The sequence below is a fragment of the Martes martes genome (genome assembly GCF_963455335.1).
Source record: "Martes martes genome assembly, chromosome: 1".
NCBI lineage: Eukaryota > Metazoa > Chordata > Mammalia > Carnivora > Mustelidae > Martes > Martes martes.
In genome coordinates this window covers 145,572,095-145,716,273 of record NC_137888.1, presented here as the reverse complement: position 1 = coordinate 145,716,273, position 144,179 = coordinate 145,572,095, and the positions used below count along the sequence as shown (strand labels likewise).

At 45.2% G+C, this 144,179-nt stretch overlaps 2 protein-coding genes across 5 annotated transcripts in view; both read right to left on the bottom strand.

Moving 5' to 3' along the window:
• The window catches only part of CMTM7 (CKLF like MARVEL transmembrane domain containing 7), a 79,420-nt gene extending 68,926 nt beyond the window's left edge, over window positions 1-10,494 (bottom strand). For all 4 annotated transcript variants that reach the window (XM_080800097.1, XM_080800098.1, XM_080800099.1 and 1 more), the window contains exon 1: window positions 10,307-10,494. In XM_080800097.1, coding sequence (XP_080656223.1) covers window positions 10,307-10,459 — 153 coding nt within the window. In that variant the 5' untranslated portion in view covers window positions 10,460-10,494. The remainder of the gene's footprint in view (window positions 1-10,306) is intronic.
• Window positions 10,495-23,967: 13,473 nt separating this feature from the next.
• Window positions 23,968-123,972, bottom strand: CMTM8 (CKLF like MARVEL transmembrane domain containing 8). Its single transcript, XM_080818316.1, has 4 exons — window positions 123,221-123,972; window positions 38,080-38,253; window positions 26,277-26,393; window positions 23,968-24,411 (listed from the first exon to the last, which is right to left on the bottom strand). Exons 1-4 carry the CDS (start codon window positions 123,365-123,367, stop codon window positions 24,328-24,330), a joined length of 522 nt encoding a protein of 173 aa, XP_080674442.1. The 5' UTR covers window positions 123,368-123,972; the 3' UTR covers window positions 23,968-24,327.
• Window positions 123,973-144,179: the final 20,207 nt, after the last annotated feature.

Below are 144,179 nucleotides of genomic sequence, written 5' to 3'. Positions count from 1 at the left end.
GCACAAAATAATTCCTGAAGGATATACAAGAAACTGGTATCACTGGTGGCCTCCAGGGAGGGAAAGTGGAAACTGGAGGAGTTTCTATACTTTTAAAATCTTGACCATGTTATCTGTTTTTTTAAAGACTGATGTACTTATTTGAGAGAGAGAGAAAGTTGGTGAGGGGAGGGACAGAGGCAGAGAGAGAATCTCAAGCAGACTCGCAGCCGAGTGTGCAGCTTAATGCAGGGCTCAGTCCCACGACCCTGAGGTCATGACCTGAGCCGTGATCATGAGTTGGACGCCTAACCAACTCAGCCACCTGGGCGCCCTGATCATGTTATCTGTTTTTAAAAAGTAAACATAATCTGAGCAATTACACAGTCATAACTCCTGTTTGGATCAGGACTTTTATTTTTTAGAATGGCTCTGGAAGGGACCATGGAAGAGAAGAGGACCGCTGGGAGAGGGAGGCAGTTTTAACAAGCCTAAAGGCTGCAGAGAAGGCCCCCTCCCCCCGCATGTTTCCTCATCTGTAAAATGGGAATACGGACACCTCCTAGAAATGCTATAACGACAAGTGAGTTCTTGCAGATCAAGCAGGCAGCACAATGCCCACAACAAGGGCTCAACAGATTCACTGCCCAGGAATTCAGTGATGTATGATCATAGCCCATATAAAAATAATACGGTCATTACTATTATAAGGATGGCACTGCTGTTGCCCCATCATCCGTGATAAGGAGCAGACACAGGAGAGGCTTCTGTGGGTGCAGGAGTTATCTACGGCTATGTACCAAATGACCACAAATTAAGTAGCTTAGAACATTAATTTATCCTGTCACCGCTTCGACTGGCCAGGAGCCCCAGGTGGTAGTCTTCTGCTCTGGGTCTCACAAGGCTGCACCAAGATATTGGCCAGCTTGGGGCTTTATGTGAGGCTTGGGTCCCTCTTCCAAGGTCACGTGGTTGATGGCAGATTTTAGTTCCTTGAGCTGTAGGACTCAGGTCTCTGTTTTTCTGGCCATCAGCTGAGGGCTGCTCTCAGCTTCTAGACACAACTCATGGATGCTTGCCACATGGGCCTCTGCCAGGCCCCTTGCCCCACTCCCAAAGCAGATGACTTCTCAGGGCCAGCAGGAGAACCTCCCTCTTGGGAAGGACCCAGTACCACCTTCTTTTTTTTTTTTTTTTTAAGATTTTTGTTTACTTATTTGAGATAGAGAGAAAGCAGGAGCAGGGGGTGGGGGTGGTGGGCAGGGGCAGAGGGAGAGGGAGAAGCAGGCTCTTGGCTGAACAGAAAGCCTGGTGTGGACTAATCCCAGGACCCTAGGATCATAACCTATGCCGAAGGCAGACGCTTAACTGACTGAGCCACCCAAGTGGCTACCAGTACCTCTTTTAAGGACTTCCACATGAGTAAATCAGGCTCACTTGGAGACGATCTCCTTTTGATTAACTCAGAATCAACAGATTTGGGACCTTAACTGCATCGGCAACATCCATTCACCTCGGCATATGACATGACATAGCCACGGGAATGGCATCCCGTCAGCTCTGCTGTATTCGATCGGCTAGAGGCAAGTCCCAGGGCCCACCCATACTCAAGAGGATGGATTACACAGGGTTGTGACTCACTGGGGGTCACCCTGGGGTGCATCTGCCACCCTGGACTAGACTGGGAGCCTGCTCACCCTACCTGAATGGATGACACACCACAGTGGCAAAAGACTAGGCCTTGCCCACACCTAGCTGCAAATGCTGGCTCCAGAATTAAATGACTATTTGAACCTTGGGCAAGTTACAAAACCTCTCAGCCTCTATTCAACCAAAAGAAGGGGAAGATAAATAATACAGGGTCACTGAAAGGGTGAAACCAAGGGAAACTGCATGGGAAACTGCCTGACATAGTACAGCAAATACACAAACCTTAGTTCCCCTCTCTGGCCCCAACCTTTCCAGGAGGCACTTGTGACTTACACACAAGGATAATAGTGATGGTTTCCTCTCAAGCCTTCCAGCAGCCCTATGCGTGACATGTAAATATGCTTTCTGAAATACTATACACACACTGTTCAATACCCCAGTGAGGGGTTTTCCCTACTCTGGCTGATTTCATCTCTGGCAAAGGGTGAAATTGCCACTGGCACCTGCTGTCGCGTCTCATAGCCCCTCCCTTCAGATCTGCCACAGCCTATCCACCAACGCGGAGCCCACGGGATCAGTTAGGGTACAACCAAACAATGGCCTCATATGCACGTATACCATCGTTTTCAAGTAAGGCTTAATGACACGGGAAAATACTCATAGGGTATTGACAATGAGAATGAAATGACGCCAAATTGTCCTTTCATGAGCTCAAGATCAGGACGCAAGCTGGCTGGTTCAAAACCCAGCCTCACTCTTTACGGCTGTGACTTCGGGCAAGTTACCAAACCTCCCTGCCACCGTTTCCTCATCTATAAAATGCAGGTAAGGACAGAACTTACTTATCATGGGGATTAAATGAGGTAACATGTGTAGAACACCTGGCCCAATGGGAACTCAGTGAGTGATCAACTCTATGATTATTATCGAAGTATCACTTTTATCACTTGAGAGGAAAAGTTCGAAAAAGACTTCTTCACAAACAATCACTAGCGCTGTGGCTGCCATCTTAGGTGAATAAAGAAAACCGAGGAAACAAAGTGAGTAAAACCACGCTGCAGTCACAGAATAGTTAGTAATTCTCGATGCTTTCCAGAAGGTTCCAATTTACTCTGTACCTGGAAGATGTAATTCATTTCTCCTTTATTTCCTCCTTCCCATCCCCTTCTTAAGGAACTGCATTTTCTCCATCTTTAAAACTCAGGATGATACCCCTCCCATCTTTCACAGCAATCCTTTCAAACATGGGGAATACGTGGAAAGCGCTTTACAGACAATTTCTCCTTCTCTGTCAACCCACCTATCCTTTTACCTATCGGAAGTAAGGAAAAAAAAAAAGTGTGGCTGCCCTGGAGAAAGGAAGGGCCATGTTCCGATCAGATCAGTGCCGATTAAAACAAACCAGGTGAACTGCTTTTTCTGTCGGAGGCTGAGCAGCTTCTAGGTTCTGATTGTGATTTCTGCCTGGGACCTGGGATAGGGCAGGGAGAGAATCCCTCCCATTCTCCTTTCCTTCCGAAAAGTCCCTGGGGCTGCCCAGCCACCAGCAGCCAGCAGCAGCCAGCCAGTAGCCGGCTCTGCGCCAGGATGTTGCCAGGATGCCAGGAGTTGCTAAGGCCCCGGTGAGGAATGCCCGAGAGTGAGCAGCAGGCGAGGGAGCGGCCGAGCCAAACTGGTGACAAAGGCGGCAAGCATGTGGCAGGCGGCGGGTCACAGGGAGGCTTCCATGGGCAGCACGCCTGGGCCGGCGCGGGAGGGCAGAAGGCAGGGGGAGGAAACAGATGGAGGGCCCAGTGGCGCTGAGCAGGAAGCACTGGGAGCATGACGGGAGGGCGAGGGCCTGGGAGGAAGGGAGCAGAGAGGAACCCTTCCCTGACCCCGACATTGGACGACACATACTGACCCCCACAGGGAGTCCCCAAGTGAGGCCCAGGATTGCCCTGGAGGGTCTTTAATACCCACTGTAATGCCCAAACACCCGTGGGACTCCCTTCTGCCTCATGCGGGACCACACACGCACCCACTTGTGCTCCCTCGGCCCCTGTAGCCCAGGGGACCCTCATCTGGTGTCTTCCTCTCCTCCAGCCACTGGTTTCCAATCTAGGGGCAGGTGGTTTTGGGGGTGCCCTGGAGGGGAATTCTTGCCAGTAGTGCAGAAACGTACATGCTTTGCAGCCTGAATAAATAAGCTATGGTTCTATCACTCTTCAAATTTATGCAGATGCTATTGTCTTTACTCAGATTCAAGTGCATTGAAGAGCACTACACAATCTTCTAGCCCATCAATGGCATTGTTCCTTTCCCAAACCATCAGACACCAAAAACACTATTAGAACTTCAAACACTATTACCATCACCTCTGGCTCCTTGAAATTTCTGGATGATAAAGGGACACCCATTAATTTCTAGATATTAAAACGTTTACATCACTGTTTAACGTCACCAGGCTCCGAAGGGCACGAAACACTTCATCTCTATCTCTGTGAAAGGTCACTGCCATTTATCCTGAGGAAGGATTTAGGGATGTGTATACCAGGACTTCTCTACAAGAAGTTCACCGAGGCTTTGTTTGCACATGGACAGAACTGGAAGCTTTCTGAGCCACAACAAGGGGGAGGGGGTTGTTCACCCAGACCGTGGTACAGACATGACTGGCTACAGTGATGCTGTTAAAAAACAAATGGCAGACAAATATTAAGTGACACAAGAAAACATCTATCGAATATTAAGCCAAAAAAAAAAAGGCATTTTACAAAATAGATATATGTCATTCTAATTTTCTATATAAAACAAAACAGGGGCCCTGGGTGGCTCAGTCAGTTAAGTGTCTGCCTGTGGCTCAGGTCATGATCCCAGGGTTCTGGGATCAGGCTACACATGGGGCTCCCTGCTTCTCCCTCTCCTTCTGCCTCTCCCCCATGCTCGTGCTCTCTATCAAATAAGCAAGATCTTTAAAAAAAAAAAAAAAAGAAAGAAACTACCCCATAGATGTCTACTATGAAATGGTATAAGATTTTACTTTAAAGACTAATTTTAGAAAAGAGAGAATGAGACTGCTTTTTTTGTGTGTTTCCCCAAGTTTCTTTCTTTCTTTTTTTTTTTTAATTTATTTGACAGAGAGAAGGAGAGAGCGAGAGAGGAAACACAAGCAGGGGGAGTGGGAGAAGGAGAAACAGGCCTCCCACTGAGCAGGGAGCCCGATGGGGGGCTTGATCCCAGAACCTTGGGACCATGACCTGAGCTGAAGGTGGACACTTAACGACTGAGCCACCCAAGTGCCCCATGTTTCCCCAAATTTCTACAAAGAACAAGCATTACTTCTGTCATTGGGAATAAAGCTCCTAACTTGTTATGTTTTATTATTTTTATTTGTTTGGCTATTGATGGAAAATTGTTCTTGGATCAGGACTGGGCTGCGAGTAAAAGAATCTTAGCAGTGAGGTTCTTCGCTGCCTTTAACCCCTTTAACCCTCTGGCTTCCAGGAAGTAGGACAGGGGTGTGCAGACTGCATTTGGGAATCCAGCTGGTGCTGCCCTGCTACACACCAGCCCTGCTACAGAGACCTAAAGCAGAACAAAGAGGGGTGGACCGTTCTGGGTTATGCTGGGTCATTCTCCACACATAAGTCCATTCCCAGCTACACCAGAGGCTGGGCTCCCCCACAGTCCAATTCTGTTTGGGAACTGGGCTGTGAATTTCCAGAGTGAAGCTCATAATCGCCCTGGCCTGCTGGAGGGTATTTAGAATGCTCTCTCATGCCAGAAAACTGAGTGTACTCTTCCCTGACTCACAACCCCACTCAGTTTCCACCCAGCCTGCGTAGGCTCCTTTAAGCTTCTTCCAGATAAAACATCTCTTTAGGATACTAAATATTGGCAATGCTCTTATTATTATCCTGAAATGAATAAAATGTATATATATAATATGATCCTAAACCCTGCCGCAACCAAAAGTTTCCATACGGTTCCAAAATAACCTCTAGGGGGCGGTACAGCCCTGGTTTGAAAACCACCACTTGGTGGGTGGATGGTGACAGGATGCTTCCCTGGTATTCTTAGATGAAGGACCATACCCTCAAGGTGATCTTGCAGGCCCTGAGGGTCTGGCCCTTGCATTTTTCTCCAGTCTCACCCAAACCACTTCCACCTCTGTCCCCTCCCCTCCAACCACAGCAATACTCCTCCTTCCAGACTTGCAGAGTCACTGTCTGTGTTTCTCCTTCTTCAGGAAATGCTGTTCCCTCATTCTTCAAATATCCCTTCCTTAGAGAAGCCCTTCCTTACCGCCCAGACAGGTCAGACTCTCCATTTAATTCCCTATGACACTTAATACCTCTTTTTCCGAGCTCTTGTCCCAGTTTACAGTTACAGATTTATAATTGTTTTATTAATGTTTATCTTCCCTATTTGACTGATCTGCCTTATTTACTCTTCTTTCCAGCATGTTCTACCCTACAACAGGTGCTCAAATATTTGCTGAGTAAATAAATGAAACTTCTGGAGGACATATAAGTTTCCATCTTTGCTGCTTGTGAAACCACACTCTGATTTTCCTTCCATATGGTTCTGCAAATGTCACAGCCTCTGTTTCTCTGCACACGCAGAAAGGGTCTGTCTTCCACGCACCTCACATGAGAACACAGCAGATACCCAGGAAATGAGATGATGCCTCCTTCTAGATGTCAGGACTGCCCAAGTGCTTCCTCATGTCCTGCTGTATTCTCTTCCCCTCCAACACCCCCAACCTATCCCTCATCTCCAACTTAAACATACTGAATAAAGACATTCCAGAGGTAAGGGTGCACTCCCAGCCTCACCAACCTGTACTCAGCTCTCAAGTTTCAACTCAGATGTGACCTTCTTGAAGGTTTCAAGCCTCTCTCCTTCCTTCCTAGTGCAGGCAACCAGACTCTTTTTTTAACCTCCCCCACCCGTCAATTTTGGGACTTGTCTGTCTCCTCGGCAAAACCACAGACTTCCTGAAGGCAAGGGCTTTGTCACAGCCCCCTGCTCCCACAGAAATGAAGATGAACATGGCACTCATGAGTGTCTGCTGAACAACTGAACTGATGAGGAATGCTGGCGAGGTCACACACAGGGCCATCTGGACCCCTCCGGACCTCAGGGCACCGCCCTCGGGCTCAGATTCTGTGAGGTCTGCAGGGGACATTCCTCTGTCCAGTAGTGGACGGGGAGGACGGCCGGGGAGTTTCCTGTGTTGCGGTGCTCCCACACCCATCACACAGAGCCCCCTCCGAACTCTTTCCTAGATTTCCTTTTAGCAGCTTTATGGAGATACAATTCACACATTTAAAGTCTACAAACCAATGGTTTTTAGTATATTCACAGGGTTGTGCAACCATCACCACAATCCATTTTAGAACATTTTCCTCATCCAAAAAGAAACCACCTACCTCTTAGCAGCCACTCCCCATTGCTCCCAAACTCCTCAGCCCTGAGCAACCACTACCCGACTTTCTGTCTCTAGAAATTTACCTGTTCTGGACATCCCATGTTAATTAGTGGAATCATAGAATATGTAGTCTTTTGGGGTGCCTGGGTGGCTCTGTCGGTTTAGGTGTCTGCCTTCGGCTCAGGTTAGGATTAGGATTAGCCGAAGGCAGATGCCTAACCAACTGAGCCACCCAGGCATGCCTCCCTAGTGCCTTACAAAGAACAATGATCGGGTTCAAAAAGCAGAGCTATTAACAACAACAAAGAAACCCCCTCCTTTAGGGTCACCAAGTGTGACAGTCTCTTGTCTAAAGAGGGAGACCCAAGAAACCAAACTACTGAAGCCACAAGATTATAAAGATTCATTAAAGTGACAAGTACTAACATTCACTAAGAAACTCACTTTCTTTCCGTTATCTCTCCTCATTTTCTGGTACTGGTGGACCCAGGAGAGATGCAAAGCAAAGAAAGGAAGTTGTTCTCAAAGGGAACAGTCTTTTCAATGATTTCTTTTCTTTTTTTTTTTAAGATTTTATTTATTTATTTGACAGAGATCACAAGTAGGCAGAGAGGCAGGCAGAGAGAGAGGGGGAAGCAGGCTCCCTGCTGAGCAGAGAGCCCGATGCGGGGCTCGTTCCCAGGACTCTGGGATCACGACCCGAGCCGAAGGCAGAGGCTTTAACCCACTGAGCCACCCAGGCACCCCTCAATGATTTCTTAAGGTAATATATTGACAGGTCTGCTGATTAGACCATGAGGAAAACACTTTATGGGAAGTCTAGGACATTCAGGTCAGCCTTTTCAGGATGCAAATGAGATGTCGGTGGTAGAGTGCCCACTGGTGGCACCATTTTAGCTGCATCTGCCCTTCCCCAATGTGGTTAACTCCTGGCTATGCACATGTTTCTGGCAAAAAGATGAAAGAATGTCAAATGTCCATGCAGGCCCCAAGAGAAGAGGAAGAGGAGGAGAATGGGAAAGAATTAGACAAGAGGCCCAGGTAGACAACTCTGAAGAGTCTCTCTATATGACCATCCTGCAAGGACAAGTTCACTTCCAAGGGGTCGGCTCAAGCCAGCCTGCAATCACAGGGGCCTCCTCAGGGAAGGAAGAAGGCATTAGAATCCCGTGAAGATGGTTTTAAGGGGTACAATGGAGAAGATGTTCTCTTAGGTGTTTGTTCCCTTCTATGGAACAACAGGCCCTGTGACTGTTACCTGCAACCCAGCATAAGAGCCACAGGCAAAGAGGCTAGTTGAGGAACTTTCAATGAAATGGAGCTTTCTCTTCTCCACAAACTTTACCCACCAAACTCATGGACCAACATGGAGCCTTCTTAAATCCATTACCTTTGTCCATGAAACTCATGGACCAGAAGAAGTGGTCCTTCTGGTCCTAATTTTTGGCCACCGAACTAATTTGATTCATGACATGTCTTCCAGTCTCCATTAGGGTCTGTCTCATTCCTGCTCACCTTTTAAGGATGAAGAGGTAGGCTGGTCCCCTCTATTTGGCTTGATCAGCAGTCTTAATGTGAGTCAAAAAAATGCCCGGCTCAAAACCAACACTCCTCAGCACAATGTGTTGTTGTTCATAGCTAACACTTCCTGATTTTTGGTCCATCTAGACACCCTTCTTAGAGAAAAGAGAACTCAGTCCCCCTCCCTTCAGATCTGGCCTGAGCAGGAAATGAGAGCCCCCTTAACACACACCAGAACAAAGGGCGGCAGATTCATGGGCAAGCTCTCACAGTGTCCAGCATCCTGGGACTGGCCCACTGTAGCAAACACCGGCTTCTGGCTGCATAACCTTGTCCCTATGCTCACCTTCTTTCCTCCACACGCCTCTTCAAAACTACCACTTCCCCCGCCACCAAGCTTGCTGCAAACATTACAATGAGTGGACTCACCAAGAGCCCAACCTAGTTTCACAATACACATCAGACGAATGGGAAAGGTGTTTAAGATGCAAATGTGTTTAAAGAAGAAAAAAAATGGGGAAAAAGAAGAGTGGGGAACAAGAGAAGAGGCCAGATGACATCAGCCTTGGTGGAGGCCACCACCTGCACTGCGCTCGTCCTACTCAGGGCTCAGACCTGCAGCCTGCCAGGCTTCATAGATGACTCCCCATTCCGGTGACTCTGGCTCTCCCAAATGAGGACTCCCCAGCACCGCCCATCCACAGTTTTGCTAAATTACCCACAGTCAACCATAGAGCAGAAGCAGATGACCCTCTGCTCTGCTGATTCGTCAGAAGATCAATAGCAGTCTAATGCTATGTCACAATGCTTTATCTCATCCGTCAGGCATTTTTTCATCTCACATCAGCACAAGAAGAGTGAGTTCGTACAAAAAGGCATTTTGAGAGCGAGAGACCACATTTACATACTTTTTATTCCAGCATATAGTTATAATTGTTCTATTTTATTATTAGTCATTGTTAATCTCCTATTATGCCTAACTGATAAATTAAACCTTATCATAAGTATGTATATACAGGAAAAAACAGTAAATACAGGGTTGGATACATCCTACAGTTAGCAGGAGGACTAGTGCACAGCTCCTCAAAACGTCGCTTCCCCATCAATCCTCCGCCTTCCAGCGGCCCCCTGAGACCCGGACCCTCCCTTGAACTTGAGAGGTCGGGGGTCTAGGACGGCTGTCTCCGAGGGTCCCCATTCCGTTTCCCCACCAGGGAACTGAGAACTTCGGACTTCCTCTCCTCTGCGAAACTGCGCCCAGAGCAGGGCAACCCTGCTCTCTCCGGTTGGGAGGAAAGAGGAGGCCTCGAGGGGGAGAAGGACGGGTTTCGCCGCCTCAGCGCCCCGCCTGGCGACTCTAACACCCCCGGCTCGGGTTCGAAGCGGCGCGGCCCAGAGAAGAGGAAGGAAGAGGAAAAGCAACTTTTGCCTGCGCTTTCTGTTGGAAAGCGGGCCGGGCCCCGCAGAGGGCTGGCTGGAAAAAGCCTGGGGTCCTGGAGACCTGCGTCCGCGGGAGCGAGGGCGGCGTCGCGGCTGAGTTCCAGGGCCGGGGCAGCGCACCCAACTTTCCGAAGGAAGCCCTCCCCGAACTTCACTGTGGCTGCGCCGTGCCCCGCCCCGCCCGCCGCGCGATGCTCCGGCGGGCTCCGCCCGGCTCCAGCCGCCCCGCGCGCCACCGCCCGGCTCCCCTTCCTGCCCCGCCTCTCCGCGAGACCCCGGCCCCGCGTCCCCGGCCTCTCTTACCATCTGCGCCACCTTCAGCAGGGCCGAGTACGTGCGGGGGTAGACGGGGTCCAGCGGCCCCTCCGAGGGCCTCGCGCTCGGCTGTCCCACGCCGGCCCCGGGGCCGCCGCCGCTGCTGCACGTGGTGCGGACGAGCCCGGCTCCGTGCGACATCGCGCGGCCCCTGCCCGCCCGCCGGCCGCCTCCCCGGCCGCGGCTGACCGGCCAGATAAGCGGGGCGGGGCGGGCCGGGGCGGGCCGGGGCGGGCCGGGGGCGGGGCCGGGGCGGAGCGGGCCCGGGCGTGCGGTCGCTGGGCGCTGGTGGGGGCGGGGCGCACGCGTCCGGGACCCGCGCGGGAGACGGCGGTCCCGCCTCGGCGGGACACAGTTGGACAGGGGGTCGGGCCGGCGCTTTCCCGGGAGAGCGCGGCCTCCCTGCCGTCGCGGAGGCGCGGAAGCTAGCCTGGAGGGAGCGGGCAGGGCCCGGCCGCTGCTGGATCTGGGCCTCCGGGGGTTTTGTGTGGGCGTGGCTGCGGACGTGTGGGAAGAGGCCTTGACTCAAGTGTAACTTATACCCACTGAAGTGCGCAAACCCTCCGGGCTCAGCTCCATTACTTTCCCTTACTTTTCCATTACTTTATGTGCACACCTGTGTAACCACCAGATCAATAGAACGTGCCAATACCCCCCAAAAGATCCCTTGTGCTTCTTCCCAATCTACCTTCCCTCTTGGCACCCCTGACCCCCAAGCCTGAGGCAACCACACTATTTTGCTTTCTGTCATTATAGATTTGATTTGCCTGTTTCTGGACTTGCTATACTTGGAATAGTACCGAGTAGTCTCATTTGTGTCTGGCTTCTTCTTTTTTTTTTTTTTTAAGATTTTATTTATTTATTTGACAGATCACAAGTAGGCAGAGAGGCAGGCAGAGAGAGAGAAGGGAGGAAGCAGGCTCCCCGCTGAGCAGAGAGCCCAATGCAGGGGCTCGATTCCAGGACCCTGGGATCATGACCTGAGCCGAAGGCAGAGGCTTTAACCCACTGAGCCACCCAGGCGCCCCTGTGTCTGGCTTCTTTCACTCAACACTGCATTTGAGATTTTCCTGTTGTACCTAATAAAGCTGTGGTGAACATTCTGGAAAGTTTTGTTCCTTTTGGTGGAGTTAAGCTCTCACTTCTCTGGGGTAAATACCTGTGAGTGGACTTACTGGGTCACAAGGTGAGCCTACGTTTACTTTCATTAGAAGCTGTGAAAGGGGCGCCTGGGTGGCTCAGTGGGTTAAAGCTTCTGCCTTCAGCTCAGGTCATGATCTCAGGGTCCTGGGATCCAGGTCCACATCCGGCTCTCTGCTCAGCAGGGAGCCTGCTTCCCCTTCTCTCTCTGCGGGCCTTTCTGCCTACTTGTGATCTCTCTGTCTACTTGTGTCTCTCTCTGAATAAATAAATAAAATCTTAAAAAAAAAACTTGAGCAAGGTTCTTGGCCGATGTGCCAGCCTGGTGTGCAAGAAAAGACTCCATAGATCGGACCTGCTACCATGAATACAGAGATTTCTACACTGGTGTGATGCCTCTTGGTGGGAAGGGCTGTCCCTTGGAGGAGCAAGGGCTTAGGTAGAGGACTCCCTAACCCCACTTAAAGATTTCACACTCTGGGAGAAAGCCAAACAGACGCATGATCTCCAAGCAGCTGGTGAGAATTCAAGAATTCCCAAGTTCTCTGTTCACCTGCCCTGAGGGAGTGTAGGTTCTAAGGCTTCAATTATTGTGTCACTGTCTGACTACAACTCATTTACACCAATGTAATTATGATGACTTCTCTGGTCAGATATACTGAAAGAACATAATAAAATGAGAGTTGACTCTGTATCAGTCACAGTGCTTTTGGTTGCAAGTGACAGAAACCAAACTCAGGCAAAAAGAATTCATTAGCTTGTGTAAATGCGGGATGCAGACATGAGACCTAGTTCAGGCACGGGCAGAACCAAGAGTTCAAATCAGGCATGCTCAGGACTTCTGTTCTTATAGTTCTGGAGGCAGGAAGTCCAAGATTGAGGGGCCATCAGAGCTGATTTCCGGCGAGGCCTCTCTTCCTGGATCGTAGACACTCACCCTCTCACTGGGTCCTCACATGTCCTCACCCCTCTGTGCATAGGGACTGGGGGTGAGAGACAAAGAGTTGGGTTGGGGGGAGGTCTGGGGTCTCTTCCTCTTCTTATAAGGACACCAATCCTATGGGATTAGGGCCCCACCCTTGTGATCTCATTTAACCTCAACTATCTCTCATAAGGCCCCATTTCCAAATACAGTCACATCAAGGGCTAGGATTTCAACATATGAATTTTGGGGGGTGGCATAATTCAACCTATAGCAGGCCCTCTGATTGGTCCAAATATAGGTCATGGTTCTCTTAAATATAATGATTATTATATCCAGGGGGTAGATATGTTCATTGGACAGGGCAATTTCTACCTACCCAAGTAACTGCATGTGGGTGGTTCTCCAGGACCACAGGAACTGCGTGGGGGAGGGGAGGGGTGGTTCCCAAGAGGAAAATCAGGGTGCAGGTCCCAGAAAGGAGAATGAATATTAGGCAGTGTTATACACTGAAGGCAGCCCCCACAAATTCATACACTTAAGTGCTAACCTCCAGTGTTTTGGTATTTGGAGATGGGGCCTTAGAGATGTAATTAGGGTTGGATGAGGTCATGAGGGGATTAGTACCCATGGCATTAGTGACCTTATTAGAGACACCAGAGAGTTCTTTCCCTCCCTCTCTGCCATGGGAAAACACAGCAAGAAGGCTGCTATCTGCAAGCTAGGAAAAGAGCTCCCAACAGAAACAGAATTGGCTAACACCTTTACCATGGACTTCCCAGACTCCAAGACTGTGAGAACAATCAATGTACGTCGTTTAAGGCCCCCAGTTTATGGTATCTCGTTAGGGCAGCCCAACCTGAGACAGGAGGGCAAAAACATCCATGTCCATGACACTCTTCTAGTAACTGCCCTTTAAAAAAAAATAATATCTTATTTATTTATTTGACAGAGATCACAAGTAGGCAGAGAGGCAGAGAGAAAGGAGGAAGCAGGCTCCCCGCGGAGCAGAGAGCCCGATGTGGGGCTCGATCCCAGGACCCTGGGATTATGACCCGAGCCGAAGGCAGAGGCTTTAACCCACTGAGCCACCCAGGTGCCCCTAACACCTGCCTTTTAAGTCCTTTTTGAGTTGAAGTTTTAGAAGTTTCTTAGGCTCTGAGACCCAACTGGACTTTCAGACCCTTCTGAGGAACATCAGACGTCCCTAACCTCTTGGCAACATCCATTTGGACCAGGATGGCCCATGAGCCAGGAGCAGCCCGTTATGGGGTCGGCCAGCAGCATTTGGAGGGGCCTGACATGGGAGTTTTGCCCAACAGAAGCACATCAGAGCCTCTGTGTTGAGGAGTCTGACTTGGAGGCACTGGGAGGGATTAGCAGTTGGCAAGGAGAGGCAGCAGAAGTCACAGGACCACAAGAGAGAAGGCAGAAGTTGTGAGGCTGAGGGCCATGGGAGGGACAGAGGGTTCAGTGGAACAGAGTGGCTGAAACCCAGCGGATGGACAGCAGTGTATTCCCATTATTGTGGGCCAATAAGAAACCTGGTTCTTGGCTCTGGGTGGGACCCCCGAACTTTTGTTCCTGCTACCTGGCTGTGTGGCTGAGGGGCAGGACTTGGGAACCAAAGCCCCTGAGTTTGGCTCCTGGTTCCATCCCTTGTAGATATGTGTCCTTGGGCAAGTTACCCAACCTCTCTGAGCTTCCATTTCCTCATCTGTAAAGAGGAACAACAGCAGAACTGACCCCAAGGGCAACTGTGAGACATGAATGGGATGATATAGACGGACAGCGCCTCCAATAGTGTTTGGCTCATAGTAATAAACGTTACTTTTTTTTTTTTTAAGTTATTATTCCAGGAGTGCCTGGGTGGCTCTATCGGTTAAGTGTCTAATTCTTGGTTTGGGCTCAGGTCGTGATCTCATGGGTCATGGGGAGGAGCCTGTCAGGCTCTGAACTCAGCAGTCTGCGTGAAGAGTCTCTCTCTTCCCCTCTAACCCCACTCACACACACATGCACACACATGCTCTCTCGAATAAATAAATAAATCTTTTTTTTTTTTAAGTTATTACTTCAAGGGGTGCCTGGCTGGCTCAGTTGGTAGAGCATGCAACTTTTGATCTCCAGGCTGTGAGTTTGAGCCCCATGTTGGGTATAGAGATTTCTTAAAAGTAAAAGAGACAAGAAAAGATAAAGAAAATTCCACGTCCAGAAGGTTGCACTGGAGAGGTCCACCAAACATTCAAAAGTAATTCTTCCTTATGTCCTTATGTATTTAAACAAGAAGACGCCACCACCTGGAGGCTGAGGGACCCCCAGTGGGTTGCTATTTCCATAACCATAAGCATCAGAGACCATTTCTAAGGGTGAAATAAAAGACTTCTTGGATCTGTAATAGGATGTCAGACAATCTGAGTAACTGAGAGTTTCTGGGGGAAAATTTCACTGGGAAGGGGAGGAGGGGGAGAAAGAGGATTTACTTAGTTATTTGTGACTCATGTGTCATGACCCTTCCACATGCCAAGCAGAACAATTCATAGAAGAGGAACTCTCTTACCCAGGGAGTTTGTAGCCAGTAACAGTATGGGGGAATGGAGTCAGGTAACAGAGGGAGCTATGATTGTCAACTCAGGGAAGGCTTCCTGGAGGAGGGGCCATCTTAACCACACATGAAAGGATAATGAGCCGTTAACCAGCTATTGGTAGCTGGAGAAGAGAGTTCAGATAAATACTCAGAGGCATGATGTATCAGAGGACATGAAGTTTATCGAGGCTTGAGCACGGGGGTCCAAAGGAGGGGAAGCCCCGTCATGTTAGATGAGGCTGAAGAGGTGGCGAGACAACATGGCAAAGACAGGCAGGTCCCCTCCTGTGTGTTCACCCAGTCCTGCACCTACATTGCAGATATCTTTGTGCACCACACTTCAGGCTTAGCTCTCTTCCTAGACGGGAAGAGCCTAGCAGGAAGGAATTACTTGTGGAAAATCCGCAGTCAAGGTCATGCTGCCTTGGGTTTGATTCCTAACTCTGCCACCTACTAGTCTGTGAATTTGGGAAGTTTCTGAGGCCCCCTGGGACACTGTTTCCCTATCTGTAAAATGAGGATGAAAACTTGGACCTATACTTCCTAATCCAGTTATCATCTGCGGCACAGCAAACTACCCAGAGGTTCGGGACTTACAAATGTTCATTACTATCTCATATGGTTCCCATGATTTGACCTGGTTTAGCCGTGCCATTCTCCCTTGGAGTCTCATGCAGTGGGAATCAGATGGGAGTCAGGGCTTGAGTCATGTGAAGGCTCTATTGTGCTGGGTGTTCTAGAAGTTTCTCTCCCATGTCTGGCAGTTGATGCTGGCTGTGGATGGGGAGCTCAGCTATGGCTGTCACATGGAGTGCCTGCATGTGGCCTCTCCACGTGGCTTGGGCTTCTCAGATCATGACAGCGGGGTTCTGAGAGGGAGCACTGCAGCGAACATTCCAGGAGGCAGGGCAAGGATGATGCCAGGCCCGTTAAAGGCTACGCCTGGGGCTGGCACGTAATCGATTCCTCCATATTCTACTGGTTAATGAGTTCACAGGACCTGCCCAGATTCTAGAAGGTTGTAAAATAATCTCCACCATTTGATTAGGAAGTTGTATGGTGACATTGACAAGTCATCTTTTGAAAATACACCCTGCCATGCCTTCCATGAAGATTCGATAAATTAAAGCATGGAAAACTCTCGGCACTATGCCGAGCACATAGCAAGTCCTCTGAAGTATGCAGGCTCTTCTTGGCCTTTATCCTGACACCCTCAGCACTAATTACAATGCCCGGCACAAAATAGTGTATATTTATTATTTTTCTATTTGATAGTAGACAAACCATTTACCACTTATTTATGTTTAATTGCTAGGTAGCCCAAGAATAATTGTGATTCTCATTAAACAGGTCAGATCAATTTCACTGTTGTATTCAAGCAAAATCAAGTCTGAACACGCATGCTCCATCTGCATTCTTCGTTGTGCATACAGAATTATCCTCTACTTGGCAATGGGGAAAAAGTGAGAGAAACTATATCTAGAGAGTCAAGAAAAGAGTAGCATGGAAAGAGCACTGGACTCAGAGGTAGCTGTCCTTGGTGTCCAGGAGCCTTGGAGCCGCTCTGAGCATGAATCTCCATATCAGCAAAGCGGAGGGCAACGCAGCTTTCCTCCCAAGGCTGCTGTGAGGCTACACTAAATGAGATTATGCTTGTTTGGACATTTGGTACAGGTTAGTGGAATGTGAAACAGGCTGGGATGAAAACTGGTTGGGGCTGGCAGGTTAGGGCACTGGCAAACAGGTGCAAACAGCATTGTAAGCCAGGACCTAGCAAAAGACAACAAAACAAAACAAAAGCAAAAACCCAAACACCCCCCACCCCCCCCAAAAAAAAACCCACAAAAAAACAAAAAACAAAAACCGCAGGGCTGCCTTTGGTTCATGCTTGCCCATTTGGCTTATAACCCTCATCCCGTTTATGTGCCTTGTCCCATGTCCTACAGGAAACCAAAAGAGAGGTCCGTGCATAACTGAAGGACAAGAACGACTGCTAGCGCTTGCTGGCCCAGCTGTTTGTCCTCCGTTCCAGCCTGCATTTGAGAATTTGGCCTGAAATTGCACAGGTGGCTTCTCATTCTCTCCCACTCCTGCCCAGCGTGTTTCTAGAAAAGCCACCATATGGTGGGTTGTCACTGAGCAGACTGATAGCCACTGATGTTTGTCTGCTCCAATATGATTGGCGAGGTGAGGTTTGCTGTCGGCCAGTGCGCACACGGTGACGTTTCACGCATCAGGCAGTGAAGCCCAGTCTGGGAGAGTTTTCTCTCATTTTGTTTATTTCCTGTGTGCTTGCCATGCCTCCTTCCTGTGGCTGTACCTTACAGACGAGCAGGTTCCCCATGCTTTGCGGCTGTGCATTTTAGGAGTGGTAGGGCAGGGGGAGGACACCTTATTTCCTTATGTAGTGGAGTGTCTGCACGAAGCTCCTGGTTTTGTCTGCTTGACCTCTGGAGTAAGGGCATGGATGGGAGTCTGGCTGCGGGTCTGCCCAGAGGTGAGGTTGTCTGAAGGTCAGCGTTTCTCTTTGTTAAGGGGATGGGTACCCCCTGTCTTTGGTAACAAAGTAACATACAAATACAAGGAATAGTTTGCTTTTCATGCTAATGTTTTCTACCATAATCACTATTCCTTCTATGAAGTTATCAGGGGGAGGGGGGAGGGAGAAGAGATGGGGGCAGGAGAGGGGAGAGGCTCTTTTTCCTACTTTCTCCATGGAATCTTTCATAAATGAGAGAAATGTCCAAAGAGGATTCTGCTTCCCTTCAAATGGAGACGGACGATGGGTATAGTCCCCTGAATGGTTTTCATGCAATTGCTCTGGGGGCCACGGGTCCACCTTCATAACTGGGAGGTGAAGATGTTAATTCTCCCACTAATGAGGATCCTGGTTTTTCCAACCTCCTTGAAACCGCTGCCTGCTCTTGTCTTCGACTGAAAAATATTTGCTATTTCCCGATTATGAATGTATTTCCTGCTCTTTATAGAAAATTCGGAGAGATTCAAAACAACGAAGAAAATAAAAATCACCCCATGATCCCACCACTCTTTATAATTTGGTTTGCTCTGCCTTTTGTCAACTCCAAGTGATACTATCGATGCGCTCTAATAAAAATTCCTCAGTTTTCAGTCGCAGCATTGATTTGTGTGTTCATAAAGGACTTATTTTTCTCCATTATGTAATTTTAGAAAGACAGCCCTTTAACAACTGATCTTCAGTTTAATAACCAATTTAGCAAGCGCAGTTCAGCACAGCTTGCGAAGGGTGTTAAAAATACAAAGTTAAATCATTAATGATGGCGCTAATCAATTCTGATTTGGAATAAATGTGGGAGGGAGTGGGTTTAGTGCATTCATTTCTAAAGGCTCATTCAATGGACTTATTTATTTAACCATTCTTCTGTTAGGGTTTTAGGCTAATGCCTTTTTAATTTTTGTTTTTATTTTAAGACAACTCTATGCTACATGCAGAGCTCAAACTCATGACCCTGCAAACAAGAGTTGCAGTTCTATCGACTGAGCCAGTTCGGCACCCCTGTAGTTGTTGTTGTTGTTGTTGTTTTCCTGCTATAGATAAGGCCAGGATTAACATCTTTGTGCATGAACCTCAGGCTCCTAAGAGAAGCATGCCCAAATCCAAGGGAGAGCGTATTTTTAAGGCTCTACATATGTACTGCCAAAGAAATTTCTGGAAATGTTGTACCACCTTATTCCCCCACCCTGTGCAGTTTCCACCTTCTTCTTTTCCTCCCACTACTGATTTTTTCAGGTGGCTGGGCGGGGGGAGCTGCAGACAGGGGTAAGAAGACCTGCAAAGGTCAGCCCAGGCTCTTCCAATTACTCGCGGTGTAACCTAGGACAAACCACTGATACCTAACGAAGTCTCAACTGTCCTTATCAGATAAATGCGGCTGTGGACACCTGCTTTCTCTAAGACACCGATGTTCTGAGGACAACTGACACCTGTATGAAAGCAACTCGTCAAGTATAAAATTGTAAGCTGATTCATATGAAATTTCTGTAGGTCAAAGTGTCTAATTTGGCAAGTTCATAAGAGTTCAACCTAAGGCTGTATCATTAAGTGGTTGGAGATTGTTCGGTAATTAGTCATTTATGCCTTCCAGAAACCAATCAGCTAGTTGGGTGTTTTCCCAGGTACCTCGCCCTAACCTAACCAGCCAGTGGCTCTCATGACTAAGTGCTTTCTGACCTTAGTTTTCAGGCACCATGAGTGGAGCCACAGATTCAGCCCCTCACCTGCAGGGAGGTCCCTGGTGGCCCACTCAGTGCTGGGCCCCCTGTCATGCGCAGAGCACTCACTCGCCCAGCCTCTCCCCTCTCCTGCCCCCACCTCTTCTCCGGCACCACCCCCCGCCCCCGGTTACTTCACAGAAAGAATGCTGATTCTGGTAGAAAACATTAGCATGAAAAGCAATTTATTCCTTATATTTGTAAATACTTTATTACCAAAGACAGGTGGTACCCATCTACCTAACAATGACAGCCCCGGCTTCACAGCCACACTCAGCTTCTTTGTCTTCTAACCTGGGGATCCTTTGAGGTCTTCTGGGACTCTGCAGTCATGTCCCAGCATCTTCACTGCGGCCGGCATTTACTGAACACGTACTATGGTCCACACACCACGCTGAGCTCCAGAGGGTAGATGGAGATGAAAATGTACTACTTTGCCCATGCAACACATCGCAGACCAGATGGGAGAAAGACAGGAATAAACCATTCGACAGTATGGCAGAGGAGGACAGGGGCCTCAGGACATTTCAAAAGGCCCCCTAGTATTTTTCTTTTAAAATTAACTTTATCTTTTTAAAAATAAATATAATGATAATATATAATGTCAATATAAATAATGACAGAGAGAGAGAGAGACAGAGAGAAAGAGGGCACAAGCAGGGGGAGTGGAAGAGGGAGAAGCAGACTTCCCATCTAGCAGGAAGCCCAACACAGGGCTCGATCCCAGGACCCTGGGATCATGACCTGAGCTGAAGGCAGATGCTTAATCAACTGAGCCACCTAGGTGTCCAACTAACCCTCACTCTTACTGGGTTAGTTTCTTTGGCACTAAGGGCCAACTTACTTCCAGAGAAGGAAGCCATCTCTCAATGGCTAATTAGATGACTAATTGTCTTTGAGATGCAAGAAAGGAGAGTTTTCATTATAAGTTAAAATGATAGGAGGCTGTACTGTTCATGTTTCCTTCATAGGCAGTCTTAATATTGCAATGGCCAAAGTCAGGTCATGAAACCTCCTTTGAGTGCCCATTCCCCTGCTGTTTCTCTTCCTAGGATCCTTCCATGTTATCACCATCCTTAAACAACAGCTTTGGAAAGGCCTGAGCCAGTCTCTCAAGCAGACTCTCAAACCTTCCTTTCTCCCCCAACCCCGCCACTCTTTTTTTTTTTTTTAAACATTTATTTATTTGAGAGTGAGAGAGAGCTCGGGCACGTGTGGGGAGGGGCAGAGGGAGAGAGAGAATCCCAAGGAGATCTCTGCTAAGCACGGAGCCCGTCCTGGGGCTCAATCTCATGACCCTGACATCATGACCTCAGCCGAAACCAATAGTCAGACGCTTAACTCACTGTGTCACCCAAGGAGCTCCATTTTTCTACCTTTCTACTGCTAAATAGTACTGGAACTAACATTGACCTACACCATCATTACTGTCATCTCCTTAGAGCCTGTGGTGACTACTGGAAAGTACATCAGAACCAAGGCATTACACATTTGCTTGAAAGCCATGTGCCAGGACATCCTGTGCATTGGTTAGGATGCCTGCTGTTGGAAGTAACAAGAATTAGTTTAAGCAAAGTGAGTATAATTGCTCATGTCATTGCAAAGCCCAGAGTCTGACAGCATGGATTCAGTGGGTCAATGATGTAACCAAGAAGTTTCTTTCCATCCCATTACCCTTCCTTCCAGTCACCTTCATCCTATGACTGGCTCCCCCTTGTGGTCACAAAATATTTACCAACAATTTCCCCACCTACTTATTTCCTCAGAATTCCGCAACCAGCAAGCCCTGAGTCACATGCCCATCCCTGAACCAATCGGTGTGGCCAGGGGGTACAATTAGCTTAGAGCCACAGGTCCCCTGTTCCAGGGTCCTGGTGGAGTCAGCTTCCCTCAAGAAGCTGGGGCAGAAGTGGGTGTGTGTTTACTGAATAAAAAAAACTAAGACGACAAGAGGAGGGAGAAGAGATGTGGGCCGGGCAGTGATGAGGTCCACTACTTCCCGTATTTAGTTACTCTGAATATTCCAGGGAGAAAAAACCTCTGTCGTTGACATTCAAGTTTTCTCAAAACATACCTTCCCAACGCAATGTCTTTTGGGTCAACAACTTTCACGCTGGCCACCTTCCTCAGTTTCTGGAGTCATCACCTCTCGGTTGCCGAGCATTTTCACTCAAACCCCGTCCTCTTCTGTATAGCAAACACCTAAGTTCACCTACCCTCTAACTTGTAAGCAGATTTATTCTAATCTTGCCCATTACTCTCAGTCAGCCACATGGGGACAGTCCTCCTACCTTCCTTCACTGGAACCCACAGTTGGCAGCAGCACACTGCCAGAAATTCCATGTAAGACCAGGTGAGCAAATGCTTCTTAGGTTGTCGTCCTACAGAGTATGTGCGTGCTCACACGTCCCAGCTTTATACGTCTGAATTATTTTTTTCTGTGAAAAATCCATCTTTTCAATTAAAATGATAATCGTCTAGGGGATAGAAATACAGACTTTAAATTGATTTTCTACCCAGGGCTGTATCTTCCATTAGTATTTTTAAGTGTCTGTGCTCTATGCAGAGATCACTTTATGTATTTAAATGCTTTTGTGTGCTGATAGCTTGAAGGGATTTTTCTGTGAAAGCAGCAACTTTCAAATGTACAAAAATAATTGATATTAAACAGTCTTGTCTCTAGGTTTTCTTATAGTTTCCAAATATTGGCTAAATATTTATCTTTTGAGGGCTATGAGTTGGACCTTGCAATGGAGAGAGATTAATTGCCCAAAGTGTGTCATTGATCGGCCATAAGTGAGTAAATACATCAAACTCAAAACCCACCCAACTCCACCAAAGAGGACATGATACATGATGGTTTGGGGAGGGCAGCTGGTGAGCATGGATGATTGAGAACAGTTTGAGCACATTTTATACGGTGCCTGTACTAATACTTTTCAAACTCCAGAAACCTATTCTTTTTGTTATGTTGGCTGTATTGCATGTGGCTGTTTGTTTTTCTTTCTTAGGAGAAAAACTGAAGCAGTTCAAAACTTATAGCTTCATCTGAACAACAGAGAATCATTTTGTTGTCTGAAAACCCACACTTAAAAATTCAAGAACAAAGTCAGTATTCAAAAGAGGAAATAAGAATTTCCTTTCAGTTAAAAAATCGTGTATTTCTGGGTTTTGTTCTGTTTTTGTAGCAAACGTTCAGGACCACACAAATGGTCAAACTCCTGAAAAACCACGAATACAAACACCAAATGCCTCCGCATGGACACAAACAAGTACTGTTCTCTTGAAATCGATCTCCTTGGTGCTACTGGTTCAAGAAAGACCTATAGCTGTGGTCTCTTTGGAGAACATTTCAAAGCGGTTTATGGAACTTTTCACTGCAGAAGTTACTGCCTATCAATGGGGCCGTGATTATAGAAATCACACACACACACACACACACACACACCCCACAGGGGGTGGGGAGGACATAACACAGGCTTCTTTTTTGATGACTGTTTCCAGAAGTTTCCAGAAACAGACACATCTGGAGGTTACAGTTTGTCTGCCTTGTGTGGAGCTTTGGTTGCAATGAGACATACTTAAAAACACACAAAGTATATGGAAGATGGATATGCCTTTGTGAGTGAGTGAGAGAGAGAGAGATGAACAGAGAGGCAGAGCACACCAATTCTGGCTAGTGATTTCAGCTTTTCTTGCAAAATCAGGCAAGTTGGGAGGGTGTCCTGGTGATGGCTGGAGATGCTGCTTCCCTTGGACTGCAGTCCAGGTCATCTGCACGTTGGACTCAGAGTGGCCCCCTTCATCCCCCCAACACCCACCCACTCCCACCCATCAGGACCCCACACTCACCTTATGCCTGGTGCACCCCCTCCCCACTAGCTATTTGGGTCCAGAACTGTGGGTGGGTCTGTGGTGGGTGTTAGTCACTGAAGCAATCTCAACTCTCCTATATAGAGGTAAACAGAACTAGGAGAAGAACTAGGAGAAGAAGAAGTTAAACAGGAAGACCAACCAAACAACTGACACGGGAGAGAAACAGCGCTGGGAGACTGGAGGCCACGGGAGTTATGCCCACAGAGCACGAGCAACTAAGACTTTTCACTGTCGTCAACTATACTAATGTTTCTGTGGTTTTTTGTTTTTCAACAGAAGCCCACATTGAAAAAATTACCCAAGATACACTGCCGTGCCAGCAAGAACCACCCTGCCTCAACACACACCTGCCTAGCTGCCTGGGGTTCTTCCCACCATCTGACAGTCTCTAACAACGGGGCCACAAAATGTAAGTTCTGGAGACTGGAGACGTCTTGGTCAGGTATTTTCCACAAAGTACGGTACATGTGTCACTGTGGGGTCAGCAGGTATCTTAAGGTACCTTCAAGTATCTATCGGTTAAATGGTTATACACTTATTTTAATATATATTAGGAAACAATGACCACACAGTCCATCAGTCTGGGCACTCGGCAGCATCACTCAGGGCGAGCTTGTTACCGAGCTCCAAGGCCCTGTCTCATGAGATGCCTTCTGCGCCAGCTGGTTGGCATGTAGGAATCGTGGCTGCTGATGGCCACCCACCCCCCCAGCCTCGGGGAGACAGGTCTCTCCTCCTATCCTGGCCTGGTGGCTGTGGACAAGGGTGTCTGGACAATACTACCACTGGGTAGCCTTGTGAGGATAAAGATTTACCCACAGCCCCCAACCCCGGGCTTTGGCAGTAGGTCCCCTTTCTCAAATCAGACACCTTACCTCAGATTTTGAAACATTTAATTCAGAAAAGAATCTGGCATTTTAAAAGGTAAGTTTACAAACTCGACACAGTCTTAACATCAGCAATTTACCTATTTATACATTGTCTAAGAAAATAAGGTCCGGGAAGACATCAACAAGATATTTAAGAGTTCATTATATGCTATAACAATTTGCAAGTAAGTATCCAGTTTAATTGTAACAAACCACTGTGAGCAAATTTAACTAAGTATATAAAAACATGAGTTAAATACAATTCTCTGGAAATATACATTATACCTACAGTTTGTTGTTGTTGTTGTTTTTTACAGTGAGATTCTTCTTGTTTTTTCTTTTCTTTTAAAATTCTCAAAATGGCAAATCACTGTATGGTCCTGGATCTCCAAGCTATAAAACTGAAATATGTGTTTCCAGCATAGCAGATGGTGACCAAAAAGGCGAAGAACTGGAGAAAACAGAGCATAACAGAAAGAGGGCTTAGGGCACATTCTAATTAGCAGAAGTTATCATTTCACCTCCATTGAATCAGGCACTTATAGCATCCCTTGACTCCAGGCTTTCTCATCTAAAATTGCTTTATTGGTTCAATTACCTTCCTTCTGAAATGATCCCTGCTATGTTGGTTGTTTCGGGGTTTTTTGTTTTGGGGATTTTCTTTTCTTTCTTTCTTTCTTTTTTTTTTTTTGGAAATATATCTGGAAAGCTTGTAGTTTTGCTCAAATAACCACAGGGTGTTCACTTCGGGGTGAACATAGTGGTGTGTATCTGAGAAAAACACATGTATTCCTAATTTAGTACAGACAGTTTTAGATCAGGGCTTAACCTCAGATTGCTATAGGGTCAGTTAAATAAAGGAGTCGAGAGTGTGGGAGGAAGCGATGAATCTGCAGGGTATGAACGGTGAGCAGGGAAAATGCAGGCCCTTTGGAAAGGGGCCTCCATCGCGCAGTTCTGGCTGGTTCTTGCTGCATGATAGCTGGAGCCCAGTGCTGTTAAAGCTTGTGATTTAATTTTTTTTTTTTTTTTAAGTAGGCTCCATTCTCAGCATGGAGCTCAATGCAGGACTGAACTCACCAGACCCTGAGGTCAACACCTGAGCTGAGATCAAGAGTCAGACACTTAACTGACTGAACCACATGCACCATGCTCTCTACCGTTAAATAGAGATTTTCAAATATAAATATAAGAATATAAGAAACAGGGGAGGCGGGTTTCCTGGGTGGCTCAGTTGATTGATCTAGCATCCAGCTCTTGATCTCAGCTCCGGGTCATGAGTTCAAGACCCATGTTGGGCTCCACAATGGGCATGGAGCCCACTTAAAAAAAAAAAAAAAGAAGAAGACTATAATGAACGGCTGTATATCATTAATCAGTTTTAACATGATCATTTGGGTATTCCTGTCTAACCTCCATCCCCCCAACCCCATCCCCACCAATTACTTCTTTTGGGAATGGAATATTTTAAGGCCAATCTTAGAGAAACTTCTAAAACTCATTTTTTTTAAATTTTTTTTTAAGATTTTATTTATTTATTTGTCAGAGAGAGATCACAAGTAGGCAGAGAGGCAGGCATAGAGAGAGGGGGAAGCAGGATCCCTGCTGAGCAGAGAGCGTGACTCGGGGCCAATCCCAGGACCCTGGGATCATGACCCGAGCCGAAGGCAGAGGCTTTAACCCACTGAGCCACCCAGGCGCCTCAACATCTCCACTTCTTTTTTTTTTTTTTTTTTTTTTTAATTTATTTGACAGAGAGAGAGATCACAAGTAGGCAGAGGCAGGCAGAGAGAGAGGGGAAATCAGGCTCCCCACTGAGCAGAGAGCCCGACGCGGGGCTCGATCCCAGGACTCTGGGATCATGACCAGAGCCGGAGGCAGAGGCTTTAACCCACTGAGCCACCCAGGCGCCCCAACATCTCCACTTCTTAAGTAAAAATAAAATCATAGTGTGCTCATTTTTTTTTTTTTTTGCAACTGTCTTCCCACTTGAACTGTAGTCAGTAGAATTATTCTCAGACTGTCTCAAATATTTTTTCTTCCTCAAACACTTATCTTGTTCCAGCTATTTGACTTTCACTCAAGCTGGGTCTTTTAGCCCCTGCTCACTTCAGGCCATCAGAAGGCCCCAGTAATTTTTGCACCTTTCCAACCAACGAGCTAATTGCCAGAGTGTTAGAAGTGCAGGTGAGGCTTTCCTGCCCCCACAGATGGCGTGGTCCTCCTTCTGGATCCCCAGCCTCTCTGGGAGGAGGAGACTGTGACCCTGACCACATGGGAGGGGGGCAGGGCAGGTGAAAGGGCTTGGTCACTCACCGATGAGGCTGCCCAGCTGTTGAAATTGTGGCTGTCCCTCTCGGGGGAGACAGAAGATGCGTCCACCACAGCTGCCGAGAGGTATAAGACGAAGGCACTGCCATTAAAGCACAGACCCTGGGGGAGACAGGGAGGTGGAGAGGTCAGGGAGCATGGAAGGTCTGGCACCTCTGGATTGCTCAAGAACTGCATGCCAGGTGTGGTAAGAGGTGCATCTGGACACTTGGAGGGGGCAGGGATGAGGGATCTGAGAAGCAGCTTATCTATCTGTGCCTCCAGGCGGAGGAGGCTTCCCACCAGCTTATACACCGCACACCCAGACACCTCTCACCTGCCCCCAAGACCCCCAGGCTGCCTTGCTTGTCCCTTCGGCCACCTCTCTCTCTTTCAATTTGCTCTCGATCCTTGCTTCATCCAGATTTCAGCCTTGGCAACCTACTGGCTGAGGAAGGCCGGCAGCTGGGGGCCCCCCCATGAGGATGGTGGCCCCAGCTGCCATGGCACTTCGGCACCTGTCCCGGACCCAGAGCTGGGACACAGCTCTTCCCAAAGCAGCCCCAGCTGATCTTCTATTCCGCTCAGGCTAAGCAGCAATCCTAGCAGCAACTTCTTAAAAATGAAGAGAACATAATACATATTAATAGAGCCCTTGGGAACTAATCTCACCCTTGGCGTCATCTAATTTTTTCCTATTCTTAGAAAAGAGAGAGATGTAAATCCAAGTAGATATTTGGTTTTTGGTTATAGCTAAACTTCAGGAAATCATACTGTGAAATGTGCAAAACTTGATCCTGTCTGTAGAACAAGGGGGAGAAATGGGGATGGGATGGGGCAAAACCGAGGCAGAAAACCAATGCTTTTTACAGGTAGGAAGAGGATGGCTCTCAGAGGTAGGCCACCTAGGGTCTAACAGCTCTCCCTCAGTAATTCAGAGAGACAGGAATGGGTAGGGGTAAGGGGGAAGCAGTATCTTTTTCTCCTAGAAGAAAGAAAGGCACATAGAATTTTCAAGAGGCAGGTCCTCACATTCTGAGGTGGGCTGTGTATCCCTCTGACTACCTCCACACTTTACTGACATTGTTCTGGGTTAAGGAGATTAACCTTTATGATAAGGGTCAGTCCCAGGATTCAGGCTGCCCATGAAGCTCACCTGCCATGAGAGACATGCCCCCTGGGGCGCCTGGGTGGCTCAGCTGGTTAAGTGTCCGACTCTTGATTTCCACTCAGGTCATCTTAGGTATCTAGGATCAAGCCCTGCACTGGGCTCCCCACTAAGCAGGGAGTCTGCTTTAGATTCTCTCTCTCCATCTCCTCTCCCTCAGTCCCTCCCCCTCACTCTCTCTCCCTAATAAAGAAGTCTTTTAAAAAAAAAAACAAAAACAGTCCCCAGGAAGCCCTGGTTTCCCTGGATGATTCATTATGTTTGCTGGTTGTGGGGTTTTCTTGATCCAGGAACACATCTGTGTATTTTTTTAAAACTCTAGTGTTTTGTTTTTTTTTTCTTTTTTAAATTGCACATTACCTCTAGAGTTTTGCACATTTATTATTTGCCAAGTAAAGGACTTCCTTTTTTTTTGTTTTCTTAAATGCTGAAACAGTTCGATGTCGTTACCTCTGAGGGGTGTGAGACTTTAGTTTCCGTTTTGCAGCCTTTTATGGGTAGCGGTTAAGCTTATTCATTTAATAAATTAGCCATGTAGTACATTTGAAACATTAAAATGCATAAGAAAAAAAATTTAAAAGTAATGCATGTTTATGGTAACCAAACAAAATCCCGTCTGGACAGAATAATCTGGAGTAGAAAGTCAGTCTACTTTCGCCTCAACCCTTTCCTCTGAGGTCTACACAAACACTCACTCTTACACAAACAGAGCCACATAGTCAGGAAACTCAGTGGGGTTTCTATGTTTCATTGGGATTTTTTTTCTTCATTGAGAAAGATACCAGGGACAATTTTACACGTCAGTACAAACACAGGGACCTCAATTCTTGTCATGACATGAACACCTCAGAATTGAACTTTTCACCTGTTGATGGGCATTTGATGTTCCTAGTTTTCCCAGGATTATAAACACTGCTGTGAGGAACGTCTTTAAACATGGATTTGGGGGCACGCCTGCCTGTCCAGTCCCCATATGAGGGGAGACATGAGTGAGAGAACTCCTGAGAGGCCAGCCTGGCCAGGACCGCCCTGACACAGGCTCAGGGCCTTGTTCCCGCTGCTGCTGGGCTGCACAGGGAGTGGGGACATGACTCTGCACTAAGTGCGGCCCAATCGATTTTCCCAAGGAAACAAGAAATTCTATTTCCCTTGGAGAGAAGTGGGGAAGGGTTTCCTTCCCCCTCACACCACCCCAAAGGGTCCCAACGGGTTCTCACAGCCTCTGTTCGGCTACCTCAGAGCCAAACCTACTGGCTCCCCCCATCTTTCTAGGACTCCCAAAGTAAGTATGTCTGGGGGAACGCCAGGTGTGGGAAACTAGTGAAAATAGGTGGAGAGAGGAAAGAAAAAAGAAGGGCAAAGAACCTGGATCTGAGATTGTTACAGAGGTTGGAAAGACATCTGTGTGTCTACAGGGGGGGAGGAGGGCAAGGCGGAGCTTCAGCAGGCTCTGGAACAGCCCCGAGCGTCTCGGAAACACAAGGGTGTACTGCTCCAGAGCAACAGGACCCGAGTCGGAGACTGTTCCAGCTGAACGACCATTGAGCTCCTCCAACTCAAATGTCAGTTCTCGCATCCCTGGGCCCCAGGGGTCATTGAACAAATACAGTGCCTTACAAAAGGTTTCCAACTGACAGATGCTGGCGAGGATGCGGAGAAAGGGGAACCCTCCTACACTGTTGGTGGGAATGCAAGCTGGTGCAGCCGCTCTGGAAAACAGCATGGAGGTTCCTCACAAAGTTGAAAATAGAGCTACCCTACAACCCAGCAATCACACTACTGGGTATTTACCCTAAAGATACAAATGTAGTGATCTGAAGGGGCACATGCCCCCGAATATTTATAGCAGTAATGTCCACGATAGCCAAACTATGGAAAGAACCTAGATGTCCATCAACAGATGAATGGATAAAGAAGATGTGGTATAGATATACAATGGAATACTATGCAGCCATCAAAAGAAATGAAATCTTGCCATTTGCAAAGACGTGGATGGAACTAGAAGGTATTATGCTGAGTGAAATAAGTCAATCAGAGAAAGACAATTATCATATGATCTCCCTGATATGAGAAATTTAAGAGGCAACGTGGGGGATTTGGCGGGGAGGGAAGGAAAAAATGAAACAAGATGGGATCTGGAGGGAGACAAACCATAAGAGACTCTTAATCTCACAAAACAAACTGAGGGTTGCTGAGGGTAGGGGGGGAGGGAGAGGGCGGTTGGGTTGTGAACACTGGAGAGGGTATGTGCTATGGTGAGTGCTGTGAAGTGTGTAACCCTGACGATTCACAGACCTGTACCCCTGGGGCTAATAATAATTATATATGAATAAAAAAATTAAAAAAAAAAGGTTTCCAACTATTCCCTTTTTGGAGAAGGTGGAGGGAGGCTATTCTTTTCTGAAATTTGATCCCTCTTTGGTATAAAATGTCCTTTCCCCCCCACATAAAGTCACCCATAGATAAAAACTCTCAAACAGCTAGCCCCTTGTTGACCCTCCACACTGTGTTATTGGGATCTGCCACTGACCAAACCTAACTGCCAAGAATGCTTCATCCCTTCCCAGTAGAGGGGAGGCGGGTTCATCGAGCAAATTCCTGAAGACTAGAACCAAGGCACTTGTGTCCCCTGGGAGCCAAGCAGACTCCAGGGCTGACAACTGTGGTTGGCCTCCCGGGACCTGCATCCCATTCCTACCAAAATCCTCTGGGGTCTCAGTTTCTTTACCCGCCAAACAGAAATAATCCGTTCCCTCTTTGCAGTTAGTGGGAGGTGAAACCTTTAAGATATGAAGGAACTAACATGACCTCTGGCACTCAGTAGGGATTTCCCAATGGTGGCTGCTGTTGCCCACAGCAGGAGGCCACGCCCACCACCCTCTGCCCTGTGACCCCTGTGGCTCAGAGTGCTTGCAGTTAAGCCAACAGGGGTGAGCTGCAGAGGACAAATCCTCAGAAAAAGCTTTTGTGGAGGTCCTGGTGCTCAGTGCTCTGAGGACAAAGTGTTTTGTTCTGCCTTGAAATTTGAGCTCAGATCAGATTTGTCAGAAAGCACATCGCAGCCTCTCCGGGTAGATGATACTGCCCAGGAGCTCAGAGGTGCTCTCAGGAACCTGCTGTGGTTCCTGCTCCATGTTAAGGAAGGAGACAGTAAATGTGCACCTGTATTCTCTTTGGATGTGTTAAGGAAAATGCCTATTGTCAAGCCAAGTCCAGTGCAAAGCTCATGCCTTGTCAAGCAAAGAGCTATATGGCAAAACTACCAGACTCCGTTTTTCGTAGTGTCCCTTGGGGGGGGCTTCCAACCAAGCTCCCAGGGGACTAAAACCTGGTCTACTGATCCCTTCTCTGAAATCTTAGATATTCCCCAAATGCTCCGAAAAACCAAAAGTAAATCCCAAAGTCATTTGACAGCGAAAACTGCCTAGCATGGACATGGGAGCAATGCAGTCTTTATCATTCCTTTTAGCAAGAAAATGCATGTATTTTGCAGAAACATTAACATGTCTGATTACAGTGTTGCCCCCAGACTCAGGGGGAGGAGTCAACTTATGTAATAAATGCAAAATTTGAAAAAGAAAAATCGTGATTGCAAACGTATCTGGCCTAAAGGTTCCAGGGAAGGGGTGTGGACCCATATTATATGTAAACCTGTGTTTTCTACACATTAGGTGCCTAAGAATTATCTGGAAAGCTTATAATAGAGATTGCCAGACCCTCCATAGAGCTTCTGATTCAGTCGGTCTGGGGCAGGGCCAAAGATTTCCAGTAAGTTTCCATGTGATGCTACTGGTCCAGGGAGTACACTTTGAGCAGCGAGATTCTAGAAGGCTCAGTCTGGCACCAGAAGCCTATCGGCTGCCTCCACAGAGTCCTGGTCCGCCTGACCCCTGTCAGGCTTCAGTTAGTGTGGGACATACAGTAAGGGCTAGCAAGCATCCAAACCAGTCTGTTTCTACAATAGCTCCTGCTGGGCGTAAGTAACAAAAGATCCGAGACCTCCATTGTTACACGTGAAAACTTTCCCCAGACCCCACTCAGGATATCCAGTTAACATGGCTCAACTCACTCGCGAATGCTCTGAGAGGTCACAAAGGGGCTTCTCAGAGCAGGAAATAGAACCCCCCCCCCCAACCCGAAGTCAGACATGTCTGACCCGTAGCATCTGCCGGCAATAAAAGAAGTTTTTAAAATTTGGCTATAAATATTTTAAAAGTGAAAAAGTTCACACAAAAGCCCAGATTTCTGGATTGCCTCAGGGAGGGAAATAAACAGATCTAACAATTCTGAGAGCCCGTTTGCAATTTATTTCTCTGGGAAGCGAAAAATATTCCCCAGTTGGTTAAGAGGCCCCCAAATTGTTTCTGGGTGGTGAGAATTCAGCACTCACTGAATTTACACTCACTTGCATGACCTGTCTGGTCTTTGCACACATGTGAGTGTGCAACCTGTAGGTGGAGGCTGACGAGTGATGAGATGAAGGATTAAACAACTCTAACGGGTCTACAAGTCCTGGTCTCCTGACTGCTGGTTGGGTTCTTATATATTACTCAGGCAGAGGCGTGCCTGGAGTGGAACAAGATCAGAAAAAATGCTGGATGGAAGTCGAGAGAGACGGACCCCAGCTGTGTGTGCATCTGGGAGAAGCCATGAGGCTCTAAATCTCAATTTTCTTATTTATAAAAGGGGGACACACTTCATGATGATGAATTCTGATCAAGCAAATCAAAGCATTTTAAAACTAGGAAGTGCCAGAAGGGAGCATTGTTAATTAAAAAAAAAATACCAATATTTCAGGGTGCCTGGGTGGCTCAGCTGGTTGAGCAACTGCCTTCGGCTCTGGTCATGATCCTGGAGTCCCGGGATTAAGTCTCAAATCGGGCTCCCTGCTCAGTGGGGGTGGGGGGGTGGGGGGGTGGAGAGGTGGGGAGGTGTCTGCTTCTCCCTCTGACCTGCCACCTCTCATGCTCACTCTCATTCTTTCTCTCAAATACATAAATAAAATCTTAAAAAAAAAAGCAATACTTCAATTTTTAAAAAATTTTTTTAAATGATCTCTTCACCAAACATGGGGCTCAAACTTACAGACCCAAGATTAAGAGCCTCATGTTCCACTTGATGGAATGAGCACTGGGTGTTAGAGGCAAATGATGAATCACTAAATTCTCTCCCTGAAACTAATAATATGGTACATGTTAATTAATCTGAATGTAAATAAAGAATTAAAAACTTTAGGGGCACCTGGGTGGCTCAGTGGGTTAAAGCCTCTGCCTTTGGCTCAGGTCATGATCCCAGGGTCCTGGGATCGAGCCCCACATCGGGATCTCTGCTCAGCCTGCTTCCTCCTCTCTCTCTGCCTACTTGTGATCTCTGTCAAATAAATAAATAAAATCTTAAAAAAAAAGAATTAAAACTTTAAAAATTATATATTTACATAATAATTATATAATTATATATAATTTATAATTAAATATAATTTATATAAATTATATATTTGTATACAAATTTATACATAAATTATATATTTAGAATATATAAATATATAATTAATTATATAATTATATAAATATATATACACATATATATGTGTGTGTATATATATATATGCCAAGCCACTGGGCTGTGGACCATCCAAGCAGGCTCACAGAGAAGCCACGTGTAGGTACTCTGGCCCTGGCCAGAGCGGTATCAGCTGCTAGACATGTGATGATTCCAGCCTCCAGCCACCTTCAACCCATCCCAGCTGATGAGAGAAGCAGAGCTAGACTGTCCTGTTGAGCTCCTCCCAAATGACAAATTTATGAGCAAATCCAATCTTGTTATTGCTTAGGGGGAAAAAATGTGTCATGCCCTACCGAGTTAGAACAGTCTTCTAATTTTTAAATATTTTTAATATTAAAATTATAATTTTTTTCAATTTTTATTTTAAATTTAAATAATTTAAAATTTAAAATTAATTAAAATTTTTATTTTAAATTTAAATAATTAAAATTTAAATTTTCATTTAAAACTTTATTTTTAAATTTCAAATTTTGATTTGAATTTAAAATTTGCATTTTAAATTTTAAGCCACTGGGTAGCTCAGATGGTTAAGCAGCTGACTCTTGATTTCGGCTCAGGTCATGATCTCAAGGTCTTGGGATGAAGCCCCACGTAGGGCTCCATTCTTAGTGGGGAATCTGCTGGGGATTCTCTCTCTCTCCCTCTGCCTCTGCCCCTTCCCCTGTTCTCTCTCTCTCTCTAAAGTAAGTAAATAAATCTTTAATTTTTAAAAATTTTAATGTATTAAAATATTTTAAATATTTTAAAAATATAAAATAATAAATTAATGAAAAATAAATTAAGACAAAATAAACTTTTAAAAATATTCTGAAATTTAAAATTTTTAATGTAAAAGTCAGTGGAAGTACTTTTGGCTTAGAGAAGAGAGAGACCAGAGATAATATGGAGCAGAAGCCAGCAAACTACGGGCATAGGCCAAATCTGGCCCACAGCCAGTTTGCGGGAATAAAGTTTTACTGGAAAGACTATCATGTTCATTCATTTGCAAATTGTCTACAGCTGATCTCATGGTGCAAGCAGAGCTGAGTAGTCATGACAGAGATTGTATAGCCCCCCAAAGAGAAAATACTTACTGTCTGGTCCTGTATAGAGGAAGTTTGCCAAGCCCTGATCCAGATAACATCCCTGGGAATTGAGACTCAGCAGGAGTGGAATGAAAGGTACCGCTCATTCCTGAGCATTTACCCACTTCCTCTCCTAGGACAGTCTCCAAGTTCTCTTCTTCTAAGTTCACAAGCACTTTGCTCAAGACACCCTTTTAAGACCCCTCTTTCTCCATGATAGCATTCCTTACATTCCCTCGCCCCCCTGGGCTGTATGCTCTCACCTGGGATTCCCATGTGACTGTTACTTCGAGGTGCTCCCCTTTTTTGATTCCCCACATCCAAATGAGTCTTTCCTCCCAGTGCCCACCCAGGGAGGCAAGACCCCAAATCCAGCATGGCTGTGTGTGCTGCCCCAGGTGGCTCCGGGCATGACTGGTTTTACTTTCAGAACCACGTTCCTGAGAATCATAGTGGAGAATCCTCCCTTTTGTATTTGGGGAAACCATCAAGAGGCAGTCACTGTGTTTTGTGAAATCGAATGAGACCTGCTTTCTTGTGGGTTAACTTAGCTCTGAAGGCAGATTCCCAGGAAGAACAAAGCCAGGTACATTTTGAGCAGTGATGGCGCCGTGGGAAAGGCCTGCCAAGTTCACTTCTGTCTACAACCCACAAATACGGTATGCTTCAAATCTGGTTTATCAACCAGTTATTGGGAACTGGATATTTTTCTGATATGTTGGTTGAAAACAAACAAAAAGAGAGTATCACTCTAGAGGTCTGTTTCATACAGACACGTGTGGCACTAAATGGGGTTCTTTTGTTTCTTAAATCATGCAGCTACTTCAAATTCCCCAACAAGATTGCAAATGCTCCAAGGCAAGGGAGACCTCACCTTTCATCTCTGTGAGTTCCCCTTAGGATGTGCATGGTCAGTCTTTAAGATGACACTAAATGTTGGCTCCTCCTGGAAAAGTCCCCAGCTGTCCCAGCTAAGATGGTAACTTCCGTCACACTTTCTACAGGGTACCATGATGGGTTGATCTCATATGTTAACCTGACTGGGCCACAGGTGCACAGATATTTGGTCAAACCTTATTCTGGGTCTATCTGTGAGGGTTTCTGGGTGAGACTAACATTTGAATCTACAGAGTGAGTAAAGCAGACTGCCCTCTCTAATGTGGGTGGGCCTCATCAAATCAGTTAAAGAACTGAATTGAACAAGAAGGCTGAGTAAGAGGGAAGTGCTCCTGCCAGACTGCCTTGAACTGGGACATCAGTCTTTTCCTGCCTTTGGGCTTGAATTGAAACATCAGGTCTTCTTCAGTCTCAAGCCTGGTGGCTTTCGGACTAGAACTTAGAGCATCAGGTTCCCTAGTTCTCAGGCCTTTGGACTCAGCCGGGAACTATACCATCAGCGTTCTTGGGTCTCTGGCTTGTGGACAGCAGATCTTGGGACTTCTCAGTTTCCACAATCATGTGAACCAATTCCTTCTAATAAATCTCTTTATACACACACACAACCTAAAGCCTGTGCTTCTCTAGAGAACTCTAATACAGAATTTATACTGAGAGTGGAGTAGAGAGATTTTGGAACCAAGAGTGGGGTGTTGCTATAACAAAGATCTAAAAATATAAAATTGGCTTTGGAACTGGATAATGAGTAAAAGCTGCAGAATTTTGAAGAACATACCAGAGCTATGGATGTTGAAGCTGATTAAGACTTTATCTATTTGTCAAGGAGAGAGAGAGCACAAGAAGGGGAAGCAGCAGACAGAGGGAGAAGCAGGCTCCCTGCTGAGCAAGGAGTGGATGCAAGACTTGATCCCAGGACCCTGGGATCATGACCAGAGCTGAAGGCAGATGCTTAAATGACTGAGCCACAGAGGAGTCCCAAAAACTGGATATTTAAATGAGGAGATTTTTAAAGCAAAGTGTTCCTCCTGTTTATAGTAAAATGCACAAGGAGAGAGATGAATTAAAGAAGAAACTGTTAAGCAAAAAGAAGTAGAACTTGAAAAAAAAAAAAAAAGAAGTAGAACTTGAAGGTTTGGAAAGTTCTCAGCCTATCCATACTGAAAAAAAAAAAAGAAAGCTTGGGGTGCTGGGTGGCACAATTGGTTGAGCATCCAACTCTTGGTTTCAACTCAGGTTGTGATCTTGGGGTCTTGGGATCGAGCCCCGTGTTGGGCTGTGCACACTCAGCATGGAGTCTGCTTGGGACTCTCTCTCCTCCTCTCCCTCCATTCTTCCCCCCAACTCTCTCTCTCTCAAATAAATTTTTTAAAAACCTACTAAAAGAAAGAAAGAGCTTGCTCCAAAGAGAACAGTACAGGTGTGGCCAAACAACCATTCGATAAAGAGATCATGGATGCAAACCACAGATCTAATCATGTGTCAGCAGAAGCCAGGAACAGGTAAGGGATTATACCTGTGAAACGCTGTCATCTGAATGAAAAGGGTGGAGATGGGACAAAATAAAGGAGTGCTGCCAACTTCTTGGGATCTATACGATAGAATCAAAGAGCCATTTGGCTATGAATATGTGCCAGTCTTCCAGAAAAAAGAATGAATCACCGAGAGGCTCATGCAGAGATGATCAGGCCCCAGAGGAAAGTTGGTTACTCCTCAGTTTCAAAGGGTTGGCCTGCCTCTCTTTGGTTCTGTGTCTCAGGGGCAGGGTCACCCAGCAGATGCATAGGGGTGACAATGCTACCCCAGGAGGCCTGACGGCAGAGCACTGAACCAAAGAGGCTTATTCTGGAGACTTAAGATCCAATAGAATTTGTCTTGTAAGTTCCGGGCTTGCCTGGGACTCGCCTCCCCTTCCTTCTTCTCTATTTCTCGTTTTGGAATGGGAACATCTATCCTGTGCCTGTCCCACCACTGTATCCTGGAAGTACATAACTTGTCTGGTTTCACAGGCTCGCGGCTGGAGAGGAATTCTGCTTGAGGATGAACTGTACTTCCAGTCTCATCATGCTTGATCTAGATGACATTTAGGCGAAACTTTGGATCTTAGACTTCAGTCGATGCTGGAATGAGTTAAGACTTTTGGGGAGGTTGAGATGGAATGAATGTATTTTGTACATTCGAAGGGCATGATTTGGGGGAGGCAGGGGCCAAATATTATGGACTGAATGTCTGTGTCCCCCCAGGTGCACAGAAGCTCTAATTGACAACATGGTGCTATTTGGAGACGTGGCATCTGAGAGGTAATTCGGGTTCGATGAGATCTGGAAGGTGGGAAGAGATGAAAGAGAGCTCACACTCTCTTTCTCTTCCATGTGAGGCCACGGCAAGATTGCAGACACCTGCAACTCAGGAAGGGCGCTCTAACCAGAGACCAGCTCTACTGACACCTGATTCCATCCTCTAGAGGAGTGAGAAAGCAGTTTCTGTCACTTAAGCTACCCAGTCTGTAGTGCTTTGTTACGGTGCTGTAGCCAACTAAGACAGGTGCATTTTCTTATCTATATCTTCCCAGACCATGTATTCTACTTAGTTTATCCCACACTCAGTATGGTGTCTGAAGCCAACACAAGCATCCAATCACCCTTGACTGCACTTGCTTCCAAATATGAAGACACCCATTTATTTGAGCAGCAGTTTCATTTTTCGTCCTAATTCTGCACACACTGTGCTTCCCAACGTCAAAGAGCTCTGTGTGCAAAAGGCTAAGGTCATGCCCCCAGGAGGGGTTCGAAGGAAGTGAGGTCTGCTGAGGCTGATGCCCTGACGTGCCTGTTTCTAGGTGATGGTGTTTATGGGGAATGAATGAAGAACTGAACTTCTCTTCATTCAGTCTTCTGAGAACCGGTTTGCTATTTTGACTGAAAGAAATTCCTGGATGTTCCAACATGGCCAGTTTCATACCCAGGTATAAAACACCTGCTGCACTGGGTTCTCCCTGGCTTTGTCCCCTGCTTTGCTGGCAGAGCAAAAACCCTGAATTCCAACACTAAGGACTAGGAAGGACTAAGTTCCACCCTACCTAGTGGGCAGTGGACAAGAAGACGACCCCTGGCTTCCTTACCACCGTTGTCCATGGCACCTGGGGAATCCTGGTGTAGGTCATTGTAATGTAGATGATGAGGAAGAAGACGGTGAGGACCCAGTAAAATACAGCTACAAACATGACCCAGCCAAACGCAGGGACCCGGAAGTACTCGGTTCCAGCAATCAGCGTCCACACCAGCAGTCCCAGAACCTGTAAAATGGCAGAGGCAGTTCGAAAGAAAAGGAAGACACAAGAGAAAGGTAAAGAAGGAAGCAGGGAGAGAGAAAAAAAAAAAGTTAGGGTGCCATTTACAGCTTTTGTTCATATTCACACACACACATGACTTACGAATACAAAACAGGGGTTGCAGACTCACGTGCCCACAAATGCCAAGGAGGTACAAGAGATGAACGTGGTTGGCTGAACAGAGACCAGAAAACAAGAAAAACTGTGTTTATTCTAAGGGGTGGTCTCTACTCAGCTCCAGTCAACTGCTCTGGGCCAATCTTTTATTAAGTAAACTCCAGCCCCCAAGGTGGGGCTCGAACTCATGACCCCAAGATCAAGAGTCACATGTTCCACTGACTGGACCAGGCAGGCTCCCCTGTTGTGGGTCAGTTTTGCTAGATCGTCATCTTTATTTTCCCCTCAAGAAAACACAGAAAGTCAAGTCTGTACAGGATCATCTTGACTTTTAAATGTTGGCACTAATGAGTTCTGAAGCACTACGAGGGGAGAAGCTACACACACCTGCTCACAGGCTGATGCTTGTCAAGGAACAAGACTGCAGGTCCACTCGAGGTGGTCCACAGAACTGATCTTCTCTCAAGGGATGAACGTCTGAGGATTCCCCATCTGCCACCGCTGCCCCCTCTGCCCTCCCCTGGCAGATGGCAAATAACATGTGGCCTGAGAGAGTTTTCAGAAAGGAGAACACCCAAGGGCCCAGTGCAGACCCCAGCATTCAGCATTTTAACATAAGTTGTGCATTTATTCCAGGAAAGCCATCCAAATCTTCATGGCCGATGAATAAGACCAAGCCCAAAGCCAAATCAATGTCCAATTGACTAAAGGAAGATTTCATCAAGGGAAGGAAACCGATCTGAACTGTGGGCATCTTTAGTCCTGAACAAAGAAAGGCCAGCACAAAGGATGCATCTCACATTCCAGCACCTTCCAGGGATTTTATTCCTAGGTCATGAAAAAGTTAGTATCCCCAACCGTATCCCCGGGAGTCCAGGGCTGGCTCTAGCTGTCAAGGCTCAGGCCAAATTATTTCATTTCTCTTTTAGCTTTCTTTGTGGCATACGGAACAAAATACTACAGGAATTTTAATCACAAATCTAGGAAGATTGTTTTCACTTATTTGTTTAACCTTTGAGAGCACTAAACTCTGCCAAAGCTTCCTGCTGTCAGGCCCCAAGGATGGGTGAGACACACATTGAACCGACCCTGTGGTTCTTAACTTAAAGTCTAGTGGGGGGAAATATCTGAATAATTGTAATTGTGAAAAATGCTATGAAGGAAAATGAAGGGCATGGTATGGGTGTATAATAGAGAGATACGCCCTTGTTGCAGGCATGGGGAGTGTCAGGGAAGGCCATACTGCCGAATATCCTGAAGACCCAGGAAAAGCTAGTGAGACGGACAAGCAAGAAGACAGCATGGGCAAAGGTCTGGGAGGAAGGGCTTTGCTGTCTTCTAGAACCTATAAGAAAGTATACTAAGTTAGGACACTGGTGTAAAATGTTTGAGAGGTCAGAGAGGGTGAGATTATATGGGCCCAGGTGGCCTAGGGATTTTGTACCTTCTCCTAAGGGTGGTGACAGGTTGGAGCAAGTTTTAATACTGTCACCAGAGACCCCAAGACCTGACCTTTACTGCTCACCTGCTTGTAGACACTGACCTCTGTCCCATATTTTTCCTTAAGCTCTGCTTTCTAGCTTATCTCTTAACTGACGAAAAAGACCGAACGGGTACAACATCCTGTGATGAAAACTGAAACTAACCCTCAAGCAACAGCGAATGCTTGGACCCAGAGTTCTGGTGGCCCAGGACCCCCAGATCAGTTTGAACTTAAGCCCCACTCATGCCTCTGCAGAGAGCCCACAGAGTGACCCAGGGAATGACTGACAGATACCTTTACCTCATTATAATATTAAATCTCCAGGCACCTGGGTGGCTCAGTCAGTTAAGCGTCTGCCTTCGGCTCAGGTCGTGATCTCAGGGTCCTGGGATCGAGCCCCGCATTGGGCTCTGCGCTCAGTGAGGAGTCTGCTTCTCCCTTTGCCCCTGAGCCTGCTTATGCTCACTCGTGTGCTCTCTCTCAGAAGAATAAAAAAATCTTAAAAAAAAAAAAATCTCCCCACAAGCTCCACAGAGGAGCCCCAGCCTCATTTACATAACACACAATGTATGTACAGGCAGTTTTCCTTAGGGCACACACACGTAGCCTTATGCTCCCCTCTACGTGCAGTGACAAAACTAAATATTCATCCTCACCCTAAATAAAGGGAACCCTGTCACCCTTGCCTGGGGAGTCACAGCGTTGGAAGTGATTCCCTGTGATCCCCTTATTTGCTGCACGAGACCTCCGTCTGGTGGGGTTTCCATCCGTGTCTCACCAGGGAGCGAACGCACATTAGTTTGGCTACAGTACTACTCTGGCTGCTTGGGGAGGATAGGCACGTGGAAGGGAAGGGGGTATGTGTGAGGAGACAAGCTCACAGACTGTCACAATAGTCCCAGTGGGAGAAGATGACGTATTCAAGACCAAGATGGTGGCAGCGACCATTGGGAAGTAAGGGAATTCCAGACACACTTCCGAAGTGGCCAGGGCAGGACCTGAACAGATTTAGTGGATTAGGACAGAGTGGAAAGACATGCAGAGTCTCTGGAAAGATGTACGGTGTGTAAGAGGGCTGTCACGTCCTCACCTGAACAATGAAACAAGAACAGGTGAAGGGGCTGATCTACACCACAGCTCCAGAGCTCCGTTTTCAACCGACCCAGCCTGAGGTAGCCAGGACCTCCAGATAAGGATGACAAGTAGACACTGCAGGGACAAGAGTGCAGGCCCCTCTTTCAGAAGGAAGCTTACTGTGAGGTCATGAAGCCCGCAGACAGGTTTCCGAGGGACACTGCCCACTGCTCACCGCAAGGAGACTACCTTTCTGCTACAGTTTGGATGCTGTGCTGGGGAGTTCAAGACAGACTCTCAGTGTTGCTGCTTCCCCTTTAGAGGTGAAAGCTCCTGTTCCTTTTATCCATTTGATACTATATATGATTCCAAAGCAATGCTTAATGGAGACGTGTTTTTATGCTTCCATTCGTGGCAGCAGAATTGATCAAAAGTGAAGATGTGCAAAATGAGACAGAATTCCAGAAAGTGCTAAGCCTCACACTGATGGGGTTTCGGGCCTGAATTCATCATAACTGACAGGTAATCTACACACAGAGATGTGATCCTCATCCGATCAGTGAGACTGGTAATAGATGTAATCCAGCATGGTGGGGTCTGAAATAACATCACAGGGTTCCTGATTCAAACTGAACAGGTCAGAACAGCCCTTTGTTGATGATGCACAGAGGAAACATCACTGTGTGAAGAAACACAGCAAACAGGGTCAGGTTGTCCCCTCAGGGGAGTGCAAGGGTTTAAAAGTCTCCAGCATGAGCCTGTGTCCAGGTCGACCGGCTCCGCTAACAGCTCTTGGCTCTGAATGCAAAGACGTTTTTCATTATTAAAGCAAGCAGGGCCCACTGTCCAGAGACGCTTTGTTTAACGGGCTACCAGTGCTCATCTTTTACACACAGAGACAATATTGTTAACTGAGTCATCTCTCTAAGAGCAGGAATACCTGACCCCATGACCTCACCAGCAAACACAGTTAAAAGAATGCCCCCGTTAAGAAAAGAATTCTACCCAAGTGAATTTCCTAGGTAACAGAAACAAGAAGCGAGCCTTTCGTCTACCACTATAACCAATACCGACGAAAATCACTCTACAAAAATGTTAGTCATCTCCTGCTGGCTGTGCATGTGTGTGTTTAAGACAAACTCTAGATCTCTAGATCTTTATTTGCTTAAGACAAACACTAAATCTTTATTTGCTTAGACTACAAAAATACTGTTCGTTTTTTTCACTGATGAGCAATTTTTTTTAGGCTAAGACTTTTTTGAATGGTAAAGCTAGAACTAAAAAAAAAAAAAATTCCCAAAGTGATCAATGCAGGTAAAAATTTAAAAATATAGAAAGTATATATAAAATATACAAACAAGCAACGACCCCCAACCACTTATAAATTCTCAAGAGAAACCAATACAAAAATTTTAAATCTACCTTTCTTTTTTTTTTTTTTTAAAGATTTTATTTATTCATTTGACAGACAGAGATCACAAGTAGGCAGAGAGGCAGGAGAAAGCAGGCTCTCCACGGAGCAGAGAGCCCAATGCAGGGCTCGATCCCAGGACCCTGGGATCATGACCTGAGCTGAAGGCAGAGGCTTTAACCCACTGAGCCACCCAGGCGCCCCTAAATCTACCTTTCTTAACTTCTTTTCCTTGCATCTGTAACTACCACCTGAACATCCTTTTCTTTCTCTCTTGAAAATATGGATCAGGCTGTACACGGGGCTTGTGACTGGCTTCTCTCCATGAATAATATCACAGGGACCTCCTTTCACGCTACTACATACCGATCTACACCAATTTTGACAGTAGCCCAGTTTTCTATAATACATGTAACCAGTTCCCGATTGAGAGAAATTGAAGTTGTCTCCTTTACGCGTGTATAAAAATGCCCAGGGAACATTCTTATATAATATATACCTGAAGTCCAGGAAGGATTCTGAGAGGCAGAATTTCTAGGCTATTTTAAATATTAGAGATACTGCCAAATTACTCATCAAAGCCTTGTGCTAATTGTACTTACACTAAAGCATGCTTTTCCCTTCAACCCCGAGTTCCCATGTTTTAAATAATTTAAAACCCAATTTAAAAAAAAAGAGATCATTGAGGCATCTGGCTGGCTCAGTTGGTACAGCATGCGACTCTTGATCTCGGGGTCATGAGTTCGAGCCCCACCTGAGGCATAGAGAGGACTTAAAAATAAAATCTTAAAAAAAAGAGAGAGAGAGAGAGAGAGAGAGATCTCATGTTTAACCTTGCCCTGCTTCACTGAATTGCAGTATAGAGAAAAATGTACAAATCCACAATGAATAACTCATCGAATTTTCACAAACTGCACAAACCTATAGAACCAGCATCCACCCCAAGAAATAGAACGTGACCAGTGCCTGGAAGCTTCATTCTCACTTCTAGTTACTCCTGCCCTCCTCTAAAGGTAACAATCATCCTGATTCCTAACACTTGAGTGGTGCATGTTTTTGAACTTCATATACATGGAATCCTACAGTAGGTATTCTTGTGGTTTGGTTTCTTTCACTGAGCATGGTGTGATTCAAGCATGACACTGAATGTCACTGGTTCATTCTCTTGGTTACGTGGAATCACTGGCCTGGCTTGTGAAACCACAGAGGGCTGGGTCCCAGTCTCTGAGTTTTTTCGGTAGGTCTGCAAGTCCCAGGTGGTGCCAATGCTGCTGGTCCAGAGTCTACAAGAGCGCAGTACACACATTGCTGGTGTATGGGGCGCCTGGGTGGCTCAGTGGGTTAAGCCTCTGCCTTCGGCTCGGGTCATGGTCCCAGGGTCCTGCGATCGAGCCCCTCGTTGGGCTCTCTGCTCAGTGGGGAGCCTGCTTCCTCATCTCTCTCTCTCTGCCTACTTGTGATCTCTGTCTGCCAAATAAATAAATAAAATCTTAAAAAAAAAAAAAAAAAGAATTGCTGGTGTACAGGGTTGCCAGGGGAGGCGGGTAGGGAGAGGGTGGTGGGGTGATGGACATTGGGGAGGGCATGTGCTATGGTGATTGCTATGAAGTGTGTAAACTTGGTGATTCACAGACCTATACCCCTGGGGCTAATAATATATTATATGTTAATAAAAAATTAAAAAAAAAAAGAATCTCTGGTGTACTGCGCTCTTTTTTAGTTTACGTTTTCCTGATTAGTGGTGAGGATGTTATAGCACTTATTCAAATGCTTATTAGCCATCTCGAGTTCCTTCCTTATTTATTGATGTTTTTAAAAAATCACTTTCTTCCTGATTTGTAAAGGTCTTTAGAGAAGAGGCATGGTAACGCCACATGTGGCAATATTTTCCCCACCCAAGTTTGTTTTTTAACGGTTTTGTAACAGTCTTTTGTCTTACAGAAGTGTTAACCTTTTCCGTAGTTAATGGGTCCCCCTTTAAGCCTTCTTCTATTCCCACCTTAGGAAGGTCTTCCTCAACCCAGGATTATGCAGACATTCTCCTGTATTTTCTTACAGCTTGTATACAGGTTTAACTCTTTAATTCAACTAGAATTGCATTCTATATATGGGGCAAGGAAAGACCAATTTTATTTTTTCTAGCAGCTAGTCGATTGATCTGTTACCACGTATTGGTGACTTTTCATATATTGGGTTAGTTTCTGGAATCTTTATTCTCTTCCACCCATCTGTGAGATGGCGGTACCAGTGCCAGCCACGGTAGCTTCAGCATGTATTTTAGGCTTCTGGATAAAGATGTCAAATTGAACACACGAGTCTAATTTTGCTCCTTCCCCAAACCCTTCTAAAATTATCACGAGAATGGGATGATTAGGAAAGGAGACAAAAGCAACACAGTTTTAGCAGCTTGGAACACATGGATGAGGGATAACGGACTTGGCCACTGTGAGAAAGCTGGGGTCTAACTAAGCTGGTTGATGGGGAAAGGAAAGAACCAAACCTCGGTTGCTGCAAGGTCTGAAAAGACTCAGGCACCTCTGGGACCGGAACAGGGAGTGAGAGAGAAGGGGGGATGGCTAAAGTAAGGAGGAGTTGCAGAAAGCTGTTTGAAAGTAGCTGTGTCCTAGATCGCTTTAAAAAGGAGGGGGCACCTGGGTGGCTCCGTGGGTTAAATCTCTGCCTTCAGCTCAGGTCCTGATCTCAGGGTCCTGGGATCGAGTCCCACATCGGGCTCTCTGCTGGGCGGGGAGCCTGCTTCCTCCTCTCTCTCTGCCTGCCTCTCTGCCTACTTGTGATCTCTTTGTCTCTCTCTGTTAAATAAATAAATAAAATATTTTTAAAAGTGGGGGACACCTGGCTGGCTCGGTCAGTTGAGCATGTGACTCTTGATCTTGGGGTCATGAGTTCGAGACCAAAATTGGGCACAGAGATAAGAAGGGGAGGGAAGGGAGGGGAGGGGAAGAAAGGACTGAAATGACTCTTCAGTGTGAAGATTTCCCCATCCTTCCAATCCCTAACATTTCCCCTCCATTGGGTTCTTAGGGCACTGGCAGCCAAGCCTTCACTCACACAAGAGAAAAGACCTTGGGAATTCACCGACATACAGCCTGGCCTGGCCAATCCACAATGCAGTTCAAAGTTGATAAACCCCATCTATGTGCTTAGAGCATCCGAACAGCTTTGCATTTTCAAAACGCAGGCAGACAACCAAGGTTACCAGATCTATGATGACAAAAATGCCGTATAATGGGGCAGAGAGCTGAGACCAAAACATGAACTGGAAGAAAGTCACTTTGAAGAGGGAGAGAAAAAAAAAATCGGTATTCTCAGGGAGAAAAGATATTACAGTAGTGAACCAGAAACAGGTTATAGGAAGGACACAAACAGTCCTCCAGGAAGAAAAATTGCTTTTGAAATTATAAATAGGCTAGCAGAAATTAAAAATGCCATGAAAGTGTGACATAAAATTGAGAAAAATCTTCTAGAAAAGATGGCAAGAAGACAAAAAGATGAAGAAAAAAAAAAAAAACAGGAAAAGAGGACAAATAGAGGACAGGTTCAGGAAGTCAAGTATCCGAATGATACATTCCAGGAACAGAGACTGGAGACAAAGGAGGGAAAGAAATCAACCACAAGTTAACTCAAGAAACCTCAAAATTTAAGGACATGAATTCGTACATAAAAGAGCTCCCCTGAGAAGCCAGCACAATGGATGAAAATAGACACAAATGGAAAAGGTACATCATGAAATTTCAGGATATCAGGTACAAGGAAAGGATTTTTTAAACGACCAAAGAACAAACAGGTCACCTATAGACCTGAATAGCATCAGAAAAAAGAACAGCTTTTTTTTTTTTTTAAAGAATAGCTTTTGAACTGTACTAAAAGCAATAGGATATTAGGATATTAGAAGACACAGGCAACTGCTTTCAAATTGGAAAATGACTCCTAACCCAGAAACTACCCAGAAAAATTATCAATGAAGAACAAGAGGAGAATACATTTTTCCCCCAGACATGCGGTGTCGGCTATGACTCACCAAAACGAGGGCACAAACTCTAAAAAAGGAAACATGGTGTAGACCGACCTGTAGACTTAGAGTTAACACAGGAGGGAGGTAAGGATAATCCCCAGGAGGAGCGGAAATCAAACAGGACAGGCGCCCCAGGCCAGGCTGGGATGGTGACTCAAGAAGACAGGCATTGCAGATGTGATCACCTCCTGCTTTATGTCGCTTTACTTTCTTTTTAACCTGGTGAGGCAGCTAAGAAACCAGCTCCCTGAAAATGAGGGAGGAAAGTAAGAAACAAGAAATAAAGTGATGCCAGGAAACAAAAAATTCAGCCCAACCCAAAGGCAGAGGGAATTCCAAAGTGAAGGAAGGTCCCCAGGAGACCATCCAGAATAAAAATTAAATTGTGATGATCTGATGTGACTGCCCTTGGGGGAAACCTTCCTGAGAGGCTATTATAGGAAAAATGTGGGACAAATTAGCTACCCAAAAAACCCCTAAGCAAATAGAAACAGCAATAGAGACAACAGTACTACTATTAACTTCGGTAAAAAACGTAAGAAACTACAAGAGTTGTTTGTAGTTAGATGTTCACTACAACACTCCATTCTAAATAATATTTGCACAGAGATAACAGTAAACACTAAACATTGACTTAAATGAATTATAATACAGAGAAGGGAAACAATGGGGGTGGTACACTGGACTGAATTGTGTCCCCCCGCCAAAATTCCTATGTTGAAGCCCTGACCCCCAATGTGATGGTATTTGGAGATGGGGACCATTAAGAGGTACTTAGGTCTAGTTGAGGTCATGAGGGCAGAGTCCTCATGATGGGATCAGTGCTTGTAAGGTACCAGAAAGCACCCCCAACCCCACCTGCCTCCGCACATGCATTGAAGAAAAGTCATGTAAGGACTCAGGATGACGGCTGCTGTCTTGCAACCCAAGGAGAAAAAGTCTCACTGGACACCAACCCCACCAGCACCTTGATCATGGAATTCTGGATACTGGATGCTACCCAGTCTATGGTCTATTGTTATGGTGGCCCAATCTAAGGCAGATGGTAACAGATAGTTGCTAGTTAACACATAACATTGAGTCAGAAGACGGCACTGCCCACATTATTTGCAGCTATGGATATGAGTAAAGGCAGAGGTGTCCTAAGTGGCAGTCTCTGGGGAGGGAAACCCTGGAGTAAGGCGGTATGGGGGTGAGAATGTTTGTTATAAGCCCTTCTGATCTCAATTGATTCCCTAGAATTTTCTGGCTGAGCCATCTACAATAACCAGTTTTGATGTTCTCCAATAGTTCCATTACTTGTTTTTCTTGTGTTGCATTAACTGGAATCTCCAGAGCCAACTTCTACCACATGATAGTGACCATCCTTTTTATTCTACTTTATTGTTCATTTGATGTTTACATTTGTACGAGGTCTGTTTTTGACAGTGGATGTATATACTTGGTCAAGCTGAAGAGTTTCATTTTTTAGCAAACTAAGGTTTCTTCTCCAACCTCCACCATGAATGAGAGGGCAATGCACTCAGTTGAATGGATTTTTTGTATCTCCCTTTTACAATTAAGTGGAGTATTCCTAACACAGCTAAATCTTTTAATGACCCAGGTCGTTAAGAGCACTATTTCGATTATTGCCTTGTGCTTTGGCATGAGCTTACCCACCTTGACTCTAAATGGTACCAGACACCTGTGATTTATTTTCATTGAAATCATCAATGATCACCTCTTGAGGCTCTCAGTGAGCTGATTCCAACAGCCCCTCCCCTGCCCTTCGTTTGTACATGCCCACACATATCTTTATTGGAATACCCTATGAACTCAAGAAAACAGATGCCTTAGACTTTAAAAAATCACACCGAGGGGCGCCTGGGTGGCTCAGTGGGTTAAGCCTCTGCCTTTGGCTCAGGTCATGATCTCAGGGTCCTGGGATCGAGTCCTGCATCGGGCTCTCTGCATGGCAGGGTGCCTGCTTCCTCCTCTCTCTCTCTGCCTGCCTCTCTGCCTACTTGTGATCTCTCTCTGTCAAATAAATAAATAAAATCTTTTTAAAAAATCACACCAAAAGGCAAAATAAAGTTTGTGAGGCTTCTCCTGTGAAGTCAAGTCTACGAAGCCTGTGAACTTTGGGACAGCCATTCTGCCGCTCAGCGGAATTACCCGATGGTGACGCTAAAGGCTTCCATTTATTCAAATGTCCACTGGGCATCTATGATGAGCTGGGTTTCTCTAGCACCTCTAGTAGGGCAGAACTACATAGGGCACAGGTGGCGGGATTTATTTCTGCGTTCAGTCTTGACTGGTACAAGCACCATTACTGCGTCTGTATTCAGCCTTGAAGGCATATAAGTGACTTCTGATGATTAATGAAGCTACCCTAGGAGCAACGTACTGGTTGTTCCCAGCTGGCTCTGCCCCAGGGGGGCTGCCTTGCTCCAGGCGTGAGCTCAGCACACCTGTGCTACACCTTGCAGCTCTTTCAATCATTTACCATTTTAATTCCTTGCAATGGAGTGGCACTGGAAATCTGCTATTGTCCATCCACCCGCTGCCCCCGGAGTAGGCGCCTCAGTGAGTATTTAACTATAAACTGTGTGAGTCCTATATAATGTAGGAGGCTGATACAACAATGTCAAAGCCTAAGGACCCAGCCAAGCCTGCACAGTCAGAGGAGATCTGACACTGATCAGTGAATGGGAGTTAGCCAGGCAAAAATGTGTGGGGTAGAGGGCATGTGAACACGGAGACAGCTACCCCAGCTGGCCTGGCGCTGTGAATCTCCCAGAGCGCCTGTCCGAACGCAGGAATATCAGCGGGAGGTCCAGCTGCAGAGCCCGCTGACCCGGGGCCCAGCACTTGGATAGCAGTCTCCTCCAGACAGCACCCTTTCTCAAAGTCAAGGCTCATTCTCAGACTGAGGGCCAAAGAACACTTGCCCTGGAAGAGAAGCGTAGGAGACGCTCAGAAGCAATGAGCTTACGATCACAGAGCTAGGCAGCGGTTAAAGCAGAACCAGCATTCAGTTGGGACTTCCAGTCCAGTGATGCTTTAGATTAATTGTACTGTAAGGTCTTGATTTCTTTATTCTCCGCTTCTTCCTTCTCCTTCCCCATTGTTGGAGTGACGCGACCACTCCTGGTAATTCAGACTGAGAGGCAGAGTACCTCAGTAAAGGAATCAGGGACTCTGGAGTCAGCCTGCCTGACTTCCACACCCTGCCCTTGGGCAAGTTACCAACTGATGTGGAGAACTAAGGCCAAAGAAAAAAAAATAAATCTCCTTACACTTTACAATCAGTTGGCAAGTCCTGAGACAGGCGGAGTGACCTTCCTTTAGGAGCTCAACTGCCTCGATGTTGATCTTTGCTAAGGGCAAAAGGCAATCTTAGCTTAACATTAGCCTGACTTCCGGGATCCTCTAAGTCTTCTTTAACATATAAAAATTCCTTTGGGAAACTTCATCTCCCCCTCCCCCTCCAAGATACCTGTTGGCAATCACGTCCCAAGCATGTGACCCACTGATACACATCTGAAAGGTCTCATAACTCATGTTTTACTAGGCAGTAGTAAATGACCTTTTCCTAACAACATCGAGGTCCTGGTCCTAGAAATCTTGCTTCCAAACTCCTTAGAGACTTACGCTCTCCCAGACCCCCTCCCAACTTGAAAGTATATATAATTAGTCACTCCACAACCCCAGTGCAGCTCTTTCTACCCATGGGTCCTGCCCCCGTGCTTTAATAAAACCACCCTTTTTGCACTGAAGACTCCTCAAGAATTCCCTCCTGACCATTTGCTCCAAACCCCAACATTTTCACATCACTAACCAGAGCCTCAGTTTTTTTTTTTTTTTAAAGATTTTATTTATTTATTTGACAGACAGAGATCACAAGTAGGCAGAGAGGCAGGCAGAGAGAGAGGAGGAAACAGGCTCCCTGCTGAGCAGAGAGCCCGACGCGGGGCTCGATCCCAGGACCCTGGGATCATGACCTGAGCCGAAGGCAGAGGCTTAACCCACTGAGCCACCCAGGTGCCCCGAGCCTCAGTTTTCTAATCTATAAAATGGGGATACAGAAACATGCCTCACAGAGTGTGGGAAGACAAAAGATTTAAGTAATACCCACACAACAATGCTTGGTGCAAGCTACATGTTGTGTCTGTTATAGCTATTATACTAGTATTATTAGGAGGTTTACAAAGACTCAGGAGTGCCACCTCTCTTCCTTTCTTAGGTAAAAAGCAGCTTTTTCTCTGTAGTTCAGGATCTTTACACTTGCATGGAGCCAAGGAACCCTATCTATCTTCCAGCTCCCTGGATGTACAGCTTGAACTTGAGCGCTCTCCCATAAGCACAAATACCAACAAGATGGCAGGCTAAGTGGACTCCGGTTCTGTCCTCCCTGTCCAGTGTGGACACCTTCAGTGTCACCATTACTGTGTCCTGTGTAGTTGACTAGTATGATGCCATGGCCATCTGGCCTGGTAGAAAGATTCAGGCTTTGAATTCTTACCAGCTGTATGACTGTGCAGATTAATTTATTTACCCAGTATGTGCGGAGCAGTTACTCTATGCCCATCCCCATCCCCCCCCCCCCCAGGAGTGCCATCTTGAGGCTGGCACAGAGCTGATCATGATCAGGCCTTTTTTCTACTTAGTCTCACACGTGACACCTTGGCTCATCTTAAAGAAGGAAAAGTAGAAAGAAAATAGGGATGGCAGCAAATCCTATTTGCTCTGATGGTTTAAACCCTCAATTCAAAGAGTGTGCTTTTAACTCAATGAATTCCAAGAAATCCTGGAAGAAAGTTGCTACACGACAGAGGTCGACAGAAGAGCCAGCTTGGGTCAGCGAATGTGCTCTGAGCCCCTATTATATGCCAGACCCAGCGCTGGGCGGAGGGTCCAAAGGTGGGCAAGGCACGCAATCACTGCCCCTGAGGAATTTACCATCTAGCGTGAGACAAACACAGCTCAGTACACTCTTCTTCACCAGGGCGTTGAGAGTTATGGCCTGTGGCCTCATGCCCCCCACCCCAGTGTGTGCAGGCCTTCAACACAGCCATGCTCTTTAACCTACATGTTACCTATGGCTGTTTTCGTGCTATGATGGCAGAGTACCACATGTGGCCCTTGGCTGCAAAGCCTAAAGTATTCACTATCTGGCCTTTTATGGGAAACAAAAACAAAAACAAAAATAAAAAACAAAAAAACCTAGACACTCCTGTTGACCAGCACCCACACCACCCTCTGCCCAGGAAAGACACATGCACTTAATAGTTTTGGTTCCTGCACTGTTTCAAATAAACAAGATTATTACTATGTTGAGCCAGAAGAGACGACAGGATAAAAGCCTGTACCCTTTCCTGCACCATCAAAGAATGACATTACCCTCGAGCTGACTGCTGCCTACACCTGCTAAGTATTTTCTTTACGGAGTCAAAGGGATCTTTAACCCAGGCATTTCCATGCCCCTTCCAGATTATAATCTGCCTCCGAAAAGCAAGCTCTTCTGTTCAGCAAGCATGTGATCTTCTCCATTTATCCACTAGAGGGTGGCCAGACACTGCTTATGAAAGAAGAAGGCGCTACGCCGCCTGTTTCTCGGAGAGCCGGGGAGAGCCGGCAGAATCACCATCTGTCTGCAGGAGTTCCCACACCGACAGCACATTCCACAGAGGTGGCAGGACTTGGAAGAATAAACGTGGTCTGGTACTCACCCATCAGAACCAGACGTTGCCTGGAAACAGACTGGACAAGAAATGGAGCCACCCAAATGAGATATGGATTAATTAGTCAAAGACTCGGAAGGACAAGTCCACCAGTTCACGGCCTTCTTTGTGTCCCCCTGGAGATTCTACACACAACGTGTTTATTACTCTCCAGGAGGGACTGTGGGGAAGTTCCCGTCAGTGCCACCAAGGGGGCTCGGACTCTGCCGCGTTCTCCAGGAAGAAACTTGGCCTCTCTGGGCTTCTTCTTTCCAATCTGAGAAATGGGAAGAATGGGATAAGAAAAGCAGCTTTTCCATGGGGGTGGGGAGGCCAGCACGGAGGAGGAGCATATCTGAATCACCTGGGGGACTTCACAGCACGTGGGCTTCTTCCTACTTTCACACACACCATCGAAGTGTCTCCCTCTGGTCCTCCTTGACCCTTCCTCAAACAGCATGGTCGGAAATCCCTGGGTGCTCCAGAGCAAATCAAAGCTTGAGACCAAGGTGTGGCTAAGATTTGGTGACTTGACCTTGCTCTTACTTAGAACTTCATTCTATGATCAACTAGACCTGCCTAGAGATAAGACCTCAGGACCCCAAGATTCCCAGCAGGCAATGGAATGGAAATCTGCAAACCAGGCTGGCTTTCCAATACACCCACCAATTCTTTGATGCACCCCTAGAGTGTAGGCTCCTCTTGAATGTAGTGACTTGCTTCTGATGAACAAAGCATGGTAGACATGATGCTATGTGACTTGGGGGCGCTAAGTCATCAGCTCTCCCACTGCAGTCTCAGTCTCAGAGAGTGCGCTCTACAGAAGCTAGCGGTCATGCCAGGAGGACACTCAGACAGCCTTGTGGGCAGGCCCACGTGGAGAGGAACTGAGGCCTCCCACCAACAGCCAGCACCTACCTGCCCGCCAGGTGAGTGAGTCGCCTTGGAAGGGGATCCTCCAGACCCAGTCAAGCCTTCAAAGATTTCTGCCCTAGATGACATCTGACTGAGCCTCAGGAGAACACCTGAGCCCGAATGGCCCAGCCACAATGATCTCGAATTCCTGACCCATAATAAAATGTGAGCCATAATAAATGTCTACTGCTCTTTAAAGCTAAGTTTGGGGGTAACTGTTACATGTATTAGATGACTAATACCCCCAAGTTAAGTGCAATTTGGGCTCATACACAAGAGGCAGTGTGGTAGGCAGAAAGGACAGAAGACTTAAGTTTGTCACTAACTTGCTGTGTGAACACAGGTAAGCCATTTCTCCTCTGGGCCTCAGTGTGCCCCTCCATAGGATGGGTACAGCACCAGCTAGGTTGCTGTAGGATTTCGAGGTGTTTTGTGATATGCAAAGATTTAGGTGAACAGCAGTGACTACTAATCTCACAGTTTTTCTTCCAGGAACCATGATTTCATGGTCAGGATCCCTGGCAACCTGACAGTGAGGGACCTAGAGCACTAAACCAGTGAAGGGGGGGGGGGGCGGGCCTGTAACCAGAACCAGGGTACTCAGGGTACTGAGGGGACTACTAGAGCAGGAGTTGGCAGACTTTTTCTGTAAAGGACCAAATAGTAAATATTTTTGGCTTTGTGGGCCATATGGTCTCTGTCCCCACCACTCAACCCCACCACTGTAGTAGGAAAGCCACCATAGACAATATGCAAATGGATGGGAGTAACTGTATCACTAAACTGTATTTACAAAAACAGAGGACAGGCCGGATTTGGCAGGCAGGCTATCATTTGCCAACCTCTGCCCTTGAGCCTTTGCCTCACGAAGTGTGTGGTCCCCGCAGCGGCAGGATCAGCATCGCCAGGAGCTTGCCAGAAATGCCGACACTCGGGCCCACCCAGCTCTGCCGAATCAGCCTTCGTGGGGAGGGGGCCGCCCAACGGGTTTTCCCAAGCACCCCCCGCACGCAGCTCAAGTTTGAGAAGGCCCACCTCCCACCCCTGCTTTCTGCCTGGAGCTCTAGGCACCAGGCACTTCAGAGGACTCTCGGATGGCAATGACCTGACCAAAGATCTTTTCAGGTCTCACGAAGAACACAAAATAGCTCAATATTCTCCACAAATCACTGAAAAACATTTCATTCATGGTAACGGGGCCACAGAAAAGCAAGGCAGCAGCCAATCCCAGCCGAACAGCCTAGAGTCTTCAAGGAGCCAGAACAAGCTGTGGGGCAGAGACACTCTGGGGGCTGGGGGACGGGGGGTGGTGGGTGGGTCGAGGTCACCTCCGACCCCATGACCTGGAGGCAGCCCTTCGTGGTCAGATGTTAACCTGGCTCCCCGCCTGACTCACTTCTTTAGGCACATTTAGGGGAAGGCTGGTTTCCTTCCGTTTCAGTGAAGTGTGGGGATATTAAAGGCAAAGAGGGAAAGGACAAAGGATGTCTTTTAAGGAACAGGAGATGAAAAGTTGATAGGAAAGAAGCAACAGGAAGGGGGATGAGCGAGGAACCGGGGCAAGCGAGAGCCATCATAAAATCACACCTTTCACTCTCACGTGGGAGACGCTGGATCCCAGGACTCTCACTGTCTTGCCTCTCAGCATCGCATTTACCTAAAGTATCACCAGTTACACGCTCTCATCCCATTTAGACACACAGCCGCCCCGTGATGTGGATGGTCACCGTCTCCATTCGGGCTCTGGGGCTCGTCAGTGATGGGCCATGTCCAACGCCATACTCCACACAGCGGGTGGCGCCCTGGGTCAAAGCCAGGTCCAAAGACTCCTTTCTGAGACAGAACCTCCCGGCACTGCCCACAGGCCCACAGCTCCCTCAGAGGTCAAGGAGAATGCTTACAGGCACAAGCCTTGATCTGTGCCGCACGCACTCCATCACAGGTGCCCTGCAGGGACGGCCCGAGGGGTGAGCCTGCTTCCACCGGGGACAGCTCCACCCCTAGCCTTACCTTTAGGCACCAGGGAAGGAGGAGATCAGACCGAAAGGTTCAGAGGCAGAGGTAAACAGTATGATATCAGCAGTCACACAGCCACACTTTCAAGTTGATCTCAAAAGGACTGAAATAAAAATCAAACAGGGAGGACTAGGACATGCTTCCCTGCACCAAAGATGCTGGGTGTGAAGGGCCGAGCCCTCACGTGGAGAACTACCATAGCCCGGGCAGGAGGCTCTCCAGCCCTCTCCGTCTGGGCTGCTGTTCTCTGGGGTCCGCTCACCCCCAGCCCTTTAACCGTCTCTGAGTGTGGGATAGAAGACGCTTCTTCGAGTGAGAGTTCTGGTTTCCTGGCCTGCAAGCCTCCTTGCCTCCACCGAGCTGAAAGGGCCCCAGCCGACACGCTTGCCTCTCAGGAGTCTACACCCTTTGTTGTGTCCGTTCTTCTTAATTCTGTGCTTCCTGGATTAGCAGGCCTTTCTGTTTCAAACAGCAGGAAATGTAGGCAGCCCTAAACCAATATGGTCTGCCCAGGAAAACATCTGGAAACAGGCAATCTTCAACACATCTGTGCCACCCAGCTAGCCTCTGCCCCAATGGCAGCAGGGGCAGCAAGCTCAGTGGGGGCCAAGGGCATGGGCAGTTAAGTCACAGCAGATATGGAGAACGGTAACCATCTGGCCCCCCAAAACAGGTTTAGAAATGTCAAGGTGTGGATTAAGGTGAGTCTGACCTCCATATTTTTATCCAGCTGGTTTGCTTCTGACGGGAGGGCCCCACTCCTTGCCAGCTTATGCTCCTGACCCCAAAGTAACAGAACAGTCCTCCCTTGTGTACACCTGTCAGGAGGTAGGCACAAAACACAAAGGTGGGGAGAATGGCATCTACAGGAAGGTATCACGCCGCCCTAGCTCTCCCAGAAGAGGCATGGCGCAGAGGGCACAGGGCAGTCAGACTGACCTGTGGGGGGCCCTGGAGACCAAGGCAGGCCTTTCCCTTCCATCACAGACAGAGAAGCCCTGGAAAGACGGAGGTCATGCCCCTGGCTAGGCCTCCACCCTCCTGATGAGCATGGAGTGTGGCAGGGGTGAGCTCTTGCCTGGGAATCATGCAGGCACTTAAGGAAAGACGGAGCCCCCAAATGGGGCACTTAAGGAGACGTAGCCCCCAAATGGGCCAGCAGCCTTTCCCTTCGTCATGCTAAAAAGAAATCCTGTGGCCATTAGCAGTCCCTCCCCGTGTCCCCTCAACCACACTGCATCCCAGCCCCCAGTCAACTATCAATCTACTATCTCCACCCATTGGCCTGTTCTGAACCTTTGTCCGCGTGGTAGCATGTAGCACTACTTTCCTCCTTTTTATTCATGAATATCCCCCCCCACCCCCATGGACATGCCACATGTCATATATCCATTTATCAGACAGCTGATGGACACTTGGGTGGTTTCCTCATTTTGGCTATTAGGCGTAATGCTGCTATGAATATTTGTGTGTACGTGTTTCAATGTGGACAAATGTTTTCAATTCCCTTGAGCATGTGCCCAGGAATGGAATTGTTGGGTCATTTAGTAACTCTATATTTAACCTTTAGTGGTAACGAAAGTCTGTTTCCCAAAGTGCCTGCAGCGTTCTACATTCCTACCCCAGTCAGTGGAGGGCTCTCATTTCTCTCCATCCTTGCCAACACCTGTCGTCTTTTTGATTCTGGCCATCATGGTGGGTGTGAGTGCGATCTCACCATGGCTTTGATCTGGTGTTCTCTGATGGCTAAAGATGCAAACACCCATCCTTTCATGTGCTTACTGGCCATTTGTTTCTCTTTGGAGAAAGGACTCAGGTTCTCTTCCCATTTTGTAGTTGGATTGTCTCTTTATTTTTATTTATTTTTTATTTTTTAAAAGACTTTATTTATTTATTTGACAAACAGAGATTACAAGTAGGCAAGAGAGGCAGGCAGGGAGAGAGAGGAGGAAGCAGGCTCTCCAAGGAACAGAGAGCCGGATGCAGGGCTTGATCCCAGGACCCTAGGATCATGATCTGAGCCGAAAGCAGAGGCTTTAACCCACTGAGCCACCCAGGCACCCCTGGATTGTCTTTTTATTATTGAGTTGTAAGAGCTTATTTTTAAATCGAACAGTCATTAACATTTTCCTCCTAGTACCTTTTAAAGATGCGCCAACAACTAGGTTTTAAATATAGGGGAGCCCCAACCTTTTAAGAGCTTTTTTCCTTGAAGATGTTTACAGGTTGCTGTAAATCAAAATTTATTTTTAAAAGCCTTAGCGAAGTGTTATTCACAAGAGGATGCATAAAATCCTGTTTGGGAGAATAACTGCCTTTCTAATTTAGCTTCTATGTAAATTCAAATTTTTCCTGGATGGCATCTATTTATAGCACATCTGTATAAAACTCTATTTTTCATTCTCCCAGCAGCTGAATGGAGGTCACAAAGGTTATCAGACATGGGGAGAGCCAAAGAGACAGGACCTGCACGTGGGCTGGGCACTCGAGAAAGAGGACACGGTTCTTTCCCTTGAAGAATGCTCGGTGTGGTCAGGGAGATAAACAGAAAGCATACCCCACCTGTGGCACAGCCAATGGTAAGGATCAAAGAAGTACAATCATGTCATGAAATGCTGGATGATTCCTCCAAGTGGAGCAAAAGAGCAATAAATAATTCTGGGTGCTCCGAGGGGACTAAGGGCATCAAGGAGGACAAACCTCACAGGAATAGCTGCTCTCTAGGCAAGGGTGAAGCTGGGAGGTACCTATCTGCTTTAAAGATACGGGGAAAAGGCCAGAGGGCTGGCAACACTTGGGAGGGCAGTGGGAGTTGTGGAGGGAGAGGGTGGTTGGGGTCACCCTGTGGAGAGCTTGGAATGGCAGCTTAAGGAGTTCAGAATTCATTCACCAGAAAGGCATGATGGACCAGAGGCAATTTTTGTGAAATGGGTATTTCTGGCATCAGCTTTTCAGAATTAGCACATCTTTAAAGGTTTTTTTTATTTGAGAGGCAAAGAGAGAACCATGAGCACAGGGGGAGGGGCAGAGGGAGAAGCAGACTCCCCAGTGAGCAGGGAACCCAGCATGGGGCTCGATCCCAGGACTCTGGGATCACGATCTGAGCCAAAGGCAGATGCCTAACCGATCGAGCCACCCCATCGCCCCGGCACATCTTTAAAATCTTCTTTGGCAATGGAAGAACCAGTCACGTGACTGAGGGTGGGCTAGTCATCAGGAGGCTTTGTTTTCATGCCATGTTGCCTAGGGGGCCAGTGGATGGGCAGAGTGTGGAGCGGGAGCTCTGCCAGGCTGGCCTCTAGACTTCTCCTGGCTGCCTCTGCAGACCTGAATTGCTGAGAGAAGGTTCTAAGCCAGATGTCCCAGGCTGGCTCATTTCACGGGTCCCAGTAAGAGTCTCCACCCTAGTCGAGGCCACGCTCCTGGGGAAGTAACACTCCTCCATCTGGTGGGTTCAGATGCTCAATCTAGCATTTTATCATAAGCCCCTGGTCTCTTGGGACTTCCTCTGAGACTGGGTGATGAGAAGGAAGAGCGTACAGCACACAGCTAACCTTTGGGAAGGACCTGACAATTTGCTGGGAGTATGGGAAGCCACATCAGCATCAGTTTAATCCAAAGATCTGGGGGTATAATGGGGACGAAGTACAATCGCAGATAAATCCCTCCACAGCACCTCCACCGATGGGATCTCTGTGCTCCTCTAATAGCCCCAAGTGGAGCTGGGACCTTCAGAAGGTGATTAGGCTCCACCCTCGTGAATGGGATTAGCATCCTTGTAAAAGAGGCCCTAGGAAGCTCGACTCTCCCCTTCTGCCCACAAGGACACAGTAAGAAGACGGCAAACATGAGCCAGGAAGTAGGTCCTCTTCAGACACCAAATCTGCCTTCCTATTGGACTTCCCGGGCTCCCGAACTGGGAGAGGGACATTTCTGTTGTTGGGCGCCTGGCTGGCTCAGTGGGTAGAGCGTGCTACTCTTGATCTCAGTGTTGTGAGTTTGAGCCACATTTTGGGCGCAGAAATTACTTCCAAAAAAAAAAAAAATCTTAAAAAAAAAAAAATTCTGTGGTTTATAAGCAACCCAGTCAATGGAATTCTGTTACAGCAGCCCAGACTAAGGGCCTCTTCATTGAAAATCAAAACCAGAAATATTGCTGAGGCAAAGACGGCTCACAGGAATTTAAAAATAAAATACCAACTCCCTCCCCCAGATTTTACCTGAGCAGCTTCAGGCCTCATCATCAGATCCCTGAGAGAATGAGTTCACTCTCAGAGGTTTGGGATATTTTGGTTGAAAACCGTGATTAAACCCAGGCTTACAGAAACAAGACTCGTTAATTTAGACACCTGCTGTGACATTTTTCTCCCACTGAATGTGGAGAGAAGACAAGCCCCCTCTCTGACTGTAGGAGCAAGCTTATTATTCATGGCTCAGCACAGACTTTTCTCAGAAGAACAGGCGATCCGTGGGGGCTTTTTCAAGCTTGCCAATGACAATGCATCTCTATTATTGGAACTTCTTTCTCCCCCTGTGACTGAGTTACACCTCAACACCCCTGGCTCTGCTTCACAATTTAAATAGGCATGTAATGACCCACTGGGGATGATCATAAATCAGTGCTCCCATTAAAGCTGGGACAAGATGCTGCCGCCAGTTGGGCTGAGATTTTAAACAGTTTGCTAAACTCCTTCCTGGGCAAGACGGTGTGGGAGACCCCAGTCTCCTTCGCCTTAGATGAGTTTAACAGTAAGAATTCCCTAAAGGAGGGAATAAGTCCCGAAATGAGACTGCTAGCTTCTTCCTCCGTCTCTGAGAAGCGCGGGGCACAGCTCCGTGTCAGAGAAGGGCCACCCCACAACGAACCAGTAAACTCGAGATGACTACACTAAACGGTGGCTTGCCCACTGGAGGCAGAGGATTTTAACAAATACATAAAACAAATACATTTAATGCTGTTATATTTCAGAACACATGAGGTATAGGTACAGCTCCCAGACTGGAAACAATGGTTTTATGTTATAAGCAAACAGCTTTACAACCAGACTCTGGACACCATACTTTCTTGTTCTTAATGGTGCAATGCGCCATGTTGCAAACCACCGATGAAATTAGAAGTCTGGTAATTGTAAACAATATAGACATGAAGGGAAGCAACAAGGGGCTGGCATATCCAATCAAAGTTTGCCAGAAATCCTCAAAATCCACTTCGCGGGTTTCAAAGTCATTCGTGGCTGCATCCACCTAAATGTTTGCCACTAGCAAAACTGGTCAGCCCTGGCCTTGGCCTGCCTGGTTCTATAGAGGAGGAAAAAAGGAACAGCTAGCTATTCCCTGAGTCCATATCATGAACTGAGGAATATCACCACCACTTACTGCAAGAGCTTGACAATGTGGGTAATTTTGTCCACATTTTAAAAATGGAGACGCAGAGGCAAATTGGCAATTTGCCCAAAGCCAGCAAAGGTGGAGGATCTGCACTTGATTTTTCTGACCTCTAAAGGCCATACTCACTTAGAAGATCTTTGGCCACCTCTTCTGAGTTATGCTCAAAAGCCAGAAAGGGATATAGCAGTGTAGACTTCTTGGGTAACAGACACCATTCGGGGCAAACTCAAGCAGGAAGGGGGCTCTTGCCACAAAGCTCTCAGAGTCTCTGGGTTATAGAGCCAAGCTTGGGATAATTTGGTCTCTGGTTCAGGAACAACAGGGAACTATTTACATGCAAGCACGATTAGGAGTAAAAGCCATAGGGGGCACCTGGGTGGCTCAGTTGGTTGAACGTCTGTCTTCGGCTCAGGTCATGATCCCAGGGTCCTGGGACTGAGCCCAACATTGGGCTCCTTGCTCAGCGGGGAGCCCGCTTCTCCCTCTCCCTCTGTCTGCTGCTTCTCCTGCTTGTGTTCTGTCAGATAAATAGATACAATCTTAAAAAAAAAAAAAAAAAAAGAATAAAAGCCACAGGCCTACATTACAGACAAAAGCTACCAAGTTTGAGAGTCAAAGTCTGGCCATGCTGACATTAACTCAAAAATTCATTTTATACACATAAACATAAACAAGCTTGTTTTTATGAATTACCTAAGATAGAGATGGAGAATCAGGGGGATATGGGGAAATGGTTGTTTCATCACTGCTGTTTACTCCTGGAAATCCATGACTGCATCTCCAGGAAGCAAATGAGCCAGGAGGCCTGACCGACAAGTGGCTGGTAGAAAGCTCTCAGGGTCGGCCCACAACAGCCACCCAGCCGTCCCTATCACTCCTGCTCACACATGCTGGCTTCAGGAGCTCAGAAGCTGCCAGACGTGCAGTCGGAAGGACTCCCCGCCTCAGTCTTTGGACCAGACCATCTGAACACCCTCTGTCTTGGCTTGAGTACTCCCGGGCCACTTGACAACCACTTCGCTGGACCTCACTGACTCCCTGCCTGTAGGAAAGCTGGCACCTGGACCAGCATCTTTGGTGAGAGCACATGAAGTTCTCCACGAGGTCTAACCCCACCCAGCACCCAGAATGTCTAGTTTGGAGAAGCAGGAACCAAGATCTACCAAGATGCTGTGGGGAACACAAGACGCTCCCTTTACTATCTCTGTCTTAGGGTTTCTTTGTACCTCAGCCACACGGAAGAAAAATGCCACCCGACTTGTCAAGGTCAGGGCTCTAGCCACCTAGGGAGAAACTACAGCAACTCAGTCTCAAGTTCAAATTCCTGGGGCACACTGTGATTGGCCCAGCCTGGGTCAGGGGCCTGCCCCTCCACCATAAAACTGTAGCCTGGACTGGGGCAGGGTCTGTGGGGGGAATATCACATAAGTGAATGTGGCTGTTCCTGCTACCACCCTGTGAAAAGAGAAGGACTGGGACGCCTGGGTGGCTCAGTTGGTTAAGCGGCTGCCTTAGGCTCGGGTCATGATCCCAGTGTCCTGGGATCGAGTCCCACAGCGGGCTCCTTGCTCGGCAGGGAGCCTGCCTCTCCATCTGCCTCTGCCTACCACTCTCTGCCTGTGCTCGCTCGCTCTCTCTCTCTAACAAATAAATAAATAAATAAATAATTTTAAAAAAAGGAAAAGAGAAGGACTGACAATTCCTAGAGACTCTATGAGCAAAGAACTCAACAGGTTTCCATGACCAGGACAGCATCAAAAGTGGCCCAGACAAGAAGCTACTTACCTACCTATGAGGAGGTTAAAATCCTTATGGGAAAAATAGTAAACTTGGGTCATACAAAATTTAAATTATTCTCATGCCAGCCAGCACAGGCTCCAAATGCTCCCAGTAAATGATGAGCACACTACTAAAGAATCTTTGGAAGATGACCAAAAACTTGCCTTCCAGACCACTCCACGAAGGGAACCCTAAGAAACCTTCTGATTAATACAGAGCTAGTATGCCATGTTGGAGTAAGACTGGATTGCAGGCTGACTTGGGTTCTTGAACCCCTGGCTGTAGAGCTCTGAGACCTGTGGGTTTTTTGTTTTTGTTTTTTTCTCTCAAACACATATTAGGCTCATGTTCCAAGTACCATGAATAAAGGCCTGTTCCCCAGGAGAAGGGAATTCCGGCTTTTAGCACTGAGGTCAGCAAACTTATTCTGTAAGGGGCCGGACAGTAAATATTTTAGGCTTCGCAAGACAGACAGTTGCAATAACTCATCTCCACGGTGGAGGCCTGAAAGCAGCCAATGTGTAAACAAATGGGCATGGCTGGGTTTGAACAAGAACTTCTGAAAACAGGCAGTGGGCCAGACTTGGCCCCCAGGCTGTAGTTTGCCGACTCCTGATCTAGCAGATTCCAGTCTCCCTTCATATCCCACGAGAAGTTGGGGATAATGTGGTGAGGCTCCCTCCCCAGGAAGGCACATTCCTCCTCACAGTAGCATTTCAGGGAAGAAGTCAGGACTTGCCTCTCTTTCTTCCTCCGAAGGCTCTGGAGAGGGGCCTGTCCCCATATTCCATCCACACTCACACACACACATGTGGTACACGCACACTTTTGCCAGCTCTGTGTTTGTCCCTCTCTTCCTACATTGGTCTTCTGTTTTTGGCCAATTTTCCAGTGGGCATGCTGCTGTATGACCTGAGCCTCACGCAGGTCCCCAATATTTAAACAGCGCCACCCCACCGTGTTTTCCTGGGAAACCATGCTGGCATGGCTCTTTCACCAGCAGGAAACTACCTCTCTGACTTGAGTGTTGTTTTTACACCCTACCTTCTGGTTGGGCCCTATAAATAAAAGGTCCCGTCCTTAGCAGATACCAGTACTGGTTTTTGAAGACCAAAGCAATTTCCAATGCAGGAAAACTCCAGAAAAGGACAGTCATTGGCTGTCACCCAAGAAGGATAATGATGCTTTAAAATAAGTTTGGCAGGGGCAGGGGTAGGTAGAAAAGGAAGGAAACTATTACCTGCTAAAGGAACTCTCATAACCCCAGATGAAGGATTGGAAGTAAAATAAGATGCCGGGGTCAAATAAAGTCGCTACTGTTTTCCAGGTGATCTTTCTGGGAGAGAAACTAAGTTTACATGGAGTTTCAAAGGTGAAAGGAAACCACACCTCCTCCCTCACCCCGGGAATGCACCACACCCCAACTCCAGGAAAAAACAAAGACAAATGCCAAGGAGCAGATCCAGGTACATCTTGAGGCATGGCGGCACACTAGTCAGATCCTACTTTTATAACAGCTTTACTGAGATATGACTGACATCTCATAAAAGTCACCCATGTAAAGGCTACACCTGAACCGATTTTAGTGTCTCCTCAGAACTGTACCATCATCACCACAGCTGCAGAACATTTTTATCACCTGTAGAAAGCCCTGATCCGCCAGCAGCCACTCTACATTACCCGGCCCATCTCCCTCCCACCCACTACCCTTGGCCCTAAGCAACCAATCATCTGTCTCTGTGGATTTGCCTATTCTGGGCACTTCATGGAAGTGGCGTCACGTGACACACAGCCCTTTGTGTCGGGTCCCCTTCGTGTAGCATAATGCCGCCAAGGTTCGTCCGCGTTGTGGCAGGTGTCAGTGGTATGGATTCTTTGATTGCTGAGTGACATTCCATTGTAGGATGTACCGCATTGTGTTTGTCTTCTCCTCAGCTGACGGACACCTGGGTTGGTTCCCTGTTTTGTGAATAATGTGAATAATGCTGTGAATAATGTGAATAATGCTGCCCTGAACCTTCACGTTCACATTTTTGCGGGAGCATACACGTTCATTTCTCTTAAATCCAATCGAATTTCGGATATATGAGGGAAACTTGCTGAGGATCCGAGGGAGTGGCCCTGCTGGAGTCCGGTTAGATTTTTAGGTAACAGGCTTGCTGGACCTCTAGTCAGAAGGAGCAGAAGTTTTTCTGGGCACCCCCTCTCCCACACAGCTGCTCGGAGCAAAGCAGAACTATAAGAGGAAATACACAGGGGCCTCAACTTTCAAGTTCAATTTTTGCATGTTACTGATTGCAACCCTCAAACGCTTTCAATGGTAAGTGACCTGACATCAGCTGACAAACCAATATTTCCACTGAGGGTTGTTTTTTCAAGGGTGGTTTGACAGCTCTGTCATGCCTACTTTCACAGCAGAACTAGTCTGCACCAATATCTGAACCTTTCGTAGTCTTTTACCCTTACTAGATTTTTTTTAAGCAGGTGGGAAGTGGAAAATTGGGATTGCTGGTGCTAGTGATAGTACTGTTAACTACTCGTTCATAGGATGAAAGCTACAGGACGGGTCAACTGAGAAGGACAAGCTTAACATGTAGGTGATGCGGAAAGTCACTCTCTGAAGAGCATCTGAAATGCAAGGCGGAGTAATGGATAAAGTGGTGAAAACTTTAAAAGTCCGGGTTGAGGATTCATATTTCAAAAAATAATCCAGCATGGTCCCTTTTCAGGTGTGATACTAGAATGATTTTATGTATGATGGGGGGGAGGGGACAGAAATCTAATTTTAAAAATTCACAGCATTTAAAATATAACATTTACAAAATATTAAAAGAAAATTCCTGTGTTTTAGAGCATACTAAATACTAAAATATTTACAGATGAAATGACATGTCATCTAGGATTTCCTGCAAAATCCCCATGGAGGAAGAATGGGTAGACTATAGATCAAACAATATTGACCATAAATTGGTAATTACTGAAACTGGGCAGTGGCAGATGGGAGTTTATTATGTGCAGTTTGAAATTTCCCATAAATAAGTAAAATAGAACCACATATTCCTGAGACCTAAATGCAGAGAGAAACTCCCAGAGTCTTGGCACCGCTAACAGGGAGACAGTTCACTGCAGACACCCTATTATCAAAGGAGGAAGACTGGGGTTCGAAATCTTCATGATTATTCAAATTCTTTCAATAGGTAATATACTGATATGGCTCAGAAATTAAAAAGTTGAAGAACTTAGACCGTGAGAAGTCTATCACCAATCTCCTTCTGGGTCTCTCTCTTGCCACGACTTTCCATCCTTAACCCACTGAGGCAAACCCTGTTACTAGTTTCCGGTGAATCTTTCCAAAATTATACTTAACTCCTTCCCCCTTGCTATCCCAGCTTAATGCATTTTGGAGACCTGTTGTAAGAACCTAGAAAGCATCCGTATTTCTCATTCAACTGCTATATAATATTCCTGATAATATACAGTGTCTCTGCTAGTTCCCTGCTGGTCTACATTTTGGTTGTTTCCAGTCTCATGCTATTGCAAACCGTGCTGCAAAGATCACCCGGTACAGATACCATTTTGTATGCGTTCAGGTTTGCTGTTGGCAAGTTTATACCGAAGTGGAACTGCATTTTCCTTGTGATAGCTATTGTTAAAATGGCCCTTCATAGTAGTTAGACTCTCATTTACTTCTGTGCACTTTGCCACCAACAATACGTAAGTTTAAAAATAAAACATGCACAGGGTTATGACCATCTCCTCCCTCCTCTTCTTCAGCAGCAAGTCTTTCTTCCAAAATGAACATTTACTTTCCTAATGTCATTTCAAGTAAGATGGACCAAGTTAGACGTGAAGAATGCACTTCAGAAAAGTAATTCCAACTGACCATACAGTTTAATCTATGTTTTAAGTACTTATATAAAAAATAAATTAACATTTACTGAGCAGCCCCTAAGGGCCAGGCAGTGCTCTGAGCTGAATTCTTACATGGCCTTGAGGTCAATTCTATTGCCAACCTCAATTCAGATGAGGAAAGAAGCCCAGGCGTGAGTAAGTGTCCCAGGTCATACAGCTTCTGAGCGACAAGCTGATGTCAGGGGCACCGCACACTCTCCCTCTGTTGCCTGTCTGTGCACAACCCCCTAGGGACTCAGAAAACTTCCAAATTTAGATCCCAAGCCACTTCCCAATAGTTAGGTCTCTTACAGTAATATGAAGTCTGGTGTGTTCAATCTTCAAACACTGGCTTGTCCTACATTTTTAGGAATAAATTAAACACAAAAGCATTTTCTTATCATAGGAAAATATCTACCATATTGGCAAACGGACCTTCAAATCTGGGCTCACAGTCAGTCAGGGATCCCAGTGTTAAGCCCTGAAATATTTACAAATAGAAAATGTTTCACATAAAAAAAAAATCACAACAGTCCGTATATTCTATGACTTAGAAAAAGAAAAAAGTTAGCCCTGAGGAGTTCTCTTGCCATATAACCAACTGGTTTCTAAAAACTTTATGGAAAAATTCAGCCTTCAACTCAAATCATTCAACTTGTCTTCCCACCTCAACCCCAAACATTATTCCCTTTGAATACATTTTGAGTCTCAACGTGCTGCTTGTCTTGGAAAAAAGAACCCCAGAATTAGCAAGCAGGCACTCCTCTATTCAGCTTTCATTTCGTATTCAGATAGCATAGCTATCAACAAATGATTCAGCGTCTCCATAAGGCCTTACACATTTAGCCACAAACCTCCTAACAATAAAGGTCACATTCTTGTCATGCCTTCTGTTGCCCGTCTTCTAGGTTGCTCTGAAGAAGCTGCCCATCTGTCAAGTCTTGAGACCCAACATGTAAACACTGGGCATCTGGAAAAGTCTGAGTTAATCTCAGAGGAATTCTTTTTTCAAAGACAATGGCCAAAACTTTATCAAATCTGCTTCACCAGCCAATGGACCTGAGCAAGTAAAGAGGTAGAATCACAGAAGTTTTAGATTTCAGCTATTTCCTTTTGTAACATCCCAAAGGATGTCTAGTTATTTCAAGGAATGTCAACAGATTCTCAAAATAGAGTTAATTCATTTTTTAAAAAAGAGAGAGACCGAGAAGCATTTGGCTTTCTTAAAAGGAATGAAGCACAGGTTGTCAATTCCAGATAATTTAGGAATTGGTATCTAATGCCAAAAGCCACCAAAAAATATGCCACTTGCTCCGTAAGTCACATGTTTCAAAGTATGTTCTCAAAGGTCCTCCAGGAAAACAGGTGTATAGTTAGATCCATTTGGGAAAAGCAGACTCCAGCCATCTCTTGGAAATGTAGTATATTAAAGGGTTTGAAGGGACTCACAGTAGTAAAATTAACTTTGTCTAACCTGGCCTCTTCTTACTTATGTGGTCATGGGACCCCTTTCACTTGAAACCCAACACTCTAAGAATTCTCAGTGTGGGGAGTCCTCTTGGAGCATCCGGACAGTCACACCTCTGTTCTACCACTTTCTTCGCCCTGCCTGTCCTTCATGGTCACTGTCCGCACCTCTTTCCCCTTGAAAACTGTAAAGTTTTGAAAGTAGGACTATGGTTGAGCCACATGTGTTTTTCCTACAGCACTCTGTTTACCACTGAATGACCCCAGAGGCTCACTGCAGCACTCAAAAGTCAGGAAGCTTGAACAGAGAATCCAGAGAGCTGGGATGGGGATTTCTAGCACTTACTGAAGTGTTAAGCTATGTTCACTAGAACACACAATTCAAGATCTCTGTAAAAGGCTGTCAATATCCCTGTCGGCAATGCCTCAAACAAATCCACAAAGCCCACCCCAGACCATTCTCCCTCCTTACCCATAATGAAAAGAAAATGGACGTATTAAGAAAAAAGCTCCCATCTTACTCTTCTTACCCAAGCTCCCCCTGAGCCAGACCTGCCCTCACACTGCCAGGCCCTGAAGACTCATTCTGACTGTCCCTCAACTTTGAACAGAGTGACTGTGGGTCAGGTGCCCCCCAAAAAGCACCCTGCTCATCCCCTTCCTCCCCAGCATCCCAAATACAGTGTTTCCTCTCACCCCCTGCACAACCATAGAATAACAAAGCCGCCACTTTCTTCACTTGAATCCATTGCTCTCCCTTCTCCAGAGGGGCTACTGGCTGACACAGAACAAAGCATTAAGGCTCCGCTTCTGCAGGGCTGGCTGCTCCTGCAGCTGTACCAGGCTCCAAGAAGAGAAACAAATCCTGTAGAACCTTCTGCAGGAACTAGCCTCGGGAGCACCTCTGAGACTGAACGGCCCTCCTTTTAAAAGGTAAGAAAAAAAAAAAAAAAGGTGATGCTTAGACTACCAGCACCCAAATGTCTTGGTCAGTTTGTTAAAAATGCGGGTGCCTGGGTTCCACCCCAGAACTCCTGGGTCAGAATCTCTGGGTGGGTTGTTGGGGCGGCAGGAGGCGGGGGGCAGAGTGCTTAACAATCTACGTTTGACAACTTTCGTGTGAGTGATGGATGCATGGGACTTTGAACACTGCTGCTCTGAAAGACTAAGTGAAGAGGGAAAAGTGGGAGAAGGGATGACTTTGTGCTTAGAAGAGTAATGGCCTCCAAGAAGCATCCCTGTCCTAGTCCCCAGAACCTGGGGCTGTTCGCTTGCACGGCAGGTGTGATTAAGTTAAGGGTCCTGAGACAGGGAAGTTATCCTGGATTATAGGATGGGCCCAAGGGTCCACAAGGGCCCCTAAAGGTGAAAAACAGAGGCAGGGGAAGTCAGAGAGAAAGATCTGGAGATAGCTCTAAAGATGGAGGGAGGAACCATGAGCCAAGGACTCAGATTCTCCCTCCGAGCAACCAGAAGGAACCAGCCCCGCCAGCCCCTAACGTTAGCCCAGTGAGACTGATTTTGGACTTCTGACCTCCAGAACTGTAAGAGAATAAATCTGTGTTGCTCTAAGCCACTAAGTCCATCAGAGTTTGTTATAGAATCGATAGGAAACTAACACATACACACACACAAATGAGAAACCCAAAAAAAACCAGCACTGCGCTAAGCCTGTAGCCCAGATATCAAATATATCTCCTTCCTAAGAGGCAGATATTTTAACTGAAAAATGCCAGCTGGCAAATACATCCAAATGCTTCTGCCCCAAAAGCGGAGGAGGAAGACTGAGGCAGGAACAGCTTGGGGAGTGTGGCAGGGGCACGCTGATGGCAGTAAGCATCTGTGGGTTCTTGCTCCGTGCCAGGAGCTGTCCTCAGCTCTCACATCTGTGACATTGCTTCTTCCCCATTCCCTCAGGCAGTTACCACTGGGCAGGGCAGGAGACCACCTCACTAAGAGGAAAAGGGAGGTGTGTTGGATGGAGGCAGTGACAGGGACCTCAGAGTCCCAAGGGGTGGGCAGGGCTAGCAAAGCGAGGAGGGGCGGCAGGGACCCAGGGAGGGGAGGGAGTTGCTGGTCTGGAGGTGCCAGTGGGGAGCAAGGAGGTCAGAGGTCTAGGTCAAGGAAGCTGCAGACAGCAGGGGGTGGAGTTCAACCTAGCTGCCTAGAGAGTGGAGGGGACAGTCAGGCCAGACATAGAAGCCAGAGGTAGGAAGGGGCCAGGGTGACTGGCCACCAAGTGGAAAATTCTAGGATGGCTCTGAGGACCTAAGGGCCACATGCCCAGACTCAGCCAGACTCTTCTTCAGCTGGAAAGCAAAGCTGCGGTGTGGGGCCCAAGTGCCTTGGGGGACAATCATGGATTTGGATTCAGGAAAGCACCTTTTGAAAGCATCATCCTAAGTTAGGAGACAAACTTCCTTCCTCCAGCACTGCCCCAGGAATGGGTGCAAAAGAATGAATATATTACGAATACCTTCAAAAATGACGTGCTTTATCATTCCAGCTTCAGAAAATGTTTATACATCTGTATAAAGAGGAAGGAACTCAAAATTTAGAGTAACTGAATTACCACGGGGGTGGGGAGATTTGGAGTCAATGTTTTTTTTCACAACTTCACTGAAGTACAATTTACATACAATAAATGACACCCATTTAAAGCACACAGCCTTATAAGTTTTGCCAAATATATACATCGCCATGAGCCACCACCACACTCAGAACTCACATTTCCGCTACCCCCAAAGTTCTCTTGGGCTCATTTCCAGTCCCACCCTCCAGCAGCCTACTGGTCTGTTTTCCATCCTATTGATTAGTCTGTATTTGAATTTCATATGGAGAGAATCATACAGCACAGGGGCCAGAACAGCTTTTTCTGTAAAGGGCCAGACAGTAACTATTTTAGGCTCTGTGGCCCGTACAGTCTGTCACAACCAGCAAGTCTGTCTGAAGAGGACAAAAGCAGTCGTAGACAGTACAAAAATGAAGCATGGCTGTGTTCCAATAAAGCTTGATTTGTGGACACAAATTTGAATTTCATGTCATTTTTACATTTCACAAGATAGCATTCTTATTTTAATTTTTTCCCCCAACCACTTTAAAAAAAAAAAAAAAAAAAAGGAAACGTCACTCTCGGTGATTTTGTGAAGACAGGCAGTGGGCCCAAACTGGCCTCTAGACAGGGGTCTGCCAACCCCTGGTACAGTGTAGACTCTATTGCGTCTGGATTCTCTTATTCAGTGTGATGTCTGAAATTCATTTGTATTGTTGTATATAGCAGTAATGCAGATTACTACGCAGTATCCCAGTGTATGCTTATGCCACCGCGGTTTATTCGTTTACCGGTGGATAAACAGGCCCGACTATTTACATCTTGTTTAACATAATTTCTATTCATTGTTAAACCATTAAGAATATACCCTACAAAATGTTCAGGATGAGAAGTGTACAAGCATAGGTATTTCCATTTTTTTTTTCGATTTCTAAATTTCTATAACTTTTTTCCAAATTTCTAACTTGTATAACATAAGAATGCAAATCAGGGGCTGGCTCAGTTGGTAGCGGGCGTGACTCTTGATCTCAGGGTCATGAGTTCAAAACCCACACTGGGTATAGAGCCTACTTAACTAAAGTAAAATAAAAATGAAATCAAATTTAAAAATTAGGAAGAATGCAAACCAATCTTATAAATTGAGTCAGAGTATTTCTTAAATAGTTTGCAGGCTCTGAGACACACCTGGTACCTGGCGTTGCTTGAGACCTGTGCCCAGAGCCTATGATAAAGGATTACTAACACATAATCCTAGGCAGTGAAATTCTCAGGCTCACAATGGCAGTGTTGCCCCAGCCCTATGATTTCTTCCTCTAGTTGCAGGAAAATAACCCTAGAAGAAATAACCCCAGAAGAAAGTGGTAAAAGGCTACCTCCAGCTTCGACCTATTTTCATTAAACTCATTTCTTCCTTTGGCACCCTTCACAGGCAAGGACAAAGCCTCCTAGTAAGAAGTTACTTACTAGAGGCTCCTGGCTGGCTCAGCTGGTGAAGTGTGATTCTTCATCTGGGGTTGTGAGTTCGAGCCCCATGTTGGGTGTAAAGATAAAAATAAAATAAAAAAATAAAGATAAAAATAAAATCTTTAAAAAAAAAAAAAAGATGTTATTTATTGGATGAGAGATCTCTAAAGAGACTCCAGACAGCGTATCTGCAGCTCAGGTATAATTTTCTTGGAACAGAAACACAGCTGGGCTGTAAATTCAAGCTGCAGCCTAACAGTGCTAGCAGAATTCCTCTGCTCCACAGCTGCAGCGAGAGCTTTCTGATAGGCCCTTCCTCGCAAAGAGACCATCTCCAGAACCTTCCCCCACAGATGAGTGCAGATGTGGCTTCTTCAAAGCTACCGGTCTACTTGACATGCTTGAGTTATTCAGGGGGAAAAAAACCCACAAAATTTACAAAACCATGCATAACTCCCCCACTCTTTTCCACATGTGTAACTTACATGGTAAACATTGGGGGGGGGGGATGAGTTTCCTGCTCTGTCTTGGCTTAGTCCTGTTTTGAATGTCATTTGCTTGCTTCCTCTTTTCCCTTCTGAACCCTGGGCTAGGAATCGGCTCTGAGAATCTCAGATAATCCTGCAGAAAGCAGAGCCAACCAAGGCAGTCCCGGGTGACTGAAGGCCATCATCAGATGCCCAGGGGAGCAAACACATTCTTCTGCCATGGACGCCAAGAGCCCACGGTGGGTGTGGGGTCACCTGCAAAGCTTCCGTGCCCTGTTGTGAGCTGGGAACTCACAGAGCCCAGAGCACACAGACAAGGCTAGCATGGGATCTGAACATCCACTCTGCACTTCCTGATGGACCAACGGTTCAGTTCAAAGAGCTGAATGACTCAAAAACTCTCACGGGGCTGGCCTTTGAAGGAAAATGAGATACCAGATGCCCTAAGTTTGGGACATTTTGTGGGCACATGAGTCCCCACGGGGGCAAAAGAAGAAACTGGTTTTCAGCTTAGGCACGCATGAGCCTTTCCAAGTTTAAACTCAAATTAGCTGGTCTTGCTGCCATACCAAGAGAAGACAAGACAGGCCCAGGCAATGCTTTGCAACCACTCAACATTTCAGTGGGTCAGCAGTGGGTTAAACATGTTTGTCTAGAAATAAGCAACTCAGTACCTATGACCAAGACACAGGTACTCCCCAGCACACACAGCTGTCCTATCTGTGAAATATTCAAACGTCCTAAATCCTCCCAACCCCCTAATGCCATCACCCGGAAGGCCTTGGCTATCCCTGGGTGGGGTTCACTCATCTCTAGTCATTGTTGGTTAAAGAGCTATCAGGACAACTTCTCAGTGGACAGTATGTGGACAAATGTGGACAAAAGAGCATCTCTAATTGACGGGGCTGCTGGGACCCGAAACTGTGAAACAGTTTGAACCCTAGATTCCTAAAGTTGCTACCACCTTATTTCCCTAACAGTTTACGCCATGCGATCTAACAGGTAACAAACCACAATTCACTAAGACACACTGTGTCTATCAACCCACATTAAAATATAATCGAGGGGGCACCTGGGTGGCTCAGTGGGTTAGAGCCTCTGCCTTTGGCTTGGGTCACGATCCCGGGGTCCTGGGGTCGAGCCCCGCGTCGGGCTCTCTGCTCGGCGGGGGGCCTGCTCCCTCCTCTCTCTCTGCCTGCCTCTCTGCCTACTTGTGGTCTCTGTCTGTCAAATAAATAAATAAAATCTTTTAAAATATATATATATATATAAAATCAAGGATCATGTTGATTTTAAGCACTTACTACATGCCTGGCAGTGTTCTAAGGACTGTATACATATTCTCATCTGATCGTCACCAGCACTGTCAGGTAGGTACCATGATCAGCCTCACCGTACAGATGAGGAAACCGAGGCACACAGATTAATACCAAGGTCATGCATAAAGAGTCTAGCTCTTCCCGCATCCCTTCCACTGTTCCACCCAGTGCTCTCCGGCTCCGCTCCGGGGAAGAAGCTGTGGGGTGGGAATGCCCACCGGGTATGCTAAAGAGCTCTCTTGCAAATTCCTCTGGTTTCCATTAAGCAAATACACACATAGATGGGGTGGGAGAGTTAATATCTTTATTTTCCCTTATATCGAAAACTCAATGTACTACCCTACAACTTGATTTTTTTTTTCTTTACAATCTATCTCTAATGGCCCTGGCGATCTATAGTCACCAAGCTGCTTCTGTGTTTTCTGATGGTGCAGGGGGCAGGGTCATTTAACACGAAGGTCCCCTCGCGCCCATGCCCACGTGGAGACAGCAGTGGGGTAGTATCTGAGGCAGGAGTGACTGTTCACCTGGTTTTTAATTTTTCTTATAAAGATGCTTAGGTGTCTTCCATCCTAAAATAATGTTACTACGAATAAAAATTAAAAGGCAAGGAAAATATGCTTCTTACCTTCCCTTTTTCTATGCCCCTCTCTTTTTCTTGTGAATTGAGCTTCTAAAATGAATGGCCTTAAGGTGCAGCTCAGTTCCTTATTAAAACACTATTCTCTGGTCTTCTAAGGGCTCACACTGTCTCAGGTTCCTTTGAGGGCTTTGTGGGGTTTTTGTGGGGGGTTTTTTGCCCCTTCTTTGACCATGAGCCTCCACGGCCTTTCTCTATTCGTGCTCTTGCTCTGCACTGTCCTCAGACTGTGGTCCCCAGACCAGCAGCAGCAGCATCACTTGGAAGCATGTCACTATGGCTTCCCTCCCCACCCACTGAATTAAAAATCTCTGGGGGTGGGATCCAGTGGCGTGTGATTTAACCATCTTCCAGGTGATTCTGACGCATGCGAAAGGTTGAGAATCACTGCCTCTGACGAACCCATGCCTGGCAGGCACCTGCCCCCACTGTCTGCTGATTCCCAGTTCCTCACCCTGAACCCCAACTTCTTCTCCAGCTGCACATCCACCCATGTGCACACGCTCTCTAGACATCCTGGCCCTGCCACTCCGTAGGCTTTTAAACTTAACGCTGTCCCAAAAGGACTTCTCTTCTCCCCTAGGGTCTGTGCGTTCTCCCATGTTCCCCAACAACTCATGCCGACACCGCATCCCCTCCCATCCAAGACAGATTCCACCAAGACATTGTAGACCCTGCTTTCCCCTCACCTCCCTGCTCTGACCAGTTACCAGGTCAGGTGGATTGCACCTGCCCTCTTCCTTTCTGTGACCTCCCCTTGGGACCATATCATTTCTCAGCTGAACTAAACCAGCTTCCAATGAGACATCCTGTGCCTACTACTGCAGTACCTGTCCCTTCCGATCCCTTCATACTGTTGTCAAGAGAACCCCTCTAGAACAAGGGCCTAAAGGCAAAGGCCTCACCTCCAACCTCGGGATGTCCGCTGCCCTCAGCACTGAGTCCCCACCTGTCAACAAGGGAGTCTTATTTCAGTCCCTAGCCTTGCTTCCTGTTGGTCCTGCAGCCATACCAGACAGATGTCACCATGTCACCATCGGCCCCATGTGGCTTCTCTCCTCCGTGTCTCTGCCCAGGAAGTCGGCGGGCTAACAGGCACAGGAAGAGATGTCCCCACTCAGTCATCAGGGCAATGCACAACAGATCACGGCAACCAGATACAACTTCACGCATATTAAGCCAGCCAACATCTCAGAGTTGGGCAGTGTTAGGAGTCGGCTGCAGTGTGGAAGTAGAGCAGCCCTGAGCAGTACTGGTGGCAGTGAGGACCACAGCAGGTGTCTGAGAGAAAGTCTGTGTCAAAGTAAGGATAGTCGTGGACAATGCCTTAGCAGTCCTATTCTTGGAAATAAATCCCCACGGTTTTTACTTAGGTCCATAAGGTCCATCCTTGACACATACAAGGATGTTTGTCACAGTATCCAGCAACTGGAAGCAATATGGACAGGTGTCATTGGGAGGCTGGACAGGTGAAAGGCGGCGGATGCAAGCTTTGGGTGACTACTTGTATCAGTGGCCCCAGTGAACTTCCCCATAACCACGCCCTTTGCAATGTGACATTTCAGTCTATACCATCAAGAGGTAGAATCTTTCCCCCAACACTCCAAATCTGGGTCAGACCTGTGACTTGTTTCGGCCAAGAGAGTACGACAGAAATGACTGTGTGTAGGTTCCAAGTCCCAACTCGTGCATTTTCCCTCTCTTGGACTCCTGCCTTGCCACTGTGTGACCAAGTTTGGGCTGGCCTGATGCATGACATCAAGTGCCAAAGCCCTCTTCAATTATCCCGCCCCTAGCAGATAAATGAGCGACACCAGCTGAAACGAGCAGAACCAGACACAGATCAGCCAAACCACTTCACCAATGACAAAGACACATGAAAAATGAATGACTGTTATTTTAAGCCACTACATTTGGGGTGGTTTATTGCAAAGCGTAACTAATGGATACGCACCCCAAGGAGTACTATGCAGCAATTAGAGGTAACAGAATAGATGGGTCCATGGCAACACGAATTGGTTTTTCACAGCATAGAGCTAACTGGAAAAGAAACGGAATGAGATAATTTATACAAATGTAACTGTGTTAAGGTAGCCACACACACCAGTAATGCCTATTTTATTTTTAAAAAACCATGCAAAATTAAAGATTCACATTTAACCCATAAACATGGTTGCCAATGGTTTGGTGGGACAGGAGGGGCAGGTGGGGAAACACAAGGCCTCATGTGGGCCCATGATCGTGGTGTGAACTGAGGAATTCAACTTCTCCGCACCTAGGAACGCCCGCTCCTCCAGTAAGCTCCAGCCCAGGTGAAGCTCCTTCTCTTTAGGGCCGGCTGCATCATTGTCTCTCAAATAGTGAAGAAAGCTTGTAGAAGAATGAGAAAGTGCATTTACCAGTCTTGTGATTGTCTACAGGTCTGTTTTCCTAACGAGATGGTCACTTTGAGTGTAGAGCCCTAGTTTTCCTGGAACACCCAGTGCCCGCACAGCAACACACTGCACACACTGGTGAATGAAAGAACTCTATCATTCTGTAAACAAGAGTCTTCAGCCTGGGCACGACTGACATTTTGGACTTGGCATTTCTGTCACAGACAGTGGTGTGTGTGTGTGTGTGGAGGGGGCACTGCTCTGTGTCCTGCAGGCTGTGAAGCCTCCCTGCCTCCACTCACTAGATGCCACTAGTGCCCTCCCATGTTGTGACCATCAAAAATGTCTCCCAACACTGCCCTCTGTTCTCTGATGGCCAAAATCACTCCCTGATTGGGGAGCACTGACTTAAAGGATTGGCCTACACAAGGCTGCAGTTCTGAGATGGCACTTGAGAAACACTGAACAGGTTTGACAGAGACATTGTTAGAGTTTGCTCTAATTACATCATTCTGCATATCACAGTTTCCAGGGAGGACTGGGATGACCAGCACGGTTCCTTCTTCCACGGTTCTCACCCACCAGCCAGAAGCGGTTTTAGCTCACTACCCTACAGGGAAAGACCAAATACAGAATTCACGTGAGTTTTCCCATCCACACAGAAATGTTTCTCCTTAGGAGTTTTAGCCAAACCCTTGTTTTGCCAAGTTTAAATCTGTGTCTTTAAGTCCATGAGCGATGCTGCTAAGTTTTCTCTGTGACACTGCACAGGCTGTTCACCAGCTGAGGCCACTGAAGCAGACCTTCCTGCTCCATGTTATTAACTAAAATCTGAAAACCAATGTGTAACCAAGCTCAAAGAATTCTGGCTTATTGGTTTTGTGTGTGCCACCAGGGCAAACATTAGGCATTTTAATAAGTTCATTCAGACCATCGGTAATCACTGTAGGCTACCGACTCCAGACAAGTATTTGCCTTGGAGGCCTCTCTATGGACAGACAGAGCTGAACTACGCTTCTTTTGTTCATGTAGACGGAGGGTAACAATGGAAAATACAGAGCACTCCCATCATTCACTCCTTGCAATGCTACAAGTCAGGATGGTTCTACAAAGATCTGCGTGGGTCCTCTTCCTTTATATTTTCACATTCCTCCTCTGCCACCTCCAACTTTAAATTATAATGATGCTAAGATCATCAGTGGATGCCTAAATCAGTGGGTAAAATGGTGTTGGCAAAAAGTACACTCACATTGTCTCAAAACTGGTCTCCACTGACTTATTATAAGGGAAAGGGTCCTTTTTTTTTTTTTTTTTTAAAGATTTTGTTTATTTATTTGACAGAGAGAGAGAGATCACAAGTAGTCAGAGAGGCAGGCAGAGAGAGAGGAGGAAGCAGGCTCCCTGCCAAGGAGAGAGCCCGATGCGGGGCTCGATCCCAGGACCCTGAGATCATGACCTGAGCCGAAGGCAGAGGCTTTAACCCACTGAGCCACCCAGGCGCCCCGGGAAAGGGTCCCTTTTACAAGATCCGGCCCATATCACTGTAACCAAGTGACCAAATGGTGATGCCAATATGGAAGCAAACTGCTAATGTCTGCCTCCTGGTGTAATAGGATCAGAAACGTCCAGCACTACCTAGGCTGTTTGTTGTCCGAACTGTCTAATGTGAATCTCATTGTAAGGAAAGAGACAAACCAGGCTGTGGAACATTCTAGAAGAAACTGGCCTGGACTCTTCTAAGATGTCAATGTCACAAGGCAAGAAAAGGCTGGGGACTTTCCCAGACTAAAAGCGACTAAAAAGACATGGTGACTAAATGCAATTTCTAGATCCTGACTGGATCCTTGAACAAAAAGCAGGGGTAAGGGGCATTTTGGGAAATCTGAATAGGGGCCGTATTACGCACCATTAAATCAATGATAAATCCCTTCAGTGTGACGAAGGTACTGTGATTATATAAGAGAACATCTTTGTTCTTGGGAGATATAAACTCAAGTATTTAGGGAGTAAATGTCATGTCTGCAATTTATCTCACAGTGATTTAGCAACAACAAAAATAAATGAACACACACATACACACAGGGAAATAGAGCAAATGTGGCAAAACGTTAGCTGGCAAAGGCAAACGAAGGAGTCTACAGAATTTAAGTGAGGGAGAATTAATTGTTCTTTCAGTTTTCCCACAGATTTGAAATTTTTCAAAATTAAAATTGGTGGGGCAGATAACGCTAGGTACAGATCTGTTGCTATGATATATAATCAAGCCAGAATGTTTCAGAGATCCGTTGCATAGCGGGAAAAGGTATTAAAAACCAATTATTAGGGGTGTCTGGGTGGCTCAGTTGGTTAAGCATCTGCCTTTGGCTCAGGTTATGATCCCAGAGTCCTGGGATCGAGTCCGCACCAGGCTCCCAGCTCAGTGGGGAGTCTGCTTCTCCCTCTCCCTTGGCCCTTGCTCACATTCTCTCTCTCATTCACTCTCTCTCTCTCAAATAAATACATTCTTTAAAAAAATTAAAAATAAAATTATTTCAAAAAGAATCACACATTATATTCTGCCTCTGCCTCAGTAACCTGAGTTAATTTGTTTGGAAGCATAAGGTTAAAAAAAAAATCTCTGAATCCAATCCAACATGTTTTGACTCTTGCTGTCACATTAACAGTGAGGGGAAATCAGAAGTTTTGATGAATCAGAGCTCTTAAAAACCCTAGAAATTTCTCATCGATATGATAATGGGCTTGAAGATTTATGCACACACCAAATGAATCCCAGGCAAAGATTAAAGTAATCTTTGTAATTTGTTAACGCAAATGCTCTCAAGAGAATATAGAGAAATCTTGCCAGGAAAGGCCTACGCTTCCAGCAAGCAGTAACTATCAGCAACCTAGAATAAAACGACAAAGATTTTCGTTAGTACACCTTACTTCTTCACAACCTGAATTCATTTATTTTTGGATTTTGGACTTGTGCAATTTGGACATTCAGTTTAGAGTTCACATGTAATAGTCAACAAGAACGGTTTGCTGCAAAAAGGAGAAAGCTGCACAATCGAGCCATGTGCTTGTTTGCAAGGAGGATAGAGAGAAAAAATTAGCTTAATATTTTAATAGGGCCCACTTGGGTGTTAAAACTTTGAGACCAGGTCCTTCTTCAAAGACAAGTTTCTGCACCAAATGCCCTGGTCCCTTTGTTCAAATTTAGTAAGCAATCTCTTTGTGTCTGGGAGCTCAAAAGAAGATCCTGAAGTTAGGAGAAAACTCGGTGGGGATGTGAGGGGTGGGACTAGGGGGTGGGGGAAGTGGGGAGACACATGCATATGAGGCACATGTTTATGAGAAAGGGGACCTTGCTTTCCGCAGTTCTCAACAGATCTCTGACCTCCCAAAAAGGTTAGAGCCAATGCCTTTTGAGATATGCTGTAATCTCTTCCAAGGGCTTGAAATACCAGGGAATTTCAAGCACCCACAAGTGTACTTTTACATTCAAAAGGGCCTCTGATCCCTTATCTTCTATTTCCATCTCTTTCACCAACGTGCTGGCTTGTCAGAATGCCAACCTGCTATTTTGGAGCTCTGTTTCATTGTTTCCACCCTTGGCCAAGGAAATCTTTGCTCTCAGACATAAAATCAACTTTGCACAGGGAAGTGACCCTAAAGTCTAAGTAACAGAAGGGTCCTGTTGGAGGCACTTGGCACCATAAACTGATATCAAACAAAGGCAGGCGATTCACTCTGTACTTTTCCACCACGATTTGTTCCAAGGAGAGAATTAACTTGAAAGTGGTTATCTTTCATATATCATTTTACTACATATGATTATTTTATTTTTTATGAGAAGTCTTTTATAGGTTTTATTTTTTAAAAAAAGTCAAATCTGGAACTCTAGATTCTGAACACAGACTATTCTTATTTAGAAAAAAAAAAAAAAATTAGGAATCAGTGACCACTCAATTCCACCAAATGGAATTTGAGTCTATTTTTGGTTGTGAAATTTCAGCACCAGAAAAAATGTCAGTGACTAGAGAGTGCAAGCTGTTCATTTTACATATGCAAAAATAAAAGTCCTATGATACCCAATGTCACACGGTTAGTTGGTCACAGACTCCAAACTCCAAACCTCTTGACAACTAGTCCAATGTTCTTGGGGACCTCACCTGGCTTCTTCACATTAATGCGTTCTGAAAGAAAAAATTCCCTTTCTTCTTCTTTCTAAAAATATATCAGTAGATAAGAACCTCTTACTGGAAACCAAAATTGTTCCAGAAAATTGTATTAGATGTCAAGCGTCCACAGTGCATTGCACCCCCTACTCTGCCTGGAGTAGCAACCCTACAACTCCACCAAGTCCAAGTGGGCACAAGAGGGGACCCGACCTTGGGGCGCCTGGGTGGCTCAGTGGGCTAAAGCCTCTGCCTTCGGCTCGGGTCATGATCCCAGGGTCCTGGGATCGAGCCCCACATCGGGCTCTCTGCTGCACAGCAGGGATCCTGCTTCCTCCTCTCTCTCTGCCTGCCCCTCTGCCTACTTGTGATCTCTGTCTGTCAAATAAATAAATAAAATCTTAAAAAAAAAAAAAAAAAAGAGGGGACCCGACCTTCCGTGTCTGCCCCCCTTCAGCCACCTTCACTCTCCCTCGACGACTTCCTGCATTTAATTGACAGGAGGGAAGATGAGGTATAAACCTTCTACCCTTATACTGAATGATTCATTGAATTGCCCTGTTCTTAGTTCTAAATATCAATGAACTGAAATCTATATGTTTTTCAAAACGTTCCACAAATTTTTGTATATGTGGCTGTCTAACTCTCATATTTAAAAAGTTAAACATTTTTCTCTCATATAAATATACAGAGGCACATGACAGATTTATTTAACTTACTAGTGATGGCATCAACAGGATGTCAAAACTAGCTCAAAGGGGGTTACAAACACCTATGTGAAGGAAAGAACCTGTGGAAAAATAAATGCTTGAGAAGACTGGAAACTGAGTCACAAAATTAAAGCAGGGCATAAAGTAATACCCGTCGTGGTCCTTTTCTACCTGGGAGAAATCAACTGTATCTCAACGGGAAAAAAATCATTTGCAACTTATTAATATCAGCCATCTGTTTTCATGGCCCCTGTGAGTAAAGATTGATTTTTGTATTTTTAAATGGCTGAAAATTTTTAAAAGATATTTCACGATGCATGAAAATCATATTAGATCCCAATGTCAATGCCCATGAATAAAGTTCATGTCACATGCATTTGCTGATGCTTTACCTAGGGCTGGTTTCACAATACAATGGAGGAGTTGAGTAGTTACCACAGAGACCATATGACCTACAAAGCCTAAAGTATTTACTATCTGGCACTTTACAGAAAAAAAACTTCTGACTTCTGCCCTAGAATATCAGGTGATCTTTGGTGAACTTGTTAAACAATGTGCTAGCAGAATACTAAAAGGGCACTCAGTAATCTTTTCTTGCCTTATTTCCAACACTGAGATAATTTAAAAAAAAAAAAAAAAAAAGCCTCTCTACCAATTTATGTGTGCTTTTCCCCTTTGAGTCAATGATTCCTATAGAAGGGAAACCCATCTGCAGAGTAGGGAGAGCAGAGGAGACAGAAGTCTGGCATTCCAACGTGTTTACAAAATACAGGATATCCTAAGCCAATATTTTCATCAATTCAAATCAATGTTCTCTTTTGAATTCTTCTCCAAAAAGGAGGGGTAGAGAGAAAAACATTTACATTTAGAAATGGTGTCTTGACATTTCTCTCCCTTCGCATGATATGTCCAGGTCCACGAATGTTCCGCACAGGAACAGCACTCTGAGATACTGAACCTCATCTGATGAGGGGCTGGATGATAGGAGAGCAAATAAAATACGCAATCAGGGTTGTTTTAATTTAATAAGCGGAAGTTGAATGTAAGGAAAACTCCTAGCTAGGGTCTCCCTGGAAACACACCAAGAGTTCTAATTCTGAAAAAATTTTTTAAGAGAATGAAAGACTTCAAAAAGCAAAAAGTCACATGTCTATAGCTTTCTCCTACTTTAGATATTCTAATATCCAGAGAAAGCTTGTAGTATCTTAGGAGATTATAAAGATTTTGTTGGAATTCTATGAGCAATGAACACCGCTAATGACCATGAACCCTGCTGGAGAACACAAACCAGACTTATTTGCCCTTGGTTTCTCACCATCTTGACTTTTAAAATGTTATTCTTATCCAGAGCTCCTTCATAAACAAACACTTCAAGTCCTTAAATTAGTACCCGAACGATTTCCCCAAATCCTTCCCACATACAGATCTTATTTTCCTACACACAGGCCTTTATTTTCAACTGCCAAATCCCCCCACCCCACGAGTTTAAGAATTTTATTTTTCCTTAACTCCCACAGCTGGTAATTAAATGTTCCTCCAGATAAGGCTGGTGAACAATAGAAGAAATTGTTATCTTTCACCGTTTTGCACAAGATGCTGTGATGATACTGGTGGGCTTAAGACAGAGCAGCCTCCAGTGTCTGTCCTAGCAGCAGACTGGGCTGACACAGACTGGGCTGACACAGACTGGGGGCATTCTCTGTGTGAGGCCACCATTTACTCTACAAGGGGAGGTTTGGTCACAGACGCTGGCTCACAGAAGAGAATGGCTTAGTTCAAATTTAGGTAGACTGCATCCACTCAAGGCGAGGAAATAGTGTGATCCCTCTTCAAAAGCAGAGAGCGGTTGTCCTAAAATCCTCTTCTTACATTCTACATAATAGGAGGATTTATTCTCTCTGTTTGGTGGCTAGACCACAGATCTGCCAGGAAAACAACCATGTTTTGGAAGCAAACTAACACAGAGGGTGAGTTGAAAAGATAACCTCATGATAGCTTATCAAAATAATTAAAATGTAGGGAGCAACTTGGGCAGCTCAGTCAGTTAAGTGTCTGACTCATGATCTGAGTTCAGGTCTTGATCGCAGGGTCATGAGTTTGAGCCCCACCTAGGGCTCCACGCTGTATATGGAGCCTACTTAGGAAAAAAAAGGATCATCCTTATAAAGAAAACAACTACCTGAGCACCTGGGTGGCTCAGTCGGTTAAGCATCTGCCTTTGGCTCAGGTCATGATCCCAGAGTCCCAGGATCAAGCCCCACATCGGGCTCCCTGCTCAGCAGAGAGCTGCTTCTCCCCCTGCCCCTCACCTTACTCATGCTCTCGCTCTCAAATAAATAAAATCTTAAAAAATTAAAAAAAGAAAAGAAAAAGTTAAAATGTGGACATTTTGGTGGGCTGCTCTGCTGCCCTCTACTGGCTAGGTTCGGGATCAACAGTCACACAAAGGCCCACACAGGGGTGCACACACATGTCCCTCCTGTCACCCTGTGTTTGAATTAGGCACTGGTCTTCCTGAAAAAGAAATTAAAAACAAACAAACAAACAAACAAACAAACAAAAAAACCTAGGTGGGAAAGGCAGAGGCCTGACCTATGGAACCTCAAATCCAGCAGGAACGTGTGAAGCAACACAGCAGATTATGCAACCCTAAGGACACCATTCCCATGGAACGTAATGTCAACAGAGCTCTCAGAGTTAAGCAACACTACAGCCCCAGCAGGTCATTTAATAAAGACTCCAGAAGAATAAGTGATCTCTCAAGGGTCATCAGACCAGTAATAGGGCCAGAAGCAGAACATGTTGCCTATCTCAAGGGAGTGGCAAAGAAAAACCAGCTTCCCACAAAGGAAAACAGGTTCCAACTGGGCTGACTTGAATAAAAACAAGTTAGAACATGTACCCATGGCCCATTCTAGGCTTCAACTATCCATCCGTCCATCCAACTCATCATCAGGGGCACTCACTGTGGACATACTAAGAGATGAGAGAGACGAACATGTCCCTACTCCCGGGGAGCTTCACAATTAGAGGGACTGAGACAAGGAAACAGGCAATTTCAAAAATAAGGCTGTGGAAGTCTGCAGAGAAGGAAATCCTGGTTATTACTAAAACACGAGCCTGGCATGTGACCCAGACTTGGGGGTGGGGAGATGAAGAATAGCTTCCCGAAGGAAGTGACATGTAATGGAGACCAGGACAACACTGGCCAGGGGCAGCAGGCAAGGAAACTACTCCAGGCAAATGGAACGGCACACACAAAGCGGCAGATGTGAGACAGCATGGGGCATTCTAGAACATAGAGGTCCAGTGGAGCTGAAGCCTGTACAGGGCTCAGGGGCAGGCAAACTGGCAGGTAATAGAAAAGGCTGAAAAGCAGGCAGGCCCCAGAAGGAGGCTGGATGGCATTGCTTTGGAGGGGTTCAAGCAGAGGACAGAAATGAATAGATTTGGGTTTGAGTTTCTTCCATCAGACCAGGCACCAAGGAGGTTCTGCAAAAAGCAGTCATCATTCCTGCCCCCAAGCACCTTACCATGCAATGAAGAAGAAATGAGTAATTCTCGAAGCAATTAACACAAAGATGGTGCTACCGGATTTCAGAAATGGTATCAAGTAGGTGTATCTGTATTTACTATGTACCATTCACTTCTGTTAATTGTTTGTCACCACAACTGAATGTAAGCCACACAGGAAGGGATTTTGTCTCTTTTCACTGCTCAATCCTCAGTTCTGAGATCAATGCCTGGAACACAGCAGGAGCACATGGAAGACACTGTAGAAGACAAATGGATGGATCTGCTCTCTGGGTGGGTGGGGGCAGGTGCTGGCATTTATTTAAATGTCTGTGTGCTGCTGCATACTTCATGTGGGTTCTCTGGTTACTCTTTCCCATAATTTTAGAAGGAAGCATGGTTCCCATTTTACAGACCTGGAAAGGGAGGCTCAGGATTTTTTTTTTTTTTTTTTAAGATTATTTTATTTATTTGACAGAGAGAGCACAGCAGGGAGAGCTGCAGAGGGAGAAGGAGAAGCTGACTTCCTGCTGAGCTGGGAGTCCACTATGGGACTCGACCCCAGAGCCCTGGGATCATGAGCTGAGCCAAAGGCAGATGCTTAACCATCTGAGCCACCCAGGTGCCCCAAGTGAGGCCCAGCGTTAAGAAATGTGAACAAAGACATATGGATGGTAAGAGGCAAAGCTGGAATTCGAAACCAGACCTGTCTGATGTTGGACTCCCCCCAGACTCTGAGCAACATGACAGCCTTGAGGTGGGCAAGCACAAGGCAACTGTGGGAAGCCAGAGGGGATATGGTGGGGGCAGCGGGGAGGGGGGGGAGGAAAAGAAGGAGGGGGAGGAGGAGGAAGAAATGACTGCAAAGTGGGGTAGGGAGCAGAATCAGGAAGTTTCTCAGGGGAGACAGAACTTGGAAGCCTCAAAGAACAGTGAAAAATTGGAAAGTAAAGAGGAAGAGTATTCCTAGTGGAGGGCATGGCAAGGGCAGAGGCCCTAAAACAGACCAGTCTAGGGCACTTGCCACTCAGGGGAAAGCAGAGAAGGCTGAGTTTCACTGAGCTCCTGCTCAGAATGAATAAGACTATTAAAATAAATGTACTGGTCTATTAGGAAACGAGGCATTTCTCACCTACAGAACTGGCAAGAATACAAAGACCTCATAACGTGTCTGGTGAGGCCCTGGGGACGCCGGCCTCTCCATCATTGCTGATGGGAGTATCAAAGGTCATGGCCCTTGGGAAGGGGAAATCCGCCAACAGCGCATTTACCCTTGATCCAGAAACTCTGCCTCGGGGAGTCTATCCCACAGATGCCCCTGCACAAGGAAGAACCGAGCACAGCTGAATGGCAGCAGACTGGACGGAAGTGCCCAGCAACAGGGCACTGGCTGAATCAATGGCATCTCCGCAGCAGGAAATGTCATGAAGCTGCCAGAGTGAGGACAGCCTCCATGGACTGACCGGGGATCCCTAGGACATCCATACATGTAAAAGGAAGAATACAGGTCGGCATTTCAGGAAGAAGAGCTGTGTACAGCTGACCCTCGAACAATGCGGGGGTTCAGGGCCCCGACCCCTGACACAGTCAAAAATCTGTCTGGAACTTGTGACCCCCTAAAACTTAATTACTAATAGCCTACTGTTGACCAGAAGCCTTACTGATAACATAAACAGCCTGTTAACATATATTTTCTATGTTCTACGGATTCTATACTCTATTCTCACGTTAAAGGTAGAAAAAAATGTTATTTTTGTGTGTGGTAAAACACACACTATATGAAATTTACCATCTTAAGCATTTTTAAGTGCACAGTTCAGTACTGAATACATTCACATTGTTGTGAAGCCATCACCGCCATCCATCTCCAGAACTCTCCTCATTGTGTGAAACTGAACTCCATACCCATTAAATACTAATCCCCATTCCCCCTTCCCACAGTTCCTGGCAACCAACATCCTAACTTTCCGTCTGTATTATTTTAACTACTCTACTTCATCTAAATGGAATCATACAGTACTTGTCTTTTTGAAAGTGGCTTACTTCACTCAGCATGAGGTCCTCAAGGTTCATCCACGTTGTATGCAGCACATCAGAATTTCTTTCCTTTTTAAGACTATATGATATTTCACTGTATGCACATACCACATTTTGCTTATCCATTCACCCATCAATGGACACATGGGTTGCTTCCATGTTTTAGCTACTGTGACTAATGTTGCTCTCCAAATATCTCCTTGAGACCCTGCTTTCAATTCTTTCAGGATTAAACCCAGAAGTGAAATTGCTGGATCATATGGCAGTTCTTTTTTAAATTTTTTTTAAAAGATTTTATTTATTTATTTATTTATTTGAGAGACAGGCAGAAAGAACACAAACTGGAGAGGGGAAGAGCCTCTGGCAGAGGGAGAGAGAAAAGCAGACTCCCCACTGAGCACAGAGCCTAATGCAGGGCTCCATCTCACAACCCTGAGATCATGAACTAAGCCAAAATCAAGAGGTAGATGTTAACCAACTGAGCCACCCAGGTGCCCCTATTTTTAATTTTTTGAGGAACTGCCCGCCATACTGTTTTTCACGGTGGCTATACCATTTTACATTCTCACCAACAAATACAGTGGTTTGATAATTTTTTAAGAGAAGGTTCGTAAGAAATTTTATATGAAAATTCAGAGTACAGCTTCTCTGGAAAATCAGCAGGTCGGCTACTGCTAAGCCTTTCCTTTCTCCGCAGCAACAATCAGCTACAGCCTAGAAGCAGTGCCCGCAGATGCAAGGTGTGATTCCCCCAGCTCACCACAAACCCACCGCTCCATGCTCCCTAAGGACCAGCCTGCTTTGTTCGTTAATGCTGCCTGTCTGGCTCCCGTTTGCAGCTGCTTTTGAGACTGCTGGTAGGAAGGCAACTGGGAGAGACAGAGGATCAGGACTCCAGCTGTCACTTGCTGGTATGACCTTAGTTCAGTCACTAATTCTTTGAGTTTTGGTCTCCACACCAGGAAAAAATGAGCTAAGGGCACAGGTCTCAGTTAATTTATAACTGCAGGAAATTCAAATGCAATAGCCTCTTTGGAAAAATTAAAAAGGGGGGGAGGCTTTAGAAATTATAGCCGAATTGTCATCTTGTTACCGTCACGCATGAAAGTCAGTTCCTTGGCTAAATTCTTAGCCCCTTGAGGGCAGGGATTCTGTTATCTATCTTCTTGTGGTCGCAGACTCCTGGACACAGATGTTGCGAAAAGATCATGAGTTGTTCAGTCTGGCTGTGTGGCTAGCTATTATCTGGAAAGTGACTTAATCTTTTGGAACCTCAGTTTTATCATCCACAATAAAATGTGTCATGTCAAGTGAATAGTATAGATCACGTGAGTTAAGATTTCATAAATACTTTTTAAAAGGCCCTGGACAGACTGTCTCTTTCATTGCCAAACCTCAAGCCCAGAACACTGTTGCTTTGTGAATATCAGCTGGCATTTAAGTATATTTCCAGCTTCTCTCGTGGTTTTCCCTATAATCCTATCCACAGCCTCCAGGTGATTTTCACATCTCCTTCGCTCATAACCAAAGTCTGAGTCAACAGACTTGTGCCATCCTTTTTGATTTGGCTGTCTCTGTAAGGTTGAGGGAACATGTGACATAATGTAGATTTTTATTTAACCAATAATTTTCAAAAATATTTGTTCTATCAATCTAATCAGCCTTTAAAAGCCTTCCAAGAGACATTTATATATTCCACTAAACTATTATTTCCCTAATGTTCTAATTTAACTTTATTCTGAATTGGCAAAAAAATTATAATTCCTAGCATACACAAAAACAAAATAATACCTTTACTAGTGGAAATAATTCAGCTAGGGGTGAATAATACCTTTACTAGTGAAAATAATTCAGCTAGGGGTGCCTGGGTGGCTCAGTCAGTTAGGCATTTGACCCCTGATTTCTACTCAGGTCATGATCTCAGTGTTGGGAGATTGAACTCCTCATTGGGCTTGATACTGGGAATGGGGCCTGCTTGGGATTCTCCCTCTCCTTCTGCCCCTCCCCCAGTCTCTCCCATTCTCTCTCTCTCTCTCTCTCTCTCTCTCGCTCGCTCAAAAAAAAAAAAGATAAGAAAAGAATTCAGCTAGTAATAATAGTATTAACAGCTAAAGTGTTACATGATTTTTTAAAAAAGATCTTATTTATTTACTTGAGAGCGAGAGAGACAGAGACAGAAAGCATAAGCAGGGGGAGGGGCAAAAGGAGAGGGAGATGCAGGCTCCCCACGGAGCAGGGAGCCTGATGTGGGGCTTGATCCCAGGACCCTGAGATCATGATCAGAGCCAAGGCAGATGCTTAACTGACTGAGCCACCCAGGCACTCCAGTGTTTAATGATTTTAAGAGTAAAAGCAATATCACGTTGGGATTCAGGAACAAAATATCTGAGAGGTTTAAGTAAAACTGAAAAAAAAAGTATGACTACCTGTCAAGCTAATTCTGATAAAGACAAAATACTGAAGAAACACTTCGAACTGAGAGACCTGAGTAGCTCTGTGTGGGAGTGTCTAAAGAATGGAGACAATCTTACCTTATTCCATCCTAGGTAGGCAGTCCCTTACCTTATCTGGGTTTAAATATTACAGAAGGTGCCCAATGAACACGGTGGGTTAAGTGTTCGGTACCTTAGTATATTGTTTTGTGCCAGATCTCAAACAACCTTATAATGTGCTGGGTGAACAGAACTACTTTAGGCAGAAAAGGAATTTAAGGGATATGACCCAGCTCAAAACACAAGATGGAAAGCGGCCACAAAGAGGACACAACTATACATCAGCATTCTGATTTTTAACTAGAGACCGACGAGTTTCAGAGTGATCTGCCCAAGCTCATGGAGCTGAAGAGGCTGTTCCAGAAGGGTCTGAGCCCAAATCTATTCGACCTTTCCACTAGACAAGGTCACGTGGAGAATACTCTAGCATGCCCAGAGCAAGAGGGTTTTTAAGAATCCACATGGGAGGGCGCCTGGGTGGCTCAGTGGGTTAAAGCCTCTGCCTTCGGCTCAGGTCATGATCCCAGGGTCCTGGGATCGAGCCCCGCATTGGGCTCTCTGCTCCGTGGAGAGCCTGCTTTCTCCTCTCTCTCTGCCTGCCTCTCTGCCTACTTGTGATCTCTGTCTGTCAAATAAATAAATAAAATCTTTAAAAAAAAAAAAAGAATCCACGTGGGAAATGGAGCTTCCGCAGTACAATGCAGGCTGGGTTGATCCAGGCCACAGAAGCAGCCCAGAGATGACCCAGGACACAGACCCCTCTTTGGGAGGGAACACTAACTTTGCCACCACAGTGTCTAGTTTCCCCAGCATGTGTGTGCCTGTGGCCAGCAATACAGGAAACGGACTTGCCCAAAAGCATGGTGTCTGTCCTACTGAGCAAGCTGGGGCCCACAGGCCCGATGGAGCCCACAACCTAGTTCTGTGTGGCCATTGAGCAAAGGGTGGTTTTTATATTTTTTAAATGGCTGGGGGCAGGGGGGAGAATACCTCGTGATGTGTAAACATATGAAATTCAAATCTCAGTGTTCACAAATAAGATTTCATTGGGCCACGGCCATACTCACTATTCACATACTGTTTATGATTGCTTTCATGCTACAGGGGCTAGGGGAGTAGGGACAGCAGCGACGAGGCTTTGTTGCCTGCAAAGCTTAGCACGCGGCCTGTCTGGTCCTCTACAGAAAGTTGCTGACCCCTGGAGTTGAGCATCTGCCCTGCAGCGGGCCCTGAGCTTTACCAGTGTTACATACATGTGACTCATACATGTAATTCTCCCGAGATCCTGAGGAAGTGGCATTGTTCTCACTGTAACAAGGACAGAACAGTCTCACAGAGTTTACATCAGCAGTGCTAACGTCACTCAAACATCTGAATACCAAAAAATGGGTGCCAGGCCCCATGGTAGGTACTGGAGAATTCAGCAGTGAACAAAACAGACCCACTTCTCCTTTCCAGGAGTTTATATTCCAAGGGAAGAAGGGCAAAGAGCAAATACGCAGACGTGGAAAGTGCTAAGACAAGAGTCTCCACTCAGCGTGGGGTGGTATGGGACTGAACCCAGCTCTGTTGCCGGTGACCGGGAGCCCAACGGGGGGCTTGATCCCAGGACCCTGAGATCACGACCTGAGCCGAAATCAAGAGTCGTCCACCTAACTGACTGAGCTACGCAGGCACCCCCGTGACCCCACTTTTTAAAAAATGTTTCGTTTTGAATTGATCATAAACACATAAGAAGGTGTAAAAATAGGACAGAAGTCTTCTGTACCCATGGCCAGGCTTCTCCCAACAGGGGCGTCTTATATAACAACAGCACTTTGCCAAAACCCAGACACGGATAACTGCACAGTGTACTTAACTAGTCTGTGCAGTTTATGGATCTCACCCACTTTTGCATATAGTCTTTTTTGGGAGGATGGAGGTGTGGATCTGTCTAAGTCTGTGCAAGGTGCCTGCTCTTCACTGCTGTGTTGCATAACCTCAAAGAGAACCACCTCCGGTGTGTATACCACTGTGCTAGAAGCCGCATATTTAAGGACGGCTCTCCACCCCCCAACGGGTTCTAAGCTTCGTTTCTGGATCAGGGCAGATGACCAGAAGATACGCGCCAACCCAGACTGCCTTAGCTGGGGCCTCTGAGACTCTCCTCCATTAAATCCATTAAACTGCCCTTCCGTGTCAGCCCTTCAACTTCCCTTCTAGGACTCAAGGCCACATGAATTCTAAGAAGCTTCTCCCAAGTTTTCTTGAGAACAAGACTCAGGACACCCTTTAATGTTCTTGATATAACTGCTCACACGAGGGGCGCCCAGCTGATGCAGTCGGTGGAGCGTGTGACTCTTGATCTCGGGGTTATGAGTTCAAGTCCCCTGCTGGGTATAGAGATTACTTAAAAAATAGAATCTTCAAAAAAAAAGGAGTAACTGCCCACATGGAAAACTCTCAGAATAGACCTGGGGGAGGGGGTGGGGAACAACTCTCCCTTAAACACTCGACTGGTTTCTTCTTTTCCAGTAAGGAGAACTGTAACACCATTCATTTATTTAATAAAATATTTATTGAGTTCCTCCTGTCTTCCAGGTACTGGAGTACAAAGAGGAATGGACATAGTTCGTGGCATCTGTGAGCGGTGATCACCGGCCAGTGTTGAACACAGACACAAATTGTCTAGAATGTCTACTAAAATGCCTAGATCCACTTTTAAAATAAGGTTATAGGATCAGTTACTTAGATTTTTCAATAAAAAAATACAATGGGTGGGGGAGGGGCACCTGGCTGGCTCAGTGGGTGGAGCATGCAACTTTTGATCTCAGGGCCATGAGTTCAAGTCCTACATTGGGGTGTAGAGCTTACTTAATTAAAAAAAAAAACAATGTGATAAATAAAATAATTACAGGCATCATGAGGAAAGGGATAGTGGCCACAGAGGGGCGGACCCCCCAGCTCGTGTCCCTGGGCACATGTGGTAGGCAGAATGTGGTCCTCCCCCAGAGGCCCTGTCCCAGCCCGAGGGCTCAATTTCCTGCTTCCTCCTGTTCGCTCAGATTCTTTTTTCCACTTCTGTTTTGTTAAATCTCAGTGTCTATGCGCATGGGGGTTTATATGTACGCATAAACACTTTCAACCCTTTTTAGAAAGAAGTGGGCTGCACTGACAAATTATTACGAATGGTTTCAGAGAAGATACCAGAGGCACCTCAACATAGCCAGAGCATCATTTTCTGGCCACAAATTCATAGTGCATTTGAGTCTCCAAATGGATTGCCTTCATTTCTTCCTTATTCCTCCTTTGCTACCTCAGCTCCCAAAGTTGGGGGGATGTGTGCCCATGTGTGACACACTGAAGATGTCTCTGGTATTGAGATAAATCCTGGGAGCCCAGAGATGTTAAAAATCCCTCCCTGGAGGAGACAGTCCCATACAAGAGCCAACTGCTCAGCCTAAAATGCCAAGTGCCCCATGGAATTTGGCACCTCAGTAAACACCCCCAGTTAGGCTCCACATGCTCCAGTTCACATAAGGGAAAGAAAGCAAATGGCCCTACTGTGCGCTGCTCGTGTCGCATACACCTACTATGGGTGGGAGCCTTGTCTCTGCAAATCTGAGACTTCTCCAGAGGGCAAAGCATGCCAACGTCTCCTGCAGTTCCCCATGGTGGCTAGTAGAATATTAGCCATACCAGAAGAGCTCAAGGGCTTGTGTTTCTGTCCAAAAAGAAATTCAAATGGCCTTTCCCCAGTGAGAGGCACTTAGCAAAAACTTTGCTGTCTGACAATTAGACGTCATAGATAAAACCACACAGATTGTCCCAATGATGGGAGAAGAGGAAAGAAAGATTCAGTAACAAGAGCAGGCCTTGGATAATCATGTCCTTCCTCGTGGCTTAGGCTAAGGCCTTGATTTTCAACCTTTTTTTCCTTATCTCCCCTCACATCCAAAGAACCTTTGCGGGGCGCCTGGGTGGCTCAGTGGGTTAAGCCGCTGCCTTCGGCTCAGGTCATGATCTCAGGGTCCTGGGATCAAGTCCCGCATCGGGCTCTCTGCTCAGCGGGGAGCCTGCTTCCCTCTCTCCCTCTCTCTCTGCCTCTCTGTCTACTGTGATCTCTCTCTGTCAAATAAATAAAATCTTTAAAAAAAAAAAAAAAAAAAACAAAGAACCTTTGCAAAACCATTTTCTTCCTAATGCCTGGCACTCTTCTTCCCATGAAAATTTTTTTCCTTAAACAAACACTTACTTAGTGCCTATTATGTGCAATGAGCTATTTTAAGCCCTGGAGATACAGTAATGAACAACAGAGAGTCTACTCTCACATAGCTCACATTCTAGGGGAAGCAGCAGAACAAAAGCGGGGGGGATTGTCAGATGGTGATAAATGGTATGGAGAAAAGTAAAGCAGACTGGAGGAGGCCAGAGTGGCTGGAGGGGCTGACCCAGGAGGGGAGTGGGACATGGGGTCTTGCAGATTGAACAGACTTGGGGTCTGACTCCAAATGAGCAGAAAGTGGCATAAGATGACATACCTTAGAGAACAGACTGGGGGGCCGGAGATGGGGGCACAAGCAAGGAGGTCAGTTAAGAGGGCACAGTTGATTAAGCATCTCTTTTTCTTTTTTTTTTTTTTTTAATTTAAAAATCTATTAATTAACATAGAAGCATCTGACTCTTGATTTCAGCTCCAGTCATGGTCTCACGGTCCTGGGATCCAGAGATCCAGTACTACCCCCCACAGGCTCTGTGCTTGGTGGGGAGTCTGCTTGTCTCCCTCTCCCTCTGCCCTTCCTGCTGCTTGCTCACTCTGTCTCTCAAATAAATAAATCTTTTTAAAAAAGAGGCAATTGCCAAAATAAAACAAGAGAGGATGTTAGTTTGGCTGAAGGTGGAAATACTGGAGGTGGTGAGTACTGATAACATTCTGGGTACATTTTTTTGGAACTTTTTTTCTCACATAACCAAATCACTGTCATAGCTAGGAAAAAAAACAATATTTAACTTCAATACATATCAATATTCAAGTATCCCTGACTGTCTCATAATTTCTTTACCATTTGTTTGTTTTAATCAACATCCAAATAAGGGCTATATATTGTATATTGCAACTGACTGACATTTATCTCTTAAGTCTCCCTCATCAGTAGGTTTCTCCGCCATTACACCTTTCTGGTTTTTAGTTTACCATTGGGTTTTTTGTGTGTTTTGTTGTTGTTGTTCTTCTTCTTCTTAGGGAAATTGTCCTAGTGACAGTTTTGGTTTTGCTGATTGCATTCTCATGGGTCCTTTTCCATGTTTCTCTGTCCCCTACATTTCCTGAAAATTGGTACTTATAGTTGAGCTGCCTGTGAGACACCCAAAGAGAGATGGTGTGCGGACAATTACAAATCTGGGATTCAGGGGAGAGGTCCAGTCTGGAGGTAGGAACTAGGAGTCCCGGACAGAGAGCGTGTAAAGCCATGATTCTGGGGAGCACTGGGGGAATGAGGCTAGACAGAGAACAGAAAGGCCGGAAGGCCTGGGCCCTGGCACTCCCAGGCATACAGCTAGGGAGATGGGCGCATCCAGTCAGATAAGAGAAAGAAGTTTAAGCCAGTGACCCTAATGTCAAGAAAAGAAGGCACTTGAGGAGAGAGTGGTTAACTGTATCAGTGTAGTCCACAGGTTCAGCGAGATGAGGATGGAAAGTTTACCACTGGGTTTGGCAAAGTGGACACCACTGCTGGTCTTGGCAGAGCCGGCTTGGTGGGTTAGTGACAGGCTGATTGGGGAGGGTTCAAGAGCAAATGGCTGAAGAGAAAGAGTCAGGAAATAATGACAGGTGTGTCAAGAAATTTTGCCTCAAAGGGGAGCAGTGAAAAGAGGGGACCAACCATGACACAGCCTCCTCATGCAAGTTTAACACCACAAACCACATGTTTATATACATATACTTGTACTTTATACACAAAAAGGGTAAGATTTTTCTTGTCCTCTCCCCAAGAATCAGTTTTGCTTCCTTGAGGGCAGTATCCCACGTGCTAAAGGAACCAGAATGCTCCAAAAGAAGAGAAGAATCCAGCTACCTAACTCCTCCCACTCTCGCCACCGTGAACGGAGTTCTGCTGGCCAACGGAATGTTTTCAGGCACAGCCACTGGAGGTGTTCTGGGGAAAACAGAGCTCACAGCTACATCTGTATTTCTACATAAAACCCTGCCCTGGTAGGGCTACAAGATCTTTCCATATTTTGACTGCTACACACAGGATCATCAAACCTCAGAGTTTTCCCCACACAGAGACAGGAGTTTCAGCATCATTCATTCCAGAAAAAGCTGAGGGTGGTGAATGAAGAGCCTAGTACCACCTGATGTCAGAAAGACCTGGTTCGATTCCTACCTCTGCTACTTCCTGGTCTGACCTTAGGTCACCACCCTTCTTTTAGCCTCAGGCACCATATCTGTAAATGGGATAGTGACAGTTCCAAGTGTAGCAGGCTCAGGTTTCTGTGATGTAATTTGAGCAGGGCTGACTCCACACCCTGGTACCAGAAGCAGACAGATGATCCAAGTATGACTAGTGTCCTCTATCTCCCTGGCCCTGCCGAATGGACTAGGTATGGCCATGGGACCTGAGCCAGGTCCATGAGGGGCTTCCTCCAGCGCTTGGCCACCACAACAAAGGAATGGATTCATGTTCTTTTTTTCCAGGATCAGCAAACTAGAAGGATAATACAGAATTATGAGTGGCATCTTTACTATCATGCAGAAAAAGTTTTCCTGAGGACAAAGTCTATAAAGAAGAAAGCATGACCAGGAGATGGAAAGAGACCTAGTGCTATCATTGGCGCTCCTGGTCCCAGCTGTACCTAAAGCTAGACCCACATCTCCACTTGTCAGAGCCATGATCTAACAAGGGCCCCTCCTTTCTGGCTGCTGCTCAAACCGTCTGGACTACATTTTCATCCTCTACAACTGCAAAAGCCACAATTAACACACAATTTCACTGTAGGGTATGAAAAATAATGTTTATAAAGGTTTGAGAAAGGGTCTTTCTCTGGTCAGTAAATGGTACTGATCATTAGCCTGTTATATGCCAAGTGCTTTGCCAGGCACTTGGTATAGTGAATATATAAAGATAAAGAAACTAAAAGGTATTATATAAAAATGAGCATTTGTGTATTAGGATGAGACAACAGAGAGAGAAGTCATTTTTGGAAGGGAAAGAAGGGGCCAAGTTATCCTGAGGAAGAGTCTGCCAGGTCTGAAAGGGAGGGAAGGGAATTCTAAGCAGAGGCAGCAGAAAGTAAAGAGGAAGACACACACACACACACACACACACACACACACAACACACAGAGGAATATTACGGAGTCATCAAAAAGAATGAAATCTTGCCATGCTTAATGACTTGGATGGAACTAGAGGGTATTATGCTAAGTGAAATAAGTCAGTCAGAGAAAGACAAATACCACACGATCTCACTCATATGTGCAATTTAAGAAACAAAACAGATGAACACAGGGGAATGGAAGGAAAAATAAAATAAGGTTAAAACAGAGAGGGAGGCAAACCATAGAGACTCTTAACTCTAGGAAACAAAATGAGGGTTGCTGGAAGGGATCGGGTAAGTGGGTGATGGGCATTAAGGAGGACATGTAATGTAATGAGCACTGGGTGTTATATGCAATTGAGAAATCACTAAATTCTACCCCAGAAACTAATAATACAGTATATGTTAATTAAATTGAATTTTTAAAAAAGATTTTATTTATTTATTTGACAGAGAGAATGAGAACACAAGTAGGCAGAATGGCAAGCAGAAGCAGGCTCCCCACTGAGCAGGGAGCCCAACCCAGGGCTTGATCCCAGGACCCTGGGATCACGACTTGAGCCAAAGGCAGACATTCAACCAACTGAGCCACCCAGGTGCCCCTAAACTGAATTTAAGTAATTTTTTTTTAAAGCACGGAAGTGTCCTGCCTGAGATTATCAGGACAGAGCTGAGAATGGAACCTCGACTGTCTACAGGGACCAAACAGGTAACATCAATGAATGAAACACATCAGTTATAAAGCAATGAATGGCCATGACTCTTGGCCTGTGGTGGCACAGAACACTAGCAGTCCATGACACCGGCTCTCACCCTCTCCCTTTAGTGAGAACTGGGTTTTAGCTATGCACATGGCCATAGACATGGAGACCATGCTTCCCCAGCCTTATCTGCCACCGGATGTGGTCACACCAGGACATTCTGCCCAAGGGGTGGGAGAAGAAGTGATCCATGCAACTTCCAGGCTAGGGCTTGAAGGCGGGCACCCTCCACTTCCCCCTTCCTACTATTCCAACTGGAGTGGACGTGATGGTGGGAAACGAAGCACAGGGGCCACGAAATGGAATCCAGTGTGCATGAAACAGAGAAAATAAGACAGAAGCAGCTGGAAATCCGGCACCACGGAGTCATCCTCTCTGCCCTGGACAACTGCCACTTTAACTGTCAAATGAGAGAAAAACAAGTTCCTATCTTGTTTAAGCCACTTATTTCGGTCTTGGTCACAAGAGTCAAACACGCATCTTGACCAACACTTTTTTTTTTTAAGATTTTATTTATTTATTTGACAGACAGATGACAAGTAGGCAGAGAGGCAGGCAGACAGAGAGGGGGAAGCAGACTCCCCGCTGAGCAGAGAACCCGATTAGGGGCTCGATCCCACGACCCTGGGATCATGACCTGAGCCAAAGGCAGAGGCTTTAACCCATGAGCCACCCAAGAGCCCCTTGACCAACACTTATATGCAGACAGTAGCCACTGCTTGGCTCCGAAGGATTATCGCCATGAGGGATTATGGGTCCAATGCTGTACATTTGTCCAATTTTCCAAGAGAATAGGGAAATGTAGATTTCCTTAAGATATCTGACTTTTACATACTGGCAAGTAACTCTGATTTGCAACACTACACAAGCCAAAAAAAACCAGTCTGGGGGCCATCGTCATTTCTGTTCCGCAGGCTTCCCTGAAATGAAGACTTTTTATGGGAACGAACAACATAATTTAGGGTAATAGCGACAAGATATTCAGAGTCCTGAAAGCTTTGGCAAAACAAGAGTGTTCCCACAAACACTCACCACCTTCAAATACGGTCTCCCTGGTGGCTCCATTCTCTGGAGAACTGACTGCGCAGGCCTGTAAGGCAGCAGCAGCAACAGCCATCAGGCCTTACCTGCCCGCAGCCCACTGCACAGCCTCCCTGGACACCAGTGGCCTTTATCAGGCTGAACACGGTCCCTTCCCCCGCCTTTTCAAGATTAAGGAATTTCTCACGAGATGGGGATAGACAACAGTACCAGGCAAGTGTCACCCATCCGTGCAAAAAAATCGAAGGTGAGAAAGGCATCCCTCCATTTCATATGGAAGGTCTGGCAGCCTCACCAAACAAGTTCACCCAGACAAACCACTCCCTGGAGAAGGAGTGGGCAGTGGCAGAAGACACAGAGGATGCGACATCCAATGCTCATTTGGGGGGACCCATCGACGAGACCGGTAACAAGAAAATATCCTAGGTGGCCTCATCACTCTGCAGGGTCCCAGCTTACAGTCGCTTCTAAAAAGTAAGATCCTGTGTGAGGCAACTTCAGCTGAGCCCATCTTTCCGCTGGAATTCCAGTTTAAATGTCCATGCAAACGTCCATGGCTAGCCACAGGCGACTGATTGCCCCAAATGCCAGCAGGGCAGTGGCTCCATGAAGATTCTCCCCATACAGGTCAAACCACCCACTGTCGTCGCAAGCCGATTGAAAGATAAGAGAAATACTGTGGCGTCACTGTTGCACAAGCAGCACAATGAACAGACACCAAAGATCGCATTCCAGGAAAAGAGGTGCCTTCTCATCACGCCACCTGCCTTCTAGGGAGGTGGGGTCCAGGTGGGTGCCGAGCCTTTGTTCTGTGGTGCTCCCACCAGGTAAGAGACACAAATTTGGAGATAGGAGCTGGAGAGTTTCCCCGAATGGAGGGAGAAGGATTTGGATTTGGAGGTGAGGAGGATGAGTAATCTGGGAGGGAAGGTGACAAAATGAGAGGGGGAGGAGAATGGAGTGGGATGTCTGTGTGCATGTGCCAAGAGCCTCTTGCCCATCATCGGTCAATGCCTAAAACTAACCCAAAAGTCAGGCAAGTGGGCTTCTTAGGGGCACTGGAGATGCGCCATAGCAAGGGGGCGAGGAGGTGAGTGAGAAGGCAGAGAGACCAACAGAACACTGGTTCTCTGAGAATTAAAGAAGAGTGTAGGAGGTTTGTAGGCTCCTTTACTGAGGTTCTGAGATTTCACCGATACCCTGGAGGGCCAGGGAGGCTCCTAAGACACTGAGGTAACATCGCCTCTCCCAAAACAAGAGTTAGGAGTTCCTCCTGTGCCAGTCACCATGCTCAACAACTTACACGAATTTGCATTGGATTTTCCAATAGTCTCAAGAAGTAGGTGTTATGGGACTTGTTTTACAGGTGGCTTTAAAATGTTACATATTTTGCTTATGATCAGAGAGCTAACAGTTGCTAGGCCAAGACTGAAAGCTGGATCTGTTTGATTCCAAATTCCGCCATTTCTGCTCTGAAATATGCCATGTTCAGCGTTCGGAAAAGGACTCGGGTTAGATTCACTCATCACTAGATGCAGTGCAATCCCGTGCCTCCCACTACGCTGCACCTGGAAGGACGTACATCTCGTCGGTGGTATTTCTGACAATCTAACCGGAATCTATGGAGGAATCCCCAGACAAGCCCAATTCGAGAAGCATTCCACAAAGCAACTCCGTTCATTCTTCATAACTGCCGAAGTCGTGAAAGGTAGAAAGACTGAGCAACTCTTCTAGGTTAAAAAACAGTAAAGAGACAGGACAGCTAATGTAACACATGATCCTGGAGTACATCCTGACAGGGAAAAAAGTGAATAAATATAAAGGGCATTACTGGGACACATGGTAAAATTTAAGTATGAACTGTCTTCGTATCAACGGTACATTTGTTGCACTTGACAGTTATACGGTGGTTCCACAGGAGAATATCTTTGTCCTTGGGAGACACATCCAAAATACCTGGGGTATCTGGGGTTGTGAATTTTGTAACCTAGTCTAAAACAGCTCCACAAAAAACATTAAGTAGACAGACAGGGAGGGAGGATGAAGTAGGATATTTACATTTGAGAAATCACACTGAATGGACGAGGAAATTCATTATATTGTTCTTAATAATTTTCCTCAGCAACTTGAACTTTTTTAAAATTAAAAAATTAAAAAGATTCTGCCTTCGCTTTCTGGTGGTATGATAGGTTTCCCAAATGAGACAAATACAGATAAAACATAAAACATTCTAAACCATGTTGCTGAGCTGGCATGAAAAGAAAGAACCCTAAGAGGCCAAAATGGAAATAAAACAGGAATCCTGCGGAATCGTCGAATGCCAAAGCCAGTTTTCATGCTGACAGTTTGTGGAAACTCGTGGGGACCTTGAGCTTCCTTTTTTTTTTTTTTTAACAGTTTATTTGAGATCCAATTTGTACACCATAAAATTTAGCTTTTCAAACGTAGGAGTCAGTATTGTTTTTTGGGTTGTTTTTTTTTTTTTTAAGTATATTCATAAAGCTGTGCAACCATCACCAGTATCTAATGTCAGAACATTTTATCATCCCCAGAAGAAATCCCATACCTACTAGCAGTCACTCCCTTCTCATTCCCCCACCATCCCTCCAGGGCCAGGCCCCGACGGCGTTCATCTGCTTTCTTTTCTATGGAGTCACCCATTCTGGATACTTCATATAAACAGAATCCTACAATATGTCGTCTTCTGTGTCTGGCTTTTGTCATTGAGCATAATGGTTTCAGTGGTCATCCATGCTGTAGTCTGGATCAGTGCTTCATTCCTTTTTATTGCTAAATTAATAATCCATTCTATGGAGTCAACTGGGTGGCTTAGTCAGTTAAGCATCCAACTCTTGGTTTCGGCTCAGGTCATGATCTCAGAATCTGCTCTAGATTCTCTCCCTCTCCTTCCCCATCTGCACCTCCCCCTGTTGTGCCCTTTTTTTTTTTTTTAAAGATTTTATTTATTTATTTGACAGACAGAGACCACAAGTAGGCAGAGAGGCAGGCAGAGAGAGAGAGGGAGAAGCAGGCTCCCCACTGAGCAGAGAGCCTGATGCAGGGCTCGATCCCAGGACCCTGGGATCATGACCTGAGCCGAAGGCAGAGGCTTTAACCCACTGAGCCACCCAGGCGCCCCCGTTGTGCCCTTTCTTGCTTGCTTTCTTGCTCTCTCGCTCTTTCTCTTTCTTTCCTTTCCCAGAGAGAGACCGAGAGAGCACAAGCAGGGGGAACAGCAGACAGAGGAAGAAGCAGGCTCCCCGCTGGGCAAGGAGCCCAATGCAGGACTTGATCCCAGGACCCTGGGCTCATAACCTGAACCGAAGGCAAACACTTAACCTAATGAGCCACCCAAGTGCCCACGTTCAAATTTTTTTTTAACAGAAGTTTGTTTTATTAAATTATTTTTACCATATGCCTAGAAATGGAATTGTTGGGTGATACAACTCTATTTTTCCTTTTGAAGAATTGCCAAATTGTTTTCCAAAGTAGCTGTACCATTTCACAATCCTAACAGCGGCACATAGGAGTTCCAATTTCTCCACATCCTCACCTGTCCTTTTAGTTATAGCCATCTTACTGGCTGTGCACAGGTATGTCACTGTGCTTGTGATTCGCATTTCCCGAAAGACCAAGGAGAAAGAGTATCTTTTCATATGCTTATTGGTCTTTTGTATACTTTCTTTGAGAAACCGCTATTCAGATCCTTTGCCAAGCTTCCATCTTGGTGCAAGATGGCAGAAGATAATTAAAGCCAAGGGGCCACCCAAGGCATAAAGTCTAAAGGGAAACAACCTCCCACCCCCACTCCACGTAGAGCTGGAATCTTAGAGGACCATCCCTTCAATGTCAAGGCAGATAAGAATTAACTCACTGCCCAGAGGGACCAGCAAGGTAACAGCTATCTCAATCTTGGCAATGGGTAGAGAACAAAAAATACCCCTTTCAATTCAGAGCCACACTCAGTCTCTCATTTGGGTTGGGTCTGAGTCTATGCAGGCGCTAAAGAACACAAGAGATCTGAAAAAGTTAAGGAATTTCTAGAAATGTAAAGAATTGAATGTAAAAGTTGAATGTATGGATTAAACAGCTAAAAAAGAATTATTAAAATAGAAGATATAATACATACATATGTACATACATACAGGCCAGGAACACAGAGTCGGAAATTATCAATTTTAAAAATAGAAGACAGAGCCTGGGGATCTAATACATATTTAATTAGAGTTTCAGAAGGAGATGAAATAAAATAAGACAAATATTTCCAACATTTCAAGAGATAATGGCTGCGAATTTTCCAATATTGTTGAAAGATGGAAAACTGGATCCAAGAATCCTGTTAAACCCAAGGATAAATAAAAAGAAATTCTCAGACATACAATGAGATTGCTGCATACAAAGACAAAGACAACTTTAAAAGAAAAAGAAGCCAAATTAAAAAGGAGGCAAATTGCAATTTGACTGCCAACTTCAATAGCAGCCATGGAAACCAATAAGACAAAAGAATGACACCTCTAATGAATGGAGACAAAAAGGACTGACAGCTTAGAATTCTATAATCTGCGTAATTATCTTTCAAGAATGAGGAGGAGAAAGATTTTTGTAAAAACAAAAGCAGATGGTGGGCCTGAGTTATAAAAAAAAAACAATGAGCAAAGAAATTGGGCAACCATGTGGGTTGTGGGTAAAACAAAACTGTTGACTATATACAATAATTATAATGCCTAACATGTAGGTGGAAAAGAGTACAATATTATAAATTGTGAGGGATGTCATCTGAATTAGAGTTCTGAGGTCTTTTTTTTTTTTCCCCCGCTTAGAAGCAGGTTAAAAATACGCATTAATTTCAACCCGTATACCAGACTAAGTATGAATGTTAAGAGAGCTTAGGAATCCACCAAAGGATAGTTAGAGCAGAACTTCCAAACAAACAGAAGAAAGTGGATAAGAAATACAAAATGGAACACCTAATCATTCCAAAACATGGCAGTCCAGGTGGTCATCAACATAGAAGGGGCCAATGGGGAATACACGTTTCTCTAACAGAAGCAGCAAGTAACAGAAGGTATCACCTGATTCTGTATTCGGTGAAGTTCAAAATGAGTCAAGGCTAAACAATGGCTGGAACACTTTGAACTTTAAAAAATACAAAGCCAGGACAGCATTACCTCTGGGAAATAGACAGGGCACACAAGGGGCCTCTAAGGTACGGTAGAGTTCTAGTTCTTAAGCTGAGTGATTGGCATATACTTTTTTTTTTTCACTAAAAAATACGTTTTTATTATTTTTTTAAATTTTTTAAAATTATTCTTTACTTTAAAAATTTTTCTTTAAATCATATATAAGTTTAGTACCATATGATATTTCACATACAAAAAAGTTTTAAGGAATCTTAGTTCTGGGGGCATGGTACAGGTCTGCAGAAGACACTACTCCCCAGCTAATGCAAGTAAGCCACTGAACTACTGTGGCCCAATCTTTTCAAGTCCCCCAAGGAACAGGAAACACAAATGCCACCTTTCATCGGAGCTCCCTTTCCACAGGCTAGCAGCTAAGCCAGCCTGGTATTAACTAGTGACCTAGTTCACTGAGCTTTGGTTTTCCACCTTTCACTAAATGAACCTAGTCACATAGAGGGAAGTTTAAAAAAAAAAAAAAAATCCAACATTAACATCCCAGGGCAGCAACAACATAAGCTCATGATCTGAAATGTGAATGAAAAGGAAAACCAGTCAAGATTTATGTCACAGTTAAAGGAACCTGAAATATGATTTCCAAAGTATAAGCTAGTAGAATATTAAATATAGCGACTACATAGGTCTCCTCTAATGTCTCCATCTCTAAGGAAATTTCTGGGTTTGTGAAACCAGGAGGAGGCCAGAGACTCAAAGCACAAAGATCTTTTTTCCCCCTAAAGTAAACCTAGATTTGAAGGCAGATGAGCTGACAAGTCCTGGATATCTTCTCCTCTTGACCACCACACAGAGCAGTGTCAGGAAACACAACTGTTTTCTGTCTCTAAAGAATCTATTCAAGAATGCCCCTTCAGGGGCACCTGAGTGGTTCAGTGGGTCAAAGCCTCTGCCTTTGGCTCAGGTCATGATCTCAGGGTCCTGGGATCGAGTCCCGCATCGGGCTCTCTGCTCAGCAGGGAGCCTGCTTCCCCCTCTCTCTGCCTGCCTCTCTGCCTACTTGTGATCTCTGTCTGTCAAATAAATTAAAAAAAAAATAATAATAATAATGCCCCTTCAAGTCTGCTCACTGTTTAGTAATTATGACAAAGTTCTTCTCTTTCTGAAGTGATCTTTGAAGCCTGTCAATCCTTGTTGATAAAGATTGTATAGATTCTTTTTTTTTTAAGGTTTTATTTATTTGATAGAGAGCACGAGTGGGGGCACAGGCAGAGGGAAAAGTAGGCTCCCCACCTAGCAGGGAGCCCAATGCTGGGCTCGATCCCAGGACCTTGAGATCATGACCTGAGCTGAACACAGATGCTCAACCGACTGAGCCACCCAGGCTCCCCTAAAACCACAATTTAAAGACATCTGTCCCACCACCAGTCCTCTCTGGAAACAAGGCACGTTGCAAATCAACGATAAAGATGTCTTTCTCCTCTGAATTATTTTCCCCCCAGAAAGTGGCACTGTTTATAAATAGCTTTTAGATAGAAGAAGGAAAGAAATGAAAGGCAAGATAAGAAGGTCAGAACTTTGCATGTTTTTCCAAAACAAGCCATTAAACTCAAGCCTCCGGAAAACTGACCTACCCTATAACTTTTTAGACCTTCTTTGAATAGAGTTTACACAGGAGCATAAATGGATGAAATGTTTCCACTGCACCAACAAAGCTGGCATCATTCATAATCGTAGCTAGGTCATTCTTCTACTCACAGTCTAAGTGAACTGATCATGTTAAAAGGTAAAATACATGGGTCTTTGAAGTTCTCACTGTAGCCTTTAAGCTTTCTTTAGTCAGAAGTATCATCACAGTCCTAACCTCAGTACACCACAGAAGCTCAAGTCTATGTTCATGATCATTCCTGGGTACATAAAAACTCACCAGAAGCTAAGATAGGACCATCCATTCTCAATGCAGCCCTGTCCAACTGGAATTAATCTATATAGTCTGGATCTACTGAGGGAAGAAGGACAAAAAGAAATCTATATTTAGCCAGGAAATAAACCAATGTTTACCTCTGGGACAGGGCTTACATGTAGCTCATTTCAACTTCCGCTATCTCTCTGCTAAGTCATCATCACCCTTCTCATTATTATAGATGGAAGTTCAGGAAACATTAGGTCAGTTGTACAAGGACACAGAGCTAGAAATTGAATGCATGTCTGAACTGAAAAAAGGGCAAGTCCTTTAAATGTCCCAGAAGTGTGACAAGTCACAAGTCTTTCACTTCCAACACAATGAGCCTAGTAGAATCCAGTGAAAGTGGCTGTGGTAAGTACAGCACCTAGACCCACTCAACTCCACTCAGTTCCCCTTGCAATATGCCTTACTGCTTACCAGAGGCTGGAAACCAGATTATAGTCCAGGTTCCATGCATGATGTAGCTTGGGCAGACACACTCATATGAGCAAGGCTTGGAAAGCAAAAGACAACATCATGGGGCTAGAAGATATGCTTTCCCTGCTTCTGTGCTCCCACTGCAAACCAAGGAGTGATTTCCTTGTGGCCGCTATACAGAAATCCCAGTGTCCTATCCCTTGCTTTATAGTGCTGAGAGGCAAGTCAGGGGGACGCCTTTTGAGGCCATGTGTCACACGGCAATGGAGGCAATGGAGCCCCAGGATCCAGCAATTGTGAGAGTAAATCCTAATTCTTTACCTTTTTACCCATGACAGTGGAGTTCTGAGGGTGATTCTGAAAGGTTTTGCCAGAAGTTTCGCTTAAAGCCTGCTCTTCCAGCCCTACAAAAAATTTTGGAAGCCGTCTAATGATGCATAATAAATCTCTTGCTGCTTCAGCCAGCTAGAATGGTTATTGTCATCTGCAACTGAACCTTGACCAAGACAAATGGATATCCTGCTTTCCCACTGAAAGGAGATTTTACTGGAGAGGCTAGCATGAACTGATGGGTGGGTATGGAAGAGGGAGAAGCAATCAGGTGAGATTTGTTTCACCTGGCTCTCCACAAGTATGGCTGACACATTCATGTATTATTTAGGAACTGTTTCCTCAAATCAATGCTCAACTAGAAAGTAAAGGTAAGATGGGATTCCCCAAAACTTGGACTGGCTTAATATCAATTGAGATAATAAGAGTGAAAATTCATTTCATTTTTATTTTATTTTATTTATTTATTTGACAGATAGAGATCACAAGTAGGAAGAGAGGCAGGCAGAGAGAGAGGGAGAAGCAGGCTCCCTGCTGAGCAGAGAGCCCGATGAGGGGCTCGATCCCAGGACCCTGGGATCATGACCTGAGCCGAAGGCAGAGGCTTAACCCATTGAGCCACCCAGGCACCCCCATCACCAGCCCTTCTAAGAAATAGAAAAAAGCAAGGAATACCTAGAAGGTTGTTCATATCAACCAGCTAATCGTTTAATATTTCAGATGGAAATATGCACATTTAATTGTCACCGTCGACAGCCTACAGTTTTTTATTTTTGTTTTTGTTTTTAAGATTTTATTTATTTATTTGACAGAGATATCAAGTAGGTAGAGGCAGGCAGAGAGAGAGGAGGAAGCAGGCTCCCTGCTGAGCAGAGAGCCCGATGCAGGGCTCGATCCCAGGACCCTGGGATCATGACCTGAGCCGAAGGCAGAGGCTTTAACCCACTGAGCCACCCAGGTGCCCCAAAATTCATTTCATTTTAAATGAAAATTACTGGTGGGGCGCCTGGTGATTCAGTCAGTTATGTGTGTGCCTTGAGCTCAGGTCATGAATTCAGGGTCCTGGGATGGAGCCCCTCATTGGGCTCTCTGCTCAGCACGGAATCTGCCTCTCCCACTGCCTCTGCCCCTCCACTTCGTTCGAGCTCTCTCACTCTGACTCTCTCAAATGAATAAAATCTTTTAAAAATTTTTCATTTTAAATGAAAATTAATGGTGGGGTGCTTGGGTGGCTCAGTTGGTTAAGCATCTGACTCCTGATTTCAGCTCAGGTTGTGATCTCATGGTCGTGAGATTGAGCCCCATGGCTGGTTCTGTGCTCAGTAGGGAGTCTGCTTGATATTCTCTCTCTCCCCCTCCCTCTGCCCCTCTCCCCACAAACAAGTAAATAAATCTAAAAGAAAGAAAGAGAGAGAGAAAGGAATTAATAGTAAAATACTCATCTAAGGAAAAGTACTGCTACCTTCCTGGGAATAGTTCTAGTCATAAATCTTAGCAAAAAAACAAACAAACTATAATTTGTATCTTTCATATTTTAGATTTTGAGATGAATAATGGAACAAAGGCCTACAAGGAATAAACGCCTTTTGAATTTCAGCTCAAACTTGAAAATTTGAAGCTTTAAACTACCCTTCAGTACCTCCCCGTGTATTTTCTTTTTATGTCTTATATCCTATTACTGATCATTTGTTATAATAAAAATAGAAAGGTGCTATTTACCACCACATTCTAAATGCCAGACACAGATTCTGGCACACAACAAATATTCACATACCTGATGATTGAATACATAAGAGATGCATTATTAACTTACACTGGAAAACACCTTGAAGAGCGTAAGAATCAATCCTAACACATCACTGAAGACAAGGGAATGGTTGAGAAGTCGTCTTTGTCCCAAAATTAATCCATGCATTATATAAAAATTCAACCAAAGCCCAATACAGTTTGACAAGAGAGAGGGGATGGACACAGCAGTGCAGGGCTTAAAAAAAATTCTAAAAGTTATATCTGAGGTGGTTTGCCCTAGTAGATGTTAAAATGTTATCCTAGAACTACAGATGGTAAAAAATGGGAACAGAGACTGGAGTAGAGTGGAAAGTACAGAGTTGAAGGTAAGAAGATACAAGAATTAAGTAAATGAAACAAAGAAGCAACCTAGATTAGTGAAAGAAGAATAGAGTTGTCAATAGGTCATGCTGGGACAACAGAACAGACATTTGGAAACGAAGTTGAAGCTCAAATTTATACCTTCTGCTACAGTAAATTTCAATATGAAGATTAAACATCAAAAAGTCTTAAAAGAAAAAGGTTAAATACAATGTATTTGGGTTTTGTTAGTGAGGTACAAACTTCTAAGCATGATGGCAAATGTGGGGGCAAAATGAGATGAATCAAAGATAAACTTTGGATTTTGTAAATAAAATCATCATAAATAAAATTATGGTGTGATAGGGCAGAAAAAAAAATTGCAACACAGAAAGAAGGTCAATATTCCTTCTGTACATCAAAAATACCTCTAAGTAACAAAACAGCTGAACTTCTCTTTCAAAGTAGCTGACCAGACCTGTATGCTTACCTCTTCATCCTCCCTATATCCCATTGAAATAACCGAAAAACAAACAAACAAACAAAACCCCCAAGTAATTTCAAAATACAGAGTAGTACAGGGGCACCTGGGTGGCTCAGTTGGCTAAGCGTCTGCCTTCAGCTCAGGTCACAATCCCAATGTCCCAGGATCGAGCCCCACATGGGGGCTCCCTGCTCAGTGAGGACCCTGCTTCTCCCTCTACCTCTGCCTGCTGCTTCCCCTGCTTGTGCATGCACTCTATCTCCTTCTGTCAAATAAATAAATAAAATCTAAAAAAAAAAAAAAAGAAAAAAGTACAGGGTAGTGCTGAAAAGCTGGATAGAGCAGCAGCGGTGCCTGGAGTAGTGAGGGATCCCTGGGAGCGACGTGGGAACAAACTAATGACAAACACGCAGTTTCTAACCTATAGCTCTAGAAAGGAAAATAGAGGACCTGTCAAAAAAAGGTGAGCTTCCAAACAGACCCTCAGAAAAACCCAGACTAGAATTAACAACAGAAGTGGGAGAACGAATAAGCCAAGAGTAATCTGCTAAGTATGAATTTGAAGGCTTAGAAGCTGCCAAGTTAATCATCATCTCCCCGATTCCCTCCAGCAGTTACTTTTGGAAATAGCCCCCAAGACAAAGCGTCAAGACAGTCAGATCCTTCAGCAAGCTATGTGCACACCTCATAGAAAAGTCCACGCAGGTACACTGTTCCTTAATGTCCCCCCTTCACCGGATTAATCTCTCTCTTCCTCTGGAAACAAAACAAAACAAAACAAAACCCACTAGGTCTAGGTCATGTGATGAAAACCCGTGTTCACTGCCAGAGGCACAGGATTCTCACACTAAGCAAACACTCTCCAGCCATCTCATCTACAATTACAAACCGACAAATATGAATCCCCAAATGATTGAGGAAATCACCTAGAGAAGGAGCCAACAGATTCAACAAGCAGACAAGGTCTCTCTGCAAACGAAGTGTAAATATACCAAAGGGTCCTAAAATGATTCAATTAAAAAAAAAATGATCGGGCTACAAACGAAAAAGAATGATAAACTGTTGTGAATTAAAAATATCAAAGCCCAAAAAACCATACTCCACAGAAAATTTGAATTGGGGCTGGAACCGTTATTTCCCTAAAACTCTGCAAAAGAACAAAGAGTAGCAAAGTTTGGGTGGGGCAGGGAGGGAGGGTGAAGCAAGGAGATACTGAAGACAGTTTAATCTCTCCCGGAACTTCTGGATTGAATAAAGAGTTTTTGGAAGGAGGAAACAGAACAGATGCAGGAAACAGAAAAAAGTTCTCTGTGCTGAAAAGAGATTTGGTTATTATTTATATAGGGTCCCATGAAGGCTGATAAATAAGGAATGCTTTTCTAGACACACAGTGGTAAAGTATATGATCTCTACAGATTTCTAAACATAGGGAGAAAATTCTAAAAGCTTCTAAGGAGATTAAAAAAAAAAAACCATTTGGTTGTTTAAAAGGAAATACGAACATTACTCCCACAGAGGAGTGGGTTTATAACCTAGGACAAACAAGCTCTCTGACTTAAATATTACAAAGGTTATATTCTGCAAGAGATGCAAAGGACATAGTCTCAGAAGGGATCGCCAGGGGCCATCAGTCTAGAACCACCCTGATAGAGGGCCTTCAAGTCCTCTCCATCCATCCCAGGTTGGGGCAACAGCATTCTGTCTGCCCAGGGAGAGAAGCCATCAGAACTCAGGAAACTCCAAGTGAGGGTTTAACAATCTTCTTTAATTCCCAACCATAACAACCTGAAGGTCTACTATAATTACCAGACATGGCCACAAAATGACCTTTCACAAGCCATTTCACCCCAATGAAATGTTCCACCCACAAGTTCTTGCTATACCACCAATGCCATCTTTCTACATTCTCCTGCAACGTGCAAGTCACTTCATGCAAGGCTGTGCTGCAGTAAAAGTCTGTGGGAATGCGCAATCATGAATGGACAAGGCCTGGGAGGGACTGAACTTCATGGTCTGTCTAGGGTTTACCAGACCACCAGGTCTCTTATTAACAGTACTAGATGCTGGAAGACAATGAAGCAAGGTCTTCAAAGAATTAACGAAAAGAAGTGTTAAGACCTATAATTTTATAGCGAATTATTATTCAAGTATGAAGATAAAAGAAAAATGTTTTTAGATGTGCAATAATTTAAAACATTTACCATCTTCCCACTTACTAAAACAATTACTCAAGGAGTTATCTGGAAATTGAAAAATAAGAAAGTAAATGACACAAAAAATTGACAAAAGAGTGTGAGAAAAATCTAAACTTGTTAAGTCTAAATTGTTGTTCAGTGATATGGGCGGGAAGCTTCAGACAACCAGCAAGAAACAATTCCTAAGGAGCATCTGGGTAGCTCAGTGGGTTAAAGCCTCCGCCTTCAGCTCAGGTCGTGATCCCAGGGTCCTGGGATTGAGCCCTGCATCAGGCTCTCTGCTCAGTGGGGAGCCTGCTTCCCTCTCTCTGCCTGCCTCTCTGCCTACTTGTGATCTCTGTCAAATAAATAAATAAAATCTTAAAAAAAAAATAAATAAGGAGGACAGTATTGTTTTTTGAATGGTTTTGAGGTTAAACATCTTAATTTTCTGGGTAGTTAGAAAGATATGTTTAGGTACTTTGAGGAAAACTTAAAAACTAAACTCTAAACAAAATAGAATCTATAATTTCATTCATTAGCGGAAAAAATAAGGAAAACTAAAAATACTAAATAATTCATCACAATAAATGTAAATGTGATAACATTTCCATGTGGAAAACAAGTTCTCAGACTGGGTATATAAATAAAATTTAGCTATACAATGGGTATAGAAGATGTACTTATAATAAGAAAAAAGTGAAAAAAAAAGGGAGGATTTCCTTTTGGGAAGATTAAATGTTTTGGAACTACATAGAAGTGGTGATTGTACAACACTGTGAATGTGCTAAATGCCATTCAACTGTTCACTTTAAAATACTCAATTTTATTTCAGCCATATGTGGAATTTGAGAAATAAAACAAGCAAGCAAAGGTGGGGGGAAAAGAGAGAATGAGACAAAACAAGAAAATGACTCTTAACTAGAGAGAACAAATTCATCGTTACCAGAAGGAAAGGGGGTGACAGGATGGGTGAAGTGGATGATGGGGCTTAGGGCAGGCACTTTTTCTGATGAGTAGTACTAGGCAATATGTGAAACTGCTGAATCACTTCATTGTACACCTGAAACTAATACAACACTGTATGTTAACTGGAATTAAAATAAAAACTTAAATAGGGGCGCCTGGGTGGCTCAGTTGGTTGAGTAACTGCCTTCAGCTCAGGTCATGATCCCGGAGGCCTGGGATCGAGTCCCACATCGGGCTCCCTGCTCGGCGGGGAGTCTGCTTCTCCCTCTGACCTTCTCCCCTCTCATGTTCTCTCTCACTGTGTCTCTCTCAAATAAATAAATAAAATCTTTAAAATAAAATAAAATAAAATAAAAACTTAAATAGTTAATTTTATCTTTTGTGACTCTCCCTTCAATACAAAATAAAGGGACAAGAACGTAACAGATAAATGTTAGCCAAAAAAGCTTGTATGGCAATATTAAAATCAAACAAAATGGATCACAGCAAATGAATCAAAAAGGCTGGTCTTACATGAGTGTAGAAACAATCAAATAGAATATTAACATATTAAATTTAAGAGTAAAAAAAGTTTTAAAATAAAAAAGAATATTAAAAGAATATATTATAACAAGGTAGAGATTTATTCCAAGATCACAAGAATGATTCAATGTTGGATTTCTTAATATAACTCACTCCATTAGCAAATTAAGGGAAACAAAATCCTGGATGATCACACTGAAAAACACTCCTCCCCCCAAATCCTATCTTCTAAATTCAACAATAGTTTTTGATTAGAAGTACAAGTTAAACTTCCCTTCTTTAACTCAACAAAGAATAACTACCAGAACCTATAGTTAAACCTGTACTATCATTGATACATTGGGAAGAGCCCAACTAAAGCTATGAGCCAGCCAAGGACACTCATACCATCCCAATCATTCAGCATTACACTGGTAGAAAAAAAAAAAGAAAGAAAAGTATAAATATAAAAAGAAAAAGAAAAGAATCCAAGGTGCCTGGATGGCTCAGTTGGTTAAGCATCTGCCTTTGGCTCAGGTCATGATCCTGGGGGCCTGGGATTGCGCCTCACATTGGGCTCCTCGCTCAGCAGGGAGTCTGCTTCTCCCTTTGCCCCCTCCCCTTCTTGTGCTCTCTCTCTCATGTTCTCTATCTAATAAATAAATAAAATCTTTAAAAAGCAAAAATAGAAAACAATCCTCATTCACAGATAGTACCATAATTTACTTATAAAAGAAATAAAATTGTTAGAACTAGTAATGCAAATATGATAGCTAAACACAAGATTGAAATAAGAAAAATAACAGCTTCCTTATAAACCACAAATAATCAGAAATTGATAAATCCTATTAATTTTTACAAATACCCCTTATCAAAATTGAGAATTTCTAATTCTAGTAAGAAATACATAAGGGGTGCCTGGGTCTCTCAGTTGATTAGGCGTCTGCCTTCCACTCAGGTTACGATCCCAGGGTCTTGGGACTGAGTCCCAAGTGTTGGTCTCCCTTCTCAGTGGGGAATCTGCTTGTCCCTCTCCTTCTGCCCCTCCCCCAACTCATGCTTTCCTTTGATCACTTTATCTCTTGAATAAATAAATAAAATCTTAAATAAATATATTAGATTCATCTGGAAAAAACTTAGGACTTCAAGAGCATAAACTGATCCAAATAAATAGAGGGGTACAATATCCCTAGGTTAGAATATTCAATATATTAATTTATAATATTAATTATATTAATTTATACATTATTGAATTATCAAGTTAATTTATAAATTTAATATAACTCAATCAAAGTTGTAAGGGGGTTTAAGGAACACTGATTCTGAAAATCACTTAGTGTAAATATACAAGAACAGCAAAGAAATACAAAAGTCTGTAAGACTTACTCTACTGGATATTAAAATTCACAATGAAGCTACAGTAATTAAAAGGTTGTAGAGCTAACTCAGGAATAGAACAGATTAGGGTCAAGAAATAGTTACACATAGATGGGAATATGATATGATTAATGGTGAGACAACTACATATCCATTTGAGGAAAAAAGTGAAATCACATTCTTATATATACAAAAGGAACTTATGACTTAAGACAGTAAATACTTTTAACACTGAAAAAAATTATCCTATATTTCCTTCAAATATCTGCATAATCCTGGGGGTAGGGAAGCCATGTTTAAGCAAAGCAAACCCTAGAAGGCTAAATAAAGATAACGGTTTAAAGATTCTATTTATTTATTTATTTAGAGAGCATGCAAGCAGAGGGAGGGGCTGAGAGAGAGGGAGAGAATCTCAAGCAGACTCCACCCTGAGCAATGAGCCCAATGCGGAGCGTGCTCTCACGACCCTGAGATCATGACCTAGCAGAAATCAAGAGTCCAACACTTAACCAACTGAGCCAGTCAGGTGCTTCAAAGATAACAGTTTAGACTTTGTGCAAATTAGAAAATTATTTTGGTGAAAATGGCATGATTGATGCTATTAACAAGTGACAGAGGAAAATTAATAACCCTTAGTGTATAGGAAACTTATAAATCAACAAAGAAGAACATAGAAAAAATTAAGATATTATTAAATGATGAAACAGTTGCAGAATATATGTAATATGCTCATTCATATATGTGCAGCATACTGTATGTTTGCATGTATACAGAAAAAGGTCTGGGAGAAATGTGAATGGTAAGTACATCAAAGCAGATGGGTAGATGAGGGATGGAATGAAGGACATATGTTAGCAGAGACTTTCAGTTTTCATTCTATATATAAATGACATGAAATTTATCTTTACAATAAGCACTTATTACTTTGCTGTAAGCTTCTTTAATTCCATTAACTCATAAATATATCCTTGTTATAAAAAAATGTAAACCTGTAAAAAGATAAGCAGCTACAAAGCAAACAACCCATTCAAACACATTCCCCATACCAACCTTATTTCTCTCCTGGGAGGTAATTTTCATTTAACCTTTCTCTCTCTCTTTTATATCTTTAAAACATTTTCTTAAAGAAAGAGCCCATGTTTTAAATGAAGAGGAAAAAATTAGCAGTTACCAAGAGAAGAAATAAATGGCTAATGAGCATATTTAAAATATTCAACTTTAATAATCAGAGAAATGCAAATAAAAACAATTTGTTCTTTTTCACATGTCCAGGGTTCCCCTAAATATTAGCTGATGTTCTTTCTGACTAGTGCTGTCTATGCCGAACTAGTTTTTATTATTTTGAGTATCTCCCACTCTAACAAAACTGGCAAATATTAAAACAAAGTTTGAGTATTTGCAGAAACAAATCCTGTTACACACTGAAATACCACTAGAGGAAATGTAAATTGGTATAAACTCTGTACAACTTGGCAGCAGAATCAAAAGTCTTAAAAACACACATGCCAAACCACAAAAAAAAAACCCTATTAGAACCAATAAATGAGGTCATCAAAATTGTAGGATATAAGATCAAAGATACAAAACTCAATTGGATTTCTATGATCTAACAATGAAGAGTCTGAAAATGAAATTAAGAAAATAATTCCATTTGCAAGAGCATCAAATAGAATAAAATACTTAGGAATAAATTTATAAAAGAAAAACAAGACCTGTGTGCTGAAAACTACAAAACATGCTGAAAGAAATTAGAGAAAATGTAATTAAATGGAAAGACATCCCATGTTCATGAATTGGAAAATTTAATTTTGTTAAAGATGGCAATACTCCCCAAATTGATCTATAGATTCAACATAATCCCTATTGAAATTTCAGCTGCCCCTTTTTACAGAAACTGACAAACTGATAATAAAAATCTATATGGAAATGCAAGGGACCCAGGATAGCCAAAAAACAATTTTGAAAAAAGAAAAACAAATTTGGCACACTCGCAACTTCTGATTTCAAAACTTTCTATAAAGCTACAGTAATCAGTACAGTGTGGTACTGGCATTAAGAACACAGAGATCAATGGACTAGAACTGAGAATCCAGAAATAAGCCCTTATAATACTACTTCTGATTTTTGAAAAGGGTGTCAAGACAATTCAATGGGAGAAAAAGTCTTCAACAAATGGTGCTGGGACAATTAGATATCCATATGGAAAAGAATCAACTTAGACCCCTATTTCATACTGTATAAAAGTAACTCAAAATGCTTTACAGACTCAAAGATAAGACAAAACTATACAACTTTTTTTTTTTTTAAGATTCTATTCATTTATTTGAGAGAGAGCATGAGAGAGGAGAAGGTCAGAGGGAGAAGCATGGAGCTCCCCATGGAGCAGGGAGCCCGATGTGGGACTCAATCCCAGGACTCTGCGATCATGACCTGAGCTGAAGGCAGTCGCCCAACCACTGAGCCACCCAGGCACCCAAACTATACAACTTTTACAAGAATACATAAAAGTAAATCTTCATGACTTCGGATTAAGAAAGTCTTCTCATATATGATATCAAAAGCATATGCCACGAAAGAAAATATATACATAAATTGGTCTTTACCGAATTAAGAATCTTTGCACTTCAAAGGACGCCATCGCATAAAGTGAAAAGACAACTCACAGAACGAAAGAAAAATATTTGCAAGTTATATATCTGATAAAAGACTTGTATCCAGAATATGTAAAGAGATCTTCCAACTCAACAATGATTTTTTAAATGACAAGGGATTTGAATACACATTTCCCCAAAGAAGATATACAAATGACCAATAAATACATGAAGAGCTGCTCAACATCACTAGTTGTTAGAGAAATACAAACCCAAACCACAATGAGATACCACTTCACACCCTGTAGGATACCCAGAATCAAAAAGAGAGAAAATAAACAATCTTAGTGAAAATGCAGAGAAATTGGAACTCGGATTGCTGGATTGCAGGGCAGTGCAGCCACTTTGAAAAGTCTAGCAGTACTTCAAACTATTAAACAAAGAGTTACCCTGTGACTCAGCCATTCCATTCCTGCGTAGGTGCCCAAGTGAAAACATATGTCCACAAAAATACTTTGTTCATGAAGGTTCATAGCAGCATTATTCATAATAGCCAAAATGTGGAAACCCAAATGTCCATCAATTGATGAATACACAAAATTATACATATAACGGAATATTATTTGGCAAAAAAGGAATTAAGTATTGATATGTACTACAGCATGGATGGCCACTGAAAGCATTAGGCTAAGTAAAAGAAAGAAGACAGAAAGGGCCACATATTATAGGGTCATTTTTTGAGATGTCCAGAATAGACAAATTAGAGAGACGGAAAGTAGACTGGTGGTTACCAAGGGCTGAAAGGAGGGGAGAATAGGAAGTAACTGCTAAGAGGTATGGGGTTTCTTTCTGAGGTGACAAATGTGTTCTAAAATAGTGGTACAACTCTGTGAACATCCTAAAAATCTCAAATTGTACATGTTAAAAAGGTCAATTTTATGATCTGAATATCTCCATAAGCTGCTTTTTAAGAATGCACATGCTAGGGGCACCTGGGTGGCTCAATGGGTTAAAGCCTCTGCCTTTGGCTCTGGTCATGATCTCAGGGTCCTGGGATCGAGCCCCACATCGGGCTCTCTGCTCAGCGGGGAACTTGCTTCCCTTCCTCTCTCTCTCTGTCTGCCTCTCTGCCTACTTGTGATCTCTGTCAAATAAATAAAATCTTAAAAAAAAAAAGAATGCACATGCTAAAACTCACAGAACTCTACACTAAAAAGGGTGAATTTTACCAGATATCTCAAAATTGACTTAAGAAAATTCATAGACCTTTTATTCACTTCTAAGTACTCACTCTTAGTAAACATTAAAGAACCATCAGAAAGAATCAGCATAAAGGAAGCTTGTTATATTTTTAAAGGAAAAAAACATAACCTGAAGAGTAGGAGGCTGGATATTTATGGAATACTATGTGGCCATTAAGAATGTCATAAGAAATTAATTATTAATGAGGAAAGGTAATTTATCAGGACTCAGCAGGACACCGGCACTTTCAGATTGGGTAATCCCAGATGAGTTTAATAAAGGTGTTATTTCTAAAGCAGGGTGCAGGGAAAACACAGTGATAGTGCAGGGCTTGGCAGTGGAGAGCAGCTGGGAGGGAAGGGCTAGCTCTGAGAGCCAGGGAAAACAGCTGGGTGCGGAGCGTTGCCAGACAGCCCGCCTTCCACCGAGGGACAGAGTCAACCTGCTCAGAGTCAGCAGGGAGGAATCCCAGGGACTGAAAACCCAGAACCTGCTCTCCTCTCACCCCCAACCTCCTGCGATTACCACTTCCGGATGAATCCAGTGAAACATCAGAGGGGAGCTCCTTGAGAAGTCCAAGCAAGTCGGCCTTCAGGGTGGAGGACAGAGTGGGGAAGGGTGTGGAGTGGATCTGGGGGACAAATGGGAGATATCCAGCACGGATGGCCATAGCAGTAAACAAAAGAATAATCTGTAAGTGACTGCATCCAAAAAAAAAAAAAATTACAGATAAATGATACATAACCACTTGAACAATTCTGGAGTGGTTTATTCCAAGTGTTAAATAGTGATTCACTCAGCGTTCTTTAACAGTGGTGCTGTTGGCAATTGGTAAAGCAATTCATTGTTGGGGACTGTCTCCTGCACTTCAGGACATTTAGTGACCCTGACCCCCAGGGCACAAAACACCAGTAGATGCTTCAATATCACAATAACCAATCTTTTTTTTCAATTTTAAATCCTATCCCTCCTAGTACCACGCACATTAGGAACCACCATGGGAGCTAGAATTACAGGGGGGTTTTCTTAACTGCATTTTTCTATTTTTTTCTACAAAGACTAGGTATTGTTTTGTGAAATGGAAACTATGTTCACTGAGTTTTTCTTTTTTAAAGAATTCAACAGGATAATATGATTTAGGTTCCAGCTCTCAGTAAATTCTACTCATCCCTCCGCACCTAAGTCTGCTCATGACAGTAAGGATACGAAAGGTGACCTGACATTATTACCCGGATGCTGTAATTCATTCTGAAGTCGCCAATAACAGGAAGGGTGCAATTAACTCAGCTTCTGACAAACCACTTTAATTCTTCAAGTACTTGTAATTGCTATAAGATCACAGCATCCTACAAGTCGCGGGTCAGGTACTGGATTGCTTCTAGCTTGTTATAAAACTTTAAACGGAAGGAAATGACTACAATTTGGTTTCAACACAATGTTACACTGGCACAGCCCGAAGTGTTTGAGTAGGTTAGCTACAACCACTGGCTCCTGTGGGAAAGCCAGGGCTAGTGAATTTGACAAGAGATCTGGGGAAACATTGTGTTTTGTTCTCTACTACTTCATTTCTCCCAGATTCAAGCAGGAAGTCGGAGTCCTAGCAATTCTTTGTCCCGGTATTTGGTGTTTATTTTTCGAGGCAGAAAATAACATCCTTCTCGGGGCAGGTCTATCTGAATGCCAGGGTGGGGACAGCAATAGTTGGAAACCTGCTGCCCTCACCACCCCCCAATAAAGAGTCAGTGGTACCATATTGCTTTACCTCTAAGAAACCATCTACAATAAGCCACATCCTGATTTAGACATTAAAACACGAACCAGAAATATCTTAGATCAATAATATCATTTAATATCAATAATATCATTTATCAAAAATATCATTTAAGATGATTTTACAGATTTTTATTTTAGAAATTCTAACTTTAAAAAAAAGTATTTTTAGTTTGATAGGTTCACACTATTGATAACAATTCAAGCCGGCAGAATTTTGTGGAAAGATAATTTCAGAATATGTAACAAACCTTTAATTTTGTGCACTCTTTGACACACAACTGTACTTTAAAGAACTTTCCCTTGAAAAAATCACTGCATAAATGTGGAAAGAGGGACAAAGAAGGAAAATTGCTATAACACTGGGTATACTAGTAAAACCTAGAAACATGTTAGTTTTATTTTTTTTAACTTTCATTTCTTTTTCTTTTAAGAGAGAGGGAGCACGTGGGCATGTGAAGCGGGTGGGGAGTAGGGCATTGAGGGAGGGAGAAAGAATCCCAAGCTGGCTCCACACCCAGCACAGAGCCCAGTGCAGGCTTGATCCCACAACCCTGAGATCATGACCCGAGCCAAAATCAAGGGGCAGACACCCAACCAAATGAGCCACTCAGTCACCCCGAAACATGAAAACAGAGGAAATCAAATACGGTACTTCCTTACAACAGAAAACTATAATAATTGAGAGATCCGAGATCCTGAGAAATGCTTAGGGCATGGTAAGTGAACACAGCATGTCACAAACCCATGAGTAAAATTCTAAGAAAATACATGAATAGGAAAAAATTAGGGGTAAAAGGAGTTTCAGAAGAAAAAAAAAACAAAAAACAGAAAACAGAAAGGTAAAAATCAATTTTAAAAAATCTCCTTACACATACATGAGCTTTCCTGACAGAGAAGACATGAGGTCCCCTGTATAATGGAAGAAAAATGGACTCAGAAGAAGGCACATTAGGGTGAACTGAAAGATCTCTTAGGGAAAAGATCCAGAAGGGAAAGAAAAAAAAAAAGGATGAAGAATTGAAATTTATGAAAACAAAAAACAGAACAGCTTAAAGAGAGTGGAGGACTACTTTCAAAATGCTGAAGGAAAACAATTTCCACTCTAACATTCTTTACCTAGACGAACTATTAATTATGTGTAAGAGTTAAATCAAGATATTTTGAAAGATGTAAATCTCAATTCACACATATATCCCTTCTCAGGAAACGACTAAAGTCTATGTGGTTCCCCCACAGAAAACTACAATAGTAATAATAAAAAGTTTTTTGTAAGGCAAAACAGAGAGGAATACTGGTCAGGAGAAGCAAGAGACCCAACCCAGAAGAGAAGGGGAGAGAAAGAATCTCCAGAGTCCTGCTGTAGGAGACCCCATGCTGTCACCTGTGCCAAGGTGAGAGGCCTGGTGGGAGCAGGGCGGAGGCTCCCAGAAAGGGTCGGTCGTGAGATGACTTTGACAGACTCCCAGATGTCTCTCACTTGCCTGATAGGAGATTTTGACAATTAAGGTAAAATTAGTGACTAAACAGCTAGAGGATGAAGAAAGAGAAAAGGAAAATTACTAATTCCAGGGAAATAAATTGGGCTGGAAAGGAAAAGTCCTCACAGACCACTCTGGCTCAACTGTGAACAGCGTTTATGGTGTTATAAGGTCAACTCTGGTCCTTAGTCTAACCTAAAATACTGTGGGAGACAGGAGGGATATATGTATAACACGGGGTGGGGTGCGATGGGTAAAAGGTGGTCTGAGAGGGCTAAAGCCTCATCTCTCAGAGGGGGAAGCCAGTGGATAACACCTACAACTGGGAAAAAAAAAAAAATCAAGGAACAGATTATAAACATTTATGGCTCTAAGAGATTTGAAAGTGAGGAGACGGTGGGGCAAACTTACAACTCTGTCTGTAAGACTGATTCTTTAAAATGTGTGTATATAGTCGAAAATAAAAACTGGGGCGCCTGAGTCGCTCAGTCGTGAGGCTTCTGCCTTCCGCTCAGTCATGATCCCACAGTCCTGGGATGGGGCCACACATCAGGTTCCTTGCTCCGCGGGAAGCCTGTTTCCCTCTCTCTTCCTCCCCCTGCTTGTGTTCCCTCTCTCGCTGTGTCTCTCTCTGTCAAACAAATTTTTTAAATCTTTAAAAAAATAAATAAATAAAAATTAAAAAATAAAAATTGAACTATTATACTGGTATGGGTAATTTTTCTCACCTGTTTTTCCACCTTAAAAAAATTATTGAAATCTAAAAAGATAATATGCCAAAATATCAACGACTCATGGTTATTTCTAGGGATGGGATTGTGGGCCATTTACATTTTGTCCTTCACTTTTCTATTTTCTGAAAAAGCATGGAACCGGAGAAGAAGCCCCCATCTGACTTCAGCTTTGTTTGTTCTGCTGAAGCAAGGGAGCCTGCCAACTACTTCATTCACACAGCAAATATTTGCTGAATTCCTATAAGCCAGGCCCTGCAAGGTGAGTCCAATACCGTAATCTTTTTTTATTGGGTCTCCTGAAGTCCTCTCAGTACCAGCTGAGGGAACCAGCTGGGGGGGCCGGGGGCGGGGACTGAGCTGAGCCAACCTTTCTCAAACTTTAGGTGCAAGGGAATCCATTCCCTAGATCTGGAGTGGGGTCTGAGACTTCCCAGGAGCAGGGAAGCTACTTGATGTACACAGGTTTTGTTAGGAGCTTCTCAGAGAAAGCATCTGCGTCTTCTGCCATATCTATACCACCACAGCCCACATTCTCTCACCCCACAAAAGCTAGATTTCAACTCCACCAATGCGTAAATGAATGTGTGTGACATAGGATGAAAAGGGGACTGGTTAGACAGCTGGGAAGGATACCCCCTAGCAGTGAAGAGCAGGGCCCCGGAGTCAGGCTGACCCACCACCCCCAGGAGGGACTGATTTCCCCTCTCTACACCTCAGTTTCTTCCCATGGAAAGTGGAATTAATTGAAGACATCTTCACAGGGTAGGGCTGTTGCGTCGGTTACATGAGGGCACAAAGGCATCTAAAGGTCTTGAGGGAATCCCAGCCCATGGACCCTCATGGAACCCTCATGTCCCATGAGGGCAATAAACAGTACCCACTACTAGCCCTGTTAACAGGGCTCCAGACAAGAAGGACTGGCTGGAACTTCAGGAGAAATCGCTTGATCTCTCAGCCTCCATGTGCTGTGAAGAGGAGAAGGCACAAGCCAGGCCTCCTGTCCAGGAATGTTCTGAGCCTCAACCAGGATGTGCACTGCACCAGGCAAGAAGCGTTCCAGTCCTCAACGGGGCTGAGCTCCTCAGATTTTACTCAGTAAAAGTTTTCATTCACCTCAATTTTATTACCTCGGAGATCAATCAGCAAAGAAAAAAGTCCCCTCCGCTCCCCAGAGTTCTAGAAAGCTTTGCTTTTAGGGAGGAGGCCATCCACGTGGAGGTCAGGCAAGGGAGGCATCAGGTGTCCGTGACACTCATTAACACAAACTCAAAGCCCCCCAAGCATCCCGCTCCCAAGGGACGCCAGGACCACCGAGAGGGCCCAACGAGTCGGGTCTCTGCCCCAGTAGACATCCTGGGTAAGGGTCACGACCCTCTTGCCGAAGAGAGCGCCAGGTGATCGGACCTCACTCGGAGAGGCGGTCTCTTGAGTTTTGCACTCTGGGAAGGAGGCGAGACGGAGCCAAAAGGCTTCCCTGGAAGCGGAGCTGCGGAGGCACGACGCCCGGGTCCACCAGCGCCTCCCCGCCCCCCCGCGCGCCCGGCACTCACGATCTCCGCCACGATGAGGAGCCCGGGCAGGGTGCGGAGGAACTCCCGGTCGTAGGCGAAGCTGCTGCTGCTGGTGGAGAAGTTCTCGGCGAAGGAGCTGGCAGTGGTGGTGACGGTATGCGAGCGGGCGCGCTGCGGCTCCTCCATCGCCGCGCCGCGGCCGGGCTGGCCCCTCCTCGGGGACCCCCCGCGCGTCGGGGGCTGGACGCGCGGCCCGGAGCCCCGGGGACACCAGCGGGGGGGAGGGGAGCGCGGCGGGCTAGGGGAGGGAGGCGCGCCGGGGGCGCCCCCCGGGGCCGGTCCCGCCGCGGCGCGTGTCGTCCGAGTGCGCGGCGCCCTCCGCTCCTCGGCGCGGGGCTCTCGGGGTGCGCTGGGCCCCAGGAGGAGGAGGAGGAGAAGACCGCGCGAGGGGAGACCGCCGGGCGGCCGAGCTAGGCGGCTGAGGCCGGGAGGAGGGGAGGGGGCGTGGAGAGGGGCGGGCGCGAGGCGGGCGGGAGAAGGACCGCCCCGGGGAGGTGCCGCGGACGGCGGCCTCTTCACCTGTTGCCGGGGGCCGTGCGGCTGAGAGGGCGCTGGTTGGCGGCGGGGGTCGCGGGGCTGGTGGCCCGGCGGGCGGCGCGGAGGAGGGGGCGCGAGGGTCCCGGGCGCCTGCCGCAGCCCGCCCGCGCAGCCTCCGCCAGGCCCCGCCTTCTCGCGCGGGCGGCTCCGCTGACCTGTCTCCTTCCACCTGGCGGCTGGGCCAGGGCTGCGGGGCCCCCGCGGAAGCGTGGACTCTGGGGGCTCCGCGGCCCGGGGAGTCAGCCCGCTCCGCGATAACAGAGGCCAGGGGTCCGGGGTCCCGGGGTCGGGGGTGGGGGTGTGACTCGAATGGGAGAAAGAGCGGCCGGAACTCTGACCCGGCCGGACCTTAGACCGGAGATCGATGGGAGGCCGCCAGGACTGCCCGGGAGCGGGCCAGAGCTTCTCCCCCTCCCTCTGCGGCCGCCACCGAGGGCGGGCGTTGTTTCCTGCCCCTCCGGTTGGGAACAATTTGAGGAACCGACTTAATCGCTGGGCTTCGAGGGCAAGACTCTTACAAGCGCTCGCTGTGGCTCTATCTGGGATTCGTGGAGTCTGAGTGACGGCGCCTGGCCGGGAGACGGGACGGGGGAGTGATTCGGGGTCACTGGTCAACATGAATCAGTGCGACCATCCCGTGGCACTCGGAAGGAAAGCTTGAAAGGTGTAGATTATGCAAAGCGAAGTTTATGACCAAAGGGCTATGCTTTCCTGGGATGGGGGAGGGGATGAGGGTGCCGGTGAGTGAGACAGCTTGTTACAGGGTCAAGTTAGACCTGAGCTCCAACAGGGCACTTCCATTTTTCAGCTGTGTGACCACGAGCCAATGGCTCCACCCCTTTCGGCCTCAGTGGGGCTACCTGTAAAATGCAGGCTCTGAGAGACTGGTCCTCTTGCCATAAAGGGGATCTTCTGGGTGGTCCCTCCCTCTCTTTTGTAAAAAATGCTGGCAAGAAACGAGTTTTATTGGGAAACCACCAAAAGGAAAGGAATAGTAATTTAGTCACAAAGGCCTGCTTCCAGGTCACTGGAAAGGCCTTCCCTCTGATCTGCTGCAAGACAGATCAAAAAAGAGGTCAGAGGGACCTTTTATTCACCATGTCCTGTCAGGTGAGAAGAAAGCAAAAACTGTAATAAAACAAGGAATTCGATTCTTTGTAAGTCTAGGGTCTAGTCAGGATCACCTCAGGGAGTAAAAGTTAAGGCTTCAACAGCATTATAAAGATGAGGATTTGGAGAAATTCCATCCATGAGCATTTACTAAGCCCCTTGCCCTGGTGGGTAAATACAACAAAAATTGAAATAATGGCACTCCTCCCTAGAGCAATGGTTCTCTCACCCTAGGAATCTGTCAGAAATACAAGTTCTCAAGCCCCACCCTAGATCCATTGAGTCAGAAACTCTGAGGACAGCCCAAGAAGCTGTGTTTGAACAGGCCCTCCAAGGGGCTCCATACACACTTTGGTTTGAGAACTTCTGCTTTAGAGAACCTGGCCGTGGAGCTGGGGAAATCAGGGGTGCACATACGAAGTGGCTGGGAAAAAGACTATGGCATCATGCACGACATTTAGGGAATGCAGGAAGACAGGAAGGAAGTCTAGACAACTCTATTTCTGTAATACAAAGGACAATTCTTCTCAAAACAAAAACAAAAACAAAACCCTTGGGGCCAGGTAGATTTCAAAATTCAGATTTTTTTTTTTTAATTTAAAAGGTAAAATATACACAGACCATATTTACTACATAACACCCTCAGTGAGGTCTAGAGTGGCACTTTCATCAAACCCAGTCATGTTCTGCAATAAAATATATATATATGACATAAGTGTGTGTTTGGGTTATCTATGGCAATGTAATAAACACTCCCCAAACGTGAGTGGTGTAAAATAACAACATCTTACTTGCTCCTGAATCTGTGGGTCAGGAATTTGGGCAGGGTTTGGCTGACAGTTTCTTCTGCTCCATGTGGTGTTGCTTGGAGTCATTCACGCAGCAGCTTTCAGCTGGTGGCTGGACAGGCCTGAGAGTCTGAAGAGACTTCACTGACATTTCTGTTGGCTTCCATTATGGCACTTCAGTGCTCCTCTGTGTAATCTTTCTCTTCATGAAACCTGGGTGTCCTCACAGTATGGTGGGCTTAGAGTAGCTGGACTTCTACATGACGACTGTCTTCCAGAACATTCTAAGAGGGGCAAAAGCTGAAGTTGTTGATGTCTTTTTTTTTTTTTAAGATTTTATTGATTTATTTGACAGAGAGAGATCACAAGTAAGCAGAGAGGCAGGCAGAGAGAGAGAGGAGGAAGCAGGCTCCCCACCAAACAGAGAACCTGATGCAGGACTCGATCCCAGGACCCCAGGATTGTGACCTGAGCTGAAGGCAGAGGCTTAACCCACTGAGCCACCCAGGCGCCCCTGAAGTTGTTGCTGTCTTAAGGCTCAGCCTTGAGAGTTACACAGAATCATTTCCAGCACATTCTACCAGTTGAGGCCAATGACAAGAGCAGGCTGGATACGCACGGAGGGGAGGGGATATAGATACCACCTCTGGCTGGGAGAAGCAGAAAAGAATGTTGGCTATCTTTTAATCCATGAAGTAGGATAAATGAAAACCATAAATAGCGTCATATCCGTTTGGGTCAGGTTTTCCACAAAATAAATTTTCTGCAAACTTGAGAAGAAACTATTAGTTTTTAGCCTTTTAGATTCCAGAATTGCAAAGAAGAAATTGTACACCAGATGCTGACAAAATGGCTGCCCCTTTCCAACTGCTGCATAAGGTGCTCCTCTTAGTTTCAGGTCCTCCTCTTCTGCCTGGAACCGTCCTGATTCGTATTCCTTCCTCTAATAATACCGTTATCCAAACTCCCCTCCTTCTTCCTGCCTGAAATCCCAGGCTCAAAACTGGGCTCAAGTCCCACTGTGCATGTTGTAAGGGCCTCTGTAGGGTGCCTCAACCTGTCTCTTCCCAACCAGTCTAGAATGCTTTCCTTTCCAGTCCCAGATACATTTTCTCATGTCTCTGTAGGTGAGACCACTTTATAACCAGCTTGACTCTCAGCCTAGAAAGCTTCTGACCCTTACCCACAGCTCAAATCTGCATCCTTCAAAATCCAGTTCAAATGCCTCCTTTTTTGTGAGTTCCTCTGGAGACCCATAAAGCTGCTTCTTTTCCTCTTTGCCACAGAATTCATTAATTGTGTACATTTCTCTTTTCCACTTCTTGAGGGTCTATGAATGAACCTTTTTTTGGCTCCCTCCTGCCATAGGAGGTACTGAATGAATATTGAAACCCAACTTTATTCGTTAAGTGCAGAAAAATAACAAGGAAAGAAAAGATAGGCCCTAACCTCCCATAAAAGACTTCATGCAGAGCAAAGCTTTGAGTGGGGACTTGTGGGAAGCATATAACTGATAAAAATGGAGGAGAGGAAGCCTGCGGGAACAGGCCAAGTGACAGCACAGTGCCAGGATGAGCCAGCAGGTGCACATAGATACAGAAGAATCTAAGGGCATCTCTTCCCATGGAATGAGGGAGATGTGTGAAGTGTAACACGGTAGAGGGCTTATACAGAATCTGAGATACAGTTTCCACAAGACTGTATCACCCAACAAGCATGTTTTGAGACCTAGCACTTCCAAGGGTCCGTGGAGCCCAGGCCATTCCGTGAGGACCCAAGGCTCATCAATGATTTAATGAAATAAGTGGACACCTTGTGATTTCTACCTGCTGTCACAGAGAGGAGCAAGGGGCATTCTCATTTATGAAGTCATTTTCTGTTTCTTATGACTATTGAAGTACAGCTGATATACCATTTTATATTAGTTTCAAGTGTACCACATAGTGATTTGACACTTCTGTCCATTACCGCTCACCATGATAAGTGTAGTCACCGTCTGTCATCGCACATTATCACAGTATTATTAACTATGTTCCCTATGCTGTACTTTTCATTTTCGTGACCTCTTTACAACTAGAAGCCTGTGCCTCTTAATCCCCTTTACCTATTTTGCCCATCGTCCCACCCATCTCCCCTCTGGCAACCACCAGGGTGTTCTCTGTATTTAAGAGTCTGTTTCTTTTTTTTTGTTCTTTTGTTTTTTAGATTCCCCATATAAGTGAAAGCATATGGTATGTGTCTTTCTCTGTCTGACTTTTGCTTAGCATAATTCCTTCTTTGTCATGTGGCAAAGAGAAAATTTTGTTCTTTTTTATGGCTAAGTAATACTCTGTCCATATCTATTCATCTATCTATGGACATTCGGCCTGCTTCCATGTCTTGGCTATCGTAAATAATGCTGCAATAAACGCTGTATCTTCAATTAGTGTTTTTGTTTTCTTTGTATAAATACCCAGTAGTGGAATTACTGGATCATAGGGTAGCTCTATTTTTAATTTTTTGAGGAACCTCCATACTGTTTCCACAGCAGCTGCAGCAATTTACATTCTCACCAACAGTGTGTGAGGGTTCCCTTTTCTCCACGTCCTCACCAACACTAGTTGTTTCTTGTCTTTTTTTTTTTTTTTAAGATTTAAAAAAATTTTATTTTAGAGAGAGTACGTAGTGGGGCGGGGGGAGGCGGAGGGGAAAAGAGTCTCAGGCAGACTCTCTGCCCAGTGCAGAGCCTGACATGGGGCCTGACACATGGCCCAAGGTCATGACCTGAGCTAAAACCAAGACTCAAATGCTTAACCAGCTAAGCCACCCAGATGCCCCTTTATTGTCTTTTTGATCATAGCCACTCTGACTCATGTGAGATAATATTTCTTTGAGGTCTTTATTTGCATTTCCCTGATGATTTAGTGATACCGAATATCTTATTGTGTGTCTGTTGGCCATCTCTATGTCTTCTTTGGAAAAATGTCTGTTCAGATTTTCCGTCCATTTTTGAACCAAATTATTTAGGGTGTATGTGTGTTGTAGAAGCTTTTTAAAATATATATTTTGGGTATTAATCCCTTATCAGATATATTATTTGCAAATATCTTTTTGCATTCAGTAAGTTGCCTTTCTGTTTTGTTGATGGTTTCCTTCACTGTGCAGAAGCCTTTATTTTGTTGTAATCTCAATAGTTTACTTTTGCTTTTGTTTCCCTTGTCTGAAGACGCATATCTATAACTATGTTGCTAAGGCTGATGCCCAGGAGATTACTGTCTATGTTTTCTTTCAGGAGTTTATGGTTTCAGGTCTCACATTTAGAACTTTAATCCATTTGAGTTTATTTTTGTGGATGGTTTTAGAAAGTGGTCCAGCTTCATTCTTTTGCAAGTACCTGTCCAGTTTAACCAATACCATTTACTGAAAAATCTGACTTTTCCCCAGAGTGTACTCTTGTCTCCCTTTGTTGTAGATTAATTGACTGTATAAGTGTGAGTTAATTTCTGGGCTCTTCATTCTGTTTTGTTGATCTATGTGTCTATTTTTGTGCCGGGACCATACTGTTCTGATGACTACAGCTTATATAGTATGTCTTGACATCCAGGATTGTGATACCCTCAGCTTTGTTCTTCTTTCTCAAGATTGCTTTGACTCTTTGGGGTCTTTTGTGATTCCCTGCATATTTTAGGATTATTTGTTCTAGTTCTGTGAAAAGTGTCTTATGTAGGGGCGCCTGGGTGGCTCAGTGGGTTAAAGCCTCTGCTTTCGGCTCAGGTCATGATCTCAGGTTCCTGGGATCGAGCCCCGCGTCGGGCTCTCTGCTCAGCAGGAGCCTGCTTCCTCCTCTCTCTCTGCCTGCCTCGCTGCCTACTTGTGATCTCTGTCTGTCAAATAAATAAATAAAATCTTTAAAAAAAAAAAAAAAAAAAGTGTCTTATGTATTTGATACATACATTTGATAAGGATTGCATTGAATCTAGGTTGCTTTGGGTATACACTATGTTTTCATAAGTTCTCCAAAAGATACTATTTTCCCATTGTAATTCATAAGTAACCATGCAGTAGAGAAACCTGTGGGACACCACCGAACATCAAAGGTACCCCAGACAGCATGAACGTCCTGATACAATGCATTGAGAAGGATACATCAGGTTTGTGATACTCTTACCAAAATGAATAACCCAAATTTAATCATGAGGAAAGAACAGACAGAACAAAATTGAGGGACATTTTAAAATTAAATGTCAAAAAATTTTTTAATTAAATTAAATTAAATGTCAAGGTCATGAAAGGCAAAGGAACACAAAGGAACTGTTCCACACTGCTAGACTCTAAGGAGACCTGACAGTTAAATGCAATGGGAAATCCTAGACTGGATCCTGGTCAGAAAAAGGATATTAGTGAGACTTTGGGTAAAATCTGAATAAACTTTGTAAATTAGATAACATCTTTGTACCGATGTTAATTCTATGGTTATAATCCTGGTACTCTTGTTGTGTAAAATGTTAACATTTGAGGACTCTGGGTGAAAGTTTACAGCAAATCTTTATTCATTCATTTATTCATTTATTTATTTTGCAATTTTTTTGTTAGTCTCAGGTCATGATCTCAGGGTCCTGGGATGGAGTCCTCCATCAGGCTCTCTGCTCAGCAGGGGGCCTGCTTCCCCGGTTCTCTGCCTGCCTCTCTGCCCACTTGTGACCTGTCTGTCAAATAAATAAAATCTTTAAAAAAAAAAAAAAAAGAATAGAGTTTTCTAATTCCAATTGTAGTTCGCATTTTCCAAACATGTTTGATTTTGTGGTTTATCCACCCTACAACTTCCTGCCTCCCCTCCTCTTATGAGCACATCCTGTAGGGAAACCAGGAGCTTGACTGAGAAGTAAGAATGTACTTTCCACTCCAGTCCAGAAGCTACCAAGCAGTCTGGTTTTCAGACTTCAGTTTGAAAACCGGTGGAGGTAGGGCCCAAATCCGTTTGCCAATGAGTCTCTGGGTCTGAGGTTGGTTTGGGTTCCAAAAGGCTCTATCAGTATGGGCAGAGGTTTTAAATCCCCTGGGGTTAGGAGATAAGGTAAAATGAGTGAATCAGGCTAGATTTGTTTCAGAATGGCTTCTTGGATTGTATTCTTCTGAACCAGACACTGTTGAGCTTAAATATTAACTTTGTAGAGAGTTCTTCAGTCATACAAAGGAGGAGTATATTCACTCCCATGTTTTTTTTGTTCGTTTGTTTGTTTTCCCATGTTTTTTGAAATACATGAACTCCTGGGTTGTACTTTCATTTTTCTGCTTTAGTGCAGAAAACACACAGGAACCAGAACAATTTCATTTTCCTCTCACCATAAAGCAACATTTGGGAATCTGGGAATGCATTAAAATCAGCACCCAACTTTCAAACTCAGTTGTGGAGGATACAATAGGGAGTAGTGGGGGTCTGTGGTGGAAAAGAGTTCTAATGTTCTGAAGGGGCCAGCTGGGCTTCTGCTCCATCTGATTGTTATCATGTCAGAATTTGGGCCCTAGTATCATTAGAAATCCTGATTTTTAAATATGGGCAGGTAATGTACATTATTTTAAAACTGTATATGCCAACCTTGGTGAGCTAAACAGACATATCTGAGAACAATCTGCTGATCCCATCTGATTCAGGCAACGAGAGAAGGGCCCCTGCTCCCTCTCCTGCCCTTCAGACCCCCAGCTTCCTCTGGGAGGCCCTATAGAGGCCTGGGGCATTCAGAGTTTAGGTAAGAGAGGGTGACTCTAAGAGCAGAGTCGCCGGAGGGAACTCCAAGGAGAATGGTGAGTGAAATGTGAAATAAATGGAATGGTGCTCAGGGCAGAAGAGGGTCTTCTGAAGCCAAAGAAGGTTAAGATTGGGAGAAGGTAAAGGGATGCTAAGACTCAGCTTATTTAGAAGTAGGGGTTCCTGGAAGATAATAGTAATAACTAAATAGTCACTAACTTATTATTGGCCTTATTATTTTGTGTCATTCACTGACTCAACTCCTTAAATAATTCCGTGAAGTCATTGATTTAAAAAAAAAAAAAAAAAACAAACTTAGGGGTTTTGATCTCTATGAGAAAGATGGGCTCCCCAAAGATTCTGGCTGTGTTTTGGGCTCAAGAAACATTGATCCACTGTCTATGAGTCGCCATGCACTAGTGCATTACACAGTTCAGTAAGACACTGTCCCTTCCCTAAGTGACTATGTCATCAGGAGCCAGGGAGTAAGCAGGGTGGGATCCCCACCAGGCCAGGGATAGGCCCGGGGGGCAACCAGCACAGGAGGAGGGCAGCAAGGTCAGACTGGGGCCCAGAGACATTTTCTTCAAAGAGCACTCATTTTAGCTATTTGTAAGGACCCTTGAAATTCAGCTAAGCAAAGAATAAGGGGATAGAGAAGGAAATTCCAGAAGCAGAGATGCAACTCCCCCCCACCCCTCATCAGGAAGCACTGGACCTGTGTGTTTGCTGAGAGGTGGCTAGAGGTAGTTGAGAGTCCTCCGGGCCTTCCAGGATAGAGAACAATGGGTTCTTCCTGCTCCTTCTCCATTTGGTCAAAAAGCATCTATCAAACTGCATGTGGCAAAGGGGAAGCTATGGAGAAATGCCATCAATGAGCATTTATGCATCTGGAGGTCACACCATACCCACTCCTATGTGAGATACGGAGAGGTGCAGGGCTGTGTGTGTGTGTGTGTGCGCGCGCGTACGTGTGTGCTTGTGTATGCATATATAATCTTCTTAGGGGGCAAATAAAGTCAGGATCAGATACTTGAGGCTCTTTTGGTCTGCAGATTCTTTACTTTTTTAGCAATTTCTTTTATTACCCAGTAGAAAATTAAATCGATTATACATGTACTATTTTCGCAAAACCAAAAATCAGTGAGGGGGGGTGGAGGGGTGGGTATCCATTAACGTTCTCCCCTAAGGCAGCCTAGTTGACCCCCATGCCAGACTGCAGAGTGGAAAATAACAGGTTTTTTGGAGGAAGGGCCAGCTTTCCTTCAACGCATCTCGCGGGGGCCTGTTTATCACATTCAAACAAGGAAACAGACAGCACGGATCACAAGCAGACGGAAACCCACCAGTGAACTGTGCCTGAGGATGAGGCCCAGGAGACATGGACGTTGGTTTCAGAGAGGAGATCTGCTGAGTTCGGAGAAGCTGCCTTCGAAGTTCCAGAGAATGGCGGGAAATGGGAAGGCAGCAGCTGCTACAAGTATCTTGTGCTTGTTAATAACACCTTGTCAAGATTCCACCGGCCAGGCGGACCTGGGTGGCTTGGTGGGTTAAGGCCTCTACCTTCGGCTCAGGTCATGATCCCAGGGTCATGGGGTCAAGCCCTGCATGGGGCTCTCTGCTCGGCGGGGAGCCAGCTTCTCTTCCTCTCTCTCTGCCTGATTGTGATCTCTGTCTGTCAAATAAATAAAATCTTAAAAAAAAAAAAATAAAAAAGGATTCCACAGGCCAAAACCTACAGGCTTGATTTGTAGGACTGAAAAAATTCTAAGCAATTGTAACAATTTGAAACAGAGGTGAATTTGAAGGTCCTAATGCCCTTTATACATTAATATTAATTAGGCACCCATGTGCAAATTTTTCTGCCCAAGGTATTGGATGAGCAAAGACCTGCCCTTTCAAAGTTGACTACACCCAAAGAAGTGCCAGGAATCTTCCAAAGTGAAGGCAGAATTGCACTGAAAAAATTAGACAGCAGAGATGAAAAGCAGAGCAATTATACCCATAATGTGTCTCACCAGAAGATTATGAGAGGAACACATTAAGCAAGGAATTTAGGTCGGGATGCCTGGGTGGCTCAGTCAGTTGAGCATCCAACTCTTGATTTCAGCTCAAGTCACGATCTCGGGGTCATGAGATGGAATCCCGCATGGGGCTCTGTGAAAGGTGGGGAGTTGGCTTGAGATTCTCTCCCTCTCCCTCTGCCCCTCCTCCTGCTCCAGCCCAAGCGTGCTCTCTCAAATAAATACACGTTTTTAAAAAGCACAGAATTTAGGGAGTGGGTATTTGCTTACTAAGTGGTTTTGCTTTAGAAAGAATTAATTGGAGAGTTTGCTTATTGATGATTAACTATTTGAGGAGAGATGTTGGAGCAGAGAAATGTAAAGGTAGACCCTAGCGACCTAGAGTCCAAGAAGCACCAAAAAACACCAGGTTTGTACAAAGAGATACATTCTTGAAGACTCACGGGCCAATAAAATGTAAACTGTATGGTAGGTTTGCTCTAGAAATTCTATCACTTCTACAATGCCGAATATCACCTTGTTTGGTTTTTAATGCCTGTGGTCAGATCTGCTTTGCTCAAAAGTTAGTAACTGTCCCTTTGGTCCAGGCATGTGCTTGCTTTGGGGGTTGAGGGAGGGGCTCTGAGCCTGGATAGCTCTGCCTCCTTTACACAAGCTGAAGTCCTAGTAGCATCAAATGTATTGCTGGGTGACAAACTGCACTCTGGCTCCTCCCCTCCCTTGGCCTGGTGAATGTGTGACCAAGCCAATTCTGGCATGCTCAGAGGTGGGGGCTGCTGGAGAAGGAGCAGTGCATCTGTGCTTTTCAGAGTGGGGGATTCTGGTGCCTTGCCTGCAGAATCCTCAAAACATATCATAATCGTGAGAGAATGATGGCAGTGCTTCAACAATGGAGTCCACCATGGACACCTAGCCCGGTGCTGGCAGAGGCAAAGCCCTCAACAAAATCTGAGGAGAGAATAGGGTAAAAAGGGATGGTACTTTTCATAAAACCAGAGTAATATGGGACCTGTCAATAGGCCACCACGGATGACAGAGACACCACATGGCACAGAGCCTCACGCATTGTTATGTTTAATATTGTTTCCATCTCTGTAATGGATCATAGCCATCCCTTCACATGAGGAGTTTACGTAGCTGTTTTTAGATCCACATTAGAAATTTCAATTACTTTTCACCTGTAGTCCTTTTTGTTATTTTGGCAACTCTTACATAACAGAGACTCAAGTTGTCTTCAAATGTCCCCTCTCCCCTTTCTCCTCTACTAACAGAGCTTCAGAGTGTTAGCTGGGTGCACAGCCACCTGCTAAAGGACATTTCCCAGCCTCCCTCGTAGTTAGATATGGCCAAGTGGCTAAACAAATAAAAATAATAGCTTACCCTCATATATGTGACAGGGACCTACACAATCACAGGTAGTGTTAGGAAACAGAGGTGCAAAGACTATGTGACTGAGCAAGACCACAGGGAAAGCAAGTGCTAGAGCTGGAACTGCAGCCCCAAAAGTGGGGCTCCCGAGTTTGCATTCCACCCCACATTCAGCCCAGTGAAATGGGAGTGAAAATTGCAGGTCATGGCCTCAAAGGGGAAAGGCTTGCTCCTATTGCCTCCTCTCTCCTTGCTGCTAGCTGGAAATCAGCATCTTAAACTAAAGGATGGAAGCCGCATGTTGAGGATGTCAGGACAAGATAGAAGGAGAGTGTGTGCCCACTATCATAGAACACATAGACTATGTGCCCACTATCATATCAGCCTGGATTGCCCATGCTCAGATTGTTACAGGAGAAAGACTTTATCTGATTTTAACCACAGTTAGTTGGGGAAGGATGGGTAGTTAATATATCCTAATGAATCTACCTTTGGTAAAGAGTGAGGGCATGGAGGGAAGGAAACAGGTCTCTAAGCACCTACTATATATCCAGTCTACACACACTATCTCATACACTCCCCACAGGGTTCTGCAAATAGGCGTTGCGAGCCAGGATCTGCAATGAGCAAGCTGAGACTCAGAGTGGTTAAGTAGTTTGCCCAAGATCACAGAGCTGGTACGTAGATCAGCTGGGATTTCAACAAACCTTCTCCAAAGGTCTCTTTTTCATTCTTCTACAGCAATGCTCTGGGGAAAGGTGACTCATTCATAAGAGGCATTTCTACAACATCTATATCATGATTCATAACCCTTCTATTAATTACTCCTCAAAGCAATCTGATCAGATCGGTACTCTTAGTTCCGTTTTGTAGATGAGAAAACAGACAAGACAAGCATTTATACCACCAAAGTCAGCAGAAGGTGTAGAGTTAGTCAACACAGCTGCAGAAATTCAGGGCTGATGACTCCTCTCCAAATACAACCAATGTGAGAACCCGGAGTCCTTATTCATCAAACTTACAGAGTGTCTTCTCATTTTCATGAATCTTAACAATGGAAGGAGGAAAGCCAATTGCTGACAGCACAGATATACTCTGTTTAATCTGAGTTTTGGAAGGTTTTCCTGAAAGGTTGACTATGTTCCAGGTTTGTTGGTCACATTAGACCTTCCAGGTTGCAGGGGATGGTTGCATAAATTCCCCTAACCTGGAAATTGGTCCTCTTCTAGAGACAAAGGCAGTGGTCACTGGGGTCCTCATCTGCTCTCTCCATGTGTAGCCTCAAGATGGAAGACCTGGAACCCCCAAGTCCAAAGCACTGTTGAACTCTTTCTTTTCCTGCAGGAGACCAACTTTCTTGGTTCCTGGTCTACTGGGGAGAAAATGTTCAAACTTCCCACCTCATATCTCCTGGGTTAACACAGGCAGCCAGACAAAGCTGGAATCTGCATTGCCCCCCCACCCCCCCACCCCCCCGCCGATTCCCAGGGAAAGGAATTAACAAGAGTTTAAGCCCCTTGCCTACCCCCTCATCCAATCAACAATGATAGGTGTCCTGCAACCATGTGGGTTTGGGGAGAAAACCATTCCCATAGAAGCAGTAGGCCAGATGTCTTAGGACGGTGGTCCTCAACTCTAGCTACACTTGAGTGTCACCTGGGGAAACTTAAATCACCAAAGTCCAAGCCCTGCCCCTAGCGACTATGATTTAATTGGTCTAGATGGGATGGAACCCTGGCCTTGATGACTCAGGAAGTTCCCCAGATGATTCTCTGTAGGCCATGCTAATTTGTTTGCAATGTGTTTAACAGCAATGAAGAACTTTTTCAGAAGGATTTTAAGCACAAAGTTGTGTGTTCTGAAAGGCTGTCCCATTTGCTCTATGGCTTGTCACTTCTTGCATTAAAGAAACATCTGACAATCTTGTTGCTTGAAGAGTGGTTCCTATACTGGCACCATTAGCATCACTTGGGAACTTCCTAAAGCCGTACAATCTCAGCCCCTCATCCCACTCACATCTGGGAAACTAGAATCTGCATTTTAACGAGATCAAAGGGTGCCCTGTGTACACATTGGAATTTGAGAAGCACTGCCCAAAGACCCTGGTTTTCAAACATAGTTGCACATTGGAGTCATCTGGGGAGCTTTTAAAACTACTGAGGCTAGGTCCCACTCACAGGGGATCTGATTTAATTGGTGTAGAGTCTGGATATTGGGGTTTTTAAGAGCTCCCCAGATGACCGTTGTAGGCAGCAAAATTTCAGAACCGTGGCCGTAATAGTCTTTCCTTCCAATACACTCCTCTCCTCAACCAAAAAATAGATAAATAAATAATTTAGAGAAGCCAACGTTGCAAATCTCACCTCCATCAGGCTGGTGAATCAATTACGAGAAAGTAGTTATTCCTATTTGCAATATTTGACTTAGACTTAAGGATGGTAAATAACTCCAGGCAAAATATAGCCCTAAAGATTCAACTTAAATCTTTATGAGTATTGATTTGGAAAGCGTATGCCTAATCCGCTAGCCCTTTCCTCCCTAGAGCTGCACCCCTAAGGGTCAGCCTGGGAGTCTCTCCAAGCGATTTTCTGAAGGTAGGGAAAAGGGAAGTCATTTTGAAGCTCACTTCCCTGTCCACAGCCCAGAATGCCATTTTTTCTTGTTTTGATGTCTCATCATGGGAGTTTTCATTTTATCTAGAGCTCGGCCTTCTGGGCTGCTCAATTTATGTGCTCAATTTATGCTTTGCCCCTGGTCTGGGCTCCTAAGCTGAAAAGCACTCCAGAGCCCATCATGCAGGCTCATGGGTTTTTTTTTGTTTTTTCCCCCCCCCTTTGGCCAGATAGCATCAGAGGGAAATAATTGAAAACTACTGTGGAACAATTGTCCTTTTATAGGTGACTTTTACTGGGAGAGGGGACCCCTTTGCTTTATTATCCTCAAAACTAGCCTCACAGGATAGGGTCTGTGCTCTCCCCTGAATGGCCATCATCATCCAACCCTGGGCTTTTCATTGTCACCTTTCAGCCTTCTCAACTCCCTTTTTCCACCCTGGGGAAGAAACATGTTTCCTAAAATGGGTTGAGGCAGATACTGAAACTCAAAACCAGAGAACTTAAATCTCTGGGAGGTAGGCAGCAATCAGTGACTCCAGCCATCACTGGCTAATGAAGTATGGTGCAGCTATAGAGATAGAAGACTGAATGAACTAGGAGCTTGGTCATTTCCCCAAATCTGGTTCAAATGAGCAGGCATCTGGAACTATGAAAATATGCCACGGTTCCTTAGATCTTCTTGAACCAGCTCTTGAAGTTGAAGGATAAGTACGTGTATAACAGGTTGGGTTAGGTGGACATTGAGGTTACCGCTCCAACATTTATCATATCCCCCATCACTATGGATGGCCATAGGGGGAGAAAGAGTTTGACTCCGCTCATAGCCCATTGGCTGGACCCTGACTGGTTCAAGACAATTGGGAAAATCCTACCTCCCTTTGGCATCCCAATTGATTTGAAGGGAAGTTGGACTGTGGGAGGAAGACTGAGCTGAAAAACAGAGAAGCAGCCCTCAGGGATGGCTCTCAGGAATCAGAGTATACATACCTCAGCTCCTGTGCCCCAGGGACGGGAGAATTCTGAGTCATGTGTTGCATACCATTTCTTGGAGCATCCTTGGGGGACTAAGCTTCAGATGTTCAGAGTCTATAACTAATTTAACAATGCCCTCTTTATTGGCTGCCATCCCTTCCCCTTATCACTTCCCAGTTCTCTTCTCATGTTCCATTCAGATGCCAAAGTAGACTCCTCATGCTCAATTCCTTCTCTCAGGTCTGCTTCTGGGAGAGATCTAAACTAAGATAGTTGTGCTCAAGTTGAATTTTTAGGCCAAATGCATGGTTTTCTCTTTGTGGATACTGTGGTACTTGTTAACCCTCTAACTGGATGCCTTTTCTTCCTAGTCTCTGCCAGGCAGCTCCTATTCAGGCTTCAAGACCCTGCCCCAGGGCCTGCCCCACTTAAGAGTTAGTCATGGCCTCCCTAATGCCATCATTAGACCGTGTACAATACTCTATTGTTGGAATGACCTTGTCAGAATTAGGCATTCACCTGGCAGTCTTCTGTACTGAGTGCCTTGAGGACAGGTACCTGTGTTCCCCTAGGGATTAACACAGACCTTGGTCATAGCTGGCACTTAGTAAATATTGGTTGAATCAATACATGAATAATCTAACTAGTGACTCATGTCTAACTAGCATCTAACTAGAGATAGGCATTCAGCTCTCTAGAAGTTAGAGGTTAGATTTCCTGGTAATTTAAATTGTCATTCTATTTTTTTTTTTTAAGTTTTAAAATGTATTTATTTGACAGAGAGAGACACAGCGAGAGAGAGGACACAAGTATGGGGAGTGGGAGAGGGGGAAGCAGGCTTCCCATGAGTAGGGAGCCCAATGTGGGGCTCGATCCCAGGATCCCAGGATCATGACCTGAGCCAAAGGCAGATGCTTAATGACTGAGCCACCCAAGTGCCCTCAACTGTCATTCTAAACAGAAGTTCTTAGCCTACACAGATTCTGGGGAACTGGAGCCCCCCCACCCCGAAATTGTCTGCAGAATCATGCATGTCTGAGCATTAATCTGCGAGATCTTTGCTGTCATCAAATTTTTCAAGAGAGTTTTTGGCTCCATTCATTCAACAACATTGGTAATAATCGTGTGCCAATTACACACCAAGAACTGTGCCAGATGCTGTGGATCAAACAGTGAACCAAACAGACAAAATCTCTACCCTCATAGAACTTACATACCAGAGAGGGAGACAGAAAATAAATTATGAATGGGGATCAGTGAGATGTAGAAAAATAATGGAGGAACAAGGAAAAGAAGTGCATGCTGTTCAGCTAGGGTGGCCACAGAGGGCCTCTTGGAAATGGCAGCACCTACCTCAAAGATCTGAGCGGAGCCATGGGACTCGTGACCACAGGAGGATGTGAGAGAGGGAGCCCCATAGGCAGAGAGGACAGCAAGAGCAAAGGCCCCAAGGAGAAGCATCTCAGGGCAGAAAGGATGCCGATGAGGCTGAAAAAGGGAAACAGAAGGCATGAGGTCCAAGTGGTGCTGGGGACAAATCCTGGTCTTCCTCATAGTGAGGACCTTGGAATTTGTTCTGAGTGAGATGAAGAAGCCACTGCAGTGTTTCAAGCAGAGGAGGAGCACATTTAGATGTGGGTTGTACAAGGGCCACTCGTGTGAACAGACTACAGGGGGCAGAAAGCAAGGAGACCAGTGAGGAGGTGACCCTCGTAACCCAGCAGAGCGATAATGGGGGCTTTGATGCTGGTGGTTGCAGTGGAGGAGGTGGGAAGTGGTTGGATTCTGGATGTATTTTCAAAATAGAGCCAACAGGGTTTGCTGTCGGTTGGCTGGGGTGTGAGAAAAAGAAGGATTTATGGTGACTCCAAGATTTCAGTCTGAGCATCAGGAAGGATGGAATTGCCATCAACGGAGTGGGAAGTCAGTCTGTGGGAGGGCAATGAAGGAGAGTCCCATCCCTGCCCCCATCTGGTGACAATAAACCTGTTGCTCTCTTCAGCTGCTTTCTATCCTCCATGAAACCCAGGGATGTATAAATAACAAACACTTCTCTAAGACCTTTCCAAGGCTGAAGCCAGAGAAGCGAGTACTGGAGTCTAGTCCTAGAAGCATGGGGAAGAGGTATTTGTTTTTGTAACTAATAATCTTTGAACAAGCCTGGTCCAGACCAAAGCATGAGGGTGGCATCCCACAGCATCTTTAGCATTCTGCAGTTTTTTAAAATCCAAATTTGTTCTCACCCTTTAGAAGCAGTGTGTGACAGTAAAGGAACAGGGATTGCTTGCTAAGAAAGATCTGGGTTATAGCCCCATTTATTAGCTGGGAAGTGCCAGATGAGTTATTTAATGTTTCCTCCCCTGGTTTCCTAATCTGGAAGCAGTAGTGGTTGCCATATGGATTACGTGAAATAAAGGCATGTGTTCCCGTGACTATTGCTATGTAAAAAAGTACCCCAACACTAAGCGACTGAAAGCAACCACTACTTTTTTTTTTAACCCCAGATTCTGTGGACCACGAGGAAGACTTGGCTGGTGATTTCTTTGATCTTTGTTGTGTCAGTTGAGTTCACTCAGCTGGTGGATGGACTGGTCTGGAGCATCCAAGATGGCATCCCTCACATCTGATGTCTTGGCTATGGTTGAATTTGGGTTCCACTATGGTGATGGTTTAAAAACACCGCTCCAAATTTATTGATACTCCTATCAAGAAGAGTTTACGTCCCCTCATCTATGTCCTACCTTTGAATGTGCATGGAAGTGGTAATATGTGACTTGGACAGTTAGGTCAAGAAAGGTTATGTAGTTTCCACCTTTTTCCTGAGAATACTCACTTTTGAAGCCCGGAGCTACCATGTAGGAAGTTTGACTATCTTGAGACCTCCAGGTGTGAGGAAGCCCAAACCCCATGAAGAGGCCATGTTTAGACACTCTGGACTACTGTTCTAGGTGAGCCTAACCTTAAAGATACTTCAGCCCAGATGCCAGACATATGAGTGAGAACTCTCAGATTATTCTAGCTCCAACTGCCAAGTCTTCCCAGACGTTATAGAGCAAAAACAATTCAGCTCCGTACTGTCCTGTCTGAATTCCTGATCCTTGGAATCCCGGATATGACAAAATGGTGATTATTTTCCACCACTAGCTGTTGGGATAGTTCGCTACATGGCAATAGAGAACCAGAACAGCCACTATTAACTTTTTTACCTTGTGCATGCTGCTTAAACTTTCAGGGCCTCATCTGAAAAATGAAAATAATAATGGTACTTCCTTTCTAATTGGTTTTTGGTGAGTATAGGTAAGAGACTTGCGTCTGGAATGTAGCAAATACCCAAGAAATGTTTTCACTATAGTTCTCCTGGGCATGGTCAAGAATTCAGGGCTGTGACCTTGTAAGTTTTGTTTTGTTTTGTTTGTTTGTTTGTTTGTTTGTTTGGAGGAATCTCCATATTGTTTTTCATAATGGCGGTACCAATGTTTATATTCTCACCAACAGTGCTCGCTTCGGCAGCACATATATATTCTCACCAACAGTATATAAAGGTTTCCTTTCTCTACATCTTTGCCAATACTTATCGTTGCCTGTCTTTTTTGAGAAAAGCCATCCTAACAGGTGTGAGGTTTTGGTGGTGCATTGCCCTGAGGGTGAACAATCTTGAGCACCTTTCCATGTACCTGTTGGCCATCTGTATGTCTTCTTTGGAAAAATGTCTGTTCAGGCCCATTTTTTAACTGGATTACTTGTTTGTTTTGATCTTGAGTTGTATGAGTTCTTTATATATTTTAAATATTAACCCCTTATCAGATAGATGGTTTTCAAATATTTATGGATGGGCTTTTTGTGAGGGGTGGGTCAGGGAAGGGTCTACAAAGCTCCTTTCTAAAAACCGACTTGTTACTAACTCCTACTTCAAAACGTGAACATTTTTTATCTTAATGATGTTAACTTAATAGAGCAGATGGGTTATTCCATTAATCATGAACTTATGTATGTGGTGTTATTTGCAGAATTATCTAATAACCAATAGTGTTGTCTTTCAGCTGAGGTTCTAAGACTAATCCTTCTCCCAAAGACCCAGTGCCTCATCTGCCTCAGGTGGTAGGAATTTAGGCTGTAGGAGGCAGGAGCTTGTGGCCGCTATGCACCGACTCCCCCCATCTCTCCTCCCCACCCAGGGCCCAGCTGGCTCATTTCAGCTGCCAGCAGGAGGAACAATCTTCCAAATTCCCTTTCTCCCCACTGCAGGGACCCTGCTGAAAACTGATGGCACACTCAGATTGGGTACTTTGGGAAGAGTTAGGCAAAAAGGAACTATGAAGTTGTGACGAGAATGGGAAACCGCACGGGAGGATGCAGTTCCCCAGGGTGAGGACCAGATGGCGCTGTGACTGCTCCCGGGCCTGGGGGAGGGAGGCCAGGAGAGACTTAGTGATGGGGGTGGGGGGTTTCTGTCCTAGAAAGCGGAGGCAGCCAGCCTCTGCCAACGTCAGGGCAGGGAAGACGCTGTAAGAATAACACCCTGACCTCGTCTCCCCCACCCCCCCTTCCCTCCTCCAGCCACCTGCGGAGGCTCCCTATTGCCTGTGCAAGGCAGCCTGGTGCCAGAGCAGGATGGGAAAGGGCAGGGGAGATCCAGAGGGCAACCAACGAGAATCGTCTCCCCCAGTGGTATTGTCCCTATGGACTTTTTCGATGGGAAACCAATAAAGGCTCACGAAAGATTAAATAACTTCCCCAAAATGCAAGGAAATGGATAACTGGAGGGATGGCCCAGGCATTCCTCTTTATAAATACGTCTTGAATCCAAGTTCCTTGATATTATCAGAGCCAGGTTTTTCTTTGGTGGTGGTGGTGGTGGTGGAGGGAGTGGGACATAACCTAAATATATTACAGTCTGATTTTAAAATCTATTTATGTCAAGTAACGTCACTGGGAAAGTGTTCCTCTCACCAGGCTGGGCCCCGGCGGACTAAGAGTAGGAGGGTGGGGGGCGGTGATGACAGAACCCTGAAAGGCACCATCCTGGGAATGGGAAGACACCCCACATTCCCCCCCACCCCTTTTCTAAGGAGGTTGACTGTGTGACTTCCACTTAGGTCTCACTTCTCTCTCATGTTTCAGCTGCGACTGAAAGGGCCGAGCTGAGACACATCTGTCTCCTTTGCTGGGAGGTAGTCAATATTTGTGGTATCCAAGGTGTGTGTACCGTAGGCAAATGCAAGAGGCTTGGACTGAATTGAGACATGGACAAAAGGGGCCTGTTTTCAATACCGCTGGTTGCTGGAGCTCTCTGGGCCTCATCTGGGAGAAGCATAGATTCTGAAGCCAGATTATGTGGCTTTGAATCTCAGCTCTGCCATTTCTAACCATGTGACCATTGGCAATTGATTTTACTGCTCTGTGCCTTGCATTCCTCATTGGGAAACCAAGGATCTTAATAAAAGCATTTGCCTCGGGGCGCCTGGGTGGCTCAGTGGGTTAAGTCTTGGCCTTTGGCTCAGGTCATGATCCCAGGGTTCTGGCATTGAGCCCTGCATTGGGAAAAAAGTCCCTGCTCAGCAGGGAGCCTGCTCCCCCCCCCCGCCCCACCCACCCCACCGCCTGCCTCTCTGCCTACTTGTGATGTCTCTGTCAAATACATAAATAAAATCTTAAAAGATAATACTAATACTTTTTTTAAAAAAGCACTTGCCTTTTAGGGCTTATGTCAGAATTCTATTAATACTGTCAAGCACGGAGAAGAGCCACCTGGCGCCAACTAACAATGACTGTGGGCCATTATGATCTCATGGTGTCATG

Bases quoted from the DNA above. Each gene is read 5' to 3' on its own strand.
- CMTM8 (XM_080818316.1), bottom strand. From the start codon at position 123,367: ATGGAGGAGCCGCAGCGCGCCCGCTCGCATACCGTCACCACCACTGCC. The intron at 38,254-123,220 runs GTGAGTGCCGGG...GCCATTTTACAG, and splicing joins TCCTCATCGTGGCGGAGATC to GTTCTGGGACTGCTGGTGTG. The intron at 26,394-38,079 runs GTAAGGAAGCCA...TGTCTCCCCCAG, and splicing joins AGGTGCCATGGACAACGGTG to GGTCTGTGCTTTAATGGCAG.